The sequence below is a fragment of the Canis lupus genome, chromosome 1 (genome assembly GCF_011100685.1).
Source record: "Canis lupus familiaris isolate Mischka breed German Shepherd chromosome 1, alternate assembly UU_Cfam_GSD_1.0, whole genome shotgun sequence".
Taxonomy (NCBI): domain Eukaryota; kingdom Metazoa; phylum Chordata; class Mammalia; order Carnivora; family Canidae; genus Canis; species Canis lupus.
Genome location: NC_049222.1, coordinates 978,173 through 1,102,548, shown reverse-complemented (window position 1 = coordinate 1,102,548; position 124,376 = coordinate 978,173). Strand labels below are relative to the sequence as shown.

The 124,376-nt window shown below is 58.7% G+C and overlaps 1 protein-coding gene and 1 long non-coding RNA gene across 7 annotated transcripts; one reads left to right on the top strand and one right to left on the bottom strand.

Moving 5' to 3' along the window:
• Positions 1–3,765: 3,765 nt before the first annotated feature.
• LOC111091898 lies at positions 3,766–7,571 on the bottom strand. Its single transcript, XR_005353264.1, has 3 exons — positions 6,766–7,571; positions 6,358–6,452; positions 3,766–6,134 (listed from the first exon to the last, which is right to left on the bottom strand). It is a non-coding gene; the product is annotated as an uncharacterized LOC111091898 (long non-coding RNA).
• Positions 7,572–9,981: 2,410 nt separating this feature from the next.
• NFATC1 (nuclear factor of activated T cells 1) lies at positions 9,982–106,064 on the top strand. Of its 6 annotated transcripts, XM_038525723.1 has the most exons (13): positions 9,982–10,182; positions 14,206–14,294; positions 22,951–24,043; positions 34,150–34,309; positions 49,033–49,235; positions 49,783–49,955; positions 51,932–52,072; positions 61,136–61,191; positions 66,880–67,012; positions 70,746–70,805; positions 78,521–78,903; positions 79,015–79,210; positions 104,341–106,064. In XM_038525723.1, exons 1-13 carry the CDS (start codon positions 10,055–10,057, stop codon positions 104,388–104,390), a joined length of 2,865 nt encoding a protein of 954 aa, XP_038381651.1. In that variant the 5' UTR covers positions 9,982–10,054; the 3' UTR covers positions 104,391–106,064. The 6 variants fall into 6 exon arrangements, with proteins under 6 accessions (XP_038381651.1, XP_038381654.1, XP_038381652.1 ...); XM_038525724.1 differs by lacking the exon at positions 70,746–70,805 and having other exon boundaries at positions 9,984–10,182; XM_038525725.1 differs by lacking the exon at positions 79,015–79,210 and having other exon boundaries at positions 9,984–10,182.
• Positions 106,065–124,376: the final 18,312 nt, after the last annotated feature.

The following is a 124,376-nucleotide window of genomic DNA, read 5'->3' as shown; positions in this document are numbered from 1 at the left end:
CACCATCCACCCGCTGCCCCCCCCCCACCGTCCCTACTGCCCCCTGCCATCCCCAGCCCCCTGCTGTCCCCTCCCCTGGCCCTGCTGCCCACCCCCACCCCACCCCTATCTCCACTGCCGTCCCCACCTCCTGCTGTCCCCACTGCCGTCCCCGCCAGCCCGAAGCCTCTGTCCCCATGGCCCCCACTCCAACCCCTTGCCTCCCTCTCTCCAGGACCTGATGGCACTGGGCCTGGCCCAAGGTCCCTGCTCAGTCCCTCCCGCCAGGAGCAGCAATGGGACATCTTGCCATTGTGACCCAGGCGGGGAGAGTCCATGCAGTGCTCACGAGCCTCACTTTGCTCCTCACACTTCTTTTGAGTGTCCCCCAGGAGTCCTCTCAGCCTGAGAATTGGGGGCCGGCCCTAGTGACCAGGTTGCCCTTGGGCCCCACAAGACAGAACGCCAGAGCCAGGGTGCAGGGCCTGTCGATTTCCCAAAGGAGCATTCCCTCTGGAGGGGTGACCCAGGGCAGACAGGAAGCAGCCCGCTTCTCCCCATGGGCACCCCCAGCTCACAGGGCAGCCCGTTGGGGGGGAAGGGGTTGGGGGCCCCCTCCTGCCCCGCTTGACCACCTGGCACCCCAGTGGGGTTGGAGTGGCAGCAAGACCGGCATCGTTTGTACAGTAGAGACGTGAGTGCGGGAACAGAACCCACAGGGGACGAATGGGTGGGTGTGGTGGTAGCACAGCGGGAAAGTCCTGTCGGGGGACCTGCTGTCGCAGGGAGAAGCTTGGTGCAGGTGGCCGTTGGGTACAGGGTCGTGCTGAGCGGGTAGGTGTGAGGCTGTGAGCAGGGAGATGTCCAGACACGGCAGCTCAGTGGGTGGGGGTGCAGGAGGCCAGGGGCCCACCGGGACCCACCGTGCACCTGCAGCCGTGCACCTGCCACCGTGGGAAAGCATGGTGGCTCCTCACGGGCCACCCGAGCTCAGCACCTGACTGCAGCGTGTCCTCCAGGGGCTGAAAGCCGGGGGTTGGGGGTCTTGGGGCCCCCGTGCCCCACATTCCGTGCTCACAGCCACAGATGAGCGGGCAGCCAGGGTGGCATCCACATCCAGCACAGTGTGCCGCCTTGAGCAGGAGGGATTTGTGCTGCGACACGGGGGATGCCACAGGTCACTCAGGGGAGGGCCGAGGGGCAGGGGCTGGGGCGGCCTTAGTTTGGGGGGCAGGGTGTGAGTCCGCAAGGGAGGGGCCATGACCGGTCAGGTCACAATGGTATCAAGGTATTGAGTGCTGCCACACTGCGCCCGAACTGGTGAAGATGGCAGGTGTCTGCGTCCGTTCTGGCACAATTTTAGCCACAGTCGGAGACCCATCAGGGTGCCGTGGGTCCCGTGGGTGCCCCCACTGTCCGGAGCCTGCCCCAGGAGCTCAGAAAGGGTCCCTTCTCCCCCAGGGGGCGCTGCCCACCATCCGCTGTGGCCCGGTTCCCTCCCAGGGGCTCTGCCACCGCAGGGGGCCTGGGTCCATTGCCACCCTGGCCAATGCCCCTTCCTGTTTCTGAGAAGAGGCTGCAGCACGCTTGTAAAAACGTGCCATGGCCTGGACAGCGGGCAGCTCTCATGTGGCGTTGTGATGAGTTACGTGTAAATGAATCAGAAGCACATGGATTAAATTTCCCTTGATACTCACTCTGGTTTAAAAATTAACGGAAAAAAGTGCCTGGCAAAGTTCGTTTAGGACTTTACTGAACCAAAAACACTTTAAAAGTAGTTTGGGAGATGAGCGCACCCATGTGGAGGCTGGGCACCCTGGGGTCAGAGCGGGTGGGGGTGCGGGTCCCCGCAGAGCGTCCATCGTCCCTCGCGGGAAAGAGGAAGTGGCTTAGAGTCGAGGAAGGAAACTAAGAGCAGCTTCCATGTGTCAGGCTGGAGGCAAGTGAGTCACTGGCGCTGTTCCAGCGGCTGAGGGAGGAAAGTCTTACGATTGCTGCCCTGAGAACACATGTGAAGACGCAGGTGCGAACCCCAGGTACCCCCAGAAACGACAGGTGTTCCCGACTGTCCACACACCAGGCGATGATGAGGGCCCAGGCCGGTGGACCAGACTGCGTGTGACCCCGGGCAGCCCCCCCCCCCTTGCAGCTGGAGCCCCAGGGCCCTACTGTCGGGCTGCTGAGCAGGGAAGCTGAGGCCACGGAGCCCGCGCCCCCTCGCCTACCGCTCGCCGACACCTCTAACACCCTGGGGCAGTGGGGGGGTGGCTCCTGGAACCTGCAGTCGCCTGGGGCAGGGGTGGGGCCGGGGGCCGGGGCGGGCGGGGAGGGGGGGCTCAGGGCAGGCCCTGCCTCTCCAGCTGGCCTGGGAGCTGGTGCCGCCGTGTGTGCACGACTGACACGGCCATACCCGCACGCACCCCGTGTCAGCTGAGCCCCAGGGAAGTTGGGGGTTGCGCCAGGCCTGGGTGGACACAGAGTGAGGCCAGGGCTGCTCAGCGTCCACACCGCCTACCTCCTGTGTCCTGGGGGCCTGTTTACCCTTCGCCCACCCCGAAGCAGGGCCCCATCCTGTGTCCAGCCATGGTCGGTTGCCATGTCTTCTGCAGGTGGCTCTCTGCGCCTGGGGCTCCTGCAGCTCTAACCTGACCGAGCAGTGGAGACATTGTCCCCTCCAGCAGGGGACACAGTGCAGGGTAGGCGTCTAGGCCCCGCCAGTTGGGACGCTCCCACCGCACCCTGGCACAGCCCCTGACTGGCTCTCCTCCAGGCCGGCCTCCATGGAGGTGCCTGGGAGCCACGGGCCTGCCCCACGGGCCCAGAGGGAGAGAGCACCCCTCCGTGGGTGCATGAAGCCACATGCACTGTGGGCCTGGCTTCGAGGTCCCTGGGCACAGGGGCAGGTGGGCACGGGTGCCCGGGGTGGGGGCGGCCCCTGGAAGGGAACGACAACCACCTGGTTTCTGCTGGTTCCCCAACAACGCAGTAACACGTGACCGCAGACCCACAGGAATGTCATCCCATCACAGTTCCCCGCAAGGCCCCCTCTGCAAGCTCCAGTAGGGCCATCCGCGTCCCCACCAGGTGCCCAGCCCCTGCTCCTTGTCATGCGACCTTCTCCCTGCAAGTCTCTTCTCTGGCAAGGAGGACCCAGGTCACGTGGCTCGGGACCCGCCTTGATGACCTCCTCTTAATAATCACACCTGCATAGACCCTGTTTCCAAATACGGTCCCGTCCAGGGAGATCTGGGTCAGGACTGCAACACATCTCTTTGGAGGACACAGTCCAACCCAGGACCACGCTGCTCGGAAATGATGAAACATGCTGAGCGACTAGTAGGATGTGATGTGATCGGACACCGCCGCCTCAGTCCCCGCCCGCAGGGCTGAAGACCTGCCTGGCGCCCGTGGGTGTGGACAGGGGCCTCGTGGGTGTGCGGTGGGAGCCATGGGTGTGGGGTGGAGTGGGGGCCCCATGGGTTGGGGGCCCTGCAGGTGTGTGATGGGAGCCATGGGTGTGGGGTGGGGGCCCCGTGGTTTTGGATGGGGGCTCCGTGGGTGTGGGGTGGGCACCCCGTAGGTGTGAGGTAGGGGCCCCATGGGTGTGCAGTGGGAGCCGTGGGTGTGGGGTGGGGTGGGGGCCCCTCAGGTGTGTGACGGGAGCTATAGGTGTGGGGTGGGATGGGGGCCCTCTGGGTGTCGGGTGGGGGCCCCATGGGTGGGGGTTGGGGGTCCGTGAGTGTGGGGTGAGAGCCATGGGTGTGGGTAGGGGCCCCGTGGGTGTGGGGGTGCCCCGTGGGTGTGGGTGGGGTGTTCAGAGGGGCGGCTGCACAGAAGCCACCTGCTGGGGAGCTGCTGACCTGCTCCGGGGAAAGGGCAGGATGTCACTTAAATCAAAAGCAACCCTTTAAAGCCTCTGGGATCTGTCCTAAGGGCAAATGGCAAATGGAACATCCACTGAAGAAAATCCGAGCGCATCCCTAGGGGAGACAAGAGGAGCTGGTGTGGGAACCCAGACCCGCCCCCAGCTCAATAAGCAGACCCCTGCCCAGGCCCAGCGGGGGGCTCCCTCCCGGAGGAACAGGGCTGTGGGCTCCCCACGTTGGTCCCCGGGACCAATGCCAGAGGCCAGACACGGGACCGGGGGTGGCAGTAGACATCACCAAAATAATCCAGCCAGTCACTAAACAAGCAAGTGAGTGACAGTAACCGGCCCCAGATGGGGGGCAGAACCCAAAGTCGCTACAATATATGATCTAAAATGTCCAGTTTCCGATGAACAACTAGGAGGCGTGTGGAGGAGCAGGAAAGCATGACACACGCGTCGGGAAGAAAGCAGGCAGGGAAGCTGCCCGGGATCTGCCAGATGTTGGGCTTCACTGAGGAGGCCCCAGGCTGCCTGGCCACATGCAACAACCGTTGCCTCTGGGGAGGGGACGGACCGATGGCGGTGGTGGTGCGTGAGGGAGGAGTCCCAGTGATGGGTGGAAACAAGAGCAGGTTTACGGGCAGATGGCTCAGAAGGTCAGACACTGAGAGCGGGGGACGAAGAGCAAGGGCGGATATGGGGGCTTGGAGGAACCAGGAGCGCCGGCTGTGGGTGGGCATCCAGGGCTGTGGCCCACGTCACAGTTATCCGGGACACGTGGCGGGTGGGACCTCTCGGCGGAGATAGTGCCGCAGGCGGCGCGTTCCAGGTGCTCAAGGGGAGAATGCACCCACCAACCCAGAATGCTCTCAGCGACAAACCCGTCGTCAGAAATGGGGGGAACGGGGTCTGTCCCAGCACCGCAGAACAGACCCGCTAGACGATGCTCCGCAGGCTGAAAGCAAACGACCCACATGGACGCCAGGGTCCCACCACGACATGGGCTGCCCATAAAGGGGATCACGTCCTTTGACACACACGTGGAACGCTTCTCCTTTCTTCTATAACCAATTTAAAAAGCAACTGTATAAAACAATGTGTCTGCAACATAACGCCAGGCCCGTGATTAAGAGAAATGTGAATACGCATCGCATGTTCGCCAATAACGACACGACGGAAGTAGGGAAATGCATCCCGATGGCAAAGTGATGATATTACAGGGTGTCGTTGGGTTCGTGGCATTAGGACTTATAGCGTATGTGACAGTCTCGTAAGAAACGGAAAGGGAATAACCCCCCAGGACTGGTGTTCACGCCCATCACTGGGGTGAAGCTGCTGTAAATCTCAAGTTGACCGCGATTAAAACGCTACATCAGAAGAGTCACAGGCACCCGGGGGCTCAGTGCACTGAGCATCAGACTCATGACTTGGGCTCAGGTTGTGATCTCAGGGTCCTGGGATCAGCCCTGAGTGGGGCTCCCTGCTCAGCGGGGGTCTGCTTAGGATGCTCCCCCTCTATCCCTCCTCCCCCTGAACGCATGTGCTCAAACTCTCTCTCCTCCTCTCTTTATCTCTCTCAAATAATAAATAAATGAATCTTTTAAAGAAGTAGGCCCTTACCATTTACAAAAAAAAAAAAAAAAAAAAAAAGATGAAGGGAGAACAGAAGGACCAGAAAGACAGGAGAGAAGCAGAAAACAAAAGAGTAAAATGCAGCAGGTGTGAATCCAACTCTACCAATGATGACATTAAATGTAGATCAATCGAAGGAGCCGATCAAAAGGCACATTGTCAAGTGGGCAAAAGCCAAGCCAACAAACAAAAGCCCCACAATCCAACAGGAGACGCTCTGTGGGTTCAAGGAGCAGATGGACTAACGGGGTGGAAAGCGATGAATTGTACAAAGCGCAGCCAGACGGGAGCTGGAGAGGCTTGTACTGATGTCAGACAAGATGGATTTTTACCCCCAAAAAGTGTAATTAGAGATGAAGAGGGGTGTTTGCTAATGAGAAAAGGGAATCCATGAGGAAGATGCAACAGAGCTCGGAAATATGGGAAACAAAGCTGAGGAAAAGAAAATGGAGAGTGGAGCGGCAGTAGCTGGAGACACGAGACCCCACTCTCCACGCGGCTGTGTGCAAACCAGCCAGACCTGGCGCCGTGCGCGGGCACTCCACAGGCAGAGCAGATCCGTGTCCTTTCCAAGGCGATGGAATGTTCTCCGGGCTAGAAGCCAACCGGCAGCTGAGGCCATCACAGTAGGCACAGTAGGCTCCGGGACCAGGACCTGGGCAGGGGAGGGGAGGAGGCTCTGGACTTGGCCACATGCAGGTGGGGAGGGAGGGCTCCATCCTAGGAGGTGGGACCCGGGACAGAGCCTGGCTTCCTGGGCCGGTGGGGCGGGGTGGGGGGCACACAGATGGCGAAGACCCTCAGGTGCCACGCCGAGCAGTCTGCCTTTGTCCGTGATGTCTCTGCAAGGGCCCAGTGCAGGAAGTGGCCTGACTCACTGATGATGGGGGCTTTAGACCTGGTACTGGTGCTGACTGGGTGCCCAGGCCGAGTTCCGGCGGGGCAGCTGATGAGACAAGGCCTCTGCTGTGTCCTAGGGAAAGGGGGGATTGAAGAGATAAGTCTGTAAGTCAATGTGCAGGGTAGACTCTCAGACCCCAAGTTCATGGGTCTCTAAGAATACCTGACACAGGTGTGTAATCAAAGGGAATGCCTTTCTCAGCTCCAGGGAGCTCTGAGATGTCGCCACACTGGTGTTTTAAAAAATCTCAGCAGTTTACTTAAAAGTCCAGAACCCCTCCGTGGTTCTGATTCCTTAATAACGCCGATCTCCGCGCTCGGGCTAGGGGTCAGTTTCCCCAACACACCTGCCTGGGTGCCTCCTCCCTGTGGGTTAGAACCTTCACCTGCTGGGAAGCTCGCACATCTGCCCCTGGGGAGCAGCTGGAGGCTCAGTGTTCCTTCAGGAGGGGGTTCAGTGGCCCCTGGGATGGCTTCCCATATGCATCCGGCAAGAATGGAGCACTCACACTTGACTCGCAGATGTCTGGGGTGAAACTGAGGGGCAAGAAGTGGCACCTGGTTGCCCAGCTGAGTAATAGGAGCAAAGTGGGGAGTGAGACAGTTGCCCAGGAGCCTCTACCCTGCAGCAGTGCCCCAGATGCTCCAGAGGATGGAACATCCCAGCTACCCCATCCCAGGGCAGATGGGGCTCACTCCTGCAGGGCCTGAGCTCTGGGAGGCTCTCCTGACCCCAAGGGTCCCCCAGGGTGGGCGGGGAGCACTCCAACAGGGCCTGAGCTCCGGGGGCCCCCTGACCCACAGCACAGGGCCTGAGCTCCGGTCCCCAACGGCCCACAGCACTGGAACTTGGACACAGAGCCCAGGCTGCGGGATCCCCGTCTGGAGAGGAGCCTGAGTGGGTGGACGTCCAGGGCGCTCCGGGAGCGAGGGTCCAGCGGCCAAAGGGCCTTGGAGAATGGTGAGCTCCTCTGGGTGTATTCGCCCCAATAATCCGCAGAAACAACAGTCACCTAAAAATAGTCTTGTTTTCTGTCCTAAGCTCCTTTTAACTTCGTTAGTCATCACCAGCCCTTAAAATAAAACCCGGGTAGCGTCTCTCGGGCAGCAGCTATAAACACGGCCCAGAGGAGGCTGAGGGCGCGAGGGGCGGAAGGGGCGCAGGGGCCGCGGCCCGGGCCGGACAGGGGCCCGCGGTGGCCACAGGAGCGCCCCAGGCCTACACGGGGGCGCGCGGGCCTTGGAGCCGCCGCTGCCTCCGGAACTCCCTGCGCCCTGGCACGCCGCCACCGTGGGCCCGGCAACGGCATTAAACACAGGGAAACAGAAGGGGATTCCGTCACCGGGCGGGGAAGAAGGAGGGCATTGAGACCAGACAGGAGGGAGCGCTTCGGGACGGGGAGGGGGATGGGGGGAGACGAGGAAGAGGGGGGCGGGGAGGAAGAGGAGGCGAGGAGGGAGGGGAGGGGAGCGGAGGAGGAGGAGAGGAGGGTAGCAGAACAGGAGGAGGGAGGGGGAGAGTTAGGAGATGGGGGGAGGAGGGGCCGGAGGAGCCCCTGGGTCAGGCGGGCTGGGCTCCAGGTTCAGGAGGTCCGGCCGGGCGCGCGTGAGAATGAGTGAGGGGCGGACAGGCGGGCAAGGGGGTCCGCTCATCTTCCTACAACCGCCAGACCTTCCTGCCCCCGCCCCAGGTGCGCCGCTAGCAGCTCCCGCGGCACCACCTGGGGGAGGGCGGGGCGAGGGCGGGGCGGGCCTGGCGCCCCCTGGCGGCCTCCGACGCGGGACGCGCTCCCCCCCCCCCCAGCCTCTGCGTCTGGAGGGCGGGGCCCGCCTGGGGCATCCTGATAGGGTTCCCCCCGGCCTCGGGCATCCTCGTGGGGTCCCCCGGCTTCAGCATCCTCGTGGGGTCCCCTTGTCCTCAGGCATCCTGATGGGATTCCCCCGGTCTCAGGCATCCTCCTGGGGTCTTCCCAGGTTCAGCATCCTCGTGGGGTCCCCCCAGCTTTGGTATCCCCCCGGGTCACCCTCTCCCTGGGCCCAGTTCACCCGCGGGAGCGGATCTACAGGTGGGGACACCTGACCGCCACCCAGACACCCGCGGCGCGCGGCGGCCCCGCCCCTCCACGCCGCCCAGCCCAAGACGTGGGTGGAAAGACGGATTTCAGTTCTGTCCCTGGCGCGCTGGATACCCGCGTAGCCGGCGCTGGTGACGCGGGCACCGCTTCCGCTGGGCTCCGTCCTATTATTAATGTGGTTCCGATTCGCCAGCGCGCCTCAGCCGACGGGTCAAATGTTACCCCCCCGCCCCGGGCCCGGGCCCCGGGCCGTGGGGGCATCCGGGGCATCCACCGGCGTCCTGCAGGCTCTCGGGTACCCGCGACAGACACAACTTCGCTTTTGGGGTTATTTGAAACCGCAATAGATTGATGACTTTTGCACCGCAGACACTTGAGCCGCCCTGACGCTCCGGCCCCTCACCCGAGGCCACCACGAAAACGTGGTCGGGTCCTGGCCGCCGAGCTGCGCAGACGAGACGCAGGCGGGTTGGCGGGGAAAGTGTAAAGTGAACCGGCGGGCGCTGGGGAGGCTTTCCCGAAACCCCTCCCCCGCCGCCTGGAAACCCCAGAGTCGCCCCCCCCCCCCCCGCCTTCCCGGCCGGCGGCGGCTGCGCCCCTGCTCCTCCCCGACCCCCCCGCGAGCGCAGGCAACAGGCAGGCTGGGGCGCTCCGGTATTTACGGAGTAAGAATGACAATAAGTCCACGTCCCGGGACTGCCGTGCAATCTGTTAGTAATTTAGCGGGATGGGAATTTCCTTTCTCGGGCCTGCCAGTGGAAGCGCTTTTCCAAATTTCCACAGCGGGGGAAGCCTGCGATTTTACATAATGACTTCAGCATGCGGGGCTCCTCGGCGGCCCTCGTCTCCGGCTCCCGGCCCCTCCCCCCAGCCGAGTGTGACTCCCTGAGGACGCGGCGGACCCCGGCGTCCCGGCCGGCCCGCGCTCCCTCTGCGCCCGGGTCGCACCCCGCGCGCCCCTGCCCTGCGCGCCCGCGCCCGCCCCCCCGCGCGCCCCCGCGCTCCGCGTGCGCCCCTGCCGCCCCCCGTGCGCCCCCAGCCCGCCCCCCGTGCGCCCAGCGGGCCGGGCGAGCAGCGGCCTGGAGCGGGGAGGGCCGGCGCTCGGAGACTTTTCCTCCGGGCCCTGCGCTGGCTCGGGCGGGGGCGTGATGTCACGGCAGGGAGGGGGCGCGGGAGCGGCCGGGCCGGCGGGGAGGCGGGGAGGTGTTTTCCAGCTTTAAAAAGGCAGGAGGCAGAGCGCGGCCCTGCGTCAGAGCGAGACTTGGAGGACTCCAAACTCGCCGGCACAGTCGCCGCGCCGGATCCCGCGGCCGGGCGAGGGCACCGGGGCGCGGGAGCGCACCCTTCCGAGCCCCGCCACCCGCCAGCAAGCCCGGGCCCCAGGCGCAGCCGGGCCACCCGCGCGCACACCCCCCTGGATGACACTTCTCCGGGGCGCGCGGTGCTGAGCCGGGCCGGGCGCGCGTCCGCCGGGGCAGAGGTCTGCGTTCCCGGGAGAGCCGGCCGGGGCGGCGGCGCCGAGCGCCCGCTCTCCCGCTCTCCCGCTCTCCCGCTCTCCCGCTCTCCTGCGCTCCCGCCCCCCGCCGCCGCCGCCGCGTGGATGCCAAGTACCAGTTTTCCAGTCCCTTTCCAAGTTTCCACTCGGGCCTCCGGCTGCAGTCTGCGGGAGCGGAGAAAGTTTGGGGCCCGCGCCGCCCTCCGGCGGCAGCATGAAGTCGGCGGAGGAAGGTAAGCCGGCGGGTCGCCCCTACCCGGGCCCCCGCGGGTGCCGGGCCGGGGCGGGGGGGGAGCGAGCGGGCCCGGCCGGGGTCCGCCGCCGGGAGGGGTCCGCCGTGGCGAGGGGCGCGCGCGGCACCAACCGGGGAGCGGGGTCCCCCTGGTGTTCCCCGGAGCAGCCCCGGTTCCCAGCGCTCCCTCCTGCCAATAGGTGTCTCCTCTCCCCAGCGCTGCGCGCAGCCCGGCGGCGGACCGTGGCACAGGCTCAGCTCAGGCGCGGGCGGCCGGGACCGGGTGAGGGTAGGGCTCGCTCCACGGTGTCGGTGGGCTCTTTGGGAACGGAGGTGGCCGGTTTCTTCCCCAGTGGGGCAAGGCCACCAGGCGGCTTAGGAGACCAGCCCAGGACGTGAGGTGGGGTCTGCGCCCTTCCCCGCCCCCGCCCCCACCCCACCCCCACCCCGGCGCCGTCATGCTGGTAGCTCCGCCGGCAGAACTCTGGGGCATCGGATGCACAGTGTGGACACAGCCCCTAATTCAATCCATTTTGCAATCTTGCAGCCGGGAGTTGAGTTCAGCTGTAGAAAGTGGCTCAGGACAGTGTGAAAGGGACCCTCGAGTTTCAAGCCGCTTGTTTGTGGTCCCAAAGGTGCCTAAGTGTATGTCCCGAAAACACTCCTGCCTCCGAGTCTGGCCAACGGCCCCGCACGCCTGCCCTCCGCCCTACAGGAGCCAGCACCTGGCCCTGCGGCCTGGAGCTCCTGACGGGGGTGCTCCTGCAGGTGTCTGAGGACAGGCTCCAGCAGGGGCCACCAGCACCCTGAGTAGGGATCAGAACAGCAGATGTGCCCGGGAAATGGGGAGACAGCTTCCCAAACACCTCATCGGCTCCCAAGTATTTTTTTAAATTATTTTAGCAAAGTTGGCAAAGATGCCAGCGTGTAGTGGGGATTCCTCTTTTTATAAGGGCAGACGTCCTTCCAGCACCGTCCCCGGTGGCACCATCCCCTTAGTGGGCCCATGGCCACAGAGCCGCATCCTCCAAGGACTGGCAGCTTTGGGGAGGTACTTGTTGGTGACCCAGATGAGCCCCAGGCAGTACCCTTGATAGAGGGTGCTCAGCCATTTCCTCTGTGTTTTGTATCAGTGAGGGAGGAGGTATGTTTCTCCATCTCATCCCAGTTCAGGAAATATTTCAACATAAGCATCAGGGAGTATTTATGGGACAAGTTCCTGCTGTTAGAGCAATTTTTTAAAAGTGCGCCAAGGGTTTGGTCTTAACTTCTTGGGCACCTTTTTCAAAGTCTGTGCACATGTATTTTTTTTTAACACTGCCTTTAAAAAAATGCGGGTCTTTCAAAGCTCAAATGTCTACTTGAAGAGTCAGTGGTCCATCCCGGAATAATCTTTTTTTTACAAGTAGAAACCCCATCTCTGGGCTGGTGCTGATTCTTCCTGCTTCCTCCTGGTGAGAGTGCGTTGGAAAGGGCCTCTGGGAAGAGGGAGCAGGCCAGGTGCAGTGGTGCCTGGAGACTACGAGGTGACTGGGGGGTATTTCACAGAAGGCTGCCACTAGGCAGCCAGAGAGTGTGATGGAGCTCTTGGCGCAGCCAGGCTGAGGGGATGGGAGACACGGCCTCCTGCAGGTCAGCGCCTGCCTCACTGGGTGTCGGGGGACATGATGTGTCCTCTCCCTGAGGCCTGACTAAGGCATCAGCTGCCCGCGTGAGAGTCTGCGAGATTCCCCGGCACTTCCCTGTGGTTTAATGAGCATCTGGGTTGAAGCTCATTAGCCACTGTTGTTTCTGAAGGCTCTGTGCCTGTTTTTCCGCGTGGAGAATGCAGAGAAATGCAAGGCCTCAATCATAGCCACCCAGCCACCCACTCCAGGGTTGCTCCACACAGAAGGCCCGCGGGCTCTCCAGAGCAGAACAAAGCTCACTCTGTTCTCCCAACACTTAACTTCGTAGCCTTGTTCCCTAATCCAGATTAGAAGAGGCCCTGCTTTATCACACCCTGGGTTGGAGCCCTGTGCACCGTGAACACCCGCAGCCGCTAGGAGGAAGCGCCAAGCTAAACATTTCCATCAGGACAGGAGTGTCTGCTGAATTGGCAAATAGCTCTGAACCATTTACCAGTTGAAAGGCACGGGGTGGGGTGGGGGTGGGGGGTAAGAGGAGCTTTTATAAAACTGGCCTGGCCATCTGGCTCCTGTGCTGAGGGATCTGAAAGTAGGTGGGGGACAGAGCGGGCCTGGGCCTCGTCCCCGTCCCGCCCCGGCCAGGTGGGAACTAAGTGGACACCTGCATGCGGAAGTGCACACCCGCTCTCTCGAACCCTCAAACGAAAAGCTGGCGACTAAACTACATGAGGGCCCATATAAATTTTTGGTGGGGATGAGAGGTGGCAGCGGGGAAAACAACTGGAAAAAGAAAATGAAATGTTGCTTCTCAATAGAAGCAGACTTCGTTTGCCCAAAGGTCAGCAAAAAAAGCTAAGTTAAAACACAACAACCCTCCAACATCCATGTCAAAGTGAGGACTATTATTAGAAACTAAATCAGGCCAAAGTGAACCATAGTTTATCACTGGAGAAAACCAGCCATCTGAAAAGGGGCAGGGGAGACAAGCCTGGGGTGGAGGCACGTGACTTGCAGGTTATTTGCTTGAGGAGGGGGAAGCAGCGCCTGTGGGGCCAGAGGGCCTGCAGGGCAGAGAGGGCAGTGGTGGTAAGCGGCGACTTGCAGACACCAGCTCAGGGCACTCCCTTCTCTCCATGGGAGTTCCCTCCACGGGTGGATCTCAGAGTCCCATGAAGTCCCCTGCAGGTCCACACACGGGGACAGTCAGAGCAGACAGCTGGGAGAGAGGACACACAGTGCCCACATGTCTCTTGCCTTCCGTGTGCGGTGGCCACACTGCCCGGCAGCCCAGCCTGGGATCCAGAGCCCCCTGCTCTCAGCTGTGCAGCTCTGGGTGGACTCCAGGGAGCAGGATGAGTGAGCAGAGGTACCACGGAGGAGAAATGGCGGCAGGTGGCTGCTGGCCTGTAGGGAAGACGGTAGAGCACAAAGGGGCTGCGGTCAGCTGGTCACTATGGGCAGTCAGAGCAGGGGGGAGCACTCAGGATAGGGGGGCTGCACTTTCCCAGCGACAGGGAGGAAAGTGGCCTTCCGGCGGGGCGGCGGGAGCAGAGCAGCCAGGGAAGCAGGCCCTGCTGTCCCTGCACTGCCAGTCGGCCTTGGGCTGGGCGCACCGCCTTGGGCGGTCGTGCATGTTGTAGACTCCGGCAGGGACCCAGACGCTGCATCCTTACCCCAGGGAGGCTCTCGGTTTGGGAGCTTTTTAAAGAACTTTTACAGAAACTCAGTGGGCCGACTCTCTGGGACCTTGTCGTGGTCTTTGCGCCGCATGGTGTCCCGGGCCGCAGGGCCAGCGAGGGTCCCCGCCGCGGGCTCTTGGCCCGCCCCCGCCTCCCCCGGCAGCCTGGGTGCACGCGGACCCCGCCCCGCCCCCGCCCCCTCCCCGACCGGGGCGCACAGGGTCCCCCACCCTCTCCGCCGACCGCGGGGCGCACGCGGGCCCCACCCTCTCCCCAGGCCGCGGCGCGCACAGGACCCCCGGGCGCGGGCGGGGAGCGGGGGACACGGGAGGGCCGCGTGCGCCCGGGCTGCCCGGGGAGTTTATTTAAAACTCGGAAGCCGCGGCCGGCGAGGGCTTGTTTATGTCAACCCGGAAACACTGGGGGGGGGGGGGGGCGGGGGCGGGGGAGGGGCGGGGGCGGGAGTCACGTTACCCCGGGACGCGGCCCGGCGCCCGGCGCAGCGGAGCCCGCGGCGGCGCAACCACAGGTGCCCGCGGCCGGGGCCACGCTCTGGGCCCCGACCCCGACCCCGGCCCCGGCCCCGGCCCCGACCCCCAGCCAGGCCCCGGCCCCGGCCCCCGGACTAGGCCAGGACCCGGGCTGACCCGGCCGGACCTCGACCCCGCGCCCTGCGCCCCGCCCCCTCCGCTGACCCCAGCCCCCCGCCCATCCCAGCATGACGGGGCTGGAGCAGGACCAGGAGTTCGACTTCGACTTCCTTTTCGAGTTTAACCAGAGCGACGAGGGCACCGCCGCTGCCCCAGGTGGGTCCGCGGGGGGCCTGGGGCCGGGAGGGGCCGGCGAGGGGTGCAGGGCCCTCGGGATGCGGGGCTCCGGGGGTGCGGGCCACGGAGGTGCAAGGGGCAGGTAAAGGGGCCCCCCAGGTCAGGGGTTTCAGGGGCGTGTTGGGTTGGGGTGCAGGGCTGGGGGTGTGCAGGGTGAGGGGCACAGGGCCCCGGGGACAGGACTGGGGGGGTGCAGGGACTCTGGGGTACAGGATTGGGGGGTGCAGGGACCCCAGGGAGGGTGGTACAGGGCCAAGAGCACAGTTCTGAGGTGCAGGGTGGTTGGAGTGCAGGAACCCCCAGGGGTACAGGGTCAAAGGATGCAGGGGCCTGGGGTGTAGGGCTCCAGGGGTGCAGGGTATGGGGTGCAGGGCTGGGGGCATGCAGGCTGGGGGGGTACAGGACTCGGGGGGTGCAAGGGCCCTGGTGGTACAGGACTCGGGGGGTGCAGGAGCCCTGGTGGTATAGGACTGGGGGTGTGCAGGGACCCCGGGGGTACAGGACTGGGGGGGTGCAGGGGCTCGGGGAGGGGTACAAGGCCAAGAGCACAGTTCTGAGGTGCAGGGTTGGGGGGTACAGAGGAGGAGTGTTGGATTGGGGTGCAGGAGCCCCAGGGGTAGAGTCAGGGGATGTAGAGGCCTGGGGTGTAGAGCTCCAGGGGTACAGGGTATGGGGTACAGGGCCCCAGAGGATACATGACCAAGAGTATGGTTCGGAGGTGTGTTGTCAGGGTGCAGAGGGGTGGGGGGTGTTAGGTTGGGGTGCAGGGGCCTGGGGCATAGGATCAGGGATGCAGCCCACCCTCAAGAGCGCAAGGGGTCTGGGCCTGGGGTGGGCAGGAACCAGAGTGAAGTCAGAGGGGCTGGCGTGGAGGCGGGGGAGAGGGGGGCAGTGCCCCTGCTGACAGGGGTGCAGGGTAGGGAGGAGGGGTGGGGGTGGCCAGGGCTCAGGGGTGGGGTGTGTGGAGCGCCCCCTGTGGCAGGGCCGGGGGGGGGGGCGGGGGGGGGGTGCGGGCTGGAGTGGCAGTGTGCTGCTTACGCCTGGCCACAGGAGTGTCCAAGGCCTGGGACTTGGCGGCCACAGCGGGACAGGTGGTGCTCAGCCGGCTGTGGCCAGAGGGCAGGGGCCAGGCCCCCCCAGACCTCCACTCCGCCCACCCCCTCCCAGACTCCCAGACGTAGCCCTCGGGGCGCACAGCCTTCTCTTTCATTTTCTCTTCTGTGCAAAAAGGTTTCCGTTAAACAAACAACTGTGGAAACCTTCAGCCCGCAGGAGTGGGTGCTCCCGCGTGGGGCTATGGCTCCTGGGGCACCGGCTGGCGGGCTGGGGGGGGCAGGGACCCCGCTGCAGGGCGCCCGGCCCCCACCCCGTCCTGCCCACGTGGCGCGCAGGGAGGAAGCTGACCGCAGCACACTTGGCACGCACGCGACCGCGTCTGTGATGATTGTATAATATTTTCCATGTCACTCACCACCCCTCTTTTAAAAACTGTAACGTCCTGTTCATTTTTAAAAAATAAACGTTCCAACCAGGCAGAGGCTGCCTGCACTCTGTTCTCTGTACCCCATCTTCGTCTTCTGGGGGGGTCCCCAGCCTCTGCGGTTGGCGGGAGCCCCGGTGATCGCTGGAAGGGGTCGGGAGCAGTGCTCTCTGAGGCCTTCTGGGCTCTCGCTTGGGTCCGGCCACCTGTGGTGCTGCTGGGGAGCCGGCCCTCACATCCTCATCCCTCGGGTTCCATCGATGAGCGGGTCTTTGAGGAGAGGCACGGGGCGAACATGGGGGCCGCGCGGCCGTGAAGGCCGGTCCTGGACGCTCGGGGCCTCGGCCATTTCCGGTCCTTGGGTGCTGCCCTGCTGGAAGGGGCTTCTGCGGCTGGGGTGCCCAGATCCGGGAGGGCCTCACCACCGCCATGTACCCCCCGAATTCAGCTCCAGTAACGTCCTGAGGGCTGCATGGGTGCCCCAGCCCTGCCCCCAGAGGCACACGGCCCCAGACAGCCTCCTGCAGGAAGGCCTCCAGACTGCGCACCTGGGCCTCCGCCCGTACCAGGCTTGGGGGGAAGGGAGGCTACTGGCAGCGTGGAGGAGGATGAGCAGAGAGGGGGCTCTTTCCCGAGTCTTGTGCTAGAAGTGGCTAGAAAACATTCCTTTTTTAACATATTTTTGTGAGAGGTATTCGTGTTTTATTAAGATTATCTTTGAGAAGTGGTTTTAGGCTCGAGAGAGTCGAGAGGAAGATAGGCGAACTCCCCGAGACCCCCTGCCCTGTCCCTAACACCTGCGCAGGGTAAGGCACCTGTTCCTGCCCGACTCGTCTTTATCACCCACAGGCCATGGTGCACATTCGGGCTCGCCCAGGGCCGCCCGCGCATGCTGCGGGATTGCACACGTGTATGGTCGCATGCCCGTCCCTGGGTCACACGGGGTCTGCGTGCTGCCCTGGACCCTCCGTGACCCCCACCCCCCGTCCTCCTCACCCTGCCAGCTCCAGCCACCCCAGGTCTGCACCATCTCCACAGTTCTGCCTTTCCCAGAACGTCCTGGGGTCAGGGTCACCTTCCTCTTGGCCACGTGCCCTCAGGATCCCTCCGCATCACCTCAGGGCCCGTGGGCTTCCTGCTGAGGGCTGACTGTGTCCCTGGGGCGGACGGACCGGGTTTATGGACCTGCCATCTGCTGGGGGCACCTGTGGTTGCTGCCAGGTTTTGACGAGGAGCGAAGCCCCCTGTTCGTGTTCGTAGTGTTTGTAACCGCGTCGTGTCACTAGATATGAGGTGATCAGTTGGGTTCTCCAGCCTTTCAGGGGATGGAAAGGGCTTCACGTTGTTTCTGGAACGAGCCTGGGTATGAACAAGTGACCGAGTGCCTGTGAGTTGGGCCGGGAGGCAGGGTAACAGCCTCATACGTGGCGGCGCAGGGATGCGGACCGACCCCCGCCCACAGCCTGCGAGCTCCCGGGCTCCGCAGCGCCCACCCGCTTGGGGACTGGAGGTCCCTCTTCCCTGAGGGCCCGCCGGGCGTGGTGCTGACCGTGCTTCACGCACAACTGGCCGGCCGCAGGGCTGGACACGAGGTTGTGTGGGGTCCCGCGGCCTCCTTGTGTCCCCAAGGCCGTGGGCCCGTCCCCGAGCCGCGAGCAGGCACCCGGAAGCCGTCCCGGGGCTCTCAGGAAATAGCCGCCTGCGGTGGTGGCCGGGAGGCGGGCGTGGCCCCGCTTCCCACAGGCTGGGGCTCCGGCTCCTCGGCTCCTCGGCTCCTGGCTCGGCTGTCTGCTCTGCTGTCGTCGCCCTGGCAACTCGGAGGAAGTTGGCGGGGCCTCAGGTGGGAGCTGGACGCCGGGGCTGGACGTCGGGGCCGCAGGCAGCACCTCAGGGCCACAAGAAAGGGCTCGTCTCTGGAGGGACTTTGTCCACGCTCAGCACTGGGACGGTGACAGGGGAACCAGGGTGTCCGGGCAGGAGCTCAGGGGCCGCGCTCGGCCTGCGGGGCCTCCGTCCTCTGCGGTTTGTCCCAGGGTTCCAGGCCTGTTCCACCTGGCGGTTATTGTCCCAGGACGCATTAGTCCTGTGTCCTCGTCTGAGTGACACGGTCGCTGAAGACACGCAGATGTTTAATTCCTTAAAAAAATGAGGGTGGCGGCCTGAGGTGACAAATCGTGTGCAGGGGCCGTGGGGACACCCCCAGGGGTGGTGGGAGTGGGTGCCATGGGGACACCCCGAGGGCACCAGGCTGGACCCAGGGCCCTACGAGAGGTAGGTGTGCCTGTTTGTGGGCCGGGCAGTGGGGGTGCTGCCGAGAGGGGCCGTTCTCAGGCCGCAGGTTTCTTGTCCAACGCAGGTCGATGGGCAGCCCCAGCCCCGTGGACTGAGCGCCCCTGGGTGCTGCGCATATACGGCGCCCGCAGCGAGCTCCAGGCCTGGAGTGTGTTTCAAGTTGTGGTTTTGTTTTGTTTCCACTCCCTGGGAAATGACCATCCCACTGCCTGGTGGCTCTCGGTGCCCCCGGCAAGGATGGACCGGCTGTCGTGGCTCCTGGGCTTCAATGTCCAGCTTTGTGTCTGTGGTTCGAGGCCAGCACGTGCCCCAGAGGAGAGGCTGGGTGGGACCGGCTCAGTGGGTGGACCCGAAGGGAGCTCACCTGGTGCACCTGCTGGTATGAGTGGAACAGTGTGGGGAGGCCCAGGCACTGTCAGTGCCAGGAGAAAGGATGCGGGTATACCTTCTCCTAGTTGATGAGAAATGACAAAATTGGTTCTGAAATAAATTTTCTGAGAACGAGATGAAACCCTTGTGCCAAGTGTGCTGTGAATTAGCCCAAGGGATGCCAAGGGGTAGCGGCCTAGGTGCTACCTGCATCCTGTGTCCCCGAAGTGCCCATCCTCGTGGCCCCAGGCGCCTTGCCCGGGTAGACATCTGGGAACCAAGACATGCAGGTTGTGTTTTCAGGGGGATGAACAGGATTTAGTATCGTCCATGCAGGAAACCTTTGGAGTAATGCTCGCCGAGGTCAGGGCGGTTTCTCTTGTACTCGCCTCTCAGGGACAGTCCTCGGCCCTCAGCCCTCGGCCTGGCAAGCAGCCGTCCCGAGGAGCGTGACCCTCATGGACGCTGAGTGTTTTCCAGCTCCTGGTAGGATGGAAGTCAGCCGGAGCATCTCAGGACTGTTAGGGAAGGTACCGGAAATCAAATCATTCCATGTGAGTGTGGTGCTTCCCATAGTGAAAGGTTTTGGATTTGAAAACAGTTTAGGTGGTTAATGAAACCAAACCAGTTGCGGGGGGGGGGGAGTGGAAGGAGCCCTCCCCCTGCCCCCTCCCATAGCGCCCAGGCCCAGGGCCGAGCTGGGATGTCCCCGTGCACGTGTGTTTGTTCTAGAACATGGACCTTTATCACTCGACAGCCCCCGTCGTTTGTAGTGAAGTTCAGGCATTTAAGGCTTTCAGTTTGTAATTTGTTTAATTAAGGAAAAGTCATGCTTTAGGTGGGTTTTTTGTTTTTAAATAGAAGCTTTATGTTTTTTTTTTTCTTGTCTCCTGGAATCGTGATTATTGACAGACTGGTTTATGTCAGGGCCGTGTCAGGATCCTCTGGGTGTCAGAGCCCTTCTTCTCATGCACCCTGCCTCTTCCAGACCCCAGGTCAGACCTGCCTCAGTCTGCCAGTCCCCCAGGCCCCCCCCCACCAGCCTCAGCGCCCTGAGCAGTCAGCCTCAGGTCGGGGCACCCGGAGCGTGGCGGGGGGGCGGGGGAAGGGGAGAGGCCCCCAGACCTACCTCATTGACTCTGCGAGGATTTGTTTTCCAAATCTTGAGATTACCTTCCTGCCAACAATCGTTACTGGACCCATGGGGTCAGCTCGCGCTCTCCCTCTCTCTCACGCTCTTGCTATCTCTCTCTCTCTCCTGATTATCAGTTCTTCAACCAGCTCCCACTCCCAGCGCAGGGCTCAAACTCCCGACCCCGAGATCAAGAGCTGCAGGCTCTTCTGACAGAGCAAGCCAGGTGCCCCATCTCTTAAAACAAGTTGTAGACACCTGTGATACCAACTGGGCCGGGACACAGGGGTGGCCCAGGGACGTCCTGGACTCCTCGCAGGCAGGGCCTGTGACACGCTCTAACCCTTGTGATGGTGCCTGACATTCCTGTCAACCTTGACTGCGAGCTTTCATGCCACAGGTGATTTCTGTCTGAGAGGGAAGCTTGCTGCTGGCGAGAGGCTAGGTCATGTGCGTCTCTCTGTGTGCTCCGCCCCGGAGCATGTTCCCCACCAGCATGGGCCAGGCCCAGGGCCCTCATGCATCTGGGAGCGTTTGGCCCGGTTGTCCCTGTGGTGAGGACGTCGCCACCTCCAGGTCGGGCCTGGGGGGCAGTTAGGCCTGAGCCCACAGGTCGGCCACTCGCTTCCTTGCTTCCTCATGGCTGCTTGGAGACACGCTCAGAGAAAGGACCACCCCTGGTGTCCGTGGCACAGGGTTCTTGGGGCACTGGCATGTCCACCCCCAGAGCCTAGGCAGAGCTGAGATGCGGGAGGTGGCACCCTGCTCCTTTCTCGGGGGCCCCAGAAAGTGCCCACCTGGATCAACGAGGGGCCAGCAGGGGGGTGATGGGTGCGTGGGGTGCGGACATGGAACCGGGGGGAGGGGGCAGCAACGACCCGGGGTCATGGATGCATAGGTGGAGCTGGAGATGGCCAGAGGGTGTGTGCAGCCTGTGCAGGTGCTTGGGCAGCGCGTGTCCTGGGTGCCACAGCACAGGGGGAGGCGGAGTCCACCGCCGGCGGTGAACCAGAAGCTGGGGTGGAGGGGGGCCCCCCACTCTTTACACTGTGTGATTGTGTGACACAGTACATTTATGGGTTGAAGTCTAAGTGTGAAGATTGTGCCCACCTAAGCGTGCAAAACGAACTCTGTCAGTCATTTGACGGTGATGGTCGTTGTGCGCAGATGGGTACAGTGCGCACTCACCGACTCGCTCCCTGCGCTGGTCGAACAGGTCTACCTCCGCAGGTGTGTCATGGCCCCGTCCCGACATGTGTGCTTGTACACGTGTGTCTCATGCATGTGGGGGCACATGGAGACGTGTCATGTACATGTGCAGAAGTATGAATAATACAGGCAAAGTACCGTGCGTGTGGCTAAAGCGAGCCATCTGTTGAGGCAACTCTCAGACGGATCACGGGGGATGGTGATGAGCACTCACTCCCCTGTAGCTCCTGACGGATCCTGTGTGCCCCTCAGCCCTCTCCACCCTGCGGATCGCTTGGGGCACTCGCCTCCCCCCGCAGGCCTGGCCCCCACTGCCCCCTGGGTCCCCGTGGACCACTTCTGCTGGGGCACCTGTGCAGCAGCTTGGCAGGTCCAGCTGTGGGAGATGTGCCTTGGGAGGGGGGGCCCTGGGACCCGCAGCCCCCGCACTGCCTCTTCTGAGGATCCCTGACCTCCTCTGGGAACTTCCTTTTCTGGGTTTTTCACTCCTTGTTTGATTTTTACAAAGATTATAGCTTTAAACTTTTGGTTGCAGTTGTGTATTGAGGGTGTTGGTGAGCATGTAAGGGTGCGAAGAGGTGGTGGTAAGCGCCGGCAAGCATGGGAGGGGGTCCCAGGGGCAGGTCCCCCTGGGCCCAGCACCACCTCCTGTCCCAGGGAAATGGAAACAGGGGTGGGGGGGTGGGGGAGGGTGCTGGGCCTTCCCAGCTCCTCACTGCACTCCATGGGAGCAGGTGGGCGGTGCTGACAGGACACGGGCCACGGGCCCCTGGGTGCATGAGCTGTAGGCTCATGCAGGCACAGCCATCCTGACGCAGCCCTTCCTGGGCAGGGCTCCCCAGGCCATCTGGTACTGGAGCCAAGCATCTGGAAGGCTGATGCCCTCGGCGGGGGTGGGGGTGGGGGGCTGTGCGCTCTTTGCAGCACCTGGGGGGCCTGGAGGAGCAGAGGCCATCCAGGGAGCACTCAGGTCTGGGGGCCCCCAAGCAGTAAAAACAGGGACTTGGTGATTCCAAGGACAGAGAGCCTGCACGACCAGGGAGTGGTCGAATGGCTCTTGGAAATAACGGCGGGCAGAGACCCCCTGTATTTGGGGTGCTCAGCCCCTTTCTGTCCCCAAACATAGTGGAGTGTGAGCCCATACTTGGGGACCCTCATTGCCCAGCAGTGCTGGCGCGGGCAGGTTCCTGCCCAGAAGGGCAGCAGTGTCATGGGACTGGGGCCTCCCGCAGCGCACTAAACCAGGCCCGGTGTATGGTTTCCAGGCATGCACTTCCATTATTTAGAGACCTCGGAAGACTCCTCCCAGTGCACGGCACTGACGTACCAAGGTGTTATTAGGTGTCTTTTCAAATAGGAAATCTAGAAATGTGGCTTTTCTGGTAAAAATTCTAATTATGGCAGTAATGATTTTTTTTTAAACATACCTTATAGAGGTTATAATTAGCATGTAACGATTCTTAAATCTTGCTGTGCATTGATGTTCTAGGCTTTTTTTTTTTTTTTTTTTTTTTGAAACTGGGATCACTAGGCCATGAACTAGCATCAGAATTTACATGAGAGCGACCCCAAAACCTGTGCTTCTATCTGGTCCTTGAGGTGTTTTCTTTGTAGCAAGTGGTTAAGGCACCTTGTCAGTGATGAGGTTATTAAATCTCTTTAAATGTCCGGGTTCCTGTAGCTGGAACTCACCCATCCCTCTACCCGTCCACCCCTCCACCCACCCACTCACCCGTCTATCCACCCACGGGCCCATCCATCCGTCTGTCCACCTATTTGTCAGGCACAGGCTTAGGCTCTGAAGACAGCCATGAAGGCAAGTACACTAAGGCAGGCAAAGTTAGTTTATCCTGGTCAGAGATGGTGGATGTCAGTGATGCTACATGTTGAAGAAGAGATAACCCAGGGAGGATAACACCGGCTGCGGCTGGGGACTGAGATCTGGGCAGGCAGTCTTTGAGTAGAGGGAGGTCGGTGGGAGCCCGCGGCGGCGTGGGGGCGATGGGAGCCCGAGCACCAGCAGCAGGGGAGGGAGGGTGGACCAGGACAAGCTGGGACCCGCTGGCCTGTCGGTGCCGCTGGGCTCATGGAGCAGTGCGTGTCCTTTTTGGTGACTGGCCCCTCACGCCATCTTCCCTTCTGCCCGTTTGCAGAGCACTACAGTTATGCACCGTCGAGCATCAGCTCTGTTCTGCCTCCTGGCCCGGCTCACCCATCACTGCCAGCTCCGTGCCACGACCTGCAGACCTCGGGCCCGGGCATGCCAGCTCCTGCGGCCAGCCAGCCCCCGGGCTATGGTGGGGCTGTGGACACCGGGCCCTCCAGCTACTTCCTGTCCTCCGGCCACATCCGGCCCAATGGGGCCCCTGCCCTGGAGAGTCCTCGCATCGAGATCACCTCGTACCTGGGCATGCACCACAGTAACAGCCAGTTCTTCCACGACGTGGAGGTGGAAGACGTCCTTCCCAGCTCCAAGCGGCCCTCCTCCACAGCCACCCTGAACCTGCCCAACCTGGAGGCCTACCGGGACCCCTCGTGCCTCAGCCCGGCCAGCAGCCTGTCCTCACGCAGCTGCAACTCAGAGGCCTCATCCTATGAGTCTAACTTCTCCTACCCCTACGCGTCCCCACAGACGTCCCCATGGCAGTCGCCCTGTGTGTCCCCCAAGACCACGGACCCTGAGGAGGCTTTCCCCCGGGGCCTGGGGGCCTGCGGCCTGCTCAGCTCCCCCAGACACTCGCCCTCCACCTCGCCCCGCACCAGCATCACGGAGGAGAGCTGGTTGGGGGCCCGCACGTCCCGGCCCTCGTCCCCCTGCAACAAGAGGAAGTACGGCCTCAACGGCCGGCAGCTGTCCTGCTCCCCACACCACTCACCCACGCCGTCCCCGCACAGCTCACCACGGGTCAGCATCACTGATGACACCTGGCTGGGCAACAGCACGCAGTACACCAGCTCGGCCATCGTGGCTGCCATCAACGCCCTCACCACCGACAACAGCCTGGAGCTGGACGGCGTCCCTGTGAAGGCACGCAAGACCGCCCCAGACCACTGCCCCTCCGTGGCCCTCAAAGTGGAGCCAGCTGGTGAGGATCTGGGGACCACGCCGCCCACAGCCGAGTTCCTGCCCGAAGAGTTCACATCTTTCCAACATATCCGCAAGGGTGCCTTCTGTGACCAGTACCTGTCGGTGCCGCAGCACCCATACCAGTGGGCCAGGCCCAGGTCCCCAACGTCATTTGCCAGGTGAGCAGGGACGGAGCTTGCAGGGGGCCGCAGGGGGTGGAGGTCCCCACCAGGCTGCCAGGGGGGCCGCGTCGTTCTGGGGCCCCTGCCACCTGTGCGTGCTCAGGGCATCGCATCCCCTGGCTTTCGGGGCATCCTTCCCTCTGCCATCGTGTTGCGGCGTCCCCTCCTCGTGTGTGTGTCCAAACCTGCTGTCTCTGAGGACACCCTGAAGACCTGGTGTTCACCAGTAATGCCCTTGCAGGTCCTGTGTCCTAACTAGGCCATGTTCTCAGTGCTGGGGGAGGACTCCAGTGCGTGGATGAGGGGGGAACCCGTTGGCCCCTAATGAGGGCTCACATGCACATGCACGCAGGCTTCTGTTTTGTTTGTTTGTTTTTTAACAAAACCAAATGCCCCTCCTCCTGTGTTTGCCTCCACCGCTCAACTGCTTCCTTTGTCCCGCCTAATTGCTGCCACCAGCACACATGCAGATGGGGCCTCTGCTCAGCAATTCCCCTGGAGCGCAAACCCGGTCCCCGTGGGCAGCCCTGCCCGCGATCGCAGCACAACACGGCCACCTGGTCCCTGGGGATGGCACGCGCTCCCCGCTGGCTGACGATGGAGGGCTCATGCGGGCCCCGAGCGCCAGGCTCGGGTTGTTGTTTCTTTCCGGCGGAGTATGGCTGCTGCCCCTCCACCGGGTGCACTTATCCAGCCTACTGTTTTTATTTTTAACTAAACAGCTTTCCCAACAGGTGGGCCTCTAATGACCCCTGGCACAGGCTTTCTGCTCCAGGATTTTTATCAGGCATGAAAATGTGCCTCCCGTGGCAGGGTGCAGCCATGGCGTGTCGGCTGTGCCCCCCTCCCCCGGGACGCACACGCAGCTGCACACATGCTTCTGTGTGCTGTCGAGTGTCGTGGACTCGGCATTTGATTTCCCGGCCCTTTTTGTTGGTGGTGCCAATGGAAGCAGCTCCAGGAAATCAGCCCCACCGGTTCCCACTCAGGCACTCCCTACACCGTGTGCTGGGCTCCGCTCTGAGCTAGGGCATGCGATGCGGGGGCAGCAGCGGGGGTGGGAGGTGGTAGTTGAGTTGTAGTTTTGGGCAAAGCCAACTAAACCTTGTGAGAGTTTGTGGCAAAAAAAAAAAAAAAAAACACGTGAATCTGAGCAGTGGGCCGGTGAAGCCCCCTTTCTGGCAGAACAACATGTGTACTCAGAGCCACTTAAAAAAAAAACAAGCAGCACTGATTTTTCTTGACCTGTGTTAAGATGTGTCCACATCCCTGTCCCAACATCGACTTTCCATACTCAGCTCCGGAAGCTACTGTGCTCAGAGTTATCATCAAAACAAGTGTGTCTCACCATCTGGCTCTAATTCATAAACGGGAACTTAAAAACCCATTTGGAGGCATTTAAAAAACTTAAAGATTTGTTTATGCCCTTATACTGTCTTTATAATTTTTTTAAAGATTTCATTTATTTATTAGAGCGAGAGAATAAGCAGGCAAACAGAAGGAGGGGCAGAGGGAGAGGGAGAAGCAGACCCCCCGCTGGGCAGGGAGCTCGTCCTGAGACTCGATCCCAGGACCCTGAAGTCATGACCTGAGCTGAAGGCTCCACTGACGGAGCCACCCAGGCACCCCCTCTCTTAATAATTTTCAAGTAAAAGTAAGAATATTCCTAAAGTAACTAACTACCTGACGCACACAGGCTGACGCAGTGCCGGTTATGACTGCCGGCGTTTTCATGGCCCATGAGGGCCGTGGTCACCCATACCAGGACCCCCTGGACTCCGGGGTCAAGACACAGGTTGTAAGGTGACCGTGGCCTGGGGAAAGTGTGACCGTGCCGGTCGCCCTGGGTGTTGGTCCACACTCGGGCTGCGTCGTGATGCCACAGGCCGGGCCGTTGTGGACACCAGTTTCCCACGGGCAGAGGTCATGGCGCTGGTGGGTTGGCCCCTTCCAAGGCCTGTCCCCGGGGCTTAGGGATGGCTGCTGTGTTTCTTCTCTGCTGCATCCGTGTCCAGAAGTCCCCTGCTGACAAGGACACTGTTACTGGGCCAGGGCCCACCTGGTGACCTCGCTCTAACTCGACCCGGCATCCACATACAGTCGCATTCGGAGGTCCCAGGTTTGAGACTCCAACCCTTGAATTTTGGCGACTCAGTTCAGCCCAAACCCCCAGCTTTGCATCCGCCAAGACGGCAGGATGCTTTCACAGCAGCCCCAGTACCACCTCCTCTGAGAGGCTCGCAGGGCGCCTGTGGGAACTCGGGTTCCCCTGGTGGTCCCAGGCCCTGGGTGCAGACCACAGGCGCCTGACTCCGCTCAGGGCTTTGGCAGCCGTTGCCTGGTCCTGGGGTCTCCCCGCGAGCTCCTGGGGGTCCGACATTCCTGTGCGCTCAGTGAACAAACAAAGCCCTAGGGCCCCCCGCTGCCTCGGGGGTTGGACGCTGACCTTTCCCCCTGTTTCGGTTCCACACAAAATGTGTTTCCTGGTCCCTCGTGCCAGCGCCGCGCGGTCCTGTGTGCTGGTGCCCAGGGCAGCAGGGGCCCCGTGGGAGGGGCTGCCCCACCAGGCTTCCTGCCCCGTCCCGCCAGTGCCTGGGGCATCAGCAGGGTCTCCGGGTGCAGCCCCAGGGCCGGGTTTTTAACACCCTCTAAAACTGGGTGGAGACTTTGTCACAAACCTGCTGTTCCTGTCACTGGATGCACTTTGACATCCGTCCTACCGGGAAAAGGAGATGATTTTTAATGACAGTGTGCAGCGCTAGCCTTTCCCAGAACTTGGGGTGCTGTGGGGTCTTTTCCCTTTGGGGTCTTTTTGTCCACATGGCCTCACGGTGACCCCTCTGTGCAGGGCGTCCTATGGCCTGCAGCAATCAGAGAGGAAAGGTCACCCTTGCTGCAGCTAAAGACATAATGACAGCATTTGATAGGACTTCATAGTTCTATAGTTCAAATTTGTTTTAGAATTTAACAGGATGATACCTCTGTTCCTAAAGTGTGGGAAATGCACAGAAATCGCAGTGATGTACTGGAGTCACTACCCCGCCAAACCAGAGTCATAAGCTCTCTAGTTTAAGCGTTTTCAGAAAGGAGCTTTCTATGGTGATGATGATACACCAGTGGTAACAACCAGCTTCCCAGGTCAGTCTTCACCCCACTGCTGAGGCAGCTGGTGTGTGTTGGGGGGGGAGGCTGTGAGGCTGGGGGTGGGGGGTGGACCTGTGTGCAGGGGGGAGGCTGTGAGGCTGGGGGTGGGGGTGGGCGCGTGTGCAGGGGGAGGCTGGGGATGGGTGTGTGTGCAGGGAGGAGGTTGGGAGTCTGGGGGTGGACATGTGTGCAGCGGGAGGCTGTGAGGCTGGGGGTGGGCACATGTGCAGGGGGCGGCTGTGAGGCTGGGGATGGGCACATGTGCACTGCTTGCCACAGGAGGACATGGTGAGAAAGCCTGAGCTCTGAATCCCTGCACAGGGACAGACGTCTCCTGCCCATGTGGCTCCTTCTGGCTCAGAGCTCATGGCTGAGCCTTGGGGGCCCTGAATGTGTCCTGACCTGATGGCTGTGGCTCAGTGAGTGGGCGTGGGAGGCAGGGAGGCCAGGAGGCTTCTTCTCAACCTCCCTGGTGCTTTTCCCAGGATGTGTGTGCAGGATGTGACCCCAGGTCTCCCTTTGACGTGAGGTTGTGAGCGTCCATTATTAACTGAGGAAGGAGCAAGGGACACGTCCTTGAGTGTTCCTGGGGACGGGAATAGCTTGAGTCCTGACATTAAGTCAAACCACTGAGATGGGAAACGTGGCTCCTTTCACAGACTGATCCAAGTGTGGGAATTACCATGGAGGCGGACCCGCACTGCCTCGGCCTGCTCACGCCCACCCTGTGTGCACAGGCGCCTGGCTGTGTCAGGAGCCCTGGCTGGGGGGACACGCCCGCAGATGTGGGGGGGGTTGTGACCACAGACCCACCAGGGTGGGTGTCTACTCGGAGGCTTTCCTCTGAGGATAGCACATGGAAGGGGTGACACACAGGATTGGGCTGCTTAGCCTCAGGATGGGCAGTGCCCGGTGGGCCATCTCCCTTAGGCTGTGGGGCAGGTGTGTTTCCGGGTGAGGCCGCGGTCCCAAGAAAGCAAGGCAGGTAGAGACGTCCACATCTACACTGAAAGAGTAAGAAGCTCTGAGGCCCGTAGGGCCGTGGCCGAGAGCAGCCTAATCCCTGGAGGACTCTGGGCTCTGGGACCCGGTGGGCCAGGGCCCGCATGTTGGCCTGCCCTTCGTCCCAGGGCCCCGAGCTCCTCCTCTTCCAGGTGGGGGTGTGCATTCTCGTCAAGAGGGCGGTGGGTGTGGGGCCGTGGTGGGGCCACAGAGGACGTAGGGTGCAGTCACTGCCTCTCATGTCACTGGTGGAAAAGGGGCAAGGGCCACAGCAGGAGCATGGAGGCCCTGGGACCCCTTGGGGCTGGGGAGGCAGCCATGGGCACGGGGTTTCCTGTGGCTGCAGCACAGGGGCTCTGCCCCAACTGCAAGTGTCAGGGTCCCTGCAGCCTGGGGAGCAGGAGCCTCACTTGGATGCATCCCCATAGATGATTTTGAGTCATATCCTGAACCACTGAGTTTGCTTTAAACTTCATGTTAGAAAAAGAACGGTTCTGACAAGTGAATATGCGGGCTTTGGTGCAGTCCCTGTGGGAACCACGTGGATCAGGTGACCTTGGTGCTATCTGGGCCGTCCCAGCGCCTGCGTGGAGGCTCGGCTTCACACCTCCTTTCTGCTCCGTACGGCTGCGTGGACTTGGAGTCTGAGCACCTGCATGTCCATGACCTGTCTGTGGCAGTGCTGTCTGCATGCAGGCCTGGGTGCTCCACAAGCTCACTGTGGGGGATGGGAGGCAGCGCTCAGGGCTCCGGAGGGCAGTTCTGGATGTGCAGGCTCCTGCCCCATGGGGGACAGCCGGTGGAGCAGTGCAGGGTCCCCCCGGAACGTCCCCCTCCGGCCACGCAGCCCCGCCTCGGCCCTGACCCCTGGTTCCCCACCGCCTGCCGTGTCTGCACATTCCAGGCCCTGGCGGAGGCCCGAGGTGACAACACAGTGGGGCACAGAGTGTCTTGGGTGAGGCTGGAGCCCGCCTGGGGTGAGCCTGGGTTTCTGGACAAAGAAGCTCCTGCTCCCTGTCTCACTGAGCCGCCCGCCCAATTGAACTGTAGGGAACGTCTGGGGTTCGTGCATCTAGCTGTAGGGAGGAGGGGTCTGCACTGTTCTGGAGGGCATAGGGCAGGCAGGGGGTGCCCCACCAAAGCTGCCCCTAGGGCTCCCAGGGATGAGGCACCGCACGGGGTCCATTCCCTAGTCCTGTCCCTGCAGCTCCTCCCCAAGGGGCGACCTGTGGCAAGATGGGAGGGGACCCCCAGGAACGGCAGGCCCTGGCGGGGAGGATGCACCCCGGGAACACCTGCTGAATCGCTGTCCAGAGCTCTGCCCTGGGTGGACCTGCCCGCGGCCTCCTGACACAACTCAGGGAAGTCCTCGCCGGGAGGGCTGACCTGTGGCCCAGAGCTGGGGGCTGCAGCCAGATGGGCCTGTGCAGGCTCCTGTGTGGTCCAGGCCCATCCCTGCCCGCAGCCTCAGTGCCCGCGCCCCCCGCCCCCACCCCGGCCTGATAACCGTGCCCATGACCCCTTGGAAAATGAACAAACAGCGGGCAGTGGGGAGGCCTTTGGCTGCAACCCTGAAAACCCACGGCGTTAGGATCGAGGTCACACCCTTTCCTTCAGGTGGGATTGTCGTTGGTTTGGGCAAGTCTGGGTCCTGCCAGGTTCGGAGTTTATGGCTTCAGCTGCTTTAGGAAAATAGGACTTGTAAAAGCCTTTACAACTTTCTTCTACGTGATAAGTCCACGTGGGCCTGGAAACCTCGGAAGCAAAGGGATTTTACCCAAACCCTTGACCCAGGAGACCTGCCTCCCCTCTGGGCTTCGGCCCCGGCCAGAAACCCTCACACTGGGGGTGATGGAGATCCCCACTCTGGCTTGTGTGGAAAATGAGCTTTCCAATGCGTGGACACAGTGCCTTGGGAATCCCAGGACGGCCCTCGGCTGCAGGGCACAAGCTCTTCAGTTCAGAACAGCCACAGGGCTCGTGAGGAGCAAGAGAACGCTGAACCGTGGGAGGTTTACTGTGTCTTCAGTTCTGCTCCAGACGTTCAAGCTGCAGGTTAACGGGAAAAGCGAGCCGCACGCCCAGATGAGCAGGGCAACCAGGTCTGCGCTCTGCAGGGTGCCCACAAGGCTGGCGCTGGTGGCACACCTCCTCCTCCTCCTGTGGAGTACCATAGGCACCCCGGACCACGGTCCCCGGGTGGCCGTTGTGCAGCACAGCCCAGATGGCGCATCACCCCATGGCGTAGCTCAGGGCGCCCCTTAGAGTTATGGCTCCTTCCTAGACTGTAGTACCATTGGCCATCAGGGTCCTCCCGGACTGGGTCTCCCCCAATGTCCCCAAGGCATGCCGTGTCCTGCTCGCCTGTCCTGGGTATCCCCTGTTCTGTTTTGCTTTAGTTTCTGAAATTAGTGCTGAATCTGGACGTTTGCCAGAATTCTGGCTTCGTGTTTTGGCAAAATGGCACGTGCTGTCCCTTAGGAGGCAGGCGTTGGCAGCCCTCTACTGTCAGCAGTTGTCGTGGAGATGCCTTAAAGCAAGATGGAAGGTCTGGCCTGTGCGCTGCCTTGGTCCCTCTAGCCACAGGACTCCCAGGGTGCTAGCCACAGCCACCACTGCCCCATGGGACCCAGATGTCGGCTGAGGGCTTCTTGGGGGTCATCAGAGTCGTGTTGGCTTTGGGCTCCAGGGCGGACAGTTGCCCATGTCTCAGCACTTTTCCCAGTGGCCAGGCCCCCGGTCCCCTCACCCAGAGACATTGGAGGGAATTGCAGGCACCACGTGGTGACCAGCTCCATCCACAAGGCAGTCAGGGCAGCGCCTGCCACTGAGCACCTGTTAGTGGGTCGGTGTGTCAGATGTGAGGCGGGAAGGGTGTTTGTATGGCTCGGCACAGGTGTGTGACAGGGCCCAACCTGGCTAGCGCCGGTCCTAGGTGGCTTGGCCGGGCATGAACCGGCAGTCAGTGAGACCCTACGGCCATAGAGCAGCTCTTTGTGCTGACTGCACCTGCTAGGTCGGCCGTGGTAGGTGGGGAGGGCCTCGCGGGGCCGTGGGACAGCAGGCCACCGGCGTGTAGGCGCCAGGAGATGCTGTGAGCTAAGCATTAAAAAAAAAAAAAAAAACCTTCACGCCTTCCTCCGAGGAGGAAACAAAGGTTCAGTAAGAGTTGAAAGTTCTCATGGGAAATGGGCAGTGGCAGCGGCTCCGTAAGCAGTGGTGATTCAGACTGGGAGTGTGGGGCCCCTTCTTACCCCCAGGAGGCCTCACCCACGCACAGAAGAGGCCCCGGGGAGACTGCGACCCGCTTCCCGCGCTGTCACACCAGCTGCCCTGCGCACAGGGCAGGGCCAGTGGGGTCCCTGGCGCACAGCACAGGGGAGCCAGGCTTCTGTGCCACCTGTAGGTGCCGGCTCCCCAGGCAGAAGGGGAGGCAGGAAGGCTGGGACAGGGTTCCTGCCCCCGGAGGGGGAGAGGTGCCCTTGTACTGCGGTGCAAACAGCAGGCGCTTGGCAGTGATTTAGGCCCGGCCCCACTGGAGAGCCAGGCCGGTGGGCCCTCGTGTCGCAGTAGCTTGCTGGCCTCTGGCGGCAACGGTAGTAGTGATGGGTGCAGGCCATGAAATTTGTTTCCCGAGCACAAGGACAAGCATTTTTAAGATTTATTTATTTGTTTTATTATTTTCTTGAGGGCGGGAAGGGCTGAGGGAGAGCTGCCCCGAGCCAGCTCCATCTTACCACCTGAGATTTCCCGAGCCTTCCAGGCGCCACAGGAACAGGCATTTGTAAAACTTTGTGTTTCATAAGAATTCCAGATTCATGGAAGGTTGCAGAGGTCGCCCACAGCTCCCATCCCTGACCTGTTAGCCAGTTGGCCCCTGGGCCCTCGCGGGCTCCCAGGGGAGCTTGGCGTCTGTGCGAAGCAGCCCATTTACCATCCACACTGCTGAGCAAGGTGGCACCATCCCCATCATCATATTATAGTTAGGAGAACCCTGTAGGAATTCAGGAGAACCACAGTAATTTGCTGGGAGCTCCTCAGGCTCTTCCCCAGAATAGAAGCCTCCAGAAGACGAGCCCGGAGGGTTCCCAAGGGGCCCCAGGCTGCGTGGCTGCGGACCTCCCAGAGTCCCCTCTGTGGGACTTCCTCCTGTGCTGTGTTTTGAGAATTCGCAGCCCACATGCGGTCTATGAGAGCATGTCCCGCCGCACCTGGTGAATCCCACCTGCTGTAGAGGACGGTACTAAGGACAGTGACTGCCAACTGGACCGGCCTTGTAGGCTGTGCAGGAGCAGGCTGGCTGAGGGCTGGGGGCTGGGCCAGGGCACACAGGGTCCACACTGTCTTTGGTGAGACTCTGTAAGAAATCGAGTGGATTTGGGGCACTCTGGAGGTTTTCACAGGAGGCATAGAAGTAGCATTAATACGTTGCATTCGGTGTGTTTGAAGGTGTGGCATCAGTGAAGGAAGTGTTGGCAAATGTCAGCACATGTCAGGCCCGCGCCTGTGAGGTCCTTACAGCTGCCCTTGAGCATCTCCCGCTGGTGTCTGGGGATGGGTCAGGGGGGTCCAGGGTGCACCATCATTGATGGAGGCTGTGACTCTGGGCGAAGGAAGTGACCAGGGAGGTGGCCCAGACCTCATAGGGGGACTGTTGGGTCTCTGCTGTGGACAGCGGCAGCAAATCAGAACAACCCCAAAATCCAGCGGGCAGCACTCATCACGGGGAGGAAACAGGACACGGCAATCAAGCCATCATTAACAACATGCCATGACACTGAAAACATGTGATTTTTTTTTTTTTTTTTTTTACAAACTGGATACCAGTTACATATTTCGTTTTGTTAAAAGATGTCCCCTTACCTCTGAGAACACTCACAGATGCACGCTGGGCTTGCAGAGACATCTCGGGAACTGCCCTGACTGCCCTGTGGCACATCCCTCGTCAGAAGTCTCATTTGGCTGCTTCGTGGTTGCTTAGAGGCAGCACAGGCATTTCCCGCTCCCTCCAGCCCATCCTGGGCAAACAGATTTTCCACGCACGCGGCTCCATCTCCCTCCAGTTGCTCACATTGCCGCATCATTTTCTCTAGAGATCCCTGAGCTTTGTCTACATGGGGAGAAACACGCCGGACCCAGGGACTCGGGGTTTAGCTTGCTGAAACCGAGTTGGAATGCGCACAGCAGGCGGCAGCGCCGAGGGTGGGGCTCAGGTGCTGCAGGGACATAGTGGCCCGACCTGTATCTTGGTGGAGAGCAGGACCCAGACATGTCCTGTAGGGTCAGCAGGACCCGGTGCCCAGGGGCACATGGGCTCCCTTTGCGGATTACCCTGTTCGTTGTCTGTGCAGCAGGGCGCCAGCACGTGCTGCACATCGGCCGCCCCTCACCAGCGCCATGGTGATGAGCCAGCTCATGTGACTGACGTCCTGTGGCGCCATTGCCTTCCGTGTTCCCACGGCCTTGTCCAGGAGCCTGGCGGCGAGCCGCGCTCGCTTGTCTTGCGGGGTCTGGGGACTGAGGGGCTGGGCTGGGGTCGTGGCGAGCGCACTGTGGACAGGGGCCCCGCCACGCCCCCACTGCGTTCCACAGCCCGCCTGTGAGTGGGGCCGGGGTCGGGACCGGGCCTCCCGGCTCTCAGGTCAGGCTCTTACCTGGCGATTTGGAAGGATTTTCCAGTGGTCCTGGAACCTGTGTCCTGAGGGAGGTTGAGGAAGGAAAGTCCGCGAATCGTGAATGCAAGAGGTGTCGAGCTCGTTCCAGAACCTCGTCCCGAAGGCCCCAGGCAGGGGGGTCGGCCAGTCCTGGGGCCACTGCATGGCCTACTCACTAGCGGGAGCGTCAGACGTCAGATGCCGAGGGAGGCGGTGCTCAGGACGCGCCAGCCTGGCCCGCGGTGCTGCGGTGATGAGGAGGTACTTGGCATCCGCGTGTAACCGCTGTGTGTTCCCTTTCAGCCCGTCTCTCCCTGCCCTGGACTGGCAGCTGCCGTCGCGCTCGGGACCCTACGAGCTGAGGATTGAAGTGCAGCCCAAGCCCCACCACAGAGCCCACTATGAGACGGAGGGCAGCCGGGGGGCCGTGAAGGCATCGGCTGGAGGACACCCCAGCGTGCAGGTACTGGCGTCCCCGGGGTCCATCCCGATCGTGGGCGCACGCGTTTTCAGCTGCTCGTGCCAACAGCTGGCTCGGCGTCTCTCTTAAAAAAGTTTGTTATCTCCCAGGTTCTCTGATCAGCCAGGGATGCACAGATAGTCCAGATTTTCTCCCTAATGTGTGGAGTGGCAACAGTGAGGGGCCCTGTAGCTCCTCCTCCTGCCACCTGAGGTCAGCTGCGGTCAGTAACCCAAGGCTTTGTATGACTGTGGGAATCCCCCTCAGGGGTCCCGAAGCTGTGAGGGGGAGGCCTGTCCCCTTGGGGGGTGTCCCGGAACCGCAGGGGGAGACTTGTCCCCTTTGGGGGGGGGGTCCCAGAGCCACGGGGCCATCCGTGAGTCATCCTCCTGGTGGTGTCAAACCCTGGGACCCGTGTGGCAAGCTGAGGCCTTGTCGTTGCCTCGTCCAGACAGATGCTCCTCTGTCCCCTTGTCCTCCTGGGCACACATTTGATTCAGACGTGATGGGGAAGTGGGAAAAGGACCCTGAGGGTCTGCACCATGTTCCTGGTGGCACCGGCAGCAGTGTAGACAGGGTGTCCTGTGAGCCCCTTAGGAGACATGACCCCAGGAGTTATTCCTTAAGGTGTCCTGGGTTAGCACATTTAAAAGAAAATAAATAGAACCTTGAAATGAGAATGTTTATATTTGACGACCTTTTCTGTAAGAGCCTGCGGAGACAAGTGTGGTCACAAGGCTGCAAGGTGTCCCTGTCCCCCCACCCCCCATGCCCACGGTTGCCACCCATCCTGCGAGCTCAGAGCTGGGGTCGAAGGGACTGAGAGCTGCCACCAGCCCCCACCCCGCTTCTCACCCAGACCTTGTGCCCCACCCCAGCGGCGCCCAGGTCTGGCGGTCCACCACCCCACGTCCCAGCGACTCCCACAGCAGGTCAGCAGGAGCCAGCGCAAGGTCCCAGGGCCAACACTTAGTGAACTCTGCTACTGTGAGGCGCCATGGAGTACAGTGCTTCCAGGGGCCGATCTGTAAGCTTCCTTCCTTCTGAAAGTCCAAGGTTCTCGGGGTGTGCTCTTGGCCAGGGGCCTTGGGAATGCAGGTTCTCTGGCCTACACCGACTGCGGAGCCTAGAGCGTCCCAGCTGGGCCCACGATCTGGTCCCCTCTGCTCCCCACCTTGGGGCTCGCCGCATGGCATCTGTCCCCGTCTGTGCTTCTCGGTTCCTTGAGCAGGACCTGCCATGAGGGCCAGGGCGTCCAGGAGCTCAGTGCTCCCAGGGAAGAGGCACCACAGGCAGTCAGGGCCAGGCTGGGGTCTCCTGCCCATGGGTCAGGGTGGTTCTGGGTGCTGGTCTCACACCCCAACACTGGGGGGCACGAGCTTCACTCGGCTTTAGGGCTGGAACATCTGTCACGGGGGCCCTGGGGGCACCTTGGTGTGGTGATGGCGAGGACATATGGGCACAGAGGCTGCCACCGCGTGGACAGTGGATCATAGTCACACGTAACCAACAAGCTGTGATCCTCCTGCCCAGCCCGCTGGGGTGCCCTGCAGTGGCTGCGTGTGGATGGTCTGCTCTCTTGCCCAGGTATAGGCGGCAGTGGGCCGGGCTCTCCTGCGTGGGCCCTGGTGCATCAGAAGGGTGCTCCGCAGGGCGCTTAGCATATTTACTTTATGCTGCTTAGATAAGTGGAAATCCTGCCAGGGAACAAGCTCTGGAGGGAAAGGCTGTCTGTCCTGCAATGGTCAGCAGCCCAGAGCTTGTGGGAAGTCAGGGCGGCCAGGGCCTATGGCCGTGTGCGTGATGCCAACTAGTGCCCACTTACCTGGCCCCAGCTGGACAGTGTGGGCTCCTGCCTTCGTGGCGGGTGAAGGTGAAGGTGCTGGTGTTAGTGGGGCCCCAGGACAATGGACGCGTAACTCTCGCTCCTGCTGCCACTCGCGCCCAACACAGGTGGCTGCTGCGGCGAGGAACCAACAGCCCCAGGAGGAGAGACTCGGGTAGCAGACCAATGACGGCCAATGGCCCCGCTTCTTGAAATCACAGCAGCAACAGCGCCGGGCCTGTGGGGGAGCCTCCTGTGGGTACTTGCACCCAGTGCGTCGCAATGCAGACTCTAGGGGCTCTGCTTCCGCCACTGAGGATGGCCCTGCGCTCCTGTAGGATGGGGGCGCTGCACCCTGAGCATGTGGGCACTGCCTCTGCCACTCACCCCTCCCGGGAACCCTGCCCCCAGGGCCTCACAGTGGTATTTGTCAACTGTGTAGACATTACACACAGAAGGAGGCATTTTGGAGGAATTAACAAAACTTGAAATCCTATTTAAAATTTCCTACAAATCATGTCAGATGAAGCGAAGGCCAGTGGAAGAGGCTGGTTGTGGGTTTAAATAGGAGGAACTCTTGCCACCCCCAACAAGTAAGATGCAGAAAGTAAATGGTACTCAACAGAAAACGTCAGGTGCTGCTCAGGGTGAGAAATTAGTAATTTAGTGTTTTCTGATGGATCTGCAGCAGAGTGCATGTCTGTCTATGCAAGTGCGAGGGGAGCAGTTACAAGGGGTTTTGGGGGTTTGTTTTCTTCTTCAGTGGGTGGACCACAAATTGGATAAAAATAGAATTTGTGGACAATTATAAAACAAATGAAAATAGAAAAGTTTCTTAGTTGCTGCGAAAGCTTGCTAACCACAAGGTTTTATTCTGTGCTGGGCTATTTTAGCATCTGCCTGATGAGGGGCTGCAGCACCACACCCACTCCTCCCTCTGCTGGGGCTGGGCCACCCATGGGCTGTTCCCAGGAAAGCTACGCACCCATGGGCTGGGCTGTGGCCACTGGGTCCTCGGGCTGTGGGCTCTGGTCCGGGGAGACCATTACTGGCAGACAAGAACTGTTACATGCACTCAGGAGCCCGATAGAAACCCGCCGTCCTGCGCCTGCTGCTCATCAGACTTTCAATCCTAAGTGTCTCCATCAAATCAAAGTCGTCTGCAGAGTGGATACGTCCCAGCTGGGCCCCAGAAGGAGGACCTGCTCTTCTGGAGCGTCTGTGACCGCAGGAAGGAGCACACCAGCCGCCACCCACCCCGCATCCAGGACACATAGCACCATCTGAGGCGTCCTTCCAGGCACAGTCAGACCATGGCTGAGGGGCAGGAGGGGCCTTCAGCATTCTTGGAGTCTTGCTCTGTTTCTGCATGTGCCTGTGGTGTCGCTCAGGGCTTGGGCGTGCAGCAAACCCATGGGACCCCAGCCCACGTTCCGTTTCTCCTGAGCACCTGTGTTCATGCCCTTGGATTGGAAGGATGTCAGCAGCCAGCACTTGGGGCTGCTGCGCTCTGCCCGGGTATAGTCCAGCTTGGGTCAGTCTGCAGCCGTCAGAGGGAACAGCCCCTTGGGGAGCATGGGCATGAGGTCCCCCAGGTTCTCAGAGGCCTTGGTCTGGGGAGGGCCTGCCATGAGATCCACCTTCCCAGGGGTGGCCCTCCTCCGGGCTGCTGCTTGCTAACCAGAGACTCAGGCCTGAGAGGCAGGGGGTTCCTGCTTTGTTTCTGCGCCCTGAGCCCACCCTCCCCGCCCTCTGCACAGTACCCAGCGCCTCGTACACAGAGCAGGCCTCAGGTGAGGGTGTGGTGGGTGGACTCCAGAGACCTAATCCGGGGAGGGTCTCTTGTCCCCCCCCTTACCCCCGCCCCTCAGGGCCCCAAGCAGCGACCTGGCAGATGTCGCTGACCTCTGACCCAGGGTCAAAGACTTAAGCTCTGTTTACCAAGTTACCAAAATAACTGCTCGATAGCATCTAGCCCACCACACAGAGGCCGGGCCTGTGTGAATAATTAATAGGTCCCTGAAACAGAAAACCCAGGGAAAGTCTTATTGGGCTGTAAACAGTGTTTGAGGGCTGTACCTTGTGCCGTTAGTTAGGCTGTCCAGTCAGGCACCAGTGGCCAGTGTGCACCCCCCCACCCCAGCAATAAACAAATTGGCTCTGGAGCCTCTGCAGGATGTGGGGACACCCAGGCCCAGGCAGCAGGGTTCCCCCCCCCCCCCCCGTGGAGCAGCTGTGCCCTGGGGTGCAGGTATCTCCTGGAGCCTCTAGGCCTCCCTGGGCCCCCACAGAGCAGGCCCAGTTTTCACTGCCTGTAGGGCTCTGAGGGCAGAAGCCCAGGACAGATACACCAGGGAGGACACCCTGCTCCCAGGTCTCGGAAACAGGCAGAGACTTCCTGCTACTATGATGACTCATCATGTTATGCACCCCACTGCTGCCCCATACGGACGGGGCTGCAGAGCGGTCTGGGTGCTCCCAATGCCCACAGCACCTTTCTTCTCACCCAGAGGTCTGTCCCGTTGTTTCTCTTGAGTGGTCACAGTGGGTGCTGCCTCCTATGCTCAAGGCAGGGCTGTTAACCGGAACGCCAGTATTTTCACAAAAGACAGATGGATGGATGTTCCCAAAGTTATTGCTTGATGGCAAACCCACGTGGGCCCAGCAGGGTGCAAGCATCTGGCATGATCCACAGAACAGGGCCCCTCGCACGTGGAGCCTAGATGCCACATTGTCGGAGGTTAGAAGCAGATCTAACAGCAACCCAACCCCGGTCAGCCCCGTGGCCCAGTGTGGCAGACCTGCTGAGGGTGCAGATTCGTGCTCCACAGGGCTGCCTCTACCCCTGCAGCCGTGTCCGGGCAGGTGGTCCACCGAGCACACGCTCTTCTATCGGCGCCACCTTGTCCTGCACCCCTGCTGCCTGGTGGGGCGCATGGGGGCCGTCTGGCCAACTGTCTGGCTCACTGCACCCCCAACACTGGCAGGCACACCTGGAGCACATGCCCGGCACCACTGACATATGTCATCAGCTCTATGTCAACAGCCAAGAGCATGTCCCCCTGAAGCAAAGCCAGAGAGACGCCCCGGAGCCGGAGCCGGAGCCACTCCACTGCATGTGTCCCTGCAACCAAGACGTCGTCACGAGGGAATCATCGCAGGAGTGTTGCCATCTCCGGACATGTGGCAAAGGCTCGTGAGCTCAGGCAGGTCCTGGATGTGGACGTTTGGACACCGGTGTGAGCTTTGTGGGTCAGCTGAGCTGGCAGAGGTGTGGTCTGGTTTTCCTTACAACCCAAATGCTCACTTGGGTGTAAAGGCCGTGTCTTATGTAGCCATGGAAGCTGCCAGAAATCTTCTGATTCAAAACCTTGGCTTCCTTTTCCTTGCTGCAGAGATTTTAGGATAAAGTCGCCACAGGCTCAGAGCCTCTGCCCATCGCCCTTAATGACACCAACCTTCTAGTAACCGCATGTGGTTTCCTGAAACGTCCTTTGAGGGGCTTTCCCATGTAGACACAAGTGCTATGTGCTCACTGCGGCTGAGCCCCTGAACCTGTCAGATGCAGGTGAGATGGGGGTGTTAGGCAGTTTAACTGGAGTCAAGGGTGAGACATCCATTTTTAATAAGAATGTCGAAGTATGGGATCCCTGGGTGGCTCAGCAGTTGGGCATCTGCTTTTGGCTTAGGTCGTGATCCTGGGGTCCCGGAATCGAGTCCCACATCAGGCTTCCTGCATGGAACCTGCTTCTCCCTCTGCTGATGTCTCTGCCTCTCTCTCTCTCTCTCTCTCTGTGTGTGTGTGTCTCTCATGAATAAATAAATAAAATCTTTTTTTTTTTTTAAAGAAGAATGTCGAAGTAGAGAACCCCACACCCCTGCTGTCACTCCTGACAGAGGCCGAGCCACAGATGCTGGGTGCCCTCAGGGCTGGACCTGGTGGGAAATCCCTGCTCTGGGTGCTCTGAGGTTGCCCCTCAGCCTGGGGTACCAGAAACCCTGGTCTTCAGACTGGGAGCCAGGCTGTCTGCAGGGGGACAGGATGCTGGGTGTCACCCCCCCTGGGGCCCCAGGAAGCACAGGCTGGCAGAGGAGAGGTGCATCCCCTAAACAGCCTTGCTCCTCCATGCAGGACCCAAGGGTTGGACCAGGCAGAGGGGCAGCAACCTGTTCAGATACCCCAGTTTTCACCCTTTGTCCTGCTGCATGTCCTAAAGGCTATCCCATCTCGAGGGAGAGGTCTCTGGACTGGACAGTTCATAATTGTCCCTGCTCAGGGCTGGTGGGCGCAGTCCCCGCCAGCTGGGCTGCCCTCAGGCCCCTGCTCTCCTGCCGAACAGTGGGCTCTTGTCTGTGACTGAGCGTCCTGCTCTGTGTCAGCACAGACGCCCCTCGGCCTGGCTGTGGGCCTAAGTGTGCCAAGGTGGGACGCACAATCACGCCTTGACTGGCCTCACAGGTGGCTGTCCCTCCTGTAGCACTGGCTGCTGGGAGGAGGTGCCTGCCTGCCTCCTGCACCGGCCTTTGTGTTAGAGCCCTGCCCCCGCTGCTTCGGGGTCACTGACAGCAAACACCAGGGGCCAGGCATGGCTTCGGGAAGGTAACTGCACCTCCAGCCACCTCTGTGCTCAGACAGTGGCCCATGACCACCACCTCATGTGTTTATGGTCACACTGACCAGGTGTTGCCCTGCTAGGACTCATGGCCTGCCCTGAGGAGGAGGGAGGTCAGGGAGCATGACCTCAGTGGCCTCTAAGCATGTGAGGGTCCCTGGGTGCAGGGAGGTCAGTGCAGGTGATGGACACGAGTTTTGTCAGACCAGGGCTGCGTGGTGGGTACAGTGGCCTCTAAGGGAGCACCACCCCATGTGCCCGGGGGGGTGGGTCCTGCAAGCTCCTGGGAGCCCCTGGATGTGCCCCTGCAGGTGTCCTGCACCTATGCAGATGCCAGCCTGCCACGTGATTGGACGTGGCTTTCTTAGAAGACGGATGTTTCTAGAACTTTGTTGTTGCCTCCCCGTGGCCAGGGTCTTGGGGTTGCTCTGGGTTCTAGAATCACCAAAGATGTGTTTGCTGCTGTCTTTTAGTTTAACGTTTCCTAATGGTTTCTGGGACTCATAGGCACTCTGTTTCTAGATCATTTCTTTCCCTCAGCAGAAAGTCAAGGCTTCTCAGCATGTTTTTAATTAGAAATGCTAAATGTAGTGTTTCCACGCAAAACATTTTTTGATCCAAAGATAATGTAATTTGTTTTCTCTGGATGCATCCACGCACGTCTGTGGGAATCCCATCACGTCCCCCACAGCGCCCCACCAGCCAGCTCCGCGTGTGACCTCTTGGGGTCTCCTGCACTTGGTCACCTCCAGCTGCAAAATGGGCACATTGAGGCGTGAACTGTACTGTCTGCAGGGTCAGCCCACAGGGGTCAGGGCTGGGCAGCCGATGAGGGTGCCCTCCCTCAGACATGGCCCCGGGTGCCTTGCTCCCACGGCGGGATGACACACCATTTGCCACGAGCTGGTGGGCCAAGGTCCTGCCATGGCTGTGATGGCGCCCCCAGCCTCCCCTCTCTTCCCTTGCCTCTGCCTGTGTGCCCTCAGTCTCAGTGGGAGCCAGCCTGTGACCGTCTCCGCTCTGCTCGGTGTCCACACAACCACTGTGCCCTGCGGCTGGAATGCCCTGCGTGAAGATTCCTGCAGCGCTCCTGTGGTGCGGTTGCTCCAGCAATGGGGGAATCCTGCCCCTTTCCCTGTGCCCAGGGGAGGGCTCCTTCTCTGGGTCACTCACTGGGCAGGAACCGCATGGCAGGAAAGCTCGAGGTGACACACTGGGAAGTGGAATCAGGGAAACAAGCCTTGGACCAGAACCTTCTGTCTCTCGGCGTCCCGATGGGTTGCTGATTCACAGACGTGCACCAGTTGACTGGTGGGGGTTGCAGAGCGAGGAGAGCTGGTCCTCTACCTTTGATCCGTGTGTGGGCCTTGCCCACCTGTCCTCACCTGGTCAGTGGGGGCAGGTCTAAGGTCCTTTCTTTTCCCTTTTAAAGATTTTATTTATTTATTCATAGAGACACACAGAGAGAGAGGCAGAGACACAGGCAGAGGGAGAAGCAGGTTCCACACAGGGAGCCCGACATGGGACTCGATCCTGGGACTCCAGGATCACACCCCGGGCTGCAGGCGGCACTAAACCGTTGCGCCACCAGGGCTGCCCAGGTCTAAGGTCTTGACAGTGAAGGGAACGAGCCAGGCAGTGAGGAGCAGTGAGGAGCGTGCTCCTGGCCCCCCGCCCCCTGGGAACATGAAATTCCATGCCGCCAGTGGCAGCAAGTTCACTTTGCCAGAGCCGGAGAAGAGGCTGACCTGGCTCGTAGAGCCCCGGGGGTCGTATGTTTAGGTAACTTGGCAGGCAGGCATCCTGGGACGCAGGGGGCAGCCAGGAGACATGGGACTCCAGCTCCACCCGGCAGCTCCCCGACACGGCACATCCGCCCATGAGAGCAGAAATGCCAACAGGTGCTTCAGAAGCCACCTTTGCTGTGTCTGGTTCTGATGAGTGCCCCTGAGCCCCAGACACTTCTGTGCAGGTGCCCCCAAGGGACCCCCAAGCTCTGAGCCTCTTGGTCACCTCTGTTTCATCCGTGTTTTGTTACAGATGTGCACCCACCCTCCAGCAAAATCAAATACTGGGACTTTTTGAGTGAACAGTTGATGGGTATAGTCCTTGGAAAGTTTCAAATCTATTGTTAACTGTAGCCATCCCATTAGCAGATGTGAGTCTGTTCCCAGAGGCAGAGCACTGTCCCTGTCTGGTCGAGGGTCGTGGCCAGTGGTCCTGGGGGCATGGTCTCGGGGAGTCTGTGCTTCCCAAATACTTACACAACAGACTCATTAGCCACAGCTCTCACTACTTTTTATTCTTTACTGTTTCAGAAAGATAGAAACATTCTCTGTGTCAAAACGCAGGGAACTCTAGAGTGAGCTTGTTGTCCTGAAGGGAACAGTGCACAGCCCCTAGAGTGCTCCTGTTGTCAGGACTGTGACCAAGTGCAGCCTAAGTGCTGGGTAACTCTGCTATTAGATGAGGAGGAACCCGGTCTAGGACCTTTGTCAGGTCATTCACAGGAGGAATTCGCAGAATTTAAGTGACATCATATAAACTTAGCGTTGCTGTTGGATGTAGTGCACACACTCACCACATGCACACACATGCACCTACAGGCATGCATGCACACATGTACACCTACAGGCAGGCACACACATACACCTACAGGCAGGCACACACACTCATGCACACATACACGTACACATATACGCCTACAGGCATGCATGCACACATGTACACATACATGCATGTGCACCCTTGCGCACACACATGTACATTTACAGTCATGTACAAGCCACATACACATGTGCACACATACATACACAAGTGTGTACACATATATGATCCTCTGTACTGTGTGTGTGTGTGGATGTACATGTATGTGTGGAGGGAGTGACTTCAGCCTCCTGGCTCTCTTTTTTTTTAAGGTGTTATTTATTTATTCATGAGACACAGAGAGAGAGGCAGCGACACAGGCAGAGAGAGAAGCAGGCTCCCTGCGGGGAACCCGATGTTGGACTCGATTCCAGGACCCCAGGATCACGCCCTGAGCCGAAGGCTAGAGCTCAACCGCTGAGCCACCCAAGCACCCCCTCCCAGCTCTCCTACTGTGGCACAGGGTATGGGGCATCCATCACCAGGTCCTTTATCTTTAGGTTAGAATCCATGCAGCCTGAGATCATGCACGGACCCCTTCTGAAGGGTAACCTGGGCCCCCAGAGATCTTAGAGTCCAGAGCCGTCAGGGGCTCTGTTGGTGGGCCTGCAAGCTGCTCTCCTGGTGCGGAGACTCAGCCTTTGCTCTGTGCGTCCGGTCTTCACAGGTGCACCTGTGTGGATGGTGTGCATAGCCTTACCATGACGCTGTTGGTCTTCCGTCCATACTCTCCCACATAGGGTCTGCTGACCACACCCCCTACCAAACCAGATCTCACAGCCCAGGCAGCTCTGGATGCAATCTGGTCCTCACTTCGACTGAATCTCCCTTCCCTTTTCCTGAGAAGACAGCACAATACCAACATTAACATCAGAAAACAAGCCCATTTTCCCCGCCCTCCTTATGTCCCTGAGTGTTTTTTTTTTACAGGAAGGACTTCAAATCTTAAGTTACATGGTTAAAAGTAGATGGACTTTTGCCACAGAAACTGTTGCCTGAGTAAAGCTGTTAAAAATGACTTGGCGTTGCCTGCGCAGGACCATCGCCTTGGCCTGCCTAGTCATCCTGTTAGCAGCCTGGCCAGGAGCCCCTTCCCGACCACATGCCAGCGGTTCTACCTGCATCCAGTGAGACACACACCTGCTACATGCAGACACAGACTTCTGTAAACATCTGCACACATGTGCACATGCACGCTCACATGCTTGCGTACACGGCCAGGCTCTTGAGGGGGATCCTGAGTGTTTCATGCAGCGGGGAGGCTCTGTTCTGCAGAGATTGCGCTCAGACCCCCGTGAAGGCTCTGCTCACACTGTTTTTAGCAGGTGCCTAGGGGCATGGCTGAAAAGAGCAGGGGCAGCGTCTGGTGAAGGCCTGCGTGGATCCATCTGTGTGTTCTCAGGCAGATCAGGAGTTCTCCGATGGCAGGCTCCACATGTCAGGCCTAGTTCTGCTCTTGTCCGGCTTTCTTGTGTTCTGCTCCCTTAACAAGGTGTCCATGGGCAGCAGGTTGCTGTTCGTCTGTGTACCATGGCCATCTTAGGCATGAGGTGGTGTGACAGCTAGGCTCTGCCCCCTGATGCAGTCACTGTCACGCCATCACCTCCTGTATCAGGTAGCAGTGCCGTCAGGTAGAGACTGTGCAGCTTTCCTTCTGTCATTTGGGAGGGAATGTGCGTGGATGTAGGAAACCCCGTGTGGGTGCGGGCGCAGCCTCCCTGTCGGGCGGTGAGGATTCAGGACCTACCCTAACATGAGGGTTCACACTACGCAGGGCCACAAGTTACTGTGGTCACTGCAAGTTCACGTTAAAGCGTGAATCCTGATTGCAAGCTGGGCTTCCCTCCCTGTGGTTCCTTTGGGCTTCGTGTAAAGAGGTGAATTTTACACTGGCTGAACAGCAAGCCGTGCCACCGCGACCCTGCCTGCACGTGTCCAGCGGCGCTCTCAAAGGGTTTTGCCCCACTTGTCACTTATCACCCACCCCTGAGTGCTGAGGTAAGCACAGGAGCTAAAAACAAACATTCTTACGTGTAGAAAACTTAGCAGCTCTTACACCTTGAAAATGGAATAATACATTTTGTTTAGTTGAAGCAAAGAGAGGTCATTGTTATGACAGGTAACTTTATAAATACCGTCTTGACAGATGGTGAACCATGCCGGAGGCAGAGCGCCCATGTAGGGCAGCGTGTGGACTGTTCAAACTGCTTTCCTGAAAATGAACTTCATGTTTTGAATAATAGATGTTTATCTCCCAGGTTAAACCTTAAATATTCCCATTTTCACTGAAATGACATGTTTTTAAAAGGGTGAAGTTGTACCCAGAATCCACTGCGCTCTGCATGCATTCAGAGAGGCGGCCCAGGGAGGCCCTGGGGGACGTGGGAACTGTCATTTCCCAGTGCTGTGAGCGAGTGGGGCTGCCTCCTCTGCCACGGACACGCCTTGGCCACATGAGAGGCTATTCTGGCCAAAGACTCATTTACGCCTTATTGTGTTAAATGTCATAGAAAGAAACCGCAAGTGGCAGAACAGGGCAAATCAGCCCTTAATCAGGCTCTGATTTTACTTGCACGTCGCCTGTTATGAAAATGTAGATTTGAGTCCAGCACAACACAAAGGCTCCTTAGCTCATTAAATCTGCAAAGGATTGAAGTGACCCTCCCCCACAGTGAGGACACAGGATTGAGTGGGCCACACAAGCCGGTCCTGGCCTTGACCCTGACCCAGGCGTGCGGGTGGGGATGCTCGTGTGTTCACGAGGAGAGCACTTTGTCAGTGAGAACTGCCTGGGAACGGGCATTGTGGACAGGTTCTCCACATGTGGTCTCAGTGAGGTGCTTGTGTGCACAGGGCCGCAAGACCGTGTGTGGACATGCAGGGCTGAGAGGAGCAGCCCTTCCACACATGCTGACCCCACGGGCACAGCATCCCCGGTCCCTCTGCAGGCATCTCCCCAGCGGTGCTCCCTACCTGTGTGCACACGCCTGTCGGACACGTGTTTGGTCCACGTGTGTCAGGAACCTGTAGATCTGGACCATATTATTTTAATATGAAGAAGCCACTTTGATGATGACCACGTCCATGGATGCGTGGGACCCTGTTACAGGCACTAAAAGATGAAAATGGCGTGCCCAGTGCACAAGTTTCGGGCCACAAGCCTTAACCACACACAGCACCTCTGTGTCTGGGGAGCCCTCCCGTGAGCGTATATGCATGTGTGCACGTGGGCTCTGAGTGTGTGGGGTGTGAGTACACACATGCCCGCGGGCGTGCGTGCACAAGTGTCTGTGTTCTCCGTCCATGCACACCGTCTGCAGGAAGCACTGGGAGATCCCTGGGGTGATGGTCAGAGTCTCCCTACTGAACTGCCACATGGTGCACACGTGGTGCCTGGGCCTTGGCCCTGCCCTGTGGCCTCTCACGAGTGCCCGGTCCTCTTCTGCCCAGCGGGTGGCAGGTGGTGGGCTGGGCCCAGACATTCAGTTTGCTGACAGTGCATAGATCTGCCTCCTGAACAGGTGTCGTCATGGGTTGTCCTCTGGGAACTCAGAACCTGTAAGGAACTTATCTTCTAATTAAGTTAAAACAGTAAGTACATGTGTCTTTCTGAGCCTGATTTTGATTAACGGCTCACTGCTGCCCTGCACATGTGGAGAGGCAGGTGCTTGCTCCTCTGGGGTAACGGACTCCTAGGGTGGATCCCCATGACTCCTCTGTGGTGTGACTGCAGACGAATGTGTTTTTTATTCTAAGTTGGGTTGAGGGTGAAGACATTGCTGTACTTAGAACAAATGTTGTGAGGCCCTGGGTGCAGGTGGTGACAGGGAAATGGGTGCTCGTGGACAGACCTCCGGGCAGCGTGACCCGGGCACAGCTGGCCTCTTCAATCCGACCTGGGGCTCCCCTGGGGGCTTGGGCTCTCCCCCACATGGGAAAGAGGTGCATGCACTTGGCATGTGGATACCTGCATTCTCTGGAGACGAAAGGTTTGCCACCCGAAGCTGGGCTGGCCTTACCTTCCTGCCTCCTCGTGGCAGCTGATGGGCATGCGCCACTCACATGCACCTCTGATTCCATAAAGAGCACCTTCCACCTGAGGCCAGGGGAAACGTGGGGTGCAGACAGGAGTCTTCAGAAGCAAGCGCTCAGCCTGGGGCCTTTTGTGTTCCCATGGCATCTCGCTGGCCAAGGAGGCAGGACAGTGATGGTGAGTGGCCGGCCTGCATCCCATCTGAGGCCACGGCTGCACCTGGGGAGCCCCAGACCTGCCCGCTGTCCCGTCAGCCTCCGTCAGCCTCTGGGCTGCTGTTCCTGCTTCTCAAGTTTATTGTTTTCAAATTGGGATGTCAACACGAGTATAAAAGCTGCACCAGTATAGGCGGGATATGCGTGAGGCCTGAGCCCTGTTGCCACGAGCCTGGCCACGGCCCTGCCGCCTGCACAGAAACCTCCCGCTGGTTCACACGGGAGCCCCATCTGTCCCCCCCACCCCCCTGGCTGTTCGGGCCTGCACTGCAGGGCAGGTCCCTGTGACCCCATACCAGCCTCCTTGTGTGGGTGAAGTGACCTCAGGGTGCCCTCCCACCTCCCTGGCCCTGCCACATGCCCCTTGGGTGCCCGCTCTGTAGCAGGTGCTCTGGGGTGTCACGCTCACAACTGTGCTCCGTGGGTGGGATGGCAAGGACGTGTGTCTGCTCCTCAGGGCCATCCTTCCGTAGGTTCTCAGAGAGCCCCCCATGCCTGCAGGTCAGGGTGCTGGCTGCTGGCCACACGACTGCAGGCAGGCAGCTGGCCTCCAGGCTCCTTTGAGGCACTGGTAGCCCCCGGCCCCGCGGGGTCATCTGGCAGCGGCGTTAGAGCAACTGTCTGTTGTCGAGGAAAGTGAGTGTGACTAGGAAACGCAGAGCCAACAGCTTGGGATTGCCAGGCCCTTCCCAGGATCCAGGCCCTGCTATGGGGCTTCCTGCCATGGCTGGGGACATGAGCTGGGGGCACCAGGGCCGCAGGGAGCCCTCACCTGTCCCAGGGGCAGAGTGGCCCTGAGCAGGGCAAAAAGGGGCCAACTTTGTGTCTATCTGGAGTGTCCTGTGTCATCAGGACATCAGGACAGGGTGCAAGGGAGAAAGTACCCTATCCTGGGGGTGCACATGTGAGTTTTTTAGGGGGAAGTTTTCTGCAGACGGCTGAGTGCTGTTTCTGGGAGGCGCCAGCAGCATGTGGTCTTTATAGCGGACAGTGTCACAAGCTGCCAGGGAGACACATGAAGGGAGGAGGTGGGCTGCAGCGGGAGGCTTTGCGGGGACGCAGAGCCCCTCCCAGCTGCTGCCGGCATCTTGGGTGCTGCTCAGGGTGGTGCCGTGGCATGTGTGCAAGATGTGCATGTGGGGGGGGCACACGTGGATGTGTGTTTGAATGGAGGCAACAGGAATGCTTGCAGCTCACATGGGTCTAGGACCATTAGGGCGCCCTTGGGGTGGTATTCCTGAGTCCTTCACTGAGGGGCCGGGCTGCAGGGGTACTTAGCACCAAGCACCTGCTGCATGATTCCCTAGCAAGTCAGCCTCTGCTTGTCAACGTTTCAGTGGTTCTGGGCCGTTTTGTGCGCAGGTGCTTACCTGGGACTCTTGTTCTCTCCGCAGCTTCACGGCTACTTGGAGAATGAACCGCTCACACTACAGCTGTTCATCGGGACGGCCGACGACCGCCTGCTGAGACCCCACGCCTTCTACCAGGTGCACCGGATCACAGGCAAGACTGTCTCCACTACCAGTCATGAAGCCATCCTCTCCAACACCAAAGTCCTGGAAATCCCACTGCTGCCTGAGAACAACATGCGAGCCATGTAAGCCGTGCCTGCGTGGCTGGGGCACTCAGGGCGCGTGGGGCAATGCCGGGCAATGTGGCCAGCATGCCCGCTTCTCCCCTTTGCCCTGGCCCTGGGCTCGGCACCCCACAGATCTGTAGGGTGACAGGTCTGTAGCACCTCAATGGCCGGTCCCGGCTGCCTGTCCACCATCAGGTTGCCCTCACCTCCTGAACATGACACCTGTTCATTTTTGGGTTCACTGGTGACCAGATACAAACGCTGCCTGTGGAAGGAGTGCAGTGCATCCAGGCAGGTGTCTCCTGGGAGGCTCTGTCGCTGCTGCCGCGAGTGGCTCTGAGGCCCGGCAGGCCTGCCCTCTGTGAGCTGACAACTGACCCTCCTGTGGGTGGCAAGGCCCATCCTCATGGCTCTGCCCCTCCCACTGACTCCTCTGGACGCTAAATGCAGTGCCATTTCCCCGTGCGGGTGTGTGGGGCTCCGTGGGCCTGGCAGGGGGTGGAGTGGGGCACCCTGAGCTGCACATCAGGGACTGATGACCCGTGTGGACTCTTGTTCTGGGCAGCGTGGACTGTGCCGGGATTCTGAAGCTCCGAAACTCTGACATCGAGCTGCGGAAAGGGGAGACAGACATTGGGAGGAAGAACACCAGGGTGAGGCTGGTCTTCCGAGTCCACATCCCGCAGCCCAACGGCCGGACGCTGTCCCTGCAGGTGGCTTCCAACCCCATTGAGTGCTGTGAGTACCGGAGCCAGGCCTGTGTCATTCTCTCATTTCTGTGACACATTTCCTGTCCTTGTTTGTGTAGATGCATGGACTCTTCCCTCCTGCTTGTGCAGTTGCTTCTGTCTCCGGCCTGCCACATCAACCCCGTGGGGCTGCTGTGCAGGCATTCAGGTTTACGGGCTCTTGTGTGCTGCTGGCACCTGCCGCTGGCACCTGCAGGGAGGACAAGGAGGGGAGCTTGCTCAAACCTTGAGATGCATGCACGGGACCCCAAGATGCATGCATGGGACCCTGAGGTGTTTTCTCAGACCTCGAGGTGCTTGCTTGAACCCTGAGATGCATGCATCGGACCCTGAGATGCATGCATGGGACCCCAAGGTGTTTGCTCAGACCTCAAGGTGCTTACTCAGGACCCCAAGGTGCTTGCTTAAACCCCGAGATGCTTGCACAGAACACCAAGGTGCATGCTTGGAACTCTGAGGTGCTTATTTGGGACCCCGAGGTGCATTCATGGACCCCAAGGTGCTTGTTGAGACCCAAGATGCGTGCATGGACCCCAAGGTGCTTGCTAAGACCCCGAGGTGCATGCATGGAACCTGAGTGGGACTCGGTCGTCGGTCTGGTTGTGGGGTGGAGCAAACTAAGTTTGCTGGCCCACATAGGACTTGCTTGCCTTCCCTAGTGGCCCCTGGTTTTCCTTACTTTCATCCTTTGTGTGATTCAGGAGCATCCAGCCTTAGGCTTGACACCCTGCTCCTGCAGGGGCTCCATGACCCCTGGCAGTGACTTTGTTGACTTTTGTCGGCAAGTGAGGTGATTGACAGAAGCCTCACAAACCCGTGTGCAGTGGCTGCTCTGGGGGGCGGGACCCGCAGAAGTCTTTGCAGGGTCTGGCGGGACATGCGGCCCACTGTCATGAACAGTGCGGTCACTGTCAGAACGTCTGTCACGGGGTGTGGCTGTCACAGGACACTCACCTGCCCACCTTAGGGAGCGTCTGGGTTTGGTTCCCTCACCTCTGACCTGAGAGTCTGACCCAGTTCGGTGCCAGGACTCCCCAGCCGTGGCTGTGCCTTGTCCCCTGACCCCACGAAGCCCCAGGGACTTCCACCCTCCAGCCCACTAGCTGCAGGAGAACTGCTGGTGTGGAGCTGGTGGCAGAAACGCCCGTGCTTGCCACTGTTTCTGCCCAGAAAGTTTGGGTCGGTGGCCTCACTGTGCCCTGTCATCCCCAGATGACCCAACTGCCCTGTGCTCTGGTCACTGCCTGTCTTGTCCCGGCCCCTCTGGTCCCGCGGCCCAGACAGGACCGAAGCCCCAGGCCCCCCCGTGCAGACACGGGGCCTGCACGCCCACAGTGCCTGGGGAGGGTCTCCCTGTGGCTCCCAGCTCTAGGAGCCCACGCTCTGCTCACCGTGACAGGAGGTCCAGTCGGCTGCTCCTCCCCCGGAGGCTGTGTCTGGGCCGCACACAGCCGAGGGGCCCCTGGAGTGGAAGGCTCACAGAGGACATGCAGGTGCACGCACGCATTCCCCCACAGAGGCTCTCCCACAGATGCACACATGCACGCGCACGCATTCACCCCAGGGAGGCTCATGCACAGACTTACATGCACGCGTGCACGTATTCCTCCCCCACCCCACCCCCAGGCTCACACACAGACGTACACGCGTGCGAACACGAATTCCTGCCTCCTGATTTCCCCATGTGCACAAATTGGATGTGTAATCACCCTGTGTGCGTGGTCACACGAACCTGCGTGGGGCTGCTGCCTCTCATGCAGGAGGCTGTCCTTAGGGTGGCCAGGATGCCGCATGCGGTTGCCCTAGTGCTCCGTGTACGCACCGCGCCCCCTGCCCCAGACCCTGAGCAGCTGCCGGGAAATCCAAGTTCCTGACCGCCTGGCCGAGCCCGGGCACCCACTCAGGCTGCTGCGCGATGTGGGGCCGGGGGCACATGCTCATTCTCCCTGTTCTGACCCCATGCAGCCCAGCGGTCGGCCCAGGAGCTGCCCCTCGTGGAGAAGCAGAGCGCGGCCAGCTGCCCCGTCCTTGGCGGGAAGAAGATGGTCCTATCTGGACACAACTTTCTGCAAGACTCCAAAGTCATTTTTGTGGAGAAAGCACCAGGTACTTCCTGTGCGAACAGGCCGTAGGAGTGTTTCCCCGCTCTGGGCACAGGTGGAATTGGTTCCTGGTGGTGGAGCATGGCCACTCTGCGGGTGTCTGTGTGCTGGGAAGCAGGAGCAGATCTCCTAGCTCTGCCTGTGTCAGCGGGCTGCCTTCCGCACGCTGGCCATGGCCCCTGGCCCTTTGCCTGGACTGGATGGAGGGCGCCCTCCTGGCTGTGCACAGGCCCTGCCCCGGGCCACCATGCATGCCGTCTTGGGAAGCACTGTTCTGCTCTGTGGAGACAAGGGCTTCTCGTCTGGCTGAAGCCCAGCCGTCTTGGAGGCAAGCGTCTGGATGCGGGGCAGCGTGGCAGGCGGTGGGACCTGTACCTGGACCTGAAGCCTCGTTCTTATTGGTGCCACAGATGCAGAGGCAGGTGCTGCTGCTGTGTGAGCCGTGGCACTTGGGTTCTCAGCCGTTCTGCGTGTGTGTGTGTAGACCACTCCAAATGTGTAGACGTCAAAGTGGGTGGGGGCAGACCTCGGTGTGGGGAGTGGTGGGGCATGGTTGCTGCATGTCTCTCTTGTCTGATGTTTGGGCAATAGGCCCCTGGGTGTGCTGCCAGGCAGATGTGCGTGTGTGCGCAGCTCCTGCCCCGAGAACCGTCTGACAAGAGGCCCCTGGGCACCCATGCAAATCACAAACAAGAGCCGGTGAGAGGGTGTGTGGGGCTCGCCTCTCCCAGAAGTTCTCTGCAGCTGATTTTGGAGCTGGTTCCCTGCCAAGCATGGCCAATGGGCATGAGGTCCTTCCCCCTTGATGGGGCTGCTGCCGCTGGGCTGTGTTTTCTCCTCCCCATTTCCTGCAGAAACGGAGAGTTTTCCAGAGAGCACCAGTGCAGGACCCACGCTGATCACTAGAAACCAGGCCAGTGATTAGCATCCACAATGAGGTCTTGATTTTGTGCAGGAAGCTTAAGTGCCTCCATCAAAACGGGCTTGAGAGTTCTGCGTGTTCAGCTCAGTCATCCTGTGTAATCATGCACATAATTGGAAAACACGTTGTGAATTATGGAGAAAAACAACAAGGCATAATGGTCAGAATTTGCGTTACTGGAACACCTTTTTTTGGAGGAGGGTAATTTTGAAATGGTGTAACCATTTGAGCTTTGTATAAACAAGCATGGGTGGGGGGTGCAGCCATGGCGTTCTGCTTGCCGGGCTGCAAGGAGATGCACTGAGATGCAGCCCCAGGTGGCACTCTCCTGGCTGCCACCCAAAGGAGAAGCCCATGCGCCATCACCTTGGCGCCAGGATGGGATCATGGGGTCTCCTGGAGGCTCCCTGCTTTGTGGGCACTGTGAGGCTGCTTCTCAGGGCAGGTCCCCCCGCCAGCCGGCCCACTCATTTCCAGGTCTCTGCTCCATGGCATCACAGTGCCACGTGGAGGTTGGCCGCCAGCCCACAGTGTGGGGACCTTAGTCCCTAGGTGCGTAACCAGCGCCATCCTCACCCAGGGGCCCTCCAGCCACTCCCTGCAGCAGCCTGGCGTCAGGCGCACGGCCGGCAAGCTGCAAGCATAGGTGGCAATGTGGTCAGAGGCCGCAACTGTTGTGAGTGGGTATGAACACTGTGGTTACACCTCTGGACGCTGTCACTGCTTGTGTTTGTATTTAAATGAGGTGGTTTGCATCTCATGCAAGTCACATTTCCAAGAGAAGGAAACCACTTTGACCTCTGACTCCTGGCGGAGGCGGCACTCCACCTCACATGTCCTGATGTGCTCTGTAACTGTAACTGGGCTTTTCCTAGTTGATGTTTTGGAGAAAACACTAAAGTCAATTCAGGTTAAAAGCGCAGCTGTCCTGCAGGGCTCTGATGCAGCCGTTGGTCTCTTGGGAAGTTCAGTCTTCACGCTGCTGCTGGGCCGGTGCCAGGGTGGCATGTGAGCCGGCAGGCCTGAGCCCCACCATGGAGGCCCACGGGCTCCCAGCTCTTCCCGCTGGGACGCTGCTCTGGGCATCTCGGGGCACCTACCGCCTGCATCTGGGCCTCCCAGCAGCCGCTCTGGGCTTAGGGCACCCGCAACCCAGGGCTTTGTGAGGGTCTCAAGGAGTTCTTTCTGTTCGAGGGGTGCCCACAGCTGCTGTACCTCCTGGAGGGGTGCACTTCCCCACACCCGCGGCAGGAGCAGGTCAGAGATGGAGGGGCGTGGGTGCCTGTGCTGAGGGCAGCATTGGCAGGTCCCTGGGGCCAGCCCAGATGGGAGGAGGGGCTGTGGAGTCCTTGTGAGACGTGTCACAAAGACTGTGGAGGGCAGCACGGCGCTCTGGCTGTGTAAGTGATGGTGCTTTCCAGAAGACCATCAAGATTTTGGGGGGAGTCCTTTCCTGTGTCTCCCAAAAGGTCCAGGTGTCAGGATACCTTTCCTCCGAGGATTCGGATCCGGTTTGTGGCTTCGGCGTCAGAGGGCACTGCTGAGGACAAGGCAGCGTGTGACAGCCTGTGGCTGAGTGTCCGGTGCAGGAGGCCCGGCCTCAGGCCGCCAGCCCCACATGTCACAGACATACCAGCATGGGACGTGACTTGCTGACCTTCCCCCATCTGTAGCCGCGAAGATGACTGGTAGCACTTGTGTGTGTGGACTAAGTCATGTATTCGTACATGCATGCATTTGTGTCCACCCAAGGGACGCGGTCGCATTGAGTACACATGAGGACAGCATGAGCCACATGGGCTCCCTGCCGCTGAGGCAGGCCAGAGGCAGAATAGGTGAGCGCAGCAGCAGTCTGGGTGCATCAGACTGTCGTGCTCTTGACCCCAGGGCTGTAGGGGGGCGTTCCCTGGGGTTCCCGTCTGTCATCCTGCCATTACTGAAAACTATGAGTGAAGCCTGTTTTGGCTTCTCTGCTGCCCACAAACCTCACCCAAACTTGGGGGCCTCCAGCAGCAGCGCCTTCTTTAGCTGGACCACACCCAGGGTTGGTGGGGGGCGCTGCTGTGAGCTGGGGCCAGCTGCCATTCTGTGCATCTAAGGCCTGGGCTGCTGTGCCCAGACATGGGCCCCCTGGGTATAAACGTGGAAGCCAGTTGGTCAGGCTGCAGTGTGGGTGCCATTCCAGCCCCAGATCACTCTTCATTGGGTGCTCAGCGCTCCTCCCCAAGAAGCCCCAGGTGGCTCCCCTGAGGGTTGGCCTGGGTCCCTCCCCTTTGGTGGCTTCCCAGGTGACCGGCTCCTCCTCAGTTTGCTGGGCTGAGCCACCCACGGGTGGGCCCTCCTGGGAGGAGGCTCCCACCCCACCCTTGGTCCCAGGTGGGGGGCGGGGTGGAGGGGCTAATGATCGGAGGAGGCAGCGTTATCCCCCACACTCCCCCCACAGTGTGTGCCACAGGGAGCGGGGAGGGCGCTCAGAGCGGGCCATGAGCCTGAGTTCCCGAGCCTGCACTAGCTCCACCTGCGCAATCCCCTTCCCCTCATCTCCCGACTTCGTTCTGAATGCCCCACATGCAGGGCCATGGCTAAGAAAATCCTTTAGAGGTGACCAGATTCCAGACTCGAAGGCCGACACGGGCCTTCCCTGGTTGGTGAGCTTCGGGGTCTGCACACCTCCCTCCCTTGGGTTTGACACATGCCTGTTGCTCCTGAAGCAGGATAGTGGCTCCTGTGCTACCAGAAGCTTCTCTGATGTGGGGGAGGGTTGAAGGCTGCTGGAGGGGAAAGCACGGACTCTGGCCCGTAGGATCCCTGAGCTGCGTGTCCAGGCCTCACGTGTGTGTGTGTGTGTGTGTGTGTGTGTGTGTGTGACGTGGTCGCTCCTCATCTCTGCCCCCCACCCAGTTCTAGCGACTCTCAGGACATCCGCTAGGGATGACTTCATGTTCAAGATTGGGTCTCAGGCCACAGTCCGGAGCAGAGCACACCTGGGAAAGCCCCTCCCCACAGAGTGGAGGCCGGGGGGTCCTGTGCAGCTTTTCTTGTTGTCAGGTACTCACCGGCTCACACATAGGCCTGGACTCAGATGCCAGTTTAGGTGTGGTGTGTGTGGTGGGCATTGCTGGAGCATGTGTGAGCACGTATGTGTGTCAGAGAGAGAGAGCACATGTATGAGAGCAAGTGTGTGTGTGAGCAGGTGTATATGGTGGGGATTGTTGGACCATGTGTGAGCACGTGAGTCAGGGAGTGTATGTGAGAGCAGGTGCATGTGTCAGAGTGTGAGAGCAGGTGTGTCAGGGTTGTGTGAGCAGATGTGTCAGGGTGTGTGAGAGCAGGTATGTGTGTGAGCCCACTGCCCCGCCCCCCCCAGCCAGGTTGTGCGGCCGTGACACTGCCCAGGAGCCAGGGGCCCGCTGTCTCTCCGCCCCAGCCGGGCGCAGCTGGGCACAGCCAGCGGGGTTACATCCCGGGCCTTGGCCATCTGGGCTCTGGCAGCGAGGACTCAGCGGCAACCTCTGGCACCCACCTCTCCCGCCCTGGGGCAGGGCTGTGGCCTCAGGGCTGGGGTCCCATTGCCTTGGCATGCTTCTTCTGAAGGGTTTCTGGGAATTGCCCAGACATGGACACCGCCGGCCAGTGGTGGGGCTCACGTACGTGCAGGTCGTGACTTGGTGTGGGGAAGAAGGCATCTGCTCTGAGTTTTCCGGGCGTGGACATGGGAGGGGGCAGGAGGGGGCGGGAGGGGGCGAGAGGGCCCACCTATCCACAGAGACAGCTGTGTGCCAAGGAGGTGACTTCCACGGGCAGCGTTCTTGGGCAGGTGGGGGGCAGCTTGCAGCAGCATAGCTAGCAGGTACACCCACCAGGGCCTGGCTGCATGAGGCAGCAGAAACAGTTGGCGCCCTCGGACAGTATCACCTGTGACTGTGCAGGACCGGTGATGCTGGAAGCCACCCTCCTGTCCTGCTTCTCTCCCCGGGTCAGGCTTCTCTTCACTGATGCCCCAGGATGATGCGCCCTGGTGCCCCCTGGGGAGTCATGGTCTCACCCCTCCCTCACAAGGCTCTTCTGTGGGATGCCAGCATGACCTTGGGCCTCCCCTGTCCTTCCTGGGGCATGGCGACCAGCACTGGACAGTGCAGGGGGCCCAGTGTGGGCAGGGGGCCCGTCCACAGGCCTTGTGTCCCTGCCGGGAAAGGGTTGGCACCAGAATCCTTTCTCTGGGCTGGTGGCCAGTGTTTCCCTGTGGTTTGACCCAAACTGCGCCCAGGTGCTCCTGTTTCAGCACTGAGGTCACATCCAGAGAGTGGGCTCGGGTCCCTCCCCAGCAGGAGAGCTGTGTTCCAGGTCCTGCCCTCCCACATCTACTGCAGCTCTGGGTCTTGATGGGAAAGGAGAGGTGTGGAGAGGACGCTGCTGGGTGAGGTGGCACAGGTCACACACAGGTTGGAGAACTGACATTTTATCTGTTTTGCTGAGATATGACTGAGACCACGTGGCTCATCCACTTAAAGTTCATTGGTCTTTGGCTTATTCAGAGCCAGGTAGGTGTCCCACTAGTTCTAGAAATTCCCAGAAGCCTTCATCCCTGTTCCCCCCAGCCTGGCAGCTTCAGAGCCACTAGCTGTCCCTGTGGACGCTGCCCTGGACGTGCATGGTGTGGGTCCCACTGTGCCCAGCTCCATGCCCCAAGCGGCCGTCTCCCAGGGATTCCCTGCAGGAGTGCATTGGAATCTCGTCCCTTTGAAGGCTGAGTGGCGTTTGTCATGTGCATGGACCATGTGGGCTTATCCCTTCAGGGTAGACGCTGGGGTGGTGCCCAACTTGTGGTGCGGGTGCGCCAGCAAGAACGTGTGCTCCCTTCTCTGGGCGGGTGCCCCAGAGGGGAGTCTGCTCGTGGAGAGTCACCCTCAGTGAGGATCGGCCAGGCTGAGCCCACGGTGGGACAGTGATCCTAGCTCACCCTGGAGTCTCTTCTGCGGGAAGCGGGCACCCCAGAGTGTGAGGCCTGGGAGTGTCTCGGGCATGGGGAAGGGTGAAGACCAGCTGCAGGGGGGCACTCCCCTGTGTGGGACCCATGTGACCAGAACAGCCCCAGAGCACCCCCACCTGCCCCCGTGTGGGCACCCGTCTTTGTGGCCCCCACAGGAGTGTGGAGCGGCCCCCCATGTGCACCCCGCCGTGGCCTCCTGGGGTCCTGGTGTGCACCCGGCGGTGTCAGCAGCCGGCGGCCATGCGGGGTGGGGACCGTGTGCACGTGGCCCAGGCGGCGTCACCTGGGCTGCAGGGAAGCTGCGATTCCATGTGACGGACCGTTGGTCTCTCCACCCGGGACTGGCAGACCCCGGCACGGTGCTGAGACTTGGTGGGAAGCCAGGCAGGGCTCTGGAGCGCTCGGGAAGGCCGCCGACGCTCCCGCAGAGGCCGCCCGGGAGCGTGTGAGTCAGCGCTGGGCAGGGAGGCGAGCGGCCCAGGCCGGCTGTGGAAGCCTCCGGGCGGGTGTGGCGGGGAAGCCTTTCCGATGACTCACCCTGCAGGGAATTCCCTAATGATTCGGAATATTTTTACTTCTGGGCTTGCGCACAGTTTCCTACTGAGGACCTGGGGCTCCTGATAAGGCTGGAGCTCCTCGGCTCTTCCAGGGCCAGCCTTTCCCGTCCCTGTGGAGGCTGGGGCTTTGCTTAGTGCCTGCGTGGGGCCCACCTCTGGCTGGGCTTGGCAGAGGGGGCACCCAGGGGCTGGAAGTCCACAGGCTGGACGGTGGGGCCCATGCCACCAGCTCCTGGGGCGACTGCGACTGGGTCCCTGCTGGTTCTGGTGCACGTGGGAGCCGGCTTCACAGTTCCCTGGTGTACACGATTATCAGCCACGTCGAGTGGCCTGGGCACTGCCATCTTGGGCAATTGGTCTGTATCTGTTTCTATGTGGGTGGCAGCTTGCTGGGGATCCTCAGTAAAACAGGCCGTGCCCCTGCCTCTATGGGCTGGGCTGTGATTCAGTCACAGATACGAGGACTCAGGGAACACAGGCCCAGAGCCCAGGACAGGTGCGCAGAGTGTGCTGGGAGCCCTGGGCCCCTGAGACCTCCAGGCCCTGCCCTTCCCGCCTTCCAGAAGCCTGGTGGTTGACAGGAGTGTCTGGAGGCTCTGCTTGTGCTCTCTTACTCTGCAGTTAGTGGGGCAGGCCTTGGGAAAGCTGAATGTACACGCACAGTGGGCCTTGCCAGCCTTGGGCTGACGCTCTGACAAGGACCGGTGCCCGCAGGCCCAGGAGGCTTGTGCTGGGTCCACAGGCGCCGTGCTGAGCCTCCCAGCAGCAGATGGAGGCCGTGCCATGGGCAGGAGGAGCACTTGGGTCACTTGCTTAGGGAACGGGGTCGTTTCAAATCCTTAAGTGGTGGGTGGGGCTCCTGTCTGCACGGCCTGGAAGGCTGCCTGGACCCCGGCCCCTGCCCGCAACCCCAGCCCCTGGCCAGCCCCCGACCCCAATCTCCAGGCACAGCCCCTGGCCCCCAACCCTAGCCCCTGGCCTCCAACCCCTGACCCTGGCCTCTAGGCTCAGTCCCTGGCCCCACCCTCTTGCCCCTGGTCCCCAGCCTCTTGCCCCTGGTCCCCAGCCCTTGACCCTGGCCTCCAGGCCCAGCCCCTGGCCCCCAACCCCAACCTCCAGGCCCAGTCCCTGGGCCCCAACCCCGACCCCTGGCCCCAGTCCCCCGACCCCCATGGCTCAGGATTGCCCATCAGCTCAGGGGCTGGGGGGTTAAGGATGCTTCGGCGTTCCGGAAACTGTGATGCTTTGTGGGAGTCTTGGTTGGTGCCTTTGAGAATGGCAGAGTGTATTTTTAGTTTCCGATAATGTTTTCGTGGAGGAGACAGGGCGGCTGATCCCCTGGGCCCTGGTCTGCATCTTATCGCTGAGTGGGTTCATCTGGTGGGTAGTTGGCACTGGGAGCCCGGGCATCCCGAGAGGCCCATGTGTCCTGGCACGCCGACGTTGCTCCGGGCTCTGTGACTCATATTTCCTCCTGCTGTCTCCACCCTCCACCCCTGCCCGCCCTGACTGTCAGGCAGAAGAAGGAGATTTTGTCTAATTTATTTATAATTTAGGATCTGTTACACACACATACACACAATCTCTTCTTCGAAAACAGCAGGAGCATTGCTAAGCGTCTCTTGCTGTAGTTGTGTGTTTGGGGACAGAGTCACAGGAGAGGAGGAGGAGGGAGTCCTCAGCAGGGGATGCCCGTCTGCCGATTGGGGAAACGCCCGCCTGTCCCCCACGTGGCCGGCAGCCCTGGAGAGGCTCCTGAAGGCCCAGAGCTCAGTTCGCAGACATTCCCACCCCAGGCTCCCTGAAGCTCCCCCCTTGCAGGCCGGGACCCAAGGAACACTGAGCCCTTTCAAGGCCTATTGGGAGCCTTTTTATTATTTTTTTTTTTTGAAACATGCAAATGGCCACTGGGGTAAAGTTAAAAATACCATATTTTGCATTTCTGTGTCCTGATGTGGCAAGAAGCCATCAGAGAGAGGATTTTCTCCCTCAGCCGACCGCTGGTCTGAGCAGAGGCAGGACCAGGGCTCCCAGGCCCTCACGCGTTAGAACAACTCTGCTCCCAAAACACACGGGGGCTTTGCAGCCCTGGGTCATCTGCCCCTGCTTCCTGGCACGCACGCACCTTAGGCTGGAGCTGGTGGGTACAGGGGCCGGGACACAGACCTGGGTCAGCTCCCTGGCCTGTGCATCCTCTCCTGGGTCACGGGTGCTTCTCCTGGGCTCGCCTCCCTCAGAAAAGCTTGGCATGTAGAAACCACTCATGCCTGGCATGAAGCTGGGGCGGTGGGCCTGAGGACGTAGGAGGGGGTTGGATTTCTGGGGCATGCACTGCATGTGGCTCCCTCCTACAGAGGGGGTGGGTGGGTCCTTCGGGCTCTGCCAGGCTCCCTGCCCACGTCTGGGCCAGGCATGTCCTCTCAGCTGGTGACGCACATGTAACTGTTTGCTCTTCTGCGTTAACAGCCCGGGTGGCCCGAGCTGGTCAGAGGGCTGTGGTCCCCGGGGTCCCTTGTGCCTGGTCAGGGCTCACCGTCCAGGCGGGGCACTCGCCCAGGCACCCAAACTGATGGGCTTCCCTCTGCCTCTTCCCCCTAGACGGTCACCACATCTGGGAGACAGAGGCCAAGCTGGATAGAGACCTATGTAAGCCGGTAAGTGTGGCTGGACACGCAGCCCTGGGGGTGCCGGTGCTCTGGAGGCTGGGCAGGGGGTTCCTGCGAGCAGGAGTGACTGGGAATGCCAGACTGGATCACGGAGCCCTGCCTGACACAAGTGCTTGTGGGACACAACACGAGTTCGAGGAGGACAGCAGAGTGACCACGGGGGGCAGGACCCCACCTGGGCCCCACCCAGGAGGTGCCCTGTAAACCCCGACGGGACCACACACCCGTCCTTGGCCAGGACCGTGGGTGCACTGAGGGGCTCACGTCACGGGGCCACTGCCACCCTCTGGTTATCGTTGTGAGCAGGGAGGCCCCGGGAGCAGTGGCTGCTCCCGAGTCTCCAAGCCGCACCAGCTTCCACCAGTGTCCTTGGCATGACTTCTTGTCTCCCGTCCTCAGAGAATGCATGTCACTTCATAGACACTTGTTCTGAACACGAACTAGATGTGAAGTCAGATCTCGTGCCACTCAGAGGTGCTCAGTCTCTGCCTGTGAGCGGAGTGCTGGCAGGGGCCGGGGGGTCCTCATGCCTGCTCCATGCAGACTTTCTGCCCACAGCTGCTGGGTACTGCATGCACGTGTAGGTGCCTGAGAAATAACGTTGCCCCTGTGGTCGTAAGTAGAAGATATTCTTTGAGACAACACAGCTTCTCTGGCTTTGTGTGGCACGTGTGAGTGCAGGCGTCCTTCATCCCTGAGGCTTCTGGTGGCGTCTTTATGTTCAAAGTGGGTTTCTCCTAGGCTGCAAGTAGCTTGGTCTCACTTTTCACCCACTGACCATCTGTGTGTTAAGTGATATTAAAACTGACTGTTGCCATAGTGGGATTAACCTCTCCCGTCCAGTGTGCATGTGTTCTGCATGGTCCTTGGAAAAGCAGCAGGAGTCATCAGGCCAACAGCAGTTATACTGTGGCCAGCAGGTGACTGTTCACCTGAGAAGTTCAAAGTTCTTCCAAACTCTGTAGCTCACCCCTTGACTATGGACAGGCATGAGGTCCCCTAGCTCACCCCCTGGCCGTGGACAAGTGTGTGGTCCCCTAGCTCACCCCTAGCCGAGGACCAGTGTGTGGTCCCCTAGCTCACCCCTTGGCCATGGACAGGTGTATGGTCCCCTAGTTCACCCCCTGACCGTGGACAGGTGTGTGGTCCCCTAGTTCACCCCCTGGCCATGACAAGAGTGTGGTCCCCTAGCTCACCCCTTGGCCGTAGATAAGTGTGTGTTCCCCTAGCTCACCCCCTGGCCAGGGAGAAGTGGGTGGTCCCCAAGCTCACCCCCTGATCATGGACAGGTGTGTGTTCCCCTAGTTCACCCCCTGGCCATGGACAACTGTGTGGTCTCCTAGCTCACCCCCTAGCCGTGGACAGGTGTGTGGTCCCCTAGCTCACCCCTTGGCCGTGAATAAGTGTGTGGTCCCCTAGCTCACCCCCTGACCCTGGACAGGTGTGTGGTCCCCTAGCTCACCCCCTGGCCATGGACAGACCTGTGGGCCCCTAGCTCACCCCCTGGCTGTGGACAGGTGTGTGGTCCCCCAGCTCATCGCTGGCCATGGACAGATGTGTGGTCCCCTAGCTCACCCCCTGGCCGTGGACAGATGTGTGGTCCCTTAGCTCACCCCCTGACCATGGACAGGTATGTGGTCCCCTCGCTCACCCCTGGCTGTGGACAAGTGTGTGGTCCCCTAGCTCACCCCTGGCCGTGGACAGGTGTGTGGTCCCCTAGTTCACCCCCTGACCGTGGACAGGTGTGTGGTCCCCTAGTTCACCCCCTGGCCATGACAAGAGTGTGGTCCCCTAGCTCACCCCTTGGCCGTAGATAAGTGTGTGTTCCCCTAGCTCACCCCCTGGCCAGGGAGAAGTGGGTGGTCCCCAAGCTCACCCCCTGATCATGGACAGGTGTGTGTTCCCCTAGTTCACCCCCTGGCCATGGACAAGTGTGTGGTCTCCTAGCTCACCCCCTAGCCGTGGACAGGTGTGTGGTCCCCTAGTTCACCCCCTAGCCGTGGACAGGTGTGTGGTCCCCTAGCTCACCCCCTGACCCTGGACAGGTGTGTGGTCCCCTAGCTCACCCCCTGGCCATGGACAGACCTGTGGGCCCCTAGCTCACCCCCTGGCTGTGGACAGGTGTGTGGTCCCCCAGCTCATCGCTGGCCATGGACAGATGTGTGGTCCCCTAGCTCACCCCCTGGCCGTGGACAGATGTGTGGTCCCTTAGCTCACCCCCTGACCATGGACAGGTATGTGGTCCCCTCGCTCACCCCTGGCTGTGGACAAGTGTGTGGTCCCCTAGCTCACTCCTGGCCGTGGAGAGGTGTGTGGTCCCCTAGCTCACCCCTGGCCCTGGACAGGTGTGTGGTCCATCTGACAGTGCAGGGAAATGGGAAGTTGGCTTATTCAGGAATCATGCTCAAGGCAAGATGGTAGTGTTGTCTGGGGCCCCAAGGGGCCCTGGGCTGTTGGGGCGGTGTGAACAGGGAGCCTTGGTGGGCTTTGTTGAAGCCAGCAGGCAGCTTTTCTCTGCTCCGCAGCAGGTAGGCTTCCCAGCCCCGAGTGGAGATGTGGAAGTGGCCCTCCAACGCTGCTGGCTCTCGGCAGGCCCTGGGCCACCTGCGCCCTCACAAGTGGCTCTATCGGGACAAAGCATCTTTTCTTGTGACTTCAGCTTCCTTTTCCAAAGCTCTGATCCACTTACCAGAAGCCTTTCCAGTCTTGTCAGATGGAAAAGATTCCTCCCTGGCCCCAGGGGGAAACCTGCGCTCTCGAGCTCGCTCCTCTCCCAGGATGTCCAGGCACCCTCCCGTGTTCGGGACCTCACACGCGTGCACACGTCTCCTGCGGGTCCTGTCCTGTGTCCTGCGTGCCTGAGTAGCCCCGGGGAGGCGCCGTGGGCCGCAGGCAGCTCGGCTTCCTGCTGCTGCTCAGCTCACAGGATTGTCGTAAACACACCTGGCGGTGGGACAGACAGCTGGAGCCGCCCCCAGCAGCCTCCCGCATGTGCCCCGGCCCCCCAGCTGCACTCCCTCCCCCCCAGCTCCCCTGAGCATGGAAGAAGCCTGCAGAAATCCTGCCAAGTCTGCATGTTCGTTTTTGTGTCATTGGCTTGTCTTTTTTACTGAGTGGCTGCATATTTTAAAGGAAGCCTGTTAATAGTTGTTTTAAGAGAATCATAACAGTACGTGTGAAGAGGGAAGTACTTTAGTTTTATGATTCATCCGTATCTCTTAATTGAGGTTTATTTTTATAGACTGATTCTAACTATAAAGGAATATATTATTCGTTGTGGAAATTTGGAGAATGTAGCACCTGGTGTAATTGCACCACTGCTGACATTTGGGTGTCCATCCTGCCAGGCTTCTCCTGGTGCGTGCATGTTCGTGCACATGCATGTGCCTGCATATATGCACACACACACACACACACTCGTTATGTTGCACACAAATTTTTTTTTTTAAGATTTTATTTATTTATTCATGAGAGACAGAGAGAGAGAGAGAGAGAGAGAGGCAGAGACACAGGCAGAGAGAAGCAGGCTCCATGCAGGGAGCCCAACATGGGACTCGATCCCCAGTCTCCAGGATCAGGCCCTGGGCTGAAGGCGGTGGTAAACCTCTGAACCACCCGGGCTGCCCTCGCACGCAGTTTTTAAACAAAGCAGAATCCTGCTGTGTGTGTGGTTTATGTGCTGTTGTGAGCAGTGTAGACGATGCAGTTTCTTAAAGCGAGTTCAGGGACCTATCAAGAGCTGTTTGTTATCCCTGTTCTGTTCCTGTCCCAACAGGTGGCAGGGACGACAGTGCCCCTCACTGCTCTCCCTTCCATGCCTCTTCCTTCACCGCGTTCCCGGGGGGATGGTGTTTTGCATACTCTGTTTAGAGAGGTAACAGAAGCCCCCAGTCAAGTAGAATCTATAAAAACCAAACCGTCAAGGCCGGGCCTGGTCCGACGCCTGCTTCTGCCCTGTGCAGTCCGTACAGACCCTCGCAGGCCCCCCGTGGACGGCTCCTCGTGGCTCACCTCATTTTCATCCTCTGTTTAAGTAGGACCTCTTCCTCTCCATGTCTCCTCTTCCTCCGTGGTGGTCAGACCACTAGCTCTGTGCCCCACGGGGGCTCGCCGTCGCCAGTGCTAGCCACGTACAGCACCAGCATTTCCTGCAGGGTCCCCGTCCACCCGTCCACGTCCTCGAACCCTTAGGAAACAAGCCCAGATGTAGACCCCCTGCCCTTGATCCTCATGTGCAAACAGGGAAGCTGACATTCAGCATGGTGGCCCCGGCCCTGAGCATGCACCCTCCCCCGTGTGACCCACCCTTCACCCCGTCAGCGCCAGGTCTGGAGCGTTAGTTTTGCCAAGGGGACAAGAGACCCATTGCCTCTTCCAGGTGGGACACGTATGGAAGCAGTGAGCCCATTTAGTTGGGAGTGAGCACGGCCCCAGGGGATGGTGCCCCGAGGGGCCCTGCCACCTGCATGTCCTCCCAGATAGGCTTCTGTGCCTTGGTTTCTTTATCTGTAAAAGGAAAATGTGGGGCCTGATATTCTCTTCAGTTTCCCATTTTAACATTTCTAAGATTCCATTACTTAACACGATTCAATCAATTTTGCTATTAAACTGGGTAACGAGCTACAGTTTCTTTAACAAAAACTTGATACGATGGATTTTTCTTACTCATTTTCTCTAAGTGCTAACTTAAATCATTTGACAAAGAAAACTGAAGAAACATTTTGGATGTGAAATCCTGTCGCTCGTGCGAAATCAAGCACAGCATGGGCGCCTGTGAAGACCTGTCCTCTGAACATTCAGGCACCCGGCGGTGTCCGCCACTGACCGCCAGCCTGTGTCTCCTTTTATCTCATGCTGCCCACCTGACTTGTTTCAGGCCTATACTGGAAGGAGCAAAATTTTTGTGACCATGTTGCTAATTTGTATTTTGGACTGTGAGACAGTAACAGTGCCCACCAGGAAGCATCTGTCCCCGTTTGTGCCATACATTCTCACTGTCCACCCACTCGTGTTGAGCTCACCTGCCTTCCATTCGAGGGTGTCTGGGGGGCTATGACAGGCTTCGTCCCATACCTGTCCCTGGGATGCATCTCCAGGAAGCACCTCCCCTGGGTCCTTTTTTTTTTTTTTTTTAAGATTATATTTCTTTATACATGAGAGACCCAGAGAGAGAGGCAGAGACATAGGCAGGAGAAGCAGGCTCTCCTCGGGGAGCCCAATGCGGGACTCGATCCCAGGACCCCGGGATCATGCCCTGGGCCAAAGGCAGACGCTCCACCGCTGAGCCCTCCAGGTGGCCTCTCCTGGGTCTTCATCCTGTCACCTGAGCACGGCTCCATCCACGAGCCCTGTGTGAGACTTTAGCCTGCAGAGGTCACTGGCCATGGTGGTTGGGGCAGGCAGATGCGTGGGGGTCTTTCGAGGACCTCTCCGGCTGAGTGCCCCCTCTGCCCTCGGCTCAGCACCAGCGGCTTGGCTCGGGGAGGTGTCGGTGGTGTCCCCGCTGAAGCCCCAAGCCAGCCCAGCTCCCCTGCGCCCGCCGGCCCTGGGTGCCGGGCTGCCCACGCCTCGGGCGAGCTCTCTGGGGCCACCGTGAGGGAGCCCTGGAGGGGCGGCGCGGGCTGCTCTGGTGCGCGACATGCTCACTGTGTCCCCCTCTCTGCCATGTCTCACCAGAACTCGCTGGTGGTCGAGATCCCGCCTTTTCGCAATCAGAGAATAACCAGCCCGGTCCAAGTCAGTTTCTATGTCTGCAACGGGAAAAGAAAGAGGAGCCAGTACCAGCACTTCACCTACCTTCCTGCGAACGGTAACGCTCTCTTTCTAACTTTAAGTGAAAATGAACCGAGGGGGCACTTTTTCTAAAAGACGGAAATGCCGAGAGGCCGTCGCCACGAAGCAGAGTGGTTGTTTCGTTGTCTGCTTAAGCTGCATAGTCATCCTGTTAGCAAGACCCTGTCCTCAGTTTTCAAAGAAGTGAAGCTTCTGGTGTATTTTCCTTCGTTACTGTTCTGGGCGGGGGCTGCATCTTGAGGTAATTACTGATCATTGTGCTGGCTGCTTGCAAATATAGACCTGCCCGGGGGGAGACAAAGGACAGCCCTCTGCGCTCAAAAGCTGAGGTGGTCTAGATGTGTGCTTAAATTCTCTAGATGTTTAAGGTGGAAAAGCAAATAGTCATAATTATTTTGCAGGTGCCTTTAGAAATAAACCCATGCTATTGAGCCTAAAGGCTGGTGCTTGATGTGGTCATTAACTAACATTAACGATTTCTGTGCTTGTGCTAATGTCCCACATCACATTCTTCTGTGAATAATTGCGTCTCCCGGTGACCATGAGGCTTTCAGGCCGAGCACCTTTGACTCAACTGGAAACTGCCCTTCTTGAGATTATTCACACACTTGGAGGGTAGACGCTTAGAAAATCAGTTTGCCGTTTCAGCTTAAAATGTTTCCTGGAAGAAAATACTGGTGTGTTTTTTCACCCCCTGAACCAGTAGAAAATAAATGTGCTACGCGTGGTCCTCAGAGCATTGCCTGGCACTGACTGGGGGGCCGGGGTGTGCGCTCAGAGAGCACGGCATCGCCTGTCATTCTGAACGTGATCGTGTCCTGTTGGCTCAGCTCTTGCCGACGGTCTTTGTACTGTAGTTCTAAGCACTTAAGGTATTCGAATCATTTAAGAGGGAAGTTAACATTACACTAAAAACTATTGCGAAAGCAGCCATGTTGCCTTCTTGGTAAAATCAGGATTCTCAGAAGGTTTCGTTTTCTCTACCCATAACGTGTCATTTACAAAACAGACTAGACGATAGAAAGCCCTGGAGTATCTGTGTTGACGTCAGCTAGAATTAACTGTTTCTTGGGCAAATGTTAGCTGTGCTTTTCAAGATTTGAATAATGTGATCTTGTTATAAAATGACCACATCACAAGGTGGACCCAGAATAGGACTGTGAAGGAGGAACGTGTGCCTGTGAGCAGCTCCACCAGAGCTGTTTGGTCTCAGATCTGTGACCCCGCTTGGGTTTGTGGGACTGCCTCGTGCAACCCAGCCCAGCTCGTCTGCTCTTGGACTAAGGTGCAATACATCTTACAAGACAAAATATTTAGTTATTTTTGGAAAATGTAATGATTCTGTTCTAATTAAACTTCAAGCATGGTTGACCAAAAGTTGAATGTTTTAAAGAAAACTAGGCTTTATAAGAAAAATTACTTTTTAAACCAGTTCAGAAAGTATGTCTCACGTTGATGTTTTCTGCAGTCCCTGCTCTGAGAATAGCACACTCTCCAGTATCAGTGGGAGAGGGCCTGGCCTGTGACCTGCATGCCTCTCTTACAGGTGGGGACACTGAGCCCCCAAGGATGTTGTTATTAAGATAATGGGGTGCCCCGGGCTGTGTGTATGCCATCCAGTGTCCACCCTGCATTGGGAATCACGTCCTGCAGGCTCACCCTACACAGGCCTGACTGCCCTGCTCTCTGCCCCGGGACCCCATCACCACTCTCTTCACCCATCTGGGACCCCGTGATCCCATTACCATGCTTTCCACCCACCTGGGACCCTGTAACCCCATCACCACCCTCCCCATCCACTGGGGACCCCATCACCATACCCCCCACCTACCCAGGGACCCTGTCACCACGCCCTCCACCTGCCCTGGGACCCGGGGACCCCATCACCATGCCCCCCACCTGCCTGGGGACCCCGTCATCATGCCCTCCACCCACCCTAGGACCCTGTCACCACACCCCCCACCCACCTGGGACCCTATGACCCCGTCACCATGCCCCTCACCCACCCTGGCACCCCATGACCCCATCACCATGTCCCCCACCTGCCGGGGACCCCATCACCACCCTCTCCACCCTCCCTGGCACCCTGTCACCTCGCTGCCCTCTGCCCAGCTTTTCACACCCTTGCTCTAAAGCAGCCCACCTGCACCTCTCTCTGTAGCCGGTGCTCCACAGACACAGTCTGTTCTTCCAGTAGTGGCCAGTCCATCTGTGGGCTGCGTACATGCCTGCCGTTCTGGGGACCTGTCTCCATCAGGTTTCAGTGTCCCTCCACACTTCTGCCCTGGAAATGTGCTGCAGTACCTGGGAAACCAAAGCATCCACGCCGCCGGCCCCTGGGAGCTCGCCGGTCCCGAGTCTGGCCCGCCCAGCCCACGCACCACTAGCCTATAAGCTCCCAGGAGCAGGGGCCTCGGCCAGCGTCTGACTTCACGGGTAAATTGCAGGGGCTCCCCTTGTGTGGTTTTAAAAATAAATAAGAGAATGAATGCAAAACTAGAGCTTGTGTGTCTGGTGTTCAGTACAGCATTTCCGTCGCCGTGCATGCTCGACGGCCACCCAGGCATGAGCACACACTCAGACCTGGCTCTTAGCGCCCGTGTGTTAGCATCTTGGTGCGCTGCCAAGAGAGTGTCCCCTGTGTGTGCTCGGCTGACCTCCCCCGCTCACACCAGACTGTCTGTGCGGAGTCAGAGCACGTGCGCTGTGTAGACGGGGGTTGGGGCCTGGGCTGGCCAGCATCAGCCGCCTTCCGAGCTGTTTCTGGTTGCTGCCCCTGTGTGGAGACCTGGCTTGTGAGGTGCTGGTTTCGTCAGGCACCTGCTGCTGCGTGGCTGGGAGCCCAGCATGGCCCCAGCTCCACTGCCGCCAGGTTCTCTGAGAGGTCAGTGGATGTGCTGTTGAAACGTGCGTGACTTAGGAAGTAAGTCCACTTAAACTCTACCTGTAACATTCATTTTCACATACAAACACGTAAAATCGAGAGCCATTTTAGGTTTTCCATCAAAATTAGGTGTGGGTGCAGACGGGGGCGTGGCAACTCTCCTCACAGTGCCAGTGCCCCCAGGAAGGCCACCTCACACAGACGCGGGACCCTTGCCACCCCAGCGTGGCCCTAGGGAGTGCCGATGTCGGAAGTGAGAGGACCAGAGTGTTCGTTGCTGGGGGCATGTGGGCCCGTGTCACCCTCCTGTCGCCTTCCCCGCTCTGGTCACGTGGGCAGACGGACCTCAGCTTCCGGGGATGATGCCCACCTCACCCTCCACGCGTACCACCCACCGCCTGAGGGGCCTCTGGTCTCAGGGTCACTGTCCAGGGTTGGCCTGGCCAAGGGGCCAGGAGGCTGGGTGTGGGGGACTCAGGATGGTGAGGCTCCCTCAGCCTGGGGGTTGGCCCAGCGTCTGATGGGGAACAAACAGAGTGCCCTGCCCACTTGGTGCCCTCGGCAGCCACTGAAGGCCACAGAGGAAAGCTGTTCCGGAAGACGCCGGAGCGGCACACATGGAACGAGAGGTCTTGTTGCTGCTGGGTTACCACAGTTTTCCTTTGTGCCTAAATGCTGTCGTCAAAAAGGAGAACATCCCGCATCTGCATGTCCGGTCGGGCTGCATGGGCTGTGGGCACCCTGGTGCCGACTGGAGGGCCGGCCTGCCGCAGGAACACGGGCACCCACTCGAGTGGGTGGTGGCCCCGGGGCCTGGGGGTAGAGCATCCGCCCGCTCTGGCTCCACATGTCACTTTCCCCGCAGCTGCCCGGGCCGGTGACCAGCGGATCAGAGGCTCAGACAGGAGGGAACACTGCATTCCAGGTAGGGCCGCATGGTTAGGTTCCAAACACCATGTCTTCAGAATGAAAAAGTAACCCACGGTGAGTGATCAGGTCTTGGCGGGCACATCTTTGTGTCTGGGGTGCTCTGGGTCAGGTTCCCAGAAGTGCCTGTGATGGCACTGGGGTCCCGCCCATGGGTGCCAACCGCTGAGCCCGGGAGGGTCCTGGAGCTCCAGCAGGGTCAGCCGGAGTTAGCTTTGAGGACACACCTTGGTTGGAGGTCCCCGGGTGGCTGGAACTCCCTGCCTAACCTCCGTGCACAAGACACGTGGTCCTGATGGTCACAGCCGACGACCCCTCCCCGTGGGCGACCCTCACCAAATTGTCTCAGGACTGTGGGCAGGGAAGTGCCTCACCGCTGGGAAGAAGGTGCCCGGGAGGCCGGGCCTGTGGGCTGGGATGGGGCTGAGGGCTGGGGGAGCGCCGTCGGACGAGCACCAAGCGCTCACAGCACTGGCAGGCTCCTGAGCCAGTAGCCAATGGAGGACATGCTGAGACCTTGAGAGGTGGAAGGACGGGTTTGCATCACTGAGTCTAGAAACGGGAGCGTCCCCGGAATCAGGGCCTCAGGCCTGGCAGCCGGCACAGAACCCCCTGAGCGTCAGATTCCAGGGCCAGGCTGCCCTGGGCTGGCCGGGTTGGTGGAGGGATCTCACCCATCGGCCCAGAGGCCTGGTCTGTGCAGCGTGCCCTGGGCCTGCCTTCTCCCTAGGGCTTCCCAGACATTTACATTAAAGTTTAATCCCAAGTGATGACCGCTGCGAAATCAGTACAGGTGCTGAGTAGTGGGCCCATCAGGAGACACTTCTGGGACCCTTGCAACACTCCTACCAGGCTGGGTGCCCTCACACAGGCTCCTCTGGTTGCGGCCTGGGCGCTGCACCTGTGGATAAGGAAGCGAGCTGGACCGCGAGCAAAGCCCACAGAGGCCACAGCTTCTGGGGCGTGGTGTCCTCCCAAAGAGGGTTGGGAGCTGCGTAAACACGTGGTCCTTGGGCCCAAGACCCTGCCCAGCGAGTGCTCTTGCCTCACCTGATGGGCTGTGGAGGCACCGCCGACAGAGCCAAGAAACGGGGGCCCCGGGGGCCCCAGGCTGAGACCGCCCCCAGCCCCACATGCTGGGAAGGCTGGAGCTGCACCTGTCACAGAAGACCAGAGGTTCCAGACACAGCAGATGATGCAAGTTTCTGACCCACAGGCATGGAGGGTCAGGTCAGCCAAGGGGGTGTCCATCCTGGGGACTCCCACGCACCCTTCTTGGATGCCCTTCTAAAGGCAAAACAGAATTGACATGGCGGGCAAGAGGCAGGCAGGGGTACTGGACAGGTGGAAGATGGCCCCGGGCCTCCTGGCAGCTGCCCCCGGGCCCGCAGGACCTCCTGTGACCGGGCCCCAGACCAGGGTCTGGGGGTAGAGCATCCGCCCCTGTGGTCAGTGGCACAGCTGGTCCCCACGGATGTTCTAGAATGTTCTCCCAGAGTCCACTCAGCTGTGCGATGACCATAACACAAGCATGTGCATTGGCACCTGGAGCAGGGCCAGGCCTCGAGGTGAGCACTGTCGAGTGAGGCACTTTGACCTTCCTCCTCGTTAGAGCCTCACATGGCCTGCATGAGGCTGTTTCTGTTAAGTCCTGTTGCTACTGACTGTCCTGGTATCTCAGCCAGAAAACGGGTGACCAACGTCTTAATACTCCTTTCACGTCTTTAGCCTGAGGTGTAGAGGTGAGGGGGCTGGCTCTTCCCAGCCGGGGAGCCAGGCCATGAGCATCCTAGGCAGGAGTGAGTCTCCAGAGCCCAGGAGGAGCCACAGGGGCTCGGGACCGTCCCCTAGCTCGGGACACTGGCCAGCTGCCCTGACGGTTCCCACATTAGCTCCTCATGCCATGTCTGCCACCCTGGTATGCATGTGGCCAGCTCTTGGGTATGGACCTCAGGGGTGACAGGCCCCAGGGCTCAGAGGCAGGAGAAGCAGAGGAGTGTCTCCCTCCCAAGCTGCCCAGTGCCTGTACACCCCAAGGACCCTGGTGTCCCGAGCGCGGTGGAGAGGATTTGAACTTGGAACAGAGCCGATGGTGGGACGAGGAGCCTGGGCCTGAGAGGCCGGCCCTGCAGGGAGTGTGCTGGGGGACGCTGGGGGCCGGCGGGGTGGCCGGGGCGGGGAGACCGGGGGCGTGCATGCAGAAGGTGACGCAGATGGCATCCTGTCCTCGGGAGCCTGGTCCCACCAGCTGTCCAGGAGGTGTGTCCCTGGGCTTGAGTCCCCGCCCTCGCGGCAGCTGCTCAGCCACCCAACACCAGAACCAGGAATGCATCCCCTTCAAGGCAGTTTTGGCAGCCATGCACGGCCCGTCCTGCCCGGCGGCACTGAGCCCACTTGGGTTGTGGCTCCGCACACATGGGAACCCAGAGGAGGTGGGGCCGGTGCCGCAGGCTGGGGAACCCTCTGCCGCTCAGTCCTCGCCCGTGTCCGCGGGGCCAGGACTCATCCTGGGACTGTCCACGCCCCTGCGACCATGGAACCGTATCTCGCTGGAAACTTGGCTTTTCCTATAGATGCCAGTTAAGCTGCGTGGGAAAGATGGGAGCACGTCCCTCAAGGACGCGAGGTGGGACCCCAGCCCCTCGGCGCCCCCAGCCCCGGCCAGCCCTGGATTTCACTCTGGGCTCTGGATGTGGAGAGACCATGGTCCTCGCCCCTCAGGGCTGCCATTTCAAGTGGTTGCAGTTATGACTTTTCCCTTCTCCTTGTCTAGGAAAGGCGTGCCCCGGAGTCACCGTTGTGGGTGTTTATGTTGATGGTAAAACTGGGGCTTTAATGTCATGCAACAAACAGAAAACAATCTGCACTTTGTTCTCTGGGGTTTAGAACAAAAACCCTTTTGTCCAAGACTGTGCAGAGTATCTGGGAAGAGCTAGCATGTGCGGGGAGATGGTGGCCGGGCAGCACTGCCACCTGGGGTGTTAAGGTCGGTGGCCTGGGAGTCATCGCACATGAAGGGGAATCTGTCAAGACGTCCGTTGGCCACGCTTGGCCCTGGAGGCTGGACGTCCAAGGGCTTAGGGCCAGCAGGGTGCATCTGGGAAAGGGCCCCTTGAGGCAGCAGTGAACAGGGGGCACTTCACCAGCCCCTGAGCATGGCTGCTCTTATGGACCCCTTGCGGTCAGCTGCGTGGATGTGAGTCTGTCTTAGAGAGACGGGCCCCTGGGGTTGTGACCGCATGGCAGGGCAGCGAGCGGTCCCTGCAGGACGCAGGGCCCCAGGCAGAGCGCTTGGGTCCCCGAGGTCCAGATTCTTCCCCAGATGCAGCCGCAGCCCATCCACGTGTGGGAGGCTGCTCGTGGAAGGAGTATTTTAAAGAAAAGACAGGGTGGAAACGTGTGTTTTCTGTTTGTGCAGTTTTATAGTTAGAGAACTTTAGGCGCCTTGTGTGCTCCTTGGTTAACAGGAACCTGGGCCCCCTCTCATTGGCATTTTGAGGTCCAGGCCTCACAGGACAGCTTGCATTTTGTGTGCACTGAGGGCCATCACGGAGAGAAGAGCAGGATGCGTGAGGTGCTGGGGCTGGTGGGACCCAGGCCCAGACATCCCATCACTAACAGGAAGGTTTGTCTTAACTCACCTTGGGCCTTGGGCCTCCCCTGGGCTGGGGTCTGGCCCAAACAGGACATGTGGATCGAAGTGCTTGATGTCGCACTTCAGCGAGAAGATAAGCTGTGTCTGATGATGGACAGGACACATGAGGTTGTAGGGGGATGGACCGGGTGAGAGGGGATGGCATCCCCCTAGGTGCTTGGGCTCAGCCGTCATGTGCGTCCATGACTGCCTGTCTGAACGCTCCCTGGCAGGATTCCCACCACGTTGCTCTGGCCACCTGTGGGAACTGGCCCTGGTCACTGCCATCTTCATCCAGGCGAGTCCCGGGGGCTAAGGCCCAGTTCGGAACCAAAGCCCCGACCCCACTTCTCTATCTTGCTACAGGCTCAGGCCATGTCGTCATCAGCCAGGCCTCTGGGTGGCTCTGTCCTGCTTACCTGCTAAAATAGCCAGTGGTGGCCGTTCACCACCTGCAGGGCGTCCCTGGGTGAGAGGCAGCTGCCACCTGAGGCCTGGCCCCTTGGGGAGCCCTGCACCTGGCCGGGTGTATGTGCCCTGCACTGGATTACGAGGGATGTGGGAACCAGGTGGGTGGGGCGGCCATGGCTGGGGGCCCCAAACCCGCAGAGCAGGACACACGGGACCATCTGTGTGATGCTTGGCAGCGCGGCCCAGACCTACGGACCCCAGGTCTGCATCCTGGAGCTTGGACACCTCCAGAGGGGTGACCAGGAGTCTGGTCCATGCAACTGGGAAAAGCGGCGGGTGCTGTCATGAGCCCCCCTGACCTCAGCAGTGGTTCCAGGACGGGGGGCAGGTGGCCAGAGCTGGGGGATGGGGGTCCCCGTGGCAGACATGAGTGTCTACAGGCCAGGACTGTGCCCTTGGGGGCAGACAGCTGCTGGCAGGGCTTGGGTGGGGCGGGTCCAGGGGCAGGCGTGTCGGCTATGGGGTCCCTGCTCTTGGGGCAGCTGCCCACTGACCGTTGACAGGGCACATGGCTCTGGGAGCCCAGGGGACATCTGCCGTGTGCTCCACACGCTGTCGCCGTCATGCAGCCTGGTCTGAGCATGAGCTGTTCCAGGTGCAAACACCAGCGTGGTGCAGGGGCACCCCACGTCCTCCATGAGAACAGGCTTTGTAAGCAGCAGCCATGCTCAACATCAGCATTAATCTTTCACACACTCGCATGCTGTAATAAATCTGGATTATAAACGCGCCGCTGGCCCAGCGGCGTGCTCTGCTGTCACCACCCCTCCTACCCCAGCAGCGAGGTGCATGGCCAGGCGGAAACCAGACATTGCGTCACACCAAGCGCCAGGCCTGGAAGGAAGCTGCTCTCGGCCGTGGACGAGGCCCCGCCAGCAGCTCTGCAGTGCCCGCGGCCCCCGCTCAGGACGTGGCCTTTTTCTTCCCTCACTAATAGGGAACAGGAGGCACCTCCTCACTGGCTCTGATTTACAGACACCAAGTTCCTTTCCTTTGAAATCCACATGAGACGTGCAATGAGGATGCTGCTGTTGGGGCCTGTGAGCTTCTCTGGTGCTGTTGCCCAGGCCATCCCACGGCCCCGGGGCTCCCGTGTCTGGGCCCTTGGCCTGCGGTCAGCCGGCTCCGGGTCCTTGGGGTCTCTGTTCAGAGAAGGCCCAGCGCGGCGGTACCGGGATGGTGTTGGCCCTGCGGCGTCCCCCATGCCATCGGAGTGACACGTGTCCTGGGTACCCCCTCGCGGTGGTGAGGTGGGCCGCAGAGGCCGGCGAGACTGCACCGCAGAGATTCCTGAACGGGTCACAGGGAGCCTGGTGACGTGGGAGTTAATGCCGGTCGTAAAGGACATCGCCACAGGGGCACACTCGAGCAGGCGACGCCAGCCTACTGCTGCCACCAAGGGCAAGCGGCTGGGCCCCTGACACGCCCCTGGGGCCACTGCTTCTGGCCATGTGCTCGCTCTGCACCCCATGTGACATAGCAGGTCAGTCCTGCTCACTGATATGTCCCAACTATGTGGGGCTGCACCGCTCTACGGTGTGACACAGACAGGTGGGAGTTTTTAAAGAGCTCGGGGGACACCTTAGGAGAGAGACAAGCTGGCCCCCACGCCTGCCTGGCTGGAGCTCCAGTGTGGTGAGCAGAGACCCCATGGGGGTTTCAGTTTAATCTGCCAGATGTGTGTGTACGTTCCTAAGATGACGAGGTCTGAGAACGACCAAACTCATTTAGAACTTAACCATCGCCGTTCCGTTCGCCAGTGCATCACCCTACATCTTTGACCAGAGTACCCATGGGGCCAGGGCTCCTTGGGGAGGACACGAGGGCCCGTTGGCCTCATGGGGGCTGCTGTCCCCTCCACCATTTCTGGAGACAGGCCGGACGGTCCCAGTTGGGGAATGCTGTCGCCCTGGTGGGAACCACCTCTCGCCACTGTCTAGATGCAACTGTCAGATGAGCAGGGTCTTGGGCTGTTCGGGTCATGTGGGGGCCCCCCCAGTCCCACCTGGTGGAGCTGCTCAGGTAGGCTGCCTGGGCCGGGCATGTGCCCTCCACTGGGGCCTGGAGTCACTGCGGCCTCCCCAAGGAGCAAGACAGGCTCTTCAGGACACACACGGGCCCTTGGTGGCCCAGAGCGTGCATAGTGGACGCTCGCACGGCAGTAAGATGCCAGTGCGGATGGCCCTTGTCAGGCCCTTTTCTGCCACCGGTGGCTCGTGTCTGCAGACAACCCCTGCTGGGGCTCATCCTAGCCTACACCCTGACCCCCAGCCCACAGAGAAAGAAAAACCCCTTTCTCAGCAAAGGCACCTGAGTGGTGTGAGTGCAGCAGCCCCTCCTGACAGTTCACAGGCACCGTGGGGGCCATGCAATGTAGACGGGCCCAGCACCCCACCTACCTGCTTCAGAGACTGTCTGGTGCCCTGCAGCTCCCCTGGGGCTCACCTGCCCCCAGAAGGCAAAGCAAAGGGGGAGGATCCTTTGGGGAGAGAAAGCCCAGGTGCTGGGACTAGGCGCGACACGGGAGGAAGCAAACTCCAGGAAGCTGCTGGCCACACGTGTGGATGCCACCCCCGAGCTGCTCACGGCTATTGGTGGATCTCAGAATGCAGACGTGCTTTGCTTTATTTAAGGTGGAGCTGGGGCCACCCATAGGCCCCCCGGCCACCTTGCCTCTGTCTTACCCCCAGGGGAGGTGGAAGCAGGGGTGGAAGGTCTGGAGCCCACCGCTTACCCATGATACTTCCAGGGGCAGCACAGCAGCCTGGTGCGGCCCCAGGTGTGCAACTTCTACACGCAGATGAGCAGACAGGCCTGGAGTGCACGGGGCCGGGGGAGACCCCGAGGACACAGCGGGTCCTGTGGAAGCCCCACGGCTCGCCGGCTATTCCTGACCGACACTCCCTCCCAGGCAGAGGGTGCTGTCCAGGCCTGGTGGCATCGGACAGGCCCCTGTGCCTCGGTCTGCCAGGCAGCCCCTCTCCCAGGGAAGGAGGGATGAGAGGACGGCCCTGAGCTGCATAGGGGCTGCGTGGCCAGGGCGGTCTGTCATTGCTGTGTGGCTCCTCCATGAGGAGCGGACCCGACAGAAATGTCCTGGGTGGGCAAGTGTTCCCCTAACATCCAGGGCTTCCCCCACCCTGGTCACCACGTACTTACTGCTTCCCTCACTTCCCTTGGGCTTTAGGGACGCGTCCGTGCTGTCCCCGTGCGTGTTCAAGATCCCCGAACGTGCAGACGTGTATCAGATGGGGCGTCAGTAGCAGGGGGAACGCTGTCGCACGTCCAAGTGCACATTTTTGCTTTGATTACTACAAATCCACAGGCCCTGGGGTCCCGAGCTTCTACTGCCGTTTGCAAATGGATTTTTATAGCACATTAGTGCTGGGGGGGATTCCAACAAAAACAGTGTTCTCAGTATTAGAACCAGCTGCAGCTTCCTGGAGACGGTGACTCACGCCCTCCCCTTAATTGGGTGGGAGAACCAGGCGGAGACGCGGGGACTCAGTCAAGATGCGGTTTGTTTTCCAAGGGTGCCCTAGGCTGCCCGCCCCATCCATCACACCCATGCGCAGCCCGTGTTTACCCAACGTCTCTGCTTCTTGCAGCTCCAACCATAAAAACAGAGCCCACCGATGATTATGAGCCCGCTCTGCCCTGTGGACCAGCGAGCCAGGGCCTGAGCCCGCTCCCCAAGTCGTGCTACAGCCAGCAGCTGGCCATGCCGCCTGACCCGGGCTCCTGCCTGGTGCCCGGCTTCCCACCCTGTCCACAGAGGAGCACCGTGGTGTCGCCGCCGCCCAGCGCTGGCCCGAAGATGCACGACCTCTCTTCCACCACCTACAGCAAGGGCATGGCCAGCCCCGGCCACGGGCACCTTGGACTTCAGCGACCGGCTGGAGGGCTCCTCGCTGCGCAGGAGACACCGACACCTGCGGGCGTGCACGCTGGGCCCCCACAGCAGCCCCCCCCGGCCCTGCTGCGACCACAGGTGAGTGCACAGCTGAGCAGCCACTGTCCCCTGGGCCGCCGGCCAGCTCTCTGTCCTGACAGCCCCTCCTCCTCACCACCGTCCGGTCCCCAAGAGCCGACCTGTTTGCAGTCCTGCAGCCCCACCCGCCCATCTGAGATGGGCCCGCAGCAGCACCGACTGCCGAAGGCTCCGAGGAGCGAGTCTGCAGCCCCCCGGCCTGTGCCGCCGCCCGAGGTGCGTGAGGACAGTAATCATAGTCTGGCCCCCATTCCCGTAACGGTCAAGCGAGAGCCTCAGGAGCTGGACCAGCTGTACCTGGACGACGGTAAGTGCCCGCAGCCTGAGGCGCACACTCAGCCTGGTGCCGTGTCTGCGAGCGTAGCAAGGAGGGGTGTGCGCCTTAGCCACCAGGCAGAGGAGCGTGCGTGGCGTGTGTGAGGCACATCCTGCAGCCCCTGGGGGCATTACCACCAGCTGGTGGCCTGCTGTGTGGCCCACTCCTTGGCCAGGAGTCCCATGGCGCCGAAGCTGTGCCAAGTGTTGCCCCACACAAGCCAACTGGTTGTAGCAGCAGAGGCCGCCCAGCAGTGGCACGTGGTTCTGGGTCCCACTCTCTTGTTTCTGGGCGTCGTAACAGCTTCATGGATCAGGAGAAGGATTTGTAAAGAGGGCTTAGCTGAATGTGGGTAACATTTCCCCCCAGGCAGTGGTGCTCCCATCAGGCACCCCGGGGAAGGCAGGAAGCTCACAGTTGAGCATGCACAGTCAGGATGGTGTGGAAGGAGATCCTCTCGGTTCACCTGCAGGTCTGGGGCCAACCCCCCAGTGCTGAGCTGTGTCAGCCATCAGTGGAAGACACCTGTTGCTCCTTCCTTTGGGATGCGGTGCCGCTAGAGCCACATGGGGGGTGTGGGCCTCTGGCGCTTTGCTCCCCTGACCACTGGGCATCAGCCATGGGAGCAGAGGCCCCGTGCGCTGCCCGGGGTGCCGGTCTGGTCCGGGGCCTCGTAGGCTCTGTGTGGATGGTGGCAGGTGCCAGGCACCCGTCGGGGGTGCTTCCAGGCTCCTCAGGTGGAAGCTTTTCTGGGGCCAGATGTCCACCTGGCCGGCCGCTGAACTCAATGGGGCTGAGAGCCAGGACAGCACTGGCACGCGCCCCCACTCCCCACTGCCTCCTCTCGCTGTTTTCCTTGAAAGTGATGTCCAAACACAAAAGGTTTGCTTCTCCCAGTATAGCGGGCTTCGTTGAGGTCATGTGTCTGCGGTGTGAGTCTGCAAGTGTCCACAGCCCTGATGCTGCTGGGAGTCCTTGCTCCTGCAGCTACTGTTCCAGGGTGAGCAGCCGTGTGGGCACCGGGTGGCCAGGGCACACATGATGGCCTCAGCCCAGGGCCCAGGCGGACCAGGCTCCCAGACTGCAGGGACCGGCCACCCCGTGCTTCTCCGTCCTGAACTTGAGGCCGCAAGCTCTGGGGGATCTTTGTTCCATAGACGCTTCACCCTTGAGCCTGGAGGTGTCCTCGTGGTGCGTGCTGCCCTGGGCGGGCTGGCAGGCACACCCCCAGGACCCAGCGGCTTCTTCCTTTAGGACCATGCTCCGAGTGCACCACTGACCTCAGCAGCCCCAGGATGTGGCTGGGTCCCCATGGGACTCCCTTCTGTTCCCTGCTCCCCACCTGGCTCCTGGGTGCTCAGCTTCATCTCAGGACGTGGTGGCGTGGCCAGGAGCGAGTGCTTGCCCCAGCCCTGGTCCTGGTGCTGCTCTCAGGTGCAAGTCACCAGGCCTGCTGGTCCGTTGTGAGAAGGGGCAGCCTTGTTGGCGTCAGGAGTGGGGTGGGGACTGTCCAGGCGGTGTGTGATGGGGGCGTCCTGTCCTGGGGGGCCCACAGGTCTCTGGGCTCCCTGCACCAGAGGTGACCTGTGTGGGCACTGGATTTGGTCAGGAGGGCCAAGCCAAGGGGGATGGTCCCCCACAGCCATTCTGTCCACAGGGCACTGGCCACCCGCCCTGCAGCGTGGACTCTTGTCCAAGGGGGTGATGCACCCCAGTGCTGGCTGGGCTCTGGGGTCACCTCCCTGCTGGTCCCTGGCTGCGACTCCTTCAGCAGTGCCTGCCCTGCCACCTGCCACCCAGTCCTAGCGCTCCCACCTCAGACGTCATCAACACCCACTTTCACTGGCTACTGCCCCCCCCCCCAGGGTACCACACTGAGACCCACTTTGTAAGATCACTTTCCGACCCATCTCCCTGTCTTCCTCTGCCTCGGTCTCCCTGGGAGCACATCACTCCGTCACCTCCTGCCCCAAGTCTCAGCCCCTGCGCCCAACAGCAGGTGCCTCCCAGCCATGCCTATGGTCCTGGGACCTGCTGAGGCTGCCTGTTGGGTTCCCTCTGCCTCCACCTGGGGCTGGGATCATAGGCCATTACTTCCAAGGATGCCGCGTAACCCCAGGCTAGCTATAAGCAAAGCTTTTTAGCTTCAGCTCAGGGGAGCATTAGCAGGAGGTGTTTACCATTGTTTATCTGTTTTGTCTTTTGGTCAGAACACAATCATGGTTGAGGCAACTGCACCAGCAGCTGCATAGAAAGCAGATGACATGTTGATGTAGCTCACGCATGTCTCCTGAGCTCACGCCCACGCATGCTCCTCAGTGGTGCTCAGGCAAAGCCCCAGCCCTCGAGGAGTAAGTGCTGACCCTGGGCCCCTTATGGAAGTGGCCCTAGCGTATCCCCCTGGGGTCCTTCCAGAGCCACTGTAGGTGGATGGCCCACGATGCCCTCCCAACACACCCCCCGGAGCGGCCTTCCCGAGGCTGAGGGCAGCCAGAGAGGAGCATGCCTTGCGCTCCAGGGACATAGCCTCATGCTAGCTCCGGCATCCCTGCAGCACGTGCCAGCCTAGGCCGGGGTCAGCTGTGCCCACCCCGGAGGCAGCTGCAGAAAGCCGAGGGGCCGGGGCTTCCCCCCTGGTCTGGGTGGGTGCCCACCATTAGGGAAGTGGCAGGAATGTCCATGGGTCTGTCTGGGCAGCTGGAGACCCCGAGTCCACAGGCAGTGAGGACACAGAATGGGCTCGGCTCTTTCTTACAGTTACAGGAATGGGAAAGCACCGTGTCCTCTGAGAGGGCAGTGACTCTGCTGAGCTCGGCGCCCCAGGGCCTAGGACCCACCCTCTCCTTGGAGCAAAGGTTGTCTGTGGCAGGACACACTGGGCCAGAGTGTGGGCCTCTGAGCCCCTCCTCACCCAAATTCCCAGGGAATTTTTGGGCTGGCACCCTTTGGACAGGGCTGATGGGAAGGGCTCGCGGGTTTCATGGAGGGGAGGCTGTACCTTGGGACGCTCTTGGACGGCCTGTAGGACTTGACGGGGCACCAGCAATCCCATCCTTTCCTAGCCCCTGTCCGCGTGATCTAACCACCAGAGCAGGCCCGGGGCAGCGTGGGGAGGCAGGTGGGCCTGTGCCTGAGACCGTGCTGAGCCTTCCTGGTGCTGGGCCCCTGCCACCTGGCTCAGCTCTGGAGCAGCATGCTTGTGCTTTGGAGTCATGGCATCTCACCGCCATTGCACGTCTCGCCGGCCCTCTCATGCTCCTCACCTGCCCTGCTTGCTTGTGACCACAGTGAGCTCGGGGAGACATGTCCAGTGTGCGCTGTGTGTACTTCCGTCCTGTGTCTTTGGAGGACAAGAGGCAGCGTGGGACGAAGGCGTCGGGACCCCTCCAGGGCATAGGTCTTCCCTCTAGGGAAGTGTGAATTGGTGCCTGGAAATGGAAACAGCAGCAGAAATCTAAGTTAGAAAATAAGACGCTGTGGATTTGAAGTGGCCTTGACGTGAAACAGTGAACACTTTACCTTCCACACGCCGCTCGGCAGGCAGAGGCGGGAGGCACGGGCAGCTCGGGTCAGGGGCATGCGCCCACTTCCTGGAAAGACCAGTGATGGGACAGCCTGGTGGCAATGAAGCCTTCTCGGGCACATGGGCTCCATGGGTTCCCCATGTCTGGGCACGCCGGGCTCACAAGCAGCTCCCCAGCAGTTGTGTGGAGGGATGCAGGGCAGTCAGTGGAGGGCCAGCCCCCGTGGTGACAGATTAGGTAACAGGGAGCGCGCAGAGGCACTCACCTGGCCTTTCCCTGCAAACCAGCAGAGTTTTCTGGAACGTTTCTGTCTGCCCGATGGGAGCCACAGCTGTCAGTAACCTCTGACCTTTATGTATTTATGCCAAGGGTTTGCTTACCACCTCCATCCAAACCACCGTTCAGAAGTCATTGATGGGCGGGTTGGTTCCATTCTGGTGTTTTGTTTTCCAAGATGTAGGATGAAAAAAGGCAGGAATAGGGTGTTCTGTCCAGAGGCAGGGAGCTGGGCATTTGGGGCACGTAAATGGTTGTCAGGCTGCTTCACATTTGGAACTGTCCCCTCACATATGCGTGCTCTGCTCAGTGACCCACTGGAACATGGACGGGCTCGCACTTCCAGTTTTCTGTTTATCTTAAGGAGAAACGTAGGCACAGGAGAGCTTGCCTGAAGATGAATCCCAACTTCTTTTTTTTTTTTTTTATTTATTTCTCAGTTGTCATTACTTTCAGGTTTTGTTTCCAAAGCATCTGGCCCATAAATAAGCTTCAACTGTAACTTATTCTTTGGCCCAACAATATTCTTAAGACTTAAGCTCTCAGTTCAGACTTCTCAATCGTGGCGGAACCACAAGGGTACATTTTTAAAAGATTTGTTTTATGGGCCCCATGTTATTTATAATGCAGATTTTATAATACGCTGTGAAAGCTCCTCTCAGTGACCAATGTTTCTGTACGACTTCCGAGGCACCCATGTACAGAGAGAGCTGCGCTGTGTGGAGGCCCTACTCTTCTGGGACTGGGTTGTCCTTTGGTTCACTCACGTGTAAATGTGGGCAGTTCACACGTGTACACACATGATTGCTTGTGTGTCGTGGGGCTTATCTCGGAGCGTTTGCAGGAACAGTACCTAACCATGTCTGGGCACACGAGGTTTATTCCAGTGTTCACGGGGGGACCCACACAGAGTAACAGTTCTGCAGAAACGGAGCACCTCCTTTGAGCTTTGCAAGTGACGCTCGCAAGGCATTGGAGCGCCTATGCTTCAGCCACTGTTGTTGCCTCGACCGCCCTGCAGACTCTGCCACAATCAGCCCTTTCAGCCCCCGCCAGGAGTGCTCGGGTTTCCAGAAGTCTCGATGTCATTAAAACAACAAGCAGGTGGACCAGGCGGCCAGGATCGTGTCTGCCTGAGTCTGGGCCATGAGTCCTCCACTCTGCTCTGCCTCATGCCTGAGCCCAGCAGCCCTGGGAGAAAACAAAATCTTTCCTCATGGAAAGTTTTACTGAGCTGGCCTGGCGCCCAAGGCTGGGGCCTTCCCTGTTCCTAATGATGCTGGAAAAAGTCTGTATCACAGTGATCAAACACGCAGAGTCGTTAATGTTGTGAACGGCGGCTACTGCGTGATGGATAGGTGAATTCAGCCATGCGAATAACTCATCAGGGTCAGTCCTTAACACACTTGCATGTCCACTTGGGAGTCTCAAGGCATAAAAATTACACTATCCGCCACCCAGAGACGAGCTGCTGTCGGCGCAGTGGGCCGCAGGCGCTGCATGGGTTCTCTGGAGACCCTGTGGAAGGGTGTTCCCCTGGCTCCGGGCCTGAGGCTGCTCTCTGTGGAGGCAAGCCTCTGCTCACTCGCTAGGTGACGGGCCCCGAGGGACTGCGGCAGGCTTCTGTGTGCACCTCGCTGAGACAGCAGTCTGCGTGCAAGGACACAAGAGCTTCCAGGGACAGTGTGCTTCTCGGGGTCGGACAGAGAGGCAAACATTTGGCTCAGATATTTTAGTCTTTGTCTACATGAACCTGAGTGTGACCCAGAAACCAACAGAGGTTAGTGTGACTGGTGTAGACCGGAACCAAGCCCTGTGTCTCTACTGTCTCTCGAGAGGAGCATGCTTCCCTTGGAAAACCTATTGCTGCTGACCCCCAGGATGGCAGTGGTTAGGAGGCTGGCCCTTCATGGAGGAAGAAGGGGCCAGGAGCAGTGACTCTGACAGGGCTGCTGAGTAAGGCTCTCGATAAATAGGGTGCTGGTATCCCAGCACCGCTGCCAGCACCCAGCCCCGTAACCTGCCAGGCTGTGACGTTGGAGCATCTGCTGTTCTTCCTATGGGCAGCAGAGTGAGGAGGAGGAGGGGACCCTTCAGTTTATGGGATGTTGAAGCGTCAGTGTCTGCAAGGCTCTGGGTGCTCGTCTTCATTCTTACCTTGTGTAGACGTTAACAATGAGCATGAAATGCTTTGAATTACACTGTATTTCTAATCAAGCATCGTTCTAAAGCCTGATTATTATCTGTGTACTTGGAGGGGAATCAGTGACACTGCGTTCAGGTGCTGTTAACCTTCTGCCCACCCACCCCCATCATATGCCTTAGTTTGTTTCCCTTTTATTATTAATTTGAGAGAAATAAATAAAGTCATAGAAGAAAGGCGGAGGGAAGAGCCTGAAACTTTCATGGAGCTTGAACACTCGGCACCTGGAGCACAGAGGGCCAGAGAGCTGATGCCCAGCTGTGACCATGTGCATGCAGCATGGGACGTGCTTGGGTGTTTCTATCCATCGTCACAGGCAGCTCTGAGTAGTTGTGGAGGGTCAGTGTGTGAGCGTTTTGGGACCATAACGCTGGTTCTTTCTGCAGAGAGGTGAGAGCCCCTTTCCAAAAGTTCTTTAACTGACTTTGTCTCCACTTCAGACAAAGTCATGCTATGCTGGCCTGAGCTCTGTGCCTTTTCTTTCTCTGATGCTTGTGGAGCTTTCTTACTTGAGAATGAGCACTCTCTATAGATACCTTCAGATCTGTGAGCCAGCAAATAGCATTCCACTGTTGTGTGTCACCAGAGCATGAAGCCATAAAACAAGGTATTTAAAGATGTAACGGGGGATGCCTGGGTGGCTCAGCGATTGAGCATCTACCTTAGGCCCAGGGCTGATCCTGGGATCCGAAATCAAGTCCCACATCGGGCTCCTTGCATGGAGCCTGCTTCTCTCTCAGGCTGTGTCTCTGCCTCTCTCTCTCTCTCTCTCTCTCTCTCTCTCATGAATAAATAAAATCTTTAAAAAAAAAAAAAAAGCATAATGGCCACATTCAAAAAGCACAGTTGGTGATAGACAGTCAGAGCCAGGCATTTCTTTGGGGACAGTGGTGACCAGGGCAGTGGAGGGCTGTGTCTACATCTGTTGGACAACTGTGTTCTTGCGAGAGCAGCCAGGGCCCTGTAACTCAAGCCAGGCACTTGGCTCTCCTGCCCCTGGAGCTCCAGGCAGAGAGCCAGCTAGGCACGGACACTTCTAAGTGATCTTCCTGATACAAAAGTGTATTCTTACATATGGATCCTAAGGTAGACTGAATCATTGGCTCACAGAGGTCTATCAAGTCCAGGCAGAGAAGACCATGGATATTTGGAATTGTAGCAATTATCTTCCCAGTAGAGCTGAGGAGATCGTTCCCAGTCCAATGATACATCATTGTCAACAAACAGGAAACCCCAATCCCAATAACAGCACTGGCTCTATAGCCTTTGGTACTTTTCAAAGTGACTTTTTACACATATCCTCTCAATTTCCACTTTCAACCTTAGAACAATCCCATAGCCAGAGCTGCCAGTGATAACCCCACTTGACAGAGGAGATGGGGCTTCCAGACTAATGTTAGTTGACCTGCTCACCATCACAGAACAAGTGAGAGGCCAGAAGCACCACAGGCATCTGCCAGCTCTGATTTAAACAGTCTCTCTACCAAGGCTTGGCTCTGTTATTGAGTATTTTTTCTCCACTAGAGTTGTGATACGCAAAGATTCCTGCTTAAAAATCTGGCTTTCAAGTGTGAGTTGACCTTAAAAGCCAAAGAGGACTGTAGTCTATTTTCTTCTTTGGCAGAGAAGTCCTGGTTATTACCCGAGGCACTTTTTGATAGCTCAAGAAGGACAGGAAGACAGGCAGGACTTCCAAAGTGTTGAAGGGAGGGCCTCAGTGAGTCAGCACTCCCCAAAAAAGCAACAAAAATAGTGAGAAACTATCAAATCAATCACTTCACAATCTGGAAATTCACCAAAGAGACAGAACAAACTGAAAAGCATTTATTCAAGAAAAAACTGGATCCTGCTAAGAAGAGCAGGATCTGTGGTGCTTTCAGCAGGGACTATCCCCATCGGCCTTCCCCAGCCCCTTGGAGTATAGCCCTGGAAAGCCAGCGGCTTCACTGGCAGTGGAGGAGATTGGCCTCTGTGGGGCTCTGTTAAAAACCCCTTCCCCAAAGTGCAAACAGCTTTCTGACTGATGGTGAAGCTCCCTAGAAAAGTCATCTTCCCAGGCCATGACCAAACACAGCAGACAGCTGGACTCATGCTTGTGGGAGCTGCCAGGCTGTGAACTCAACTGGGACAAATAGGAGACCAGCCACACAAGATGACCGCAGGGGCTTGGAAAGCCCCAGTGTATTCCTGGGGATTGGAACACTGCAGGTGTGCACGTGAAAGAGCACAGGCTCAGGAAAGACCTGGGAGTAGAAAGGACCAGGTCGTTCACCTCCAGCTGGCCTCCACATCTGCATGAAAAGCAAAAGTGGAAGCTAAGGCTTATTTGTGTGTTGCCTGTGATTCTATCTCATTGACAGAAGGTGGAGACTTAAGAGAAACCTCCTGACTCATAACTGACCGTAAACCCTGCTAACCTGAGGGTGACCCTTCAGAAGCAGGACTTAAAAATAAAAACAAGAATTTTTAAGACAGGAATAGAGAACTTAGCAGCCACACACTGCAGAGAACACAGGACCCCCCACAGAATTAGTCCAGAAAAGTCAATAATCAAATACACAACATCAAGGGAAGAAAAAAAAAAAAAAAGAGCCCAGCAATAACAGCAAACCCTACTGGGGGGAGTAGTCTAATTCCAAAGTTGCTATGATATATTATCTATGTCTAGTTTTCAACTAAAAAGTGATGAAACATGCAAAGAAACATGAAAATGTATCCCATATAGAAGAGAAGAAATGACCCACAGGCCTAGGCTGTGTCCCTCGGAGGGCTCAAGTGTTGGACTTAGCAGCAGGGCTTTGAATCAGCAGCTGTAGATATGTCCAAAGAACTAAAAGAAACTATGTTTAAAGAATTAAAGTACGACAACAGTGTTTCACCAAATAGAGACTATCGATAGTGAGATTAATTTTTTGAAAGGACCGAATAGACATTTTAGCCTTGCAAAGCACAGTAGCTGAAATGAAAAATTCATTAGAGGGGCTGAACAGTAGATTGGAGTTGGCAGAGAAAAAGAATTTAAAAACTTGAAGAAATGTCTGTAGATTATCTAGTCTGAGGAATAGGAAGGAAAATAATAGAGAAAAGTAAATATGAGGGACACCATAAAACATACAAACAGGCATATTGGGAATGCAGAAGTGGAGGAGAGAGAGAAAGGGGTAGGAAACATATCAAGAAATAATGACTAAAATCTTTCCAAATTTGATGAAAAACATTGTATGCATCCCCCCCCCAAAAAAAAAACCCCACACATATTCCAACTAGAATAAATCCAGAGATTTACACCTAAGTACATCATGGCTATACTGTCAAAATTCAAAGAAAAAGAATCCTTAAAGCATCAAGAGACAAACAAAAATATCAGGTGTGTGGAATCCTGAACAAGATTACCAGCTAACTTCTCATTAGCAATCATGGAGGCCACAAAGAAAACCTATTGATAGAAAGACTTTTGACCAAGAAGCCCATATCTAGCAAAACTAGCCTTTTAAAAAAATTACTTATTTATTTGACAGGGAAAGATCACAAACAAGGGAGGAGCAGGCAGAGAGAGAAGCAAACTCCCCGCTGAGCAGGAAGCCTGACACAGGGCTCAATCCCAGGACCCCAGGACCGGGACCTGAGCCTGAAGCAGACGCTTAACCAACTGAGCCGCCCAGGTGCCCCTAGTAAAAATAGCTTTAAAATGAATTGAAAATTCCATGTGGAATTTCAAAAATCCAGAATAGCCAAAACAGTTCTGAAAACAAAGAACAAAGTGGGAATACACAATTCCCAATTCAAAATCTACTATGAAGCTATAATAAGCAAGACAGTGTGATATTGGCATGAGACATACAGACCAATGGACAGAGTTTAGAGTTCAGAAATCCTTATGCTTATGGTAAATTAAATTTTAACAAAAATGCCCAGTTGCTTAACTGGGGCAAAGGATAGCCCTTTAACAAATGGTGTGAGAACAATTGAATGTCCACATGCAAAATAAGGAGCTTGCACCTTTAACTTCACACCACATGCAAAAAATCTCAAAAGTGATCATAGAATTAAATGTAGAAGCTAGAACAATAAAAAAATTTAGTAGCATATGAGAAGAATCTCCCAGACCTTAGATTAGGCAAAGATTTTTTAGATATGGTACCAAATACATATCCACTATTAAAAAACTGGTAAATGGCACTCCATCAAAATTCACATTTTTTTCTGCTTTGAAAGAACCATTAAGAAAATGAGAAGACAGGCAGCCAACTGCGAGAATATATTTGCAAACACATATCCAATAAAGGGTTTATATCCAGAATACACAAAAACCTTTATCTCAGTAATAATAAGACAGACAACCAAGTAAAAACCTGGGCTTTAAGGTGTGGATGAACATTTCTCCAAAGAAGGTCTATGAATGGTTAATAAGCACATGAAAACATACTCCTCATCATCAGTCATCAGGGAATGGACATGCGACAGCAACACAGAGGTAGTTTCCTACCCATCTGAATGCATGTCATTAGGTGAGAGGGACAGCACAGCTGACAAATGATGGGGGAGACTGGAGCCCCTGGCTGTCACAGATGCTGGGTCCCACCACTGCACGGACTGTGATATTATCATATGACCCACTGGTTCCACTCTGAGGTGTCTGCCCACAAGAAGTCAACACCTACGTCCACGCACACCTGCACACAGATATTCTCAGCAGCATTATCTGCAGCATCCAAACGTGTGCAACAGGCTAGGTGTCCAGCCACTGGGGAAGAGGCAGGAAAGGCCCATCCAACCGCATGGGGGACTGTTACTCAGCCAGGAGGAAGAGGAGGTGCTGACCCCCGCTGCGACCTGGGTGGGCTTTGAAACCACGATGCTGAGTCCAGATTGCCAGGTGCAGAACACCTCGTCACGTAGGGCACCGTAGGTGTGAAAGTGTCCAGAAGGCCAGAGCACGGGAGGCATGACTGCCCTGTCCTGGGAATGCTTCCGGGGAGTTGAAGGGTCTGCATTGCAGGCGTGTAGGGTCAGGCAGGTTTATTAAAAAGCCTCGGTGCGGGGGAGAAGCCAGGGCGTGTGGTTTCCCCTGCGGACAGTGAGCAGTCCTCGGGCTCCTGTCCCAGGGAACGGGAGGAGCGAAGCCCGGTTCTGCGTCTGCACGGCATGGACACCATGCTCACGGTAGAGTTTCTCTTAGGGAATCTGCCTTAGCTCCCAATTCACTGGGGAAGGACTACGTGTGAGCCCCGGGCCATGTGCCAGGGGCCCCTCTGCCCATCACCATGTGGGGGACACGTTCCCTGGCCCCCACAGACGCAGGTCTCTCTCATGTGCGTGTGGGTCGGGCGCGTGGAGCTCTGAGGCCATTTACCTTTCCCAGCCTCAGATTTTGAAGCAAGGTTCTTCCTTCCTTTCAGATGATAACGTGGACACTCACACGCAGTAAAGAACAAAGAAAGTCTATTCTCTTCTGAAACATCCGCCCTTATCGGGCCCAGGGGACCTCAGCTAATCAGAGCCTGATACTCTGCACAATAGGCCGAGTCAGCCAGACCCCCCCTCCCCGAGCGCAGCTATCGCTCCCACCGCCCGCGGCCGCTTTGCTTTTGTTCTGACACAGGGCAGACACTGCAGGATGCGGTCATCGGGCCTGGGGGCGGCCTTATCAGGCCCCTGGCCATCCTCCCTCTCACCCAAGGGTGCAGATCCCCCCAGGACCCAGCCTTATCAGGCCCCCACAGCTGCTGTTGTTTTAGATAGGGCAGGAAGTGGGCCCTGGGGGGCAGGGGCAACGTCCAGGAGCACCTGTGATTTGCCCGAGGTCTGGCTCCAGCCGGAGGCCGCTGCAGGAGGGAAGAGGGAACAGGCTGCAGGCGTGGGGAGCCTCGGTGGACCTGGGCCGTCGGCAGGTGCAGAGCAGGCCACTGGTTTGCAGGCGTGCGGTCCTGCATGTCTCTGCGGACGGTTCTCATGGGGCGGACAGCCCTGGCCCAGGGATGGCGAGGCTGGAAACCCAGGCTAGCATCTCGGCCAGCCGTCCCCGTCGGGATGGGTTCAAGGTCGGGGCGGTTCTGAGCTGTCTGCATCCTCCAGGCCGCCAAAAGCCCTGACCTCCCCGGAGGGGCAGAGCCCTTCTTCCCCACAGGCCCCTCTCAGAGCTTTCTGCTGGAACTGGTTTCCAGAAGGAACCCCAGATAAGACAGGGGCACCATCTGTGACCTCGCTGACACCTGAGAATGCTTCCTCTGAGAAACTGCACTTTAGGACATTTCCTCTTACTTGCCGTTCCTGGACCAGGTGGGTGGACAGGGAGCGTGTGCCCCTGGTTGCGCGGCGTGGCTGCCGTCCCCGGTGGGGAAAGCCGTGCTGCTTGCTGCTTTTGGCACCTCTCCCTGCCTTCACAATGTCAAACTTAGAATCGCCTTTATATGCACTTTTCCTTTTTTTTTTCCACAGTAGCTGTTGCCAGCAAGCTGTAAACTACCGTATATCACTCAAATTTAAGAACCTAAACTTTAAAACAAATTAAACTCTTGTTGACATTGTAATAAAAATCAGAATGGAACCAAGTGGCACAGTAGAAGTGAACTTCAATTATTTTTGTGGATTTAAGATTGTTTTCTGGGATTCCCGGACTCCCAACACAGCACAGCTATTTCCTCTTGGCAGATGGCTGGACAGAAAAAGGGTGGCAGGCGGGGGCGGGGGAGGCTGCTGCGCTGGGCCACGGCCTGTCCGTCACCGACGTGTTTGCTCTGGCTCCGGTGGGAGCTCCTGTGGCCACACTTGAAAGGGCAACAACAGAACAGCTCGTCTGGGTTGGGGCAGGGGGAGTGGTGGACCTGTAATTTTTTATGCACTTCAACTTCAGAAAAGAGCTCAAAAACTGTCAGGGTTTTTGGCCTTCATGGGTGTTTCTCTGGATGAAGAGAGTGGAAAGCACATGTCGGACTGTCCTCCCGAACTTTGTCCAAACGTTGGAAAGTGCGCAGAGCATCCGCACCCCCCTCCACGCCCCTGGCCCTTATCTCTCATCACCCGTTAACCGCGGTGTTGTTCTGTCACTCGCGGAGATGGAAACGGTGGTTTCCACGGGACCAAGTGCCAGCTTTCCATCCTGCGTGCAGCTTCCTGTCCTGATAGCACAGAATGAAGTGTGGCAGGGAAACGTACAGATGGAAACTCGGTGATTGATTACAGTGACAAGCGTTCCTCCAGAGGCGTGGTGGGCTCCCTGGGGGTGAGTTCTGACCTGGGCTTTCAAGCGAAGCTTTTACCAGAATCGGCCCTCCCCTGGCCTACTGCTTCCTGTTCCTCTGTTTTCGAGGCCAGGTGGGCAGCAGGGTCGGGAGCTCTGGCCCACAGATGTGCGAATGTCCACTGTCCCCTGTAAGCTGATGGCTGCCTTGCTGGGCGTCCCAAGCCTGGAGTCAGGGTACCCCACGGCTGCTGAGGGACTCTGAGACCCGGGTGGCCGGGCCTCATGTGCTCCTGCCGCTGGGGGAGGCCCTGGCCACTGGGAGCAGCTGGGCCCTGGAGTGTGAGCAAGTCGGGTGGCACCCTGCTCAGCAGGCGGCAGCTGGCACCCTCAGTAAATGACAGGAAGGTGAGGAGAGCTCCATGCGTGGCCCTCTAGGTGGTTTCTTCAGCACCCTTCAGGGTCACCCACTCCAGGCTGTGGGCTTGGAAATAACCGCCCATCCCTGCAGATTGTGGCCCTGAGCACCTGGAGGGCCTGTGCAGACCCTAGGGGGTCCGAAAGCATCGCAGTCTCTGCTCCATCAGAGATTTCTGCATCACCAGGGCTCCCTCAGCTCCAATTGTGATGAACCGTCTGGCTGTGCTGCATGTGCACATGGGTCCCCAGGCCTCCAGTGGCTTGTGAGTGACCTCAGCCCGCAGGTCCCAAACTGTGCTCAGGGGCCCTGCTCATTTTGTCTTCAATGCTTGTCTGCATTCGCTCTGCACTGTGGGAAGGGCCATGGACAATCCTCCCCTTGGTGCCAGAAAGATCCGGGCCAAGCTCGGACATTGCATTCCCTACAGGCAGCCATTCACAGCACAGCCATAAAGCCCCATGCCTTCCGTCCGAGTTATCACCTGCTGTGAACAAATATTTCTAAGTAGCTCGTAGTCCACATATTGCCTTCTTTTGAGGGCATTATTTTTATTTTTTTATTTTAGAGGGAGAGACTGCGTGTGAGTGAGGGGAAGGGGCAGAGGGAGAGAATCCTGGGCAGACTCCCTGCTGAGCATGGGCCCCACACTGGGCTCAATCCCACAACCCAAAGATCACAACCTGAGCCAAAATCGAGAGCCCGACGCTCTACCAACTGGGCCATCCAGGAGCCCCTTTTGAGGATATATTTTAAGGATTCTTCAGAAACCAATTTAGTTGAACAGAGAAGGATTTTCTGAACGGGTGGCTGGTAGCGCTGCAGACACAAGGCCATCCTATCCATACGGCTCTCCCCTATCGGGGGCAGTCGATGCCAGGAGGCCTGAGGGTTGGTGTTTACCTGTCTCTTGCTCTTTTTGAAACTCATGCAAAGGATGAATTCAACTTTCAAAAGAGGACGTAACAACCAGCATTTGCAGAATCCTTACATGGTCCTGGCAGCACAGGACTGTCAGGACAGACACACACATCTGTTCTCTGGCCCCTCGGCAAGTTAGAGGGGGTCAGGCAAAGCACATTAAGCAGCTAACAATATTCAGGGTTTAAGGAGCCATTCAAGATGACAAAGCCGTGCTCCCTGATGGCAGCCCATGGTTGCCAAGTGAATTCCAGTGCACCCGCTCTGAATCTGAGGGCCCAGCGAACATTTCGGGAAGGGCTCTTGGGCACAGTGGGGCAGGCGCCGTCCTGCATCTCAGTCAGCATTTTCCCTCCTGGTGGGAAATACAACTTACTCGGGTGGGGAGTCTCCAGAGGCCAGGACATTTGGTAGGCCTGGGCTCTGCCGGGAGGCCTGGGGGCACCTGGTAGACGAGACCTGCCCCAGCAAGCGGCCCTGAGAAAGCTGCAGACCCGGGCAGGGATGCGTGCCTGGCCCCAGCGTGGTCACAGCGCCGGCCCCTACGCACTCCTCCCGAGTCCAGGTGATGGCGTGTGCCCATCCCTTCAAGGCCACTCCACCTTGGGCCGAGAAGTGGTATTTGGACCACGGTAATCCAGCCAGACCGCTCATTTTGGTAATCACCAGGGGCGTGCGGTTATTACATAAAGTCAATTAGAGCGCATACATGCCGGTCCTGCTGATTTGATTTAGAACTAACGAAAGCTCCAGTAATGGGCAATTACAAGAAACTTAATGGCCCTTTATACTGAATGCAGCTTGCATGGCATCTAATATACTGTGATGAATTACTCATTATGTGCAGTGTTGGAACAGCTTCTATAAAGATTAATAATTGGATAATCAATACAAAAATTCAATCATGGGTGCTTTTCCATGCTGGGGTCAACATGTCCTACAGCCCGGGGGATCCGTCTCACCGGCCCATGGTTTTGTGACTCTGCTCCTCCTCTGCTCTGTTGTTTTCCAAACTGCGAGTTTGTTGGAGTAAGTTGCCTCCTGTGATTTTTCTGTGCAGATCTTTGCAGAAGAAACAAACAGCGTCTGCTGCCGGTCAGTTTTCTCAGTACTTGTGGGTACAGTTTCTCCCCTCAGGGTGGGCTGCATCCCCTTGGGGAGGAGGGCAGAGAACTGAGGTAGAGAGTGGTGGCTCCCTGGGCACCTGTGCACATGGGAGAGGTGCCAGGCAGCCTCCCCTGCAGCATCCAGCAGAGCCTGGAGTGGGATGCGGACATTCTGGGTGGTGGCATCACAGCTGGGCTCCGGGCACAAGTGTTTGGGGCAGAGGACGCAGATGGAGGTGAGCAGGAGGGAGGTGGCAGAGGCTGCAGACCCTTGCATCCTCACCTTGCTGTGTGTGGGACGGGCCTGGCACACAGGCCAGACACCAAGGCTGAACCCTGGTCAGCCTTCTCCTTAGCTCCGGCTTCTCCTTAGCTCCGGCTCTGCTCTGATGGCAGTGTTGGTTTTTAATTATGAAAATCTCAGGCATCTTCAGGGTGTAATAAATGGTGCCGTGGGCTCCTGGGTACCCACACCCAGGTCCACTCTTAGGCAGGGGAGTTGGACACCTGTGCCGGCTGTCACTGGGATGCCGAGGGCCCAGGTCCTGGACCTCACATCCCATCCCACCATCCCTGGGGACAGACACCTTTTCAAAGAGCCACTGTCTTACGTGATCACAACATGACAGTCACACTAACAAAATAACTAACAGCTTCTCTGTAAGCTGAGGATTCACTTTGGACTCACATTTAGCAATGAGAAGGTGTGGTTTCACTTCCTGTGAAGCTGGGAATACGGGGCCAGAGCCTCTCCTTTGCCTTCCAGGCAAACCAGGCAGCTGCCGGGCGGGTCGCGGACACTTGGCCTGTGCCCACTGGACTGACCAGCTGAGCCGATGTGTTGTCACACGGACCTTTCTGCTGCCCATAGGAGCGAGGCTGTGTCCCCACTGCCTCCAGAGGGGGAAGAGCTGCTTGGTTAGAGCCTTTTATGCTGAGGCCCCAGCTCATGTCCCCAGTGAGAGTGACAGAAGGCAGCAGCTTGCCACACCTGCACCAGCACTCTCCCCAACCCTCCCTCCGTCCACTTAACATTGTTTTTTAATTAACGGAGGCTTTTTCATCTTTTATTTTTCAATTTTGTGTGAATAGAAATTTCATAATTTAGGAGGAATGTATTTTCTAGCAGCACAAGGAAAGCCCAGGAAAAGTGCTCGCTGGTGGTTTAGCGCTCCCCATGAGTGATGGTGGAGTGGGTTTGGTGTAGATAAAAAAAAAATGGGCCAGGTGATGCGGGAGCCCACACCTGGCCATGGGGAGGGAGGCTCATGGCAGCCCGCGGAGCGGCCATCACGTGGCCGGGCGGTCCCCGTGGACGCTGGAGTTTTCCACATGGGCCTTTGCATTATTTGGAGTATTCAGGCTAAATAAGGAAGCAGGCACTGAAGGCAGGAAAATTATTCTGTTTTAATGGCTGACAGTCCCGTGTGACAACAGTACCCATCAGTGCCAGCCCCACACGCACTTGGGAGGGTCATGTTTTATTAAAACCGTGACTTGTTGTCATTCAGACTCCACTGTCCCGTTCCCTCCTTCCAAAAATAGCAGGCCCCGTGGCAGTGGCTTATTATGATTAAAAAGATAAAAATAAGTGAAGGCTGAAATGGGTCCAGGACATCCGAGGTAACGCGGAACTTACTTTTTAATGGAACTTGAGAGACGGCCTCATTTTCTACCGCCTCACAAAGCGTCTTTGAAAAAAGTCAGAAAAGTAAAACAGGACTTCGGTGATGTTGCAACTCTGCATTTTTGGAGTTACCAAGGTTGTGACGGTCCTGCAGAGGGGCATCTGCTGTCACCCGGGCCGCGCAGTGGTGGCCAGGGTGCCCGCCCATGAACGAGGACATACGGACAGCGGGCTGCCTCTTCTGAGAAGTTGAAAACCCACCTGGACACAGCCTCAGTCTCCCTCACGTGCTCGAGGGGCCCGGAATCATGTTTTCTCCGCTTCCTGGTTTCTGAACTGTGTCTTCGGTCATGGGGTTTCCACGCACGCCTCCCACCAGCCGTAAGCTTTAACCGAGGAGGCTCGCCGCGGAGTGTGCAGACACCGTGTGCCCAGCCATCGGCAGGAAGCCCAGCGCTCACACCCCTGCGAGCAGCGCCCTGGTGTGAGAGCCTGCATGCTTCCTCGTCCCAGATCCCCTCACACTGTGAAGGTCGGCGTGGGGACACCACCGGACCAGGGGTATTTCTGGCTGTAGTACCATCGGCCTCAGTGATTATGCGCTCGGGTTATGGTACTAAGTTTAGCCAAAGGTGTATTTTCTGGGAAAGTTAGCAAATAGTTTTTAAAATTATCCCTTAGTTATAGGAATGGGAGAGAATGGCCTTCCTGTTTTGTTTTGTTCTTCACAAAGCTATTTTGGCTTTCCCTTAAAAATAAGAGTTTCTGGTGGCTTGTTCTGTGTCCCTCACGGGAAGACTGAGTGAGCACGGAACAACTCTGCTTCTGCATTCCTTTATGTGTGGTACGTCGTTTGGCCGTGAGCTTTGAGTGAGCCCAGGGGGCCAGGCCAGCGCGGATGTGGCCACAGGAACCCGCCCTGGGAACTGGGTCCCCCGTGGATTGCCCAGGCCTATTTGTTTCCCACATTGCTTTTGCTTAAAGGAGGACGATGGCTTTTGGAAAGTGGTTCTCTTCTTGAAAAAGCAACATCATAGATGACAAAGTAACAGCTTTGTTATACCCCAGCTGGGCTGGCTAGCCTGCAGGGAACAGACGGTGAATGCTATCAGTGCTTAAAAATTCACAGGACTGTTGTCTCCTCGTAAGAACTACCCGACTATTGAACAAGAAGCAGATGCTCAAAAAAATGGGGTTTTCGTGTGTTTTTTTTTTTAATTGGAGACAAAAATATTATTTGCAGGGTATGGTTTGTAGCCACCATAATTAAGCTTTTTTTTTTTTAAGCAAAGATTACAGTGTGGCTGGGGTACCATCGCTCTGCTAGATTTCTTCCTGCCAGGCCAAAACCCGGCTCCTGAGAAAGTAGGATCCATGTCCATGTGGACACCCAACTAGAACCTTCCAGCATCTGCCTCTCCTGTGCCTTCCATCCCCAAAGCCCGGCTGCTAGGCCCCACGACTCTGATGGGTTCCTGCCTGGCCACAGGCGTGTGGGGCCAGCACCCATCCCATTGGCATGCCCGGGTGACGCTGGGGGCTACTGCGCCCAGTGGGAGGCAGGCAGCACCCTTGGTGCTCTGGCAGAGACAAGGACACACAGCCCCGTCTGCAGGACCCTGCAGCAAACCCACCCAGGCGTCTATTCTGCTACCTACATGCTCTGTAGGAAATACGAAATGAAACATACACAAGTAACCCCCGCCCCTCGGCCACGTCCTGAGTCTGTGCCCACGCGTTGGCACGTGGCCGAGCTCAGGCGTCTGTGGACATGACCAGAAATCCATTCTTCCCATGGTCAGGAACCCCACAGTTTTCACCGGCAAGTGCCTGTCGTGTGCACACCGGGAAAAAGCAGGCTGGCCCGGCATCTGCTGGAGTGTGTCCGGCACATCATTCTGGCACGTGGGAACCTGGCCTGGGGAAACCTGGCCCCAAGGAGGCCGCCACTCAGGCTTGCTGCCAGGGAGCCCCTGATGCCACACATGCTCCCCTGAGCAGCAGCCAGTCCCATTCCTGACAATGCTGCTTGCCCGCTGCCTGAGGACTGGCACATCTCCTGCCTCTCTGGGCCTGTCTTCAAATTAAGAATAATAACATATCCATTCCCCAGGGGGCTTGGGAGGCTGCTGTGAGGTTCGTGCCACTGATAACGCTCAGTACCCAGAACTCTACCCAGGAGGTTCTGTTTCTCCCTTTGAAAGGACTGAAGAACCTCCGACTTGACGAGCAGAGGGGATCTCGGCCAAGCTGCCATTTTCACAGAGAAGCGTCTCGGGCTGCAGTGGGTACAGAGGCAGGAGGAGGGCCTGACAGCACGTGTCCGCAGTGTGCAGAGCTCAGATCACGTTCTCTGGAGGGTTCAAGGCCTCCACGGCTCACAGATCTCTGATGGATCGTGTAAATGATGTGCGTGAATGCAAGGAGGATTTAGGTGTAAGAGTCAGACAGTCACGGGATCATTGGGATCATTGGCTCTGCCATGGGATAGTGCTTGGCCCAAGCGCCCCCTGGAGAATGGGAGCTTGCACCATCTCTAAATACAAGCACTGCCTGGAGAGTGTCTTCAAGGTTCCTGTTTTTCCTCGTAGAGTCTATTACATCTGATCGCACGACGCCCGTTAGTCCCTAGGGTCTCGGGGACACACCCTCGTGTCAGGTCTCTGTCCTCCTCACTGTGAGACTTGCTGTCACCGCCTTCCAGCCCATTGTTCAGAGTCACCTGTGGATGCACACACTGTCACTTCTTCCCCAGGAGTAAGGAAGGCACAGACGACAATGTCTGGGAGCTGCTGAGAGCGGTGACAATTCTTGTGGTTGCTACAGCAATAGGAAGACTGCCTCTGAGGCCGAGAGGTCCCGGTGAGCAGGGGAGGTACCGTGACTGTGGGAAACACAGACCTAGAACATGGAGCCTGCACATAAGGAGCGCAGGGTGCAGCCTCAGAGCCTCCACCCCCACGTGTGGCACGTGGCATTGCCAAGCTGCGCTGCCGGGATTTTGAATGAGGTTTCTGACTCAACGTGTCAGCAGATCTCTTCTGGCTTTGATACCTGCGTGATACCATGCAGGGGCGGTGAGTGCCCGCTGCTGTTTGTGGTGGCTCCAAGGAAGAGCTGGCATGTGCTGTCTGTTCCTACACTGCTGGGAAGATAGCTGGGCCCTCGGTGGCTTGCCTCTTCTCCTTCTTTAAAAAAAAAAAAAAAGTTGTTAAGTCCCACACCAGCTAGTCCAGGGGAAATGGCTGAAGAAATCATCTGTAGTTATACGGAAGACAGTGCCATGTTTCTGTGTTGGGGCTGGGGCTGGGCTGGCATTGCTGGGAAGAGACGCGTGCCCCCAGGAGTGGGGGAATGGCTCTGCCTTCAGCGTCTCCCACCCAGGCACCAGGCTCTGTGTGCTGAGCAGCCCCGGAGGCCTGGATAGGCCACACATATGGGCAGAGTGTAGAGTTGGAGTGGGAGGGGGGAGATCGGCCGGCGGGAGTGCCAACCCTGGGCTGGGGGCACGCAGGTGGCCTCCACTCCTCACTGGGACCGACGGCCCCTGTTGCCATTTGCTGACCCTCCTGCAGACTCTCCATTTACAGAACCCATCACAATGACGTCTTCCTCCCCTCCTCACAGACCTGTGGACAACCGCACACGTGCCCCCACTTCAGAGCCAGGGGCAGGGGAACAGCATCGCTGCCAGGCCCAAGCCGTGCGGCTCATTCCTTAAAGTTTGCTTTGAGATCCTCCACTGCTTTCAGAAACCAAGAATTCAGAAATGAGAAGGAAAATGCATAAAAATGAGATTTAGACCCTCCCCACCCCCTTGGGTCACATGGCCTCAGGAAAATCTGTCAAGGGCCCCTGAGTGAAGCCCATGGGTGAAGTGAGGGCATTTTACTAGGACATGAGGGTTTAAGCTCAATTTTTTCAAAATGGTGATGAAAAAAAAAAAAAAAGCCTTACTGTGTGAAAGTATAAAGATTTTGCTTTAAAAAGAATGCTTCACCTGATTAGTTAATTTGCACATCTAATTTATAAATAGCCAAGAGATTTTGTGGGGTGGTCAGAAGAATACGGTGAGTATCGGCAGATGCTGTAAATGTAGGTGAAGAGCTCTGCCTGTACCTTGTACGTTTTAGCTTTTAAATGTGAAAAAAATACTAATTTTCTTTTCACTCAACTCTGGCTGTGCACAAAGAGGTGCTGTGTGCACGCGTGTGTGTGCGTGTGTGTGCATGTGTGTGCGCGTGTAGCCTGCCTCCATGTCCCAGATTAAAACGAGAATTCAAGTTGCCACATAAGTTTTAGGAAAAAAACAGTAGTTTCCACCTTGGGAGCATTTTAGAGAAAACTTAAACATAAGGGAAACAACTTTTCTCATTACATTAAATTGTGGTCTAGCAGCTCGCCACATCCTGTTGCAGGGACATCTGACACGAAGCCAAGCGAAGGTTCCTCTTTCACATCTCTGACAGGCTGTGAGGGTCACATGTTACCTGCAGTTCAAAATACCTTCTACAGAGAAAAAACCCTTGGTGTCGGTGGAAAAGCTGAATAAGAAGATGGAAAGTATCAGTAGAGAGAAGACTCTGTGGGAAACTGTAACAGAGAAAGCCACCCCCAAAATAACAGCACAGAGCCCCTGGGGGCGGCCGCGCACTCACAGGGACCCGGAACCGTGACCTCATGGAAGAGACGTGGGAGGCCAGGGAAAGGCCAGGGGTGGCAGGACCCCAACAAGCTCAGCCCTTGTGCACCGTCTGTCTGGGGCCGGGAACCTTCAGGGTGGTCCCTGCAGGGCCGTGGCACCGACTATCTGCCAGGAGCGTGGCTCTGCGGCCGTCCTGTCTTCGGGGATGTGCACAGTTGTGTGGGTCTGCAGCGCAAGTTGGGCAGCCACCCCCCTTCCCGTCGGCCGCCCACACAGTCCAGAGGGGCACCTAGGGCAGTGCCCACAGGGCACTGGCACATGTGTGCTACTTCTCGAGTGTGCTCCTAAGATGCCTGGCCCGTCCCAACCCTACTTGATGGTGCCGACCTGGGCCACAGGGGCACCAATGGCCTGTCCTGTCCAACTGACCGCTGCTGCGAGGCTCCTCAGACAGCGCAGACTCTGGCAACGGAGCAGGAGTACTGCCAGTGCTCCCCAACCCTCCTGGGTGCCAGGCTGGGGTCGCAGAGATCAGGTCAGGCACCAGGACACAGGAGGGCCCCTGGCTCAGGACACACTCAGGGACTTCCCTGCTGCCACCCACAGCGGGCTCCCCCTGCCAGGCTCAGGTGCCCTGGTGGGCAGCGAGGGGAAGCCCACTTAGATGCTGCTTCCCCTTTTCTCTTACAAACGTGTTGTTTTTTTCCTATGGTCTCTATAACCCCGAGGAGCTAGATTCTTGGTTTTCCTGCTGAAGCCTCCCCGCCATTCCCCATCATTATTGCCCCTCAGACCCGCCCCATAATCCCTGTCGTTACCCTCATACCCGCCCCCATAATCTCTGTCATTACCCTCACACCTCCCCACATATTCCCATCATTATTACCCTTCAGACCTCCCCCCCCCCGTATTCCTGTCATAATTACCCCTCTGACCTCCCCCCATATTCCAGTCATTATTACCCCCAGACCTCCCCCCATATTCCCGACCTTATTCCCCTCAGACCTCCCCCCACAACCCCATCAATATTACCCCTCAGGGCCCCCCACATCCCCATCATTATTACCCTGAACCCCATTTCCCCAACGTTAGTCCCCCCAAGAACTGTTTCTGCATCCCGTGTCTGCTCTTATGGGATCGGGTTCAGATCTGAGACCAGGTGTCCTTGCAGGGGAATGAGCAGGAAACCCCGTCTGGTGTGGGTGACTCTGTTCAGCCGCATCCCTCGGGGGCATCCTGTCCACGCTGCGCCTGCGCAGGTGGCCTCATCCGCACCCAGTGTGGAGCCCTTGGCCCCATGTGTACCCATAGCGCTAGCCTGTCCACCCACCCATAGCTGCCCCCCCGTGGGGCAGGGAGCCACCATTGCCCCAGGCCTCCCCAGCCTCCTGCGTAGAGTGAAGCAGCTGAGAAAGAGCCACTGTGCCCACGCCTGGCGCAAGATGAGGGCTGCACCCACCACGGCCACAAGCTCTGTGGGCGCCGTGAGCACCTGCCTGCCCTGCTGGGAAGCCTCTGCTACCACGGTGCTGTCCTTGTGACACTTGGGTCTGTCAGTTTTCTCTGTCTAAATGTTGTTTGACCTAACACATTTTGCGAAGTAGAAATTGGACACATGACTCTCAGAGGCCAAAGGAGTGAAGCGGGAAGATGTAGGACTGCGTCTGGTGTCCCGTGCCTGTCGCCTCCCTGCCTGCACTCCAGGAGCCGGGAAGACACGGCACCTGAGGCCCCCGGAACGCCGGGGAGGGACACGTGCTCAGGCGGGGACCCAGGAGCCATGAGTGGACGTGGACGGGAGCTGCTGCCCTGCCTTCTCCTGGGGAGCCCTGCGCCACCACGCGGCCAGGGTATCAGGGCAAGACCGCCTGCAGCTAACCGAGCTGCCCTTGGGACGCTAAGGGACAGGTGTCCTGAGAGCCGCTCAAGCACCTGGGTTTCATTACTGCCTCATTAGTGGCTCACTGGGAGGGGTCATGGCCACCCAGGTGGCCACAGCCCCTGCCCGTGTTCTGTGCGTGAAGGTCAACACCATTCTCAAAAAAAGGTGTGGCTGCATGTCGGTGGTCATGCATCACATCCGTGTCCCAGGCAGATGTGTCCTCTGCAGGTGGGCTGGCGGTGTGCCCACCCCGGGCTGCTGTACACCTCTGGTGTTTGTATTAAGCAAACCCCCCTCACCCTGGATGGTTCCCTTGCCAGGCGGCGGGTGGACCTGCAGGTTTGCAGTCGGGCTCCTGTCTGTGCAGCTGGTGCCACTGGGCTCTGTTATCAGCAGCCGTGACACAATTCCTGGTTGCCCCAACCACATTTTATTACTGTTTTTCTTAACAATAGTGGGGGGTGTTGAAAGGGCACTCGGGGGGTGGGGAGTGGAGGCGATGACAGGTGTGCCAGCTAATTGCTGCAGGAAGCTGCCTGGGACACGCCAGGGCCTTTGCAGAAACACATGGACTTTATCTGGGTGGCGGAGGGCAGCCTGGGCAGTTCCGTGACGTGAGCCCGTGTCCTCCGCCCCCCAGTTCTGTTAGGAAAGTGGGCCGTGGGGACACGTCCCCTATCTGGGGGCCCATCAGGGTGGAGGGAGGGATGTTGTGCAGCTTGCTCACGATGGCCTTTGCCAGCTTTGCTCATTTCCTCTCCTGCTGCCAAAAGCCACATGCTGATAGTGGACATGGACAAGGAAACAGAAATGAAGGAAGAGCCCAAACAAAGGGAGGCCCAGGCCACCCCATGTGTGGCCCTCCTGTCGGACACAGCCTATCCAACAAGCAGACCAGGGAGAGGGGCTCTCGGAGCATGGACCTCAGGGATGTGCCTCCCCCACGGGGCACCTCTGCCGGCCCCGCCCGTGGCTTTTGCTCCTGCCAGCTGCATGCTCCTGCCTGGAGAGGATGGGTCCCCGCAACTGGACCAGCGCCTGGCCTCTCCCACTGGGGCCCACAGTGCTAGGGTCAGGTTGTGACTATGTTTCTGGATGGGAGTGGTGACGCAGCCACCGCCAGCCCCTGCGGTCACCGAGCTGGGTCCTGGGCAGCTTCGGTGCTGCTGGCCCAGGACAGCCCAGGCCCAGGCCAGGGGCGGGAAGCAGGAAGGAGGGGACCCTTCCCACAAGCTCCCCGTAACTAGCTGAATGCGTGGCTGATGGGACCTCTGGTTCTTACGGACTTTGAGCCAGAGCTGTGTTTCCCTAATGGCTTATCTCTTGTGTTTTCTTGCAGTAAATGAAATAATACGGAACGATCTCTCCAGCACCAACATCCGATCATAGCTGGCCACAGGTTACTCCCCGAAGCCGCACGGTGTGGGCTTAGCCGCCGATGGTCGAGCTCTGGCGAAAGGACTTTAAGTACACGGAACACACGCCTGGTACCGGTTGGAGCTCCAGCTCACTCAAGATTCTCATCACGGGCTCAAAGCAGCAGCTCTGTGACCGGGAGGACCGGCCACGCCTCCTCATCACAGGAAGACCGGAGGGGGCGGGGTGCGTGCCTTGCATGGGTTCCCCCACCCCACCCCGGGCACCCCTGGACTTCAGCACTGGAAGTGCCTTATTACCCAGAGCCCAGCATCAGGGTGCGCCATAGGATGGAGTGTCAAGTCTGCTACCAGGAGAGTATTTGCAGGAGCAAAAGCTGTAAAGACGCTTCGTCGCAAAGCTTTGTCTCTCTTGTGATAAATTAGAATACTGGCAAGCTGGGCATCGTGAGGAGAACCTAACACGTGCTTCCTGCTGTTTCTTGGCTTCCCTTGGGCTGCAACATGCAATCTGCTTCTTTACCCAGTCAGTGCATTTTAGGGATCTTCCATTCTGACCTCTCCCTCATCACCCACTCCCTCCCCTGTGTTACTGAAACCGTAGTACTGTTCGCTGTAGCATGCTAGGGTGTTGTTTCTAATCTGGCTTTGAACGTAGCACAAGTAAGATGATAGCACAAGACAGGTCGCTGGACAAAAAAAGAAGTCTGTCTGCCGCAGGACAGATGCTGCATTTGCATGTATGTACACACGTAGGCTCGTATTTATGGACAAATAAAACAGAGTTGGTGATGTGTGGTCCCTGCCCGTCAAGGGCTGTGTATTGGCAATAACCAGGATCCGCTCTGGAAAATGCATCTGAGACAAAACTTGGGCTTTGCAGCCGCGTCCACAGGCACCCATGTCCCCTCAGGCGGGTCTGTGCGGTCCCGTGTGGTGCCGCTAGCCCAGTGTGTCAGAACATCAGCAGAGGTGCATTCTCAGGACCCAGGCGTCCCCACCGAGCAGACAGGAAAGCAACCGAAAGTACCATCGCAAAAGGAGTATAATATACTTGCTCAGCTCTAAGATTATTACTTCACAGAAGCCTTATAACTCTGCTTTGTCTAAGAAAACAATCACCAAAAACATTTTCATACGCCCATAGTATGTTCCAGATTACCGACTGTTAATACGTAGGTTAGTGTAAGCTTCGCTCCTTCTGCATTTGTACAATTAACAGCTTACAACACATGATGACTAGCAGTGACCGGTCGTCTCACATAACCAAAAAGCATGGTTTAATTAAAACATGTTTAACCCGATGACTGTGCCTTAGGAGCTGATGCCCTCTCACGGAACATGCCTGGGTTGTACCCGCGGGCGGAGGTTGTAAGTCACAGTAACCAAAATGATGTTACGGTGGAGGAAGCTCTCCTGCAGAATTATTTTAAAGATATTCTTCTGTTCAATTCTGTGTCTTTGTTGTTTGACCTCCAGAAGGAACACCAACCCAAAAGCCATACTTGTAGCATTTGCACGTGACTGTGGCTCCATGTAGACATGACCCAGAACCTAGCCCACCCTTAGCGTCCTAGGACTCGCATGGAATCTTCTAATAGGCTGTCGTATGGAAAGGAACCATTTGGTATACGTGTCCGCTGTCCTTGTAGTTAGGAAATAGATCCAATAAAGCAATATATATATATTTTTTATTTTTTATTTTTTTTTGCTGGACAATCTTAGTGTGCCAGTGATTCATTACCCATGCGGATAATTCTGGTCAATTCTAAGGGATTTTCTGCTGTGGGTCCCTGTACTGCCAGCTGAGCCAAGTGCTGTTCACAGGGTGGCCCCAGTGCCACTGGGCACCTCCTCCTGCAGTGGGTTTCCCATCCTGCATGTTCACAGAAGAGGACACTGTGAACATAGCACTTTGGAAACGTTCAGCCAGGTCCCGTGCACAGGGAGCTTTCCCGTGAGCTCAGAAGAGTGGCCAGGGCTGGGGGTGTGCATGTGCAGGGTGGCCATCACCGTCACTGCCATCACCACAGGAAGGTAGCACGTCAGAGCAGCCCTGGGTGTTGCCCCTAGAGGCCATTCGGCCCCTCTTCCTGCCCAAATCCACTTTGTAAAACCAGAGTGAGACCCAGAACTTCTCCAGCAATTCAATTGTGAATTGTCAGAAACAATATCCTGCTTTTAGGACTTTATGAAATGCGAAATTTCCTGTTTCTTTTGCTAAGATTGAGGCAAAGTACTAGAGGAATATGCATCACCTAGAATGTGTGGTCAGCCAGCACCTGTTCAAGCAGGTGGGCCAGGCGGCGGGGCACGGGGCCAGGTGGTGGGCAGAGTCTGCAGAGAAGATGGCCGAGTGACCACGGACGGCACAGGCTGCAGAGCCCAGAGCTGCTGGCTGCCAGAGGACCAGGAGCTCCATCCACCTGGAGAGCAGGCTTGCAGGGCCACCGGTGCTGGGTGCAGGGCCACCGGTGCTGGGCTGGCCTCCGAAGAATGGCCTGGAAGCTATTGATTTCAAAGCGAGTTTTGCCCCCCCCCCCCATTCCTGACAATAGGATTTTATATTCCAGGGGCAAAAATACGAATCCACAAAATAAGGGATGGTTTCTGCAAAGAGGTGGTGCTTCTGCAGATGCCCGTTTTCTTAGTTTCCTTTCCTCTTGGTGATCTTGTGAAATAAGGGAAACACGCCCAAGGGCCCACTTCTGATGGGTTTTACCCTCACCTGCACTGACCAGAACCTCCCCTGGGGAGCCGAGGACGAGGTCAGCTGACTGGAGCTGGCCAAGCCTCGGCAGCTTAAGAGCCACTCACCTCCCACAGGGGCCGGGTGCCAGCCCTTCCCAAGTGTGAGACCAAAGTCCAGTAAACACCGGTGTCTTCTCGTAACCAAGTGCAAGTAAACAAAGATCCTAGTATCTCAGCTTCTCCATTTCAAGGCTGTCCCCTGATCTGAGCAGGCGGGGTCCCCAGCTGGGGAGACTCCGTGACCCCAGCCTCTCTTCTAGGACAGGCCCTGTGGTAACTTTCTGCTTCTGCAAACCTGTGACATCCTGTGCAGGGGGTCGGCCGATGACACCATGAAGACGGTGTCTGCACAACGGTAATTACACATTTCCCAGAAGTGTGTCCACATTGGACGTGGAGCCTGCGCCGACGCTGGTGTCTAAACAAGGCAAAGGGCCTCTGTGCAAACACACTTTTTAACATGAAGTTCGTGTAAGATGAAGTTGACCGTCTTACAGTGCACAGTTGGGCGCACGTCAGCAGTGCTGTGCGACTCCCCTCTCCATCTGTTTCCCATGGTTTCATCACCCCAGAGGGCAGCCCGGCACCCTCAGTCACCCCGCCCCAGCCCCACCAGAGCTGTCAATCCCGCCTCCATGGACATGCGCTGGGCACCCCCACGGTGGGACCCAGACAGCAGGAGGCCCTGCACCTTGCTTCCTCCACTGCACACTGTGGTCTTCGGATTCACGCACAGCACAGCACCTCTCAGGACTTCGCCCCTTGTCATGGCCAAACTGTCCTGCCACAAGTGGACTGAGCGCCATCGGCGGCCGCCCCGCCTTGGGCTGCTGGGAACCCCATGGACAGGCTTCCGTGTGAGTCTCTGTCCGAGGCTCGGCCCCCCACTGGCAGCGTGAGGCTGAGGTGCATCAGGAGTTGTTTGTCTTAGTTTTGAAGAACGGTTTCCCCTTCTTGGTTTTACAATCAGGCTTCCCTGAGACAGACGCGGGAGCACTAACCTAATTTGCCATCTCACATGTGAAGCACGTCCTATCTGTAATTCTTGATGCCAAAAAAATTAAGTTAGGATGAGATGAGTAACTGTCGGTTATGCCACAGTGGGAAGTGGGCTGGCCTCGCGTGCCTCCTCCAGGGTGGGCCGCAAACCTCCGAGCTTTGGGGGAGGCACCCAGGGCCTCGGTGCTAGGTCACCTCACACACGCACGCGTGGAGGGACATGGTGGGGCAATGGGTGGAGGTGACCGCCGTCACAGGAGTGAGCACATTCGGCTGCCCCGAGGCTCCCGTGGCCCAGCGCTCCGAGTCTGGCCCTTCCCTGCGCTGCCTGACCTACAGCTGTGGCCGTCTCTCACGGGCCCTGTGTCTGTGACCATCGGGGCACAGAGCCGGGCAGGTCTGCGGCCCCACAGGACCAGCGTGGTGGTCACAGCCTCCTATACGATCGCCCACTCCTCACGCTCCCTGGGGGGCTGCCAGTGGGACCCATGTTGGAGGCAGCTGCCATCCCCTGGAAGGACGGAGCAGCCATCACCCTTCCCGCCACCAGGCACCCCTTCTGTGTGGCCTGGTGCACAGACAGCTCCTGCTGCCCCGGGGGCCTGCCTGTGACAACGCTGCTGTGCACACAACCCCCTGAACCAAGTGTGGCCCGCAGAACAACTGCAACTTGTCTCCAAGGGCCTGTCGTCTGGGGGCTCCTGGAGGCACCCTCCCCGCTCAAGGCCTATCCCCAGAGCGCGGCCCTGGGGTCTTGTCTCTGTGCCCCAGGAGGCCCAGGCTCTACCATTAGACAGTCATCCCGGTGCTGTGAAGCTATGTCCGAGTGATGCCCTGGGGTGGGAGGGTGCTGGCCACCCTGGGTTGAGGGCATCTCTGTTTCCTGGGAACTGGCATCCTCAGGTGATGGCACACTGCTGAGCCTTGATGGAGGGTTGATGGCGCAGCCAGGGCCTGGGTGGGCTTGTTGTAGCCACAGAGTGAGGACGGCCTTGCCACAGCTCCTGGGCTTTACCTGGCGGCAGACCAGGTACTGTGGTTCAAGGCCATTCGAAGTCAGTCTGCAGCCACGCAGGTGCACATGCCGTCCCGGCACCTCGGGCTCTGCTGGCCTGGGCCTCCCCCCCACCTGTCTTCCATCCTTACAGCACAGTGCCAGGGATGACACTGCCGCCAGGCTCACAGGTGAGTGCAGGTGTCCATAGCTGCCAGCGCATTCCCACGGCGCAGGCCTCTTCCAGTGGGGAGATGATGGGTGCTGCTCAAGTCGGGTGGAAGACGGTGAAAGCATGGAGTCCTTGGTCAAGGGGCCAGCCACGGGGTCCTGCTGGCAGCAATGGCCACACAACCCCCACCTCCCAGAACCCGCCCCCAGGCCCAGCCTCACCTCCCACTACGTCCAAACCCAGGCTGGTGGAATGCCCCACCTACAGTTAGCCCGAGAAGCCGCCGTCCTGCCCTCAGGTCCAGGCGGTGCCATTGGAAATGGAGGGTGAGCTCCCTGAGGACTGAAGGCACCAGGCAGGCGCCCCCCTCACACCTGTTCCTCCTTGGGTTTGGGGGTCTGGAAACCCTGCCCTCAGTTCATGGGAAGAGTGGGGAAGACTGCGTCTCTGGGAGCTGGCAGCTGGCGGACTTGGACCCGAAGACACCGTTTCCTCACTGGATGCGGTGTCGTTCAGGTTATTGGTCATTTGGCCAAACTCTGGTCATTTACGTCCTTCGGGGAATCTGCCCGTCTCCCCTGAGTTTGTGGAATCCGTCGGCGTAAAGTGTCCCCAACAATCCTTTACTGCACGTTTCTCGCCGTGGTGCCCACAGTGACCATGTTTCTCTCCATCTGCGTCCTGACCCCACGGCCTTGGTTTCTGAGCCGCACTCTGCCCCTGGGCTCCCTCGCTGCCCCCAGCAGCTCGTGGGACCGAGGCCGTGATGGTCTAGGAAACAGACTTTATGAGAAGGCACTCTGTATTGACGGAGGCCATGCTGCGGTCCAAGCTGCAGGTCAGGACCTGTTAGTGAGCTCGTGATGCACACACGCACAGCAAGTCGCTGCGTGGCATGTTCCGTGGATGCTCACCAGGCACCCTGGCCGCCCGCAGGGCCCGGATCTGTGGGGATGGGAGTGCTGAGCACCCCGCCGCGCATGTGTCCACTGCTCCTCACGGCCCGTAGGTTCCCACCACAGACGTGGGAGCAGGTCTACATTCCAGGTTAGCCGCCCCATCTGTTATTAGGACGCCTCCCTTTATCTCTGCTCTGGCATCGACCCAGTCCAATAGCAATTGCGGATCGTGTCAGGGCGCATGCGTCTCTAGCAGTCTCGACCTTAGGCCTCGCAGGTGTGCACAGAGTAAGTTTCCTGCGGGATGCGGGCGGCCGACCTACTGTGCGGTGTCGGTCTGCCTGTGGATGGAGGTCACTGAGGCCATCACCAGCAGTAGAATCACCAATGTGGGTGGATCTAAACCCACCAACTGGTGACTTGCTTTCTGTCCCACCAGCCACTCCCTCCTTACCGTCCTCTTGTGCCCCAAGCTGAGTGTTTGCTCAGATCCTGTGTCTTTCTGCCTCGTAGTCGGAGGAGCTGCAGCTCTTCGTCCAGTTGCTTCCGAGGCGGTTCTGAGTCTACAGGTGACCCAGGTGATGCACGTGGAGCCCCCGGCCACTGCACCAGGCTGAGTCCTCCTCTCTGCTCCCAGGCCCCTCCGCAGCTCCTGCCCCACGTCTCCCTCTGCACATGTTACAAAGGCCACAACCTGTGGCTGCTACTTTCCTTCAAGGAGCGAATCATCTTTTAAAGAGATTTAAGTAATAAAAAAATCATAAATATCCCACATTATTTCCCTATGTAGCTGCCGTCCACGGGCTGGCCGCTGCTGTGCGTGGACAGAGGTTCCTGCCTGCTGTCCTCTTCCTGAAGGGCTTCCTTTAACATGTCTTGAAATTTAGCTCTACTGCTGGGAAGTTATTTCAGCTTTAGTATCTGTGAAAAGCCTTTATCTTGTCTATTTTTCTTTATTTTTTTTATTTTTTAAGATTTTATTTATTTATTCATGAGAGACACCCAGAAAGAGAGGCAGAGACACAGGCAGGGGGAGAGGCAGGCTCCCTGCGGGCCCCGGGGTTACAACCTGAGCCAAAGGCAGACGTTCCACTGCTGAGCCCCCCAGGCGGCCCCACTTTATTTTAAAGTAATCATAGATTCCCAAGAAATTGCCCCCAAAAATGTACAAAGAGGTCCCACTGGATTTTCACTGGATTTTCACAGAAATAACAGGAAACTGGCAATGGTAGAATTTATAGAACTTGCTCAGATTTCACCAGTTTTACAGACCCATACGCATGTGTGTGCACGCGCGTGCCATCTTGCCTCACCTACAGATCACATGGCTGCCAACACACTGGTCGTGGCCATGCCAGCTCCCCGCCTGCCCTGTACCACTCGCTTCCCCCCCATACTTATCATCAGCGGCATCGTGTGCGCATAGCCCTTCGAGAGTGGCTTCTGTTGGCTCAGCGAGCTGCAGATCTACAGTCTGTCCTCTCTCACCGAGTCTGATCCATAGGAGGGAGGACCGGCTCGTCTGCACATCCGCCCGGGTGCTTTGGCTGCGTTGAACTAGCACCCTGGACTTTGCACACGTAAGTCTTCACTTTGGGTTTTGGTGAACCTGTTTAGTTTCCCCAGGGTGAAGGATGGAGAGGGGCAGATGCGGGGTCACAGGGCAAGTGCGACCTCATACTCTCCTGAGTTCCTCTGCCGTTTCCATCTCCTCTAGCAACCTGTGGGTGATGATGTCCTCATCCAGCCACGCTGACCAGCGTATGCTGACTCGTGGCTTCTGTTTAAATGCTCTCCCGGCCGTGGTGACAAGTGTCGGCATCTCTCGTGCGCTTACCTGCCGTCTGTGCAGCCTCTTTGGCGAGATGTCTCTTTGCGTCTTTGCACGTTTTCTGGTGGGATTGTTGTGGTTTTGTTTTACCTCCAGGTCCCCGGGGCTCTTTATACATCCTATGTGCACAAGACCATCGCCAGATCCATAGTCTGCAAATATTCTTTCCCAGTCTGTAGCTTGTCTTCTAGCCTCTTGACACATCTTCATGATGGAAGAACTGTTCATTTCTAGACAAGGCACAGTTTGTCAGCTTTTCCTTTGATGGGTCGTGCCCTTGGTGTCAAGCCTAAGAACTGTTCTCTTTCTTCTGTCCTCTGACCTGCAGGTCAAGCCTCTTGCTGGCCCCAGGCCGGCTGCACTCCTGTGAGTCTCAAAGTCCCACCAAGTAACTTCTCCCTCATGTCCCTTCCCAACACTGCTGTAGCAACGTATCCCAGGGCCTGTGTCCTCCATACAGATCTCACAATAAACCTACGTCTGCAAGAAGCCATGTTGGGTGTTTACTGGGATTATATTAAACCTAAGATAAATTTGGGGAGAATTGGAAGCCTTTAAGGTCCGGTGGGTAGGACCAGAGCAGCACTCAGTCCTGGGATAATCATTCCTACTACTAACACAAAACCCTTCTGGGAACATGGCCTGGTGCCCTATGAGCTGTGTAGGTCCTGTTCTGGGGGCCTTATGGGAGGCCAGGCACTGCCCCCTTGAATCCTCCAGAGAGGTTCTCTGCCTGGCCTTGGGAACTCCTCCCGTGTACACACGGACCCAAACCACCCTTGGCGGCTCCCTCTTCTGCTGCCTGCACCCCCGCCAGGCTGGGTGGCCCCTCCTCCTCCATCCCGTCTAGGGGTCGCTGACCCTCACTGCCTGAGGTTGACTGTGTAACACATTTCACAGATTTTCCCCATTTTTTGCTTGCTGGGGTGAGAGGGTGACTGTAGAACCTGTAGGTCCACCTTCCTAGACACAGAAGCTGTGGTGCCTGACTGTTCACAGGCCCTGTTGTCATGGGGGCACTAGTCCTTCTTCCACGTTCCCTGCATTTGGGGCTGTGTAACAATGACGCTATTCACGTAAGAACAGCATGTCTGGCCAAGAGAGTGGCTTGTGATCACGAGATATGCCTGGGGGCCCCACTTAATTTTAATCGGAAGGGAAAGCATCAGAGACTGAAAAGCAGCCCTAGCTGCCAAGTATGCTTTTTACTTGGAGGAAGAACAAAAGGATCCCAAACAAGAGACAGGTTTTCATAGTTTTTGTAAAAAGCAGCGGAGAGGCAGAAACAGGTATGCGTTCAGGTGGTGTGGGAACACTTCCTTCACGGCCTTGATGTCACGTCGCCTCTGTGACTGATGTCTGTGCCAAGCTCCCCTGCATGAGGACTCCCTGCACCAGGCTCGGTGCTCCCTGCACCACATGATGCTCCCTGCACCGAGCTCAAGGACTCTGCCAGGTGCACCTCGCAGCCTCTCCAAGGTCAAGCGACTCCACAAGGACAGCTGTCCTCCCTTTCACCCCAAATAGCGCAAACCTAGAAACTGGCTGTCGGCGCATCTAGGTTTATGGCCAGAAAATGAAGATCACAGTATTCTGTGGATGTTTCTACCTTCTGTGTTCTCGTGTCCTGTACCCGAAAAACATCAGCCGAGACTACCTCAGTATGGAATGTGGGATGATGGGACGCTAATGATATTTGGCTGGTTCAAGTTCACTCTTCAACTTTTTTAGTGAGAAAGGGGTTTGCCAGGCAATTTAATCACTTAAAACAAGATTTAAATGTTAGTTTTACACAACAATTTGAAGGACATTAGGGATGTTCATTGTTTGCAGGCAAATAAGGCTATTGATTGCGAGATTTTCACCCTATTCATTGAAATAGGCCCAGCAAGACTTCAACTCGAAAATACACTTTTAGCAATTAGTGCCTATAACTACATATACTTGAAAGGAATAAAGCATTTTTTTAAGCAGTATTCCTCTCACCCAAAATTTTCACTAATTTAGATTCCACTTAATCTAGGTGATAATCGCACGCAGCTCATGCACATAGTTCAACTATAGTTTTCAAAGTGCTTTTCAACGGTGCTGTACCTCTTTGACCCTCAAAGCCCTCCTGTGAGGAAGACAAGGCAGGTCAAAAGCCCAGTCTACAGATGAAGTTACTGAGACTGGGTTGGAGGGGGGACATGTCTCAGAGGTAACTTGTAAGGTTCCAGGACTTTCTCACTGTGCTCATGCTTTACAGGGAGAATCTGACCTTCATTCACTGGTTCATCCACTTGTTTTTCTTTTTTAAGATTTTATTTATTAGAGACAGAGAGAGAGAGAGAGAGATAGGCAGAGGGAGAAGCAGGCTTCATGCGGGGAACCCGACGTGGGACTTGATCCCCTTGATCCACTTATCCGCTCATCTATCCATGCATCCATCATCTATCCATTCTTCCACTCATCCATCCATCCACTTACCCATCCACCCATCCATCCATCTATCCATCCACTTATCTACCCATCCACTTACCCACTCATCCATCCACACATTCATCATCCATCCATCCATCCACCCATCCATTTACCCACTCATCCATCCACACATCCATCATCCATCCACCCTTCCACTCATCCATCCATCTACCCACCTACCTATCCATCCATGAGTCCATCTATCCGGCCATCCACTAATCCACCCATCCACCCACTTGTCCACCCATCCGTCCACCCACACATCCACTCATCATCCATCCATCCACTCACCCCTCTCTCCATCCATCTATTCCCACTGAGTTGACGTGTTTTACATGTTTCCGCACCCGCATCTCCCCACACAGCTGTTGCTGTGTCTGTCATCCTACTACACAGTGTGTTAGGGCCCATCAAGCCTATGGTTCACAGGATTGGGGCAGGCAGGCCCTGAGAGAAGTTCTATTGATTTAATTAATTCAGGCTCTGCCTAAAGCACAGTCAGTAAACTGAGGCAGCGCTGAACATCTGGCAGGAAGAGCTGAGCAGTTGAGGGGGAGGAACTCAGTCAGCCTGGGTGAAGGGTCTGGGTCTTGATGTCTCAGGAAGTGTGCCTTCCTTTCCCTGTCCCCATAGGCTGCCTGAGCCACAGGGGTCCCTTGAGCTTACCCTTACCCTCCACAGCTCACCCTCTCCTGGGCCCCATGACTACTCCCTGCTGGGGTCAAGGAGCTCTCCTGCGCCCTTCCTGTGGCGCCCAGATCTGGGTTTCCTTGTGTCTGCTGGTTGTCGTCTCCAGGCAGATGTGACTCCGGCTGAGGGGCTGGCCCCACAGGACTCGTTCTTTCTGCCCCTCAGTCTTTTCATCAGGTGCCCTCGGCCAGGCTGCCCTCCCGTCCTGGGCACTGGTGATAGACGGCCAGCTCCCCTCAGCTTGGATCTCCTGGTGCTCCCGTGAGCCCAGAGGCCCAGATGGGGGGCCCTCGGGGAGGGGTGGCCCTCCAGGGACTTCATCCTGTGCACTTGGGGGCAGGGGTGGGGCACTGAGGAGGCCACAGGGGATGGGGCCTGAGTGGGAGCCATGTCCATCAGAGCCCCAGAGCAGGCGAGGTTCCAGCTGCAATACCTCGTTCCTTACATTCCCATGTTTTCCTGTTTGCCGTTCCCAACAGCCCAGAATCAGCGTCTGTGCGTGGGCCCCAAACCCAACATGCAGAGGCGTGTGCTAGACACTACGTCCTGGAGAGGGCAGCCCTGCTGTGGGCTTGGGCGGTGGCCCTCTTTGTATCCTGCCCCATGCCTGTGCCCCAGTTACCTCTCTGCCCCCAGCACCCCGGGGCCTGCAACCACCCCAAGTCAGGTCTGCCTCAAGCTCGTCGGGTCCCAGGGCCAGACTTAGGGTTCAGTCACTGCGGCCCGACCAACAGCTCCACATCCCCCACCCTGTCCCCCAGGCCAGCCTGCAGAAGGCACTTGATGCACCATTGCTTCGGCTGACATGTGTCTCACACAAGTCCAGACCCTCCCTTAATCCTAAAGCTGTGGCCACCAACAGCCACCACTGGGGCCTTGGCCAGTCAGGTGGGAGCCCAGCCAGCTGACCAACAGAGGTTGGCCTCCCCTCAGGTGCAGCAGGTGTAAGGGGCAGCCCAAAGACCAGAGCAGAAGGCCTCGCTTGGGCCAGGGGACCAGAGAAAGGCTCAGAAGAGAGACAATGTCAAGGGTAGGCCATGTCCTGCACGGGGCAATGCCCTGGCCCTAGGCTTCTCTGCCCCTGTGGTCATGGCCCCCATCCCCCCAGGTCAGGGCTGGTGGCTCCAGGCGCATCCTCCCCCTTCCTCCACTTGCCCCCTTTGGAGCCCTTCATGTGGTGGAACAGGGCACAGTCGTGCGGGTCAGGCCCCCATAGGGTGACCTTTGTGCTTCAGAGCCAAGGCCTGTCTGCAGCCCTGTCCCCTGGTCAGCTTGCCATGCCCTGCGTACCCCCAGCCACGTCACCAGCTAGTGTCTCTCCTGAGCGCCGAGCCTTCGGGGTGACTCACTTTCGTTGAAGAAGCGCTGTTTCTGGGCCATGAGTCAAACCTTTCCTGGCTGAAGAGCTCATGCTTCCAAGGCCTCGTGTCTTTCACAGCCACTTGCACTGGTTTCCGGCACCCAGTGCACCGGGGGTCTGTGCCCAGGACACACCAGGGAGTGAGGAGGCCACGGGGCGCAGGGTGGAAGCGGTCAGGGCACTTTGGGCCAGGGGTGGGAGCGGGTATAAGGACAGACCCCTGCCCCACGGTGCCTGGGCCTGGGGGCTCGATAAAAACACATCCACGGCGGGTGCTTGGCTCTGCTGACAGCCAGGTGTGCTGGGACGGTGACGTGCTCCCTGGGACGCTGTGTGCCCAGCGTGCCCCGACTCGACCCATCAGTGTGTGCTTTGTTCGTGGAATAAAGGTGTGTTGTTTTCCATCTTTCGTCTTGGTGGGCGAGCGGTATTTTTTTCACACTAAAGTTGTGGTTTGCGAAGCACATTCACCATGGCTCGCACGGGCTGGCGCCGAGACAGGGTCCACGTTGCCAAAACTCCTGAGGCCAAGTCTGTTTAGCTTCACATATGAGTTTAGAAAATTGAAGCCTAAGAGCTCACTGTTTACATTGCAAACAGTTTAATAAAAGCTGCCGGGAGCTCCTGGAGCCTAAACGCAGTGATAGTCGATGTAAGACCCGAGGGAGGGAAGGCCCTGCTCTCTGACCCCCTGGCCTCCTCCTGACCTCGTCCCAAGCTGCGCTCAGACAACACCCTCCCCTCACTTGGTCGGGGACGCGCCTCCTGCCAGGCGGCCTGGGTCCTCAGGATCAGCCTCTGGGATGCACATCCGCCTGCTGGCCTCAGGCCAAAGACAGAGGCCCCGAGACCGCGAGGGATGTCCGGGCCGCACAGCAAGGGCTGGTTTTCAGTGCAGGAGCGGGGTCTGCAGGCATCTCCTGACGGGGCCCCAGCTCCACTCCTGACGCCTCTGTGCTGAGTCCTGGTGTCCCCGGAAAGGAGGGGCCAGAAACTGTGCGGCCTCACCTGCCCCTCACAGCAGGTGCTCAGCAAACATGCGCCAAGGGAAGCGGAGAACAGACGGAGCCCCTGCGTCACAACGGGGAGGCGCAGTGTTGGGGCAGCTGGCAGCCACGCAGCCCTGTCCAGGGGCCAGGCTCTGGTTTCTGCACAAATGGATCCACAAGGACCCCGCTGCCGCACCAGCCCTCTTCTCATCCATGAAAGGCACACTGTCTGCAGGCCTCGCCCTGTCCACACAGCCTCACTCAGAAGGAGCTGCCAGTGCTCTGATGCATGTCCGGGACAAGCAGCCCGCAGGCCTGTCCAGGGGTTGTCCCCGCAGACCCGTCCTGGGCACGGGGCCCCTGACAGGCAAGGCTGGGGAGAGCCCACGAAGGGCCGTCTGATGGCAGTGGACCCACAGCAGGAAGGGGACTCCGGGGGGCACAGCAGGGTCACCCCTGGGCTTGAGAGGAAGGAGGGGTCATCCCAGAGTGCTGCCTACACCACGGGCTGTCCATGAGCCTGGTGCCTACGTATTAGGCGGCCGTGAGCTGGCCTGGAACAGGGGCCCTGCAGCCACTGGGGAACATGGGGTACACAGTGCCATCGGGCTTCAGAGCCAGCAGGAGCCTCACAGCGTGCGGGTGCCAATCCAGCCCTGGCAGCTGCTGCCTCTGTGCTCCTGCAGGGAGGTGGCTATGCTCCCAGGGTGCAGGGCCTCCCACCCAGGCCTCTCCTCTCCTCGCTTCTGTCCCTGCAGTTATCAGACAGTCGTGTCAGGATGGAAGCACTGAGGACTCAGTCACGGACAGTGGTGCATGACTCCTGGTGCATGGGTTTGCTCCACGTTTGTGCAAGATGCTGTCCAGGCCCATCTGTCACCGTGAGGCTGGCCCAGCCGCAGCTGCATCCCGGCACTCTCTCTGCTGTCATGTAGACGCCCACCTGGTCACATCCAGTGCTGCTGCCTGAGTTTTGCTCAGTGGTGGTGATGACAGCCCTGGGACTTGCTGGCTTTGCCCTGACTGGCCATGCTATGTGAAGAGTGCCTTGCAGTGGCCCCTAACACGGTCCCGGTGGTGTCCATGGCTGGACCGACCAAAGCTGGGGGTCGGCGAGGGGCCCAGGGGCTCCAGGGAGCAAGCACCTCGGAACCTGCACCATGTCCCAGGAAATGTTGGCCTGGGAGCTGTGCTGTGAGCAATGTCTTTCCTTACTGAGGCGGGCAGACGCGAGCCACTGTGCATGAGGCCCTGCCATCACACAGGCGCCTCCGACGCGGCCAAGACCGGGAAGACGCCATGACGTGTGAGTGCAGAGGGGGCTCGGGCCCCGCAGCTGGGGCAGGCAGCTCTTATCCTGGGGTTGAAGGAAGTGGGGCGCCGGCATGCTCCAATGAGGGGGCTGTGGAGACGTGGCCTGAAGCCAGTAAGGGGGTGGGTAGGATCCCCAGAGGCCAGTGGGCTGGGACAGGGCATCCGTGGGGATCCTCCAGGGGTTGTGGCAGAATGAGCCTGCAGGCAAGCGCCTAGGCCATGCAGGGAGGCCATGCGGGGAGGCCATGTGGGGTGGGGATGGCACCTGGCACTCCCAGGGCCTGAGCCCGCAGGTACCTGCCTTCTTCCAGCAGTGGCCTCCCCTGTGCCAGTGCTTAAAGTCCCCCGCAGCCACGCCCTGTCCTGGGCTCTGGGTGCCGGATCCTCGTCCCGCAGGGGGCTCAGCAGACCTTGTCCGCCCTCCACCAGAAGAGCCACCTGCACTGGGAGCGGGGGGGGCATTCATATACTGTGTGGTGCTGCTCTGCCCATCTGTCACTCTCCTCGAGTGTCTCCTGTCGGGACCTGCCCAGGAACCTTGGCACATTAGGTCCAATTAGCATGATGGCAATCCCAGTGGGCTCCCTGGCTTAGCCCACGCCCAGACGCCACACTGCACCGTGAAGGGCAGCAGGGGGAGGATAGGAAGATGGAGGCCCCTCGGAGGCCATGCCAGGGTCCTGGGACTGCCTCCGCATGGTCCCCACCCTGGGCAGCCTTAACAGTACCCTGTCCCTCACAGAGCACAAGCCAGACGTACAGAGCAGGTGTGGAGAAGGGTCTGTCCAGGCCCCACCCAGCTTCTGGGGCTCGCCCGAAGCCCTCAGGGTGCTCCATTCCTGCCTGTGTTGTCAGGGGCCTCCTCCCACACACTCCCCTGCCCTCCAAGGATGCCAACCCTCCCGAAGGATGGCCCCCAGCCTGGCACAGCCTCGTCTTCGCTGAGGCACCTGTAGCAGCCCATGTCCCAATCAGGCTGTGTGCTGAGGTCCTGGGGGAGATGCCATTTGACCCCCAACAGGGGGTTGGTGGCCGGGGGTCAGGTGAGGTGCGTGCTCCCGGTGGGCCCTCTACACCGTCGCGCCCAGCGGATTGACCTGTGTGGCCCTGTGGTTCCTCTCCCGCTCCAGGACGCCCCCGGCACCCCTGCACACCCCAGCCCCTCCTGGGCCCCATCTTTCCTGCCACCCTCCCTCCTTTCTCTTCTTGCTGCCATCCTGGAGCATTTTCTTGCAAGGCAGGGGGAAGCCAGTCATTTATCCAGAAGATGACTGAATAAAATAAACGTGACTTTATTTGGTACCATGATCTTTCTTCCCAATCCTCGTTTGATCTAAGAAAAGTGAGTTTTCTAGGAAAGCACAGAAATGCAAGCTGTGCCACTGGCTGCCTCGGGCTCCGCCCCCATGACCTCCCTGAGCCCTCCAGGAGCGGTGGCGCCTGGGGCAGAGTGGGAGGCAGGGGTGCAGGAGCAAGTCCTACACTCTGCACTGACCGCGAACCCTAGCTCCATGGGCAGTGCCAGCACATCCAGACCACCTGAGGCACTGCTGCCCCCTGCACGCTGCTCCTCATTTGTGTTTTAAACCTCATGCACCTCATCAGAGAAGTGGCCGAGGTATCCAGTGGCCCTGGAACCCATGTGCTGTCCCACGTCCAGCCCTCAAAGTCCAAGGAGCTCATCTGGCCCCCCGCACGGGACCAGCCACCTGGACACGCCTGCTGCTGGCTCACCACGTACAAGAACGGAAAGGCCTGAAGACCACGTGGCTTTGGTCCTGGCTGCCAGGTTTCCATCGCCAAGACCATCTTCCTGGGCAGCACGGGTGAGTAGCCAGCCGACCAGGCAGTCTCGCGTTCCTGACACCCACCCCCCGGGCTGGGGACCCCAGGCAGCATGGCCCCTGCCACTGGAGAGCAAGCTCCCCTGGCACTGCACAATGGGTGGGGAGGCTCTGGGCGTCGGCGCCCCCTCGAAGCCCTCTCCGCACACGTGTGCATCCAGGCAAGGCCACTCCACGGTCCTGCTTCTGCCCACGGCTCACCTGAAGTACAGTGGCCAGGGTGGGGGGAGCAATGGGAAGAGGCTGTGGGGCTGGAAGGGCCGGTTCCCGGGGCTCCTGGAGGAGCAGCTGCTGTGACATCCCCAGAAACACAAGGAGGAGGGAGACACGTGGAAATTCTGGGTAGATTTTGCCAAACGCCAATTAGGCTTCTATCCTGTGAACTTCAGGTTTGGTAAAGCCAGTGGAAAACCTGCTGTTGGTGGAGCTGAGTTTCAGCCGGTCACACCTAGGGAGACACCTCAGGCCTCTGTGACGCATGGCAGCTTGTCCTGAATCACCGGATCTGTGTCCTGGCCAGCCCAGCCCCAGGACCACAGCTCCAGGACGTGCCCAGCCTGACCCAGGCTCCCCGTGGGAGGCCTGCACTGATCTTGGCTCTTGCTAAACAACCCGCCCAGTGTCTCTGACGGCTGGCTGAGCAGGCCCACGCGGGGGAAAGGCACGTAAGGAGCTGAAAACGGCATGTGGGACGGAGGCCTGGGGCCCCGGGCTCGTGGTGACACGGTAGGCTCCACATCCCCCAGCAGCACTCACAGTGCGAAGCCCAGCCCCCCCAACCCCTGAACCCTGTCCCAGTGTTGGCCTAGACAGGACATGAGTGGCACTCACAGCCCCCAAGTGCCTGCTGGTCCCTTCCCGTCCATGGCCTGCGCCCTGTTCCTGTGGCCACGGACTTGCTCAGGACGAGCCCCAACTGCCTGAACCTCACGCTCTGGGAACCGCCAGCCAGCACACAGACAGACACACGGACTGGAGTGGGCAGTGGGCTGAGGGCCAGGGTGAGCAGCAGCGGGACCGTGCAGCTGCCGAAAATCTGACTTTGTGGTTAGGCTGCTGGGTGCCTGGGAAGCCGGATGCTGATCCACAACGCGAGGCTCCAGGTCCTGCAAGGCTCCCCCCAGAGCTTGGAGCTTGGCACGAGCGCCCCTGGCCTCACGAGGCCGGCAGTTGCCATGGCCACCACAGCGTCACCAGGACTGAAACACGATGAGGCCATTTCTCACCCAGCACTGGTTCACCGCGTCATGTGTCTGCACAGCCTGGAAGGTCGGAGAAGGAGCCACGCCGAAGCCGACGGCAACAAGGCCACGTTTCACCTCTGAGCCCCAGAGGCCCTGCCGGGTGGGCATGCAGACCCTGGGAGGTGGGAGGCTCATGGGGTGGCCACCTGCACCCCACCCCATCTGATGGCCCCCCAGCTGGCAGAGCTCTGCTGCAACCACGAGCCCCGCAGAGGACCTGGGGCCCTGTCGGCCGTGCCATGTGTCCTTTTCTGAAGGCCCAGCAGTGGACGGGCAGCAGGCACTCCTGCAGACAGCGCTCTGCTCCTCACCCCCTCAGCTCCCAGGTCACCTGAGACGCTCTTATGGCCGGGTGGGGGCATCCTCCACCCTGGAGTCCTGCCTCTGTCACCCCTGCACCCAGAAGAGGTCCTCCCCTCCTCCCCTCCCCCTTCCCTTCCCCCCTCCTTCTCCTGTACTAGCCTTCCCCTGCTCCTTGTCCTCCTCCCCTTCCCTCCCCCCTCCCTTCCCTCCCATCCCTTTCCTCCTTTCTCCTCCCCCTACCCCCTACCCCTCCTTCTCCTTCCCTCCCTCCTCCTCCCTTCCCCTCCTCCCACCCCCTACCCCTTCTGCCCTCCCCTCTCCTCCCTCCTCCCCCTGTGGCTACAGGGGCAGCTCCAGCAGAGGCCCTGCTGTCCTGGGAGCATGGCTGGGTTCCCTTGTCCTGAGGGGTCTCCAGATGCCAGCAGGACCTGCATGGGTCCTCCAGACCATCCCGCAGGGTGTCTCCCACATACACTGTGACAGCCCTGCCCCTGCCGCTGCCCCCTCCAAGCCTGGACCCCGGGGATGCTCATGGCCTTGTGCTCTGACGGTTGGGGGTGGGGGGGTTGGCTCATACCTTGCGGCTCTCACAGGAGCAATGAGATGCAGCCCCGCAGGGTGTGGAGGTGGGTCTGGGGGCTCACGGTGGCAACAAGCTGCTCACCACAGAGGGGGCGCCAGCTGGTTCTAGAAGCAGGGCCAGGCAGCACGCTGTCTCAGGGCCTCCCTGGAAAGCAGACCCATGGGCTCCTCGGTCTGTCCCCCCAACGCTGTCGGAGCAGGGGACAGGCCCACATGACTACCAGCCAGGGACCCGGAGCCCCGGAGCCACAGCTTCTCTGCCTGCGGCTTTTCCTGGGCTGCCTGACTCCCCTCTCAACACCTACTGGACTTGGAGTCCATTCTCTCTGAGGCCTGGACCTTCCTCACTGCTGCAAGCAGAGGAAAGTTACCTGCAGGATCCACAATGGCACATATGAAGTGAAGTGAAACCTGACTCAAATGAGGTGCTTGGCTTCATCAGATTTTCTGCTAAATTGTGATTGACTGGGAGAACCTTTGTGTTTTATATCTTTTTATATGTGTTTTTATATCTTTTTTTTTTTAAACTTTCTACAGTGTTCTCTATTGTGCTTCTTAGTAAGTAGTCAAAAGCAAACAACCAAAAGCGCTCACTCCTCTGGTCTTACCCTGGCACCCCAGGCAGCATGTGGCCAGGGAGGCCAAGGCAGAGCCACAGCCAACACCCCCCGGGTCCGGCTGCAACACTGCCCAACAGAATGTCCCAGATCCAACAGCCTCGGCCATGAACCGGGTCCCATCTCACGGCCTCTGTGGATGGGGAATCGTCTCAGGGTGGCAGGTGCAAGGTGAGGCTGCTCTGTCACCCCAGGACCCCACTTGGGAGCGGCCACTGGCAGGCCCACTTGAGGTTGTCCAGAGGTACCCACGGGGCAGCAGCTTCCCCCAGAGCATCCACATGAAGCAGCCCAAATTCCAGTCCAGCTGCTGACAGTGGGGAGCTCACCCGCGGGAAAGACCCCCAGGACAGACACTGGCCGAGGAGCTGCACAGCACTGTTGGAGAGAAAGCCAGTCTGCAGGTCTCGGGGGCGTCCCTGCCGTGCCAGGCCCCCTCCCCTCTTGACAGTTCCAAAAGCTAGGGCCAGGCGCCTCCCACACTGAGTGCCAGCTCTTTCCCCGACAGAGACTCTGGTCAGTGGGGCCGTGCCCGGGGCACTCTCCCCTCTCCAGCCCATTCCCGGTGACCGCGGGGCCCAAGGAGACACAGCCGCCATGTGGCCTCCACGGACAGGAGCCTGTCGCGGGTGGGAAGGCGCCCCGCGTGTTGGGGGCGCCGCGGTAAGGCAACCTAACAAAGTGTACACAACGTGCATTTCCCCTGACCTGACGAACATGCCTTCATAAACGCCTGGAAGCCCAGGCTAGAACACAAATCCTGAGTGTTCCCCACCCAAACTGGCGGGCAGCACGGGACGGCCACCCGGGCGGCCACTCCCGGTCCCCCCCTGCCCGCATGCACACCCAGCCCGGCCCTGCCGTGTCCCCCTCTGCTCCCGGAAGGAGGCTATCTGGCAAGGGGCCGCAGCATGCGTGGCCGACTCTGGGACGGAGCCCTCCTGCCT

Bases quoted from the DNA above. Each gene is read 5' to 3' on its own strand.
- NFATC1 (XM_038525723.1), top strand. From the start codon at position 10,055: ATGCCAAGTACCAGTTTTCCAGTCCCTTTCCAAGTTTCCACTCGGGCC. The intron at 67,013-70,745 runs GTAACGCTCTCT...CTTTCCCCGCAG, and splicing joins CACCTACCTTCCTGCGAACG to CTGCCCGGGCCGGTGACCAG. The intron at 70,806-78,520 runs GTAGGGCCGCAT...TGCTTCTTGCAG, and splicing joins GAGGGAACACTGCATTCCAG to CTCCAACCATAAAAACAGAG.